General features: G+C 42.5%; 3 protein-coding genes across 5 annotated transcripts; 1 reads left to right on the plus strand and 2 right to left on the minus strand.

Moving 5' to 3' along the window:
* Positions 1-3,009: 3,009 nt before the first annotated feature.
* LOC114706542 (translation initiation factor IF-2-like) lies at positions 3,010-5,678 on the minus strand. Its single transcript, XM_028888961.1, has 2 exons — positions 5,674-5,678; positions 3,010-4,552 (listed from the first exon to the last, which is right to left on the minus strand). Exons 1-2 carry the CDS (start codon positions 5,676-5,678, stop codon positions 3,010-3,012), a joined length of 1,548 nt encoding a protein of 515 aa, XP_028744794.1.
* Raly (RALY heterogeneous nuclear ribonucleoprotein) lies at positions 3,661-80,441 on the plus strand. 3 transcript variants are annotated; one of them, XM_028889017.2, is made up of 10 exons: positions 3,661-3,866; positions 33,193-33,275; positions 71,538-71,802; positions 73,731-73,803; positions 73,972-74,019; positions 75,958-76,124; positions 77,426-77,539; positions 77,686-77,927; positions 79,008-79,056; positions 80,099-80,441. In XM_028889017.2, the coding sequence occupies exons 3-9, from the start codon at positions 71,547-71,549 to the stop codon at positions 79,050-79,052; spliced, it is 945 nt and encodes a 314-aa protein (XP_028744850.1). In that variant the 5' UTR covers positions 3,661-3,866; positions 33,193-33,275; positions 71,538-71,546; the 3' UTR covers positions 79,053-79,056; positions 80,099-80,441. The 3 variants fall into 3 exon arrangements, with proteins under 3 accessions (XP_028744850.1, XP_028744851.1, XP_037061230.1); XM_037205335.1 differs by lacking the exon at positions 3,661-3,866 and adding an exon at positions 4,573-4,650; XM_028889018.2 differs by lacking the exon at positions 73,972-74,019 and having other exon boundaries at positions 3,664-3,866.
* A 5,684-nt stretch (positions 80,442-86,125) lies between these two features.
* Eif2s2 (eukaryotic translation initiation factor 2 subunit beta) lies at positions 86,126-102,906 on the minus strand. The gene is made up of 9 exons (XM_028888912.2): positions 102,730-102,906; positions 97,419-97,596; positions 96,933-97,036; positions 92,644-92,779; positions 91,659-91,759; positions 90,759-90,907; positions 89,341-89,397; positions 87,348-87,433; positions 86,126-86,665 (listed from the first exon to the last, which is right to left on the minus strand). Exons 1-9 carry the CDS (start codon positions 102,742-102,744, stop codon positions 86,490-86,492), a joined length of 1,002 nt encoding a protein of 333 aa, XP_028744745.1. The 5' UTR covers positions 102,745-102,906; the 3' UTR covers positions 86,126-86,489.
* Positions 102,907-144,179: the final 41,273 nt, after the last annotated feature.

Below are 144,179 nucleotides of genomic sequence, written 5' to 3' on the forward strand. Positions count from 1 at the left end.
CTCCAGGTTTCAAACAGCCAACTCATGCAATGAGCACAGGACTCGGTCCCACTTCCTGGATGCCTCCCAAACAGATCAAGCCAATCAACTGTCTCTGATCTAGTTGGGGGGCCCCTCAGCCATTGGTTCATAGTTCATGTGTTTCCATTCGTTTGGCTATTTGTCCCCGTGCTTTATCCAACCTTGGTTTCAACAATTCTCGCTCATATAAACCCTCCTCTTTCTCGCTAATGCCCTGGGTTTTTAATAACTAGAAAGACTGGAGATCTGGCTCAGCAGTTAGGCACGTGTTGCTCCTGCAGAGGACCTGAGTTCATTTCCCAGCACCCACAAGGTGGCTCCCAACCATCTGTAACTCCAGTTCCAGTGGATCTGATGCCCTCTTCTGACCCCTTCAGACACCAGGCATGTATGTGGTTGCACATTCACACATGCAGGCAAAACATTCGTACACATAAAATAAGTGTTAAAAGTAATTAGGCAGGACATAGCACAGTCGACTCTAAAACTGGACGTCATCATTCTTCTAGCTGCATGGTTTTGGGAAAGTTAACCTCTTCTGTGACTGCTTCTCGCCCGTGGGGATTTTAGTAATACTTCCTTCATAAGGCTGTTATTAAGGGGATTAAGTAAGCTTGAAAAGCTGTCAGTATACTGCCTGGTAACTAGTTAGTGCTCCATAACTGTTAGCTAGTGTTGCCAACATATTTCCTTCGGAACACCTCCCTTCAAATTCTTATTTCCTTAGATTGTTTTAGGCAATACTGAGAGTCTTTCTCACATTTCTTTGTTGAATTTGTTATAGCCAACTATAAAACAAACATTAAACGAGGGGTCTACTATTTTATGCACTGAAGGGCAAATAAAACAGACAACAGCCTGTCCTTACGTTCATCACACTGTAATGGAAAGTGGGGTATGGCAGACAGGCAATAAGCAAATATAAAGATTTCCGGTGGGACATTGCTATGGAGAAGAAACCAGTGATAAAAGGTGTAAGTAGTGAAGGGATGCTATCTAAAATGTGGGCAGGTAAGACTTTTATTATTAATTTATTTTAAGATAGGATTTTTTTTTTTTTTTTTTTTTTTGGTTTTTCGAGACAGGGTTTTTCTATATAGCTTTGCGCCTTTCCTGGAACTCACTTGGTAGCCCAGGCTGGCCTCGAACTCACAGAGATCCGCCTGCCTCTGCCTCCCAAGTGCTCGGATTAAAGGCGTGCGCCACCACCGCTCGGCAGATAGGATTTTGTTATATGGCCTTGGCTGGTCTGAGAGTTGATATGTAGACCAGGCTGGCCTCAAATTCCCAGAGATCTTCCTGTCCCTGCCTCCCAAGTGCGGGGTTTAGAAGCATGCACCACCACTCCTGACCACATAAGACTTCTTTTTTAGAAAGTCTGAAGATGGTTGGCCATAGTGGTGCACGCCTTTAATCCCAGCACTCAGGAGGCAGAGGCAGAGAAATCTCTGGGAGTTTGAGGCCAGCTTGGTCTAAAATAGTGAGTTATGGGACAGCTAGAGAGCTATATAGTGAGACCTTGTCACAAAAAAAAAAACTTAAAAAAAAAAGAAGAAAAAGAAACTGTTAAGATGGTGAGGAGTGAGCTGTACCAATATCTAGAAGATGATATTTGAGGCCAACACAACAGCAAAGGCAAAGGCCCAGAAGAAGCAGTATCTTAAAAGACCAGGAAAAGGGCCAAAATGTAGCTGGAGCAAGATAGCAGACTGAAGCTCCCACCACGTCAGAAGGGTAGCCAGTGATAAGTCAGGACCTTGAAGAATGTGAACACATCCTCCGTGCCAGTGAGCATCTCCTGCAATGTCTTACAACGGAAGCCACGAACAGAGAAAGCAGGGCCACAGCTGCAGCTTTCCTAACAGTGGGGCGGAAAGTTCAGATACTGGAGAGAAGCAGGAAGTGAAAAGGCCACAACAGGTGTTAACGGACTGGTATATTCAAAGCCTGATGGTGGTGGTGGTGGTGGTGGTGCACACTGCTAATCCTCCGGAGGCAGAGGCAGGTGGGTCTCTGACTTCGAGGACAGCCTGGTCTACAGAGTGAGTTCCAGGACAGCCAGAGCTACACAGAGAAACCATGTTTTGAAAAAAACAACAAAACAAAAACAGACAGATAGATTCGAGCAAATATAGTAAGAGCAGTGCCTAGAGAAGGGAGTGAGGAGCAGGGGTAAAACAAGACAAAGTAGGCTTGACTGGCTGATGGAAGTGTTTATTGAACACCAGACATTTCTTACTTAATCTGTGACAGGCACTGTACAGATTTGGGGACACTACTGTACAAAAATCAGTAAAGAATTCCTGGTCTTGGCGCTGGGGAGACGGCTTAGTGGGCAAGAATGACTGTTCTGCAAAGCTGAGAACCTGTTCGAATCACCCATTCCCCACCTAAAAAGGCCTGGCGTCGCTGCTATTCCAGCAACTGGAAGGTAGAGGCAGAAAGATCAGGAGTTCAACATCACCCTTGGCTACAGAGCAAGCACCAGGCCAGACGGAGCTACACCAGTCCCTGGCTCAAACTCCCCGTCTCCTTCCCCAGAAGGTCATTAAATCACAGGTCTGAAGGGGATGGGAGAATCCAGCCTTCTGGGAGGTCTGTAGCTGGAGCCGACAATGGTGCTCTTGTGCTCTCAGAAGACCTCGGATTGTCTGGAGAGGCCAGAGCGGGGATGTGGGTGGAAGACCAAAATGGGAGATCCTGACACAAGCAATATTTAGGAGGGAAAACCAACAGCCAGGCTACGTAAGAAAACATTTCATCCAGTATATGAGCAAAACTACTCGACTAAGCTTTTTTTTTTTTTCCCCTTTGAGGAGCAAGCACCCAGACCCGGGCCACGAAGCCTCTCCGCCCCACCCCAGCCTTCGCAGCGAGCGGCAGCCCCCTAATTCCTAGAAAGTGAAATAACCCGGCTCCAATTCCTCCACGACCCTGCTCGCACGGCGCGCAGCTACCCCGGGGGCCCCAGCTCCTGGCCTCGCCCACTCAAGCACCACCCCGCCGCTCCTCCTCCGGGAGGATCCTCCTCCTCCTTCCGGCTCCCGCTCGGGGGTCCAGCCCAGACCCCCCCTCCCGCCGGCTCGCTGTACTCCCAGGCCCGCCTCCTTCAGGCCCGCGGCAAGCTCGCGGCGCCCGCCCGGGCGGCTCTCGGCAGCGCCTCCGCTTCCGTAGGCCGGCGCCGGGGCCCCCGAGGCTCCTCCTCCGGGCACGCTCTCCGCGCTCGGCTCCGCCCTCGGCGCGCTCCTCCCCACCCCGGTGTCGTCCGGCCCGGCAGCCCTCGGACCCCCCGCCAGCCACCCCCGCCCCTCCTCCCGTCAGGCCCCGCCCCGGGCCCGCCCTCCTCCTCTCGGCGCCCCAAGCTCGGGACCCTTCCAAAGCCAGGCGCGGGGGTGTGCGGGGAGCCCACGCGTTCGGAGAGCCGGGGCCCCGGGCCGGGCGGCGCTGAGGCTCGAGTGCTCGGGCGGCTCCGGTGGCACGGCCCGTCCAGGAGGGCGCAGCTGAGAACCGGGCCGGAGCCGAGGCGGCGGGCAGGCCGCGCGTGCCGAGGCCCGCCTTCCCTGGCCTCCCCGCGCGCGGCCGAGTGGTGGCGGCCAGGAGAAGGACTCGTGGCTGCGGGGCCCGCGCCTCTGTCAGTGCGGCGGGGCGCGCGAGCGGCGCGGGGCCGAGGGGAGCCGAGGGGGCGGAAGCGGTGGCGACTCGCGCGCGTGTGCTCCGCCGGCTCCTCACGCGGCGGCCGGGGCCGCTTCCTCCCTCTCTCCCTCCCTCCCTCCTTCCCGGCCTCCCGAGAGCCGGCCGCGCCGTCGCCTTCCGCGCCGCGCGGCGTCCTCCGGAGCTCAGCGCGGGTGAGTGGGGGCCGCGGGCCGCTCCGGGGGAGTGCGGGCGGGCTGTTCCCGGTGCCTTTTCCTTCCTCCCCTCCTCCGGCGGGCCGTTGCCTATTTTTAGAAACTCTTTTTTCGGGCCGTTCGGGGAGTCCTGGGAGCCGGCGTAACTCTCGGCCCCCCTCCCTCTGAGCTGTCCCCCCCCTCCGAGGCCCGCCGCCCCGGGGTCGCCTGCCCGGGGCCACCTGCGCTCGCCCCTGGCCGCCCGGCGTTCGCAGCTTGCTTCTGATCGGCCAGCGGGGCCGGGGCCAGGAGTTGGGGGTGGGCGGGCGCCCGCTCGGAAGTTGGAGTCTTTTGTGCTCGCGCCCCGCCCCGACCGGCGAGGGGAGGAGGGGAGGGAGCGGAGGTTGCGCCGGGGAGGCCTCGGGCGGGCTGGGGCCTGGCCCTGGCCTCGGTCGGGGGACCCCCGGCTGCTTCCGGCTTCCCAGCCCCGGCCGGTTCTTTGGGTTCCCTTAGGCGCGCAAAACGGGTCCTTCCCTCCCCCCTCCCATCCCCCCCCCACGGGTGTGAGAGCCTCGCCCGCCACCCTGGCCCAGCCTTTGGTCGTTGTCACCTGGGGCGCGGAAGGGAACGACCAGCCCTCTGCGCGGGACTGGGACTGGGTCCCACACTTTATTGCAGCCCTCTGCGCGGGAAGCCTCAGTGTTCTCCTTGGTGAAATGGGGTCAGGAATTGACGCGGCCTCGAAGGGTGTTGGTGAATTCAGGGAGGGAGTTAGTACATGGACAGGAGCGTGAAATGCCAACAGGTAACGTCCTATGAGACCGACCCAGCAACTTCGTGAATGTATCGCCTAATGTCCACAGTGGTCTTCCAGAGTTGTCCCTAGTCAAAGGAGCAGAAATCGAGGTGCAGAGAAATGAAACAGCCGTAGAAGTGCAAAGCTGTTAGTAACTTATTTGCTGATAGGAGCATGTGTCAACTCTTGTGCAGAGGGCATTTTGATTTACCGTTAGGATTAACACCATATAGTTAAGAAACATTAACTCTGGGTTCCTCCTGAGACATTGACCTATCTGCTCCTGCTCCTTTTGTTGTTATCAGAACTCTGAGGGAAAGGTGATTAGGATGAATTTTTTAAAAAAATTTTATTTTTGCTAGTGTTGTGGTTAGAAAGATCCAGAGATCTATAAGCCTCAAGCACAAATGAAATTCTGAGCTTATGGATCTCACCGAAGTCCACCGTTTACTTTATTGCATGTCTCCCTCTTCGGCCAACCTCAAGTGTTATATGTTCTCCATAATCTTAGTTGGAAGGTCAGGGATGTAGGTAGCTCAAGTCAACGGCTTCAACTCCCTGCCTTCAAATAGTGTTATTTTTGTTTCCAATAAGGCCTAGAGGGGGTAAAGGGAACTAAAATTAACTTTGGTGACTGTTTTGATACTGGTTGTGGGGGGATCATCTGAAAAGTCAGGGCTGAGTCTTGAGGAGACCTCGTGTTTGCACTTGTTCTTCGGACCTGTAGGTCTGCTGTGCTTCACTCATCCTTAAGAGTCTAGATGAGTAGTGGTGGATATGGGAGGTGGATGGCTCAGTAGACCACCCCTTATTTGCTTTTAACTGATCCTTGGAAGGGGAAGGTTGTCTAAATAAATTGACTACCTTGGTGATTACTAGACTTTTCGGTAGCCTTTCTTTCAGTCAGTTTTTTCCCTCTCCCATATGTTGTCGTTTGTTGAACATGAACTACTTTTCCAGGCCTCAGGATCAGGAGTCTCAGGTTATTGGACATCTCAAAAGACCTTGTGTAGTCTCAGCCTCTTTCTGTACCTCATGTCTAAAGGGCAGGTGTCTGTCTGTGTTTGCTTTAGTTATCACATTTGTTTTAGTTTCCTACTGGTTTAGGTACTCTTCTGTAACTTAATCTGGATTCTAATTTAGTGTGAAGTAGTTTGCAGGGCTTGACTTATGTCTTTGTGGTGTCAGGCAGTAGAGACAGATTAGGACACTTGCCTTAGGACCCCAGAATTTAACTGGTGGTGACATCTACAAGGAGCTTAGCCATTCCTTGTGGCCCTTTGAGTCTGTTTCCTTATGTGTAAAGTCTCTTAGGGTACTCTGGAGACAAAATGATTGTGAAAATGCTTCTTACAGAAATAACATCTATGAGTCTGTCATAGGACTGAAGATTTTTACTGGGCCATGTCATTTGATCCTTGTAACAGTCTATGAACTAAGTATTACCCCTGCTTTACAGAAGAAACAGGCTTAGAGAAGTGTTACATGACTTGCTCAGGGCCATGTAATTGGTCAAGCTGGATTCACTTTGGGGACAGTAACATTAAAGTTAGATCCTTTCAGAAATTGTGGTGTCATATATGTATGTATGTATGTCATATTAAACAGTTGGCATCACAACAGTTTTACAGTGTGCAAGTCTATGGGATTAAGTATATTTACATTGTTGTACAGCTGACATCTCCAAATTATCTTAACGTTCCCTAACTGAAACTCCCCTGGTCAAACACTAAGTTCTTGTTGAAGACACCTGGCAAACACCATTCTGTTTTCTGCTGTAAATTTGACTACGAGGACCTTCACACTGAAGTGAAATAATTCAGTCTTTGTCCTTTTGTGATTGCCAAAGCTAGCATTGCCTGTCTTCATTTCACCGTGTTCGGTAAATTCAGAATGATTTACTAGTTCTCATCTGTGGCAGAGAATGACATCCCTAGAGCAGGAATCTAGGCCTGGTTGAACTCCAGCAAAGCCCCCTTCTCCACAGTACAGTTTAAGCTTTTTTGCTGAAGCCAGTTCTGGAATTATACTAGCCCCTGTATTTTCAGAGGAGACTTTCTATCCTTGAACTAGAACCCAGACTATTCCATATTCTCTGTGCATGCTTATTTGGCCATTCAGGGTTTAGCATATCATGTAGTGATCAGGAATAGCAGAACTATGACAGCAGCTTGGATTAAAATTGGTCAGCTGATGAGGTGGATTAATTAGCTCAATGACAAGCTCCCCTTTTGTGTCCCTCTTTTCCTAAAGGCACACAGAAAGGATTAGAGTGTGGAGTCTAGAGTCTTAGATGTTCTTATTGTTCCTCACTGCTGTAGGTGGTTAGGGTGGGGTTAGGTGTTACATTTAGCCTTTCAAAATTCACTTTGGTTAATGTTTCTGTGTCTTTATTTATTTATTTGTATGTTTCTCAGACAGGGTTTCTTTGTGTAGTTTTGGTGCCTGTCCTGGATCTTGTTCTGTAGACCAGGCTGGCCTCAAACTCAGATCTGCTTGGCTCTGCCTCCCAAGTGCTGGGATATAGGGCGTGTGCCACCAATGCCTGGCTATTTCTGTGTCTTGTTGTGAGATTTTTATATTTATGAAAGTTGGCTGGAATTTTGTTCTGATAGTAATGTGGCTTTGGAGTAGGGAGTGTTCCATAGATGGGGAATAGAACAACAAACATGATTATGGTATGCTCTCTAAAAATCTGATAGCCCACTTTATCTACTAAAGTCGAATGTGTTGAATAATATGTTTGATAAAGTGCCATTTTTTTTTCTTCTTTTGTGGTGCTTGAGATTGAACATGGAGTTTATGTGTAGATTTGTTTTTATTTTATGTGTTTGGGTGTTTTGTCTGCATATATGTCTGTGCACCATGTGCATGCAGTGCCTAAGGAGGCCAGAAGATAATGTCAGATTCCCTAGACAGACTGGAGTTTGAGATAGATAGGAGCTACCGTGTGGGTGGTGGGAATTGAACCCAGATCCTCTGAAGAGCAACCAGTGCTCTTAATCATTGAGCAATCTCCAGACCTTAGATAGACCTTGGATAGGTCTGCTTGGCTGTTTAAACCAGACTTCTTTTTAACATTCCAAATGTAATTGTTTCAGTGGACACATCATTATTGGAAAGTTTTTTTTTTTTTTTTTTTTTTTTTTTATTTCCTGAATTAAAAGTTTTTTTGAGAAAGGGTTTTACTATGTAGCTAAGACTGTCTTGGAACTTGGGGTACTTCTCTTCAGCCTGGAGTTACAAGAAGTATCACTGATGATGCCTTCCTTCAGAGACTAGTTTTGAGGCATTTACTAAACAATACTAGGCTTGAGGATTTGGGTACATACAGTCAGGCAAAAAACAGGCATATGAGGAGTGTTGTGATAAGGATAGGATCATAGAGGAATGACATCCAATTCAACTTTACTGGGTCAAGAAGGCATCCTTGGAGAAGCTGGCTAGGCCTAAACACAAACCAGGAAAATGAAATTTGGGGAGCCACAGTAGAGGCAGAGATACGACTATTTAAGGCAGAAAGAACTGTAATTCTAGAAATGGTAATAATATTATGTGAGACTTTTGGTTACTTACTGTATCAGGTACAGTTGTAGACATTTAACATTTGTTAACCTCTTCCCTGAGAGGTAGCTAAAATTATTATTGCCTTCCTGTAGGCAAGGAAACCATCTCAGAGGGATTAAATGAGTTTCTCAAGATTCTCAGATGAGTGGATGTGGTAGTAGTGAGACTGTCAAGGTAGGCAGAGTAGAAGTCAGCTCACAGAAGGGCCCTGTTGACTGTGTGAAGGACACTGGACCTTCTTAGCTTGAGGTGAGGGGGCCCATGACTTTGTGCATCTACTATGGGTAGAGACCAGTTAGACAGGTGCAGTATCACTGGCCCAAGGTTCTGGTGTTTCAGATAAGGAAAACCAGAGTTATGTATACGTGAAAAAAGTGAACCAAGTAATAAGAAAGATTGTTGGAGTGGAGGATATGGAAAGAAGCACATTTTAATCAGTTCTATAGTTGAAGTTTTAAGTGGGAACCAAAAAAGGAATACAGAAGGGAAAGGGGAGGATTTGTCATATAGGGTGGTTATCGTACTCTCGTTTCATTAATCTCTATTATAGACACCAGTTCTTTATCAGAGCTGGGGCCAGTGGTGAAGGGAGATGGGGGTTAGTGTGACTTCAGAATCTAGTTTGGCTAACCCAGCAGTCACAACCATCGGAAATATGTGCTTTCCAATGGTCTTAGGCACTGAGACACCACTCTGAAGCAGAATTAGTTATGAAGTAGCAATGAAAATGGCTGGGGGTCACTGTAACATGAGGAACTGTATTAAAGGTTCAAAGTGTTAGGAAGGTTGAGAACCACTGGGTTAAACTGAGTGGTGGAAACCCTAGTTGTGGAAAGGGAAATATTAGTTGCTAGGCATGTAGATTCTGTCCAGCTGCAAAGACTGCTTTTGTTAAGCCAGGATAATCTTATATTTTCCCTAGACAACATCTTGTAACACACTCTTATGTTCTGGTATGCTGTTTTATAAGTTTTATTATCTTAGCTAGGCACCAGAAAACCAAAAAATGAGTAAAAGAGCCCAAGGAACTCCTTTTCTAGAAGAGCAACAGATTTTAGTGACTTTTGGATATGATAACATAAAAAGGGACTATGGAATCTACTTTTAAAAAGGAACTACTTGTTTTAAATAAGATAAGTAATGAAAATTTTTTGGTCTGAGTTTATCAGATGTTACTGGACTGGACATTGTTAATATATAATGGAGGTTTTTTGTCTAGATCTGTCAAATGTTAATGGACTAGACTGTTAATGTAATCTTGACTGTATATTGCATATACTTATTGAAGATAGTTTTTTCTTGTATTAGTTATAAGCTTTTTTAATTTTAGACAAAAAGGAAATGTGGTGGTATTGTGTTCCCCAAAATATTGTGTACTCTAATAAATTTATCTGGGGTCAGAGAACAGACAGCCACTAAATACAAAGGCTAGAAAATGATGGCACTCACACCTTTAATCCTAGCATTCCAGAGATAGAAATCCCTCTGGATCTCTGTGAGTTCAAGGCCACATTGGAAATAGCCAAGCATGGTGACACACACCTTTAATCCCAGAAAGCCAGCCTTTAATCCCAGGGAGTGGTGGTAGAAAGCAGAAAGATATATAAGGCGTGAGGACCAGAAACTAGAAGCATTTGGCTGGTTAAGCATTTGGCTGGTTAAGCATTCAGGCTTCTAGCAGCAGTTCAGCTGAGAGCCATTGGGATGAGGACACAGAAGCTTCTAGTCTGAGGAAACAGGACCAGCTGAGGAATTGGCAAGATGAGATAGCTGTGGCTTGTTCTGTCTCTCTGATCTACCAGCATGGACCCCAATAACTGACCTCGGGTTTGATTTTATTAATAAGAACTTTTTTTTTTTTTTTTTTGGATTTTCGAGACAGGGTTTCTCTGTGTAGCTTTGCGCCTTTCCTGGAGCTCACTTGGTAGCCCAGGCTGGCCTCGAACTCACAGAGATCTGCCTGGCTCTGCCTCCCGAGTGCTGGGATTAAAGGCGTGCGCCACCACGCCCGGCTCTTATTAATAAGAACTTTTAAGATTCCTGCTACAGACTTTGATAATAGCAGCGGAGTGGGGAGAGGAGTGGATGATGGGCTTGAGCAAGACAGAACAGGATGGGACTGTATCAGGGACTTTTTTATTAGGGATAGGAGTCTAGAGACCTGCTTTTCAGACTTTCTATTAGGTGGCAAATTTTCAGGTTTGTTCATCTGAATAACTAAGGTCCTTTCTAGCAGTAATGTTGTATGACTAGGTCATTTAGACACACACACACACACACACACACACACACACACACACACACGAGTATGATGTATTTGTGTCAGTTGTCATGTCTGTATGGCTCAAGTGTCTTTTGGGAGTTGATTTTTTCCTTTCACCCTGCATTCTGAGGATCCAATCATGTCCTCAGGCTCTGCAGTGCAGGTACTTTGACTTGCTGAACCGTCTAGCTGGCTCTGGAATAGATAATCCCGCAGCGCCCCCCCCCCCCCAATTTCCTCTGTAGAGCCCTTGCTGTCCTGTAACTCACTTTGTAGGCAAGGTTGGCTTTCATCTCAGAGATCTCCTGCCTCTGCCTCCAGAGTACTGGGATTAAAGGTGTGTGCCATCACTGCCTGGCTTGAAATAGGTAATTTTTTTTTTTTTTTTTAAAGACAGGGTTTTTCTGTGTAGCTTTGCACCTTTCCTGGAACTCACTCTGTAGCCCAGGCTGGCCTCGAACTCACAGAGATCCACCTGCCTCTGCCTCCTCAGTGCTGGGATTAAAGTGTGTGCCACCATGCCTAGCCCCAGACAAGCATTTTTGCAGAGCTTTATTTAGCCTTATGAGGTAGGTAACCCTATTTGAGGACACCTGGCCTTTGAAATGACATCTATAGAGAATGAATGTTAAGTTTGTCAAGCCAGGAATGATTGCTTTACTCCAAATATTCTCTTTTAGAAGACCAAGTTTAGCAACTTAATGTTTTTGGCCAGGTTTTCTTCACTCTGGAGGCATTTATCTGGTATTTAGCTGTCTCCTGTTTATTAAAGATTTTTGTAAGCTTAGTTAAAGGTGATGTTTGCATGGTTTCTCTTCATCTGTTTGTCTAGTTTGCTTTGTAATTCTTCGTGCTAGTGAAATCAAACCCAGCAGTAGATTTAAAAGGGTCATTTCTGTAACCCATCAGTTTGTAGGTCTAGGTTTTCTTTGTGTTAGGTCTGATCACGATATACTGTGAAGTCAAATGTTGCTGTTCCCACAGACCATTTTCAGGCTTTTGGACTTTGTTCTTCTAGATAGCTGTAAGCTATCACTGAGGAATGGTGCTGCCATAATAATGAGAGCTGTGCATGAGTCAGTGGAACACAAGATAACTTTGCTTAAAATCTCACCTTAAATTATTAATTTTTCACAACAATTAAAATAGCCCCTTTTTTATAGTTAGGGTTGTAAATAGGGCTACTGCGTTACCTTAATGGTGTATCACAATTATGTTTGGAAATCCCAACAGCCTGTCTTCCTTCTCAACGCTCAGCTAGTTATTGTAGCAATTTGTGTACTTATTGTGTGTTCTCCTAGTAGAGAACATAAAAACCAAGTAAGACATGATTTATATCTGCAATTATTTTCAATGCTGGGAGGGAAATGGGTAAGTAAAACAAATCAGGGGTAGGGCTAGATGGCTCATTGGATTAAGAAATTTGCTGAAAAGCCTCATGACCAGAGTTTGATTCCTGGGATCCACATGTGGTGAAGAACTAACTCTTGCAAATTGTCCTTTGACCTCCACATGGGTATTATGGTGAGAACACTACACACACATTCCCTAATAAAATTAAAAAGAGTGACAGTTTATATCCCATTCCTACCTTTGCTTCTTGAGCAAGATCCTGAGGTGAAGTTCATATTGGAAATAGCATAATTGTTGGATAATACCACTAGGTAAGGAGGCTTTGACTTCTTATTTATTTGACTTCTAGTGTATTGATTTGTTTTGATATTCTCTTCTTTTCCTCTGCCTGTTATTCAGTTGTTTCAATAAGTTTCATATTGAATTACTACTTTCTTTTGATGTGAAGTAGGTCTCTGTTTGCAGAAGTTGAGTTGTGATTTTGGAATTTGATCAATTTGTAGTTTACTAATTGTGATTCTGAAAGCTCATCACTGTGACTGTCTTTGACTGCTTTGCTGCATGGGGTCCTAGAAAATGAAAATAGAAATGGAGGGAACATAGAAGTTCTCATCTTGAAGGACTCCTTTCTCTTAAAAAAAATTACTTAGGATAGTGTATTGTGGTCATGATTTCTTCCAACAATTTAGCATTGCCTGAGGGGTCTAAAGGTATAAGTGGGTTCTTGAGATGGCTCAGTGGGTAACTGTACAAGCCTGGCATTGCCACCCATGTAAGGATTGAAGGAGAGAAACCGAGCTTTTAGAAAACACACACACACACACACACACACACACACACACACACACACACACGTACACACCCGTACACACCCGTGTGCGCGCAAGAGATGGCTCAGCGGTTAAGAATATTTGTTCTTCTAGAGGACCTGGTTTGATTCCCACCACCCACATACGGTTTACAGCTGTCTTGTAAATCCAGTTCCAGGGGGGTCCAGTGCCCTCTTCTGGCCTCTGCATGAAAGTGGCACACAAACATACAGGCAAAATACTCATACACATAAAATACAATAATAAAATAATTAAATAAATCTTTAAAATATTTTTTTCAAAAAGATTAATAAGTATGCCTTTGTTAATCCTTGAAGGTTAGGGATAAAGTTGAAGGTAGTGGGCCAAACTGGAGCCCATTCAGGTACTCTCTGGTCTTCTGTGACGTTATATTCTCTGTGGGGGGATAAAAAAAAAAAGCTGATAATGAGGTAGTTAGTGTCTTGGACAACTAAACTTGGGGTCTACTCTTCTTATATGGTACTGATATGGTAAACAGGAGAAACCATTTTTTCTTACTGAACTTCATTTTCTCATTTATAAGGTGGGGTTAATATTCTGTATCTGCTTTCCTTACCATGTAAAGGGAAAATTAGGTGATGTTACTAAAAGTACACAAAGTAAAATGGTGAGGAAGTTTTAATGTGAAGAATCCATGAGTCATTTGTCAGAAGTAATGGGTAACTGGCAGGGTTTCCATAGGAAAGGAAATCTTGGGCTGTGGTAATGAGCAAGAGTTATGTGAGCTCATCTTTAGAATCAGGAGAAATCACTTGAATATCTGAGCTGGTCAGTCTTGTAGTATAAGGATAGTGGCTGTTGTTTGAGATGCACCTTGTTTCTAATATTCTGACTCGATTTAAAAATGATTAAATGCCAGTATTTCTGTTTCTGGACTCTATTCTCCAGACTCTACCCAGAAGCAACACCTACATACTTTTTTTCAGTTACAGTAAATCCTTTTCCTCCCTTCTTTTTACAGATTCTAGTCCATCAGCCAGGGAAGTCAGGGCGGGAACCTGAAGGCAGGAACGATACAGAGGAACTTACTGACTTGCTCCCACGGCTTGCTCAGCCCCCCTTCTTTCCTGCTTTTTAGTTTCAGGACAGCTAGGGCTATGCAAAGAGAAATACTGTCTCAAAAAACAAGTATATATTACTTTGTGTGTGACTGTTCTGCTTGTGTGTGTGTGTATATATGTTTGTGCTCCCTGGATCTGGAGTTACATATGGTTGTGGACCACCACGTGGGTGCTGGGAATTGAACCCAGATCCTCTGCAAGAGTGGCAAATGCTTTTAACTGCTGAACTCCAGCCCCAAGCCTGCTTTTTTATTACTCTGTCTAGGACCAGCTGCACAGAGTGGCATCACCCCCAGTGAGCTGGCCCTCTCACAGCAGTCATTAATCAAGGTAATGCCCTACAGACTTGCTTATAGGTCAGTCTGTGTAGCTGTTTTCTCAGTTAAGATTCCTTCTTCCGTTGTATGTAGAGGGATTGTTTTAAAGTGCAGGAGGAGGAAAGGAAACACTGAGACCTAAAGATGCCAGTCTCTCAGCTCACCTATTACTTGTGTATTTGCTCAGGGAAAAATGACCATTTCTTTGTTAGCTTTTATCCTTCCAGTGGAACCTTGCTGGGTGTTTATTTTCTGTAGTTTTACCAAATCACTTTGAAGGCTGGCATGAACATAGATCATGTCTTAGAGCCTTTTTTCTTTGTTCTATGAGCAAATAGTAGAAAATGTACCTTAAATTACCTGGTTGGGGGAAATAGATGGTCTTGGCTGTTCCTTAATGTTAAACATTAGTCAGCTCTTGATTCTGTGTCTGTAGGGCATTTGTTAAAAGTTTGGGGGTGTTGGAGCTTCCACTAGAGACATTCACCAGAGGGCTATTAGGCTACTGGTCAATTTGAATTTTGTTTAAAAAAAAAAAAATCTGACCTGTGTGGTGGTATTGTGTTCCCCAAAATATTGTGTACCTTAATAAACTTATCTGGGGTCAGAGAACAGAAAAGCCACTAGTTAGGCAGTGATAGCCCACGCCTTTAATCCTAGCATTCCAGAGGCAGAAATCCATCTGGGATCTCTGTGAGTTCAAGGCCACATTGGAAACAGCCAGGTGTGGTGACTCATGCCTTTAATCCCAGGAAGCAAGCCTTTAATCCTAGGGAGTGATGGTAGAAAGCAGAAAGGTATATAAAGCATGAGGACCAGAAACTAGCAGCATTTGGCTGGTTGAGCATTTGGCTGGTTAAGCATTTGGCTGGTTAAGCATTTGGCTGGTTAAGCTTCAGGCTTTTGAGCAGCAGTTCAGCTGTGACCCATTCCGGATGAGGACTCAGAGGCCTCCAGTCTGAGGAGACAAGACCAGCTGAGGATCCGGCGAGGTGAGATAGCTATGGCTTGTTCTGTTTCTCTGACCTTCCAGTATTCACCCCAATAACTGGCCTCGGGTTTGATTTTATTAATAAGAACTTTGAAGATTCATGCTACAGACCTGGGTTCTGAATCTGCCTTCATATTAATAGCTGCAGTGAATTGTGTGTGCCCATTTTGTAATTATGCCATTATGGTATCATGTATTTGTGTTAGTAGAGCTGATACTTAAAGCTATGTGCTAAGCCCTTTAAAAATCTTTTTGGTTCTACCTCAGCCCTAAGAGGTAGATTCTGTTGAGTCCTATAAACCTCTCTCTCTCTCTCTCTCTCTCTCTGTGTGTGTGTGTGTGTGTGTGTGTGTGTGTGTGTGTGTGTGTGTAATATAGTGTAGTGTGACCATAAATACAGCTTGGGAGACCTGTAAATAAAAAAAAAAAAAACATGTTTTTCTAACAATAAACCTTCCTGGAATTGAGTTACTATTTCATGGCTAACTAATCTTTTTGTCTTATCGGGCAAAGGTGTTTTTGTTTTTGTGGACTATTGAAGGAATCCAGAGGCAGTAGAATAATGGAGTGCCATCGTGCTTCAAGGGGTAGCAAACATTTAGATGGGACTGTTCACTCCCAAGGGCATCCAATGAAGGCAGTTTGGCTCTTTTGCAAAGAAAACAATACTTTAGTTGTGAACTTCAGAGAAGCAGCCCCTTTGAGAGAAAACAGTTCCTTTAACCTTGGGGACAACCAAGAGCTTTCTGTTGTAGAGCTCTTCAGAGTATCTTACTCTCTAGATCAGAGATCATAAACAGGTGGCCCCTAGGTTGTTAGACCCTGAGTACATGTTGTCTTCGACCTATGGCATTTTTATTTTGAGTTAGATCCTGAGATAGTCCTGGCATGTGTGTTACAAGAATGACAGATAATGTGAAGAGAGATTTTTTTTTTGTATTTTGTATACAAAATAATGAATGGGTTTCATTATTTCACATTCATACATTGTATTTTTCATATTCATATTCGTATTCATATATTGTAATTTGTTCTTACCCTACCTCCCTATTGCCTTCCCTTATGCTCTCTGCCCTCCTTTTCCTGGTCCCTATCCCTCCCTCAAAGTCCCCATTTCTACGTTCTTCTCTCCCCTGCCTCTTTCTCCCCCTTCCAGTCCCTCCCAGTAAGATCTGTTGGTCTTTCTACTTTTAACACACACCCACACACACCCACCCATACCACTACTCCTACCCATAATCTTTGTATAAGATAAAATGTGGTTATTTGAGTCTTGCTTATCCAAACATAATGATCTCCAGTTGTAGCCATTTTTACTGAAAATGTCATGATTTTGCTTTTCTTTATGGCTGAACAAAATTCCATTGTGTGTATGTAGCACATTTTCTTTATCCATTCATCTATCAATAGCTAGGCTGGTTCCATTTCCTGGCTATTTTTAGTAGTGCAGCAATAAACATGGATGCTCAAATATCTTTGTAGTATGTTAACTTAAGAGTCCTTTGGCCAAGAGTGATACAGCTGGGCCACATGGTGGTTCTAGTTTAGGTTTTCCCACCCCTTATGGAAACTCCACGCTGACTTTTGCATAGTGGGTATACCAGTTTACATTTTCACCAGCAGGTTCATTTTTCCCCATACCCTTCTTAGCACTTGTTATCCTTTGATTTCTCTGATGGCTAGGAATCGTTACTACTTCTTCACGTATTTATTGGCCATTTGTATTTGAGAACTTTATTCAGCTCATTGGCTTATTTATTGAATGGATGTGTGTTTTTTGTATTTAAAATTTGCAGTTCTTTTAAATATTCAAAGTATATTTTTGTTTAATGTATAGTTGGCAAAGACTCCCATTTTGTAGGATGTTGCTTCACTCCGATGATTGTTTGCTTTGTAGGAACTTAAAAATTTCATTGTCAATTTTTGGTATTTTTGGAACCTTTCAGGAAGTCATTGTCTATGCTTATATGTTTTTAGAACAGGAATTTTCTTTAAAAAGTGTGTGTGTGTGTGTGTGTGTGTGTGCGCGCGCGCGTGCGCGCGCGCGCGCCTGCCTACAGAGGATCCATTGGAGCTGGAGTTCCATGCTTTGGGGAGCTGCCTGATAATAGGTGTTGGAATAGAGGGTAGCAGGGGCTGGAGTCTGATGTGAACTATAAGCAGTCCCAGTTAGAAAGAGTGGGAGTAGGCCCTTCAGAAGGGTTCATTCTTCGAATCCTCCACCAGGACTTCCTGTCTTGTGATTCTTTGTTGCTTTGTCTGTGTATATTTCCACATGGCTTTTTGGGGACCCTGTAAATGTATTCTTTGGGAAATCTTGTGCCAGCATCACCCTAGCATGGAAGAAGCCTTGAGTTTACAACTTTACAATCTTGGTGTTTTCTCTTACTACTTCTATATGGTTAAGCTTCTTTAGACAGTAACGTATCTGTCCTCAAGTTTATGAGACCCACACTTACTACTTGTCTCATTGATACCCAAGCTATGTACCAATTGCTCTGTTTGTTTTTGTTTTTCTTTCTCTTTTATCTTTCAAACTTGGTGAATTCATATTCTTAACCTGTTTAGCCTCTAATTTGCTTTATAGCCAAGTATAACCCTGAACTTTTTATTTTTCCTCCCTCTACTAAGGTGCTAGGCTAGGATTATAGGTGTGTCTGTCTTAACATTAAAGAGACTTCAACTGGTTATTGTGCTGTTAAATCTCCCGGGCCTAAGTGAGATCTCTTTATTTTACAAGGAACGTTCAGTTTGTGTCCTGACTTATCATCATAGGACTTGATAAAAATAGCAAAATAGCCAAGGCTTAGTAGACCTTATCTTTGTTAAAACTGCATTTCCTATCCCTAATATTTGTAAACTGGGAATGTGTAGTGGAGGAAATGGATCCGATGCCACGACATCTGATTAAAATAAAACCTGTTTTACTTAGGAGTTAGTATCTGCTTCTTTTTCTCATAGCTGCAATTAGCAGCAGCTCCTATTTGTGAAAAGTAGGCATCTTCTGAGCAAGATGACTTCTTCATGGTCACTGTAGGATGTAGAGTACCTGACAAAGAGGATGCCAATAAATATGTGTAACTCAAGGTATTTGACTAAGTTCTTAGGATGCTAGTTTTCTTAGATTGGGGTACACGATTGCATGTGGCAGATATGTAAAACCACAGCATATCTGAAGGGTCAATGCACTTTGATTTCTTTTGCATTTTAGAACTGGCAATTTTAAAGTTCTTTTTTGAAACAGTGTCTCTCTACATAGCCCTGGCTGTCCTGGAGCTGACCAGGCTGGCCTAGAACTCACAGAGTAAGCTAGCTCACACAGCTTAGCTAGTGGATTGTTTGTCATCTGAGCCGGTTATGGCAGATCTTTAGAAAATAGGGTAGAGGAGAAGGAAGGTTGGATTAGAACAGCAGTTCTCAACCTCTGGGTTGTAACCCTTTTGGAAGTCCCCTTCAACAGGGATGCCATATCAGATAGCCTGCATATCAGATACTTGCATTCATAACTAGCAAAATTACAGTTACAAAGCAGCAACAAAAATGATTTTATGGTTGGGGGTCACCACAACATGAAGTACTAAAGGGTCTCAGCATTAGGAAGGTTGAGAACCACTATACTATGTAGATCAGCCTGGTTTTGAACTCACATGCCTCTGCTTCCCAAGCGCTGAGATTAAATGCATGTACCATCACATCTGACTGCTTTACGAGGAATTTAGTTTGGATTTTTTTTTCAGTTTCACTAGAATAGTCTAGAATCTTCAACCTCACAAGATTCTCCTATGGGCAGGGCATTTCAGGACCTTCAACAGAGGCTCTCTAGAGCCTGACTGTCAGAAGTGTTGCAGTGGTTTCTAGTTAGAAATGGATCAGCCGGGCGGTGGTGGCGCACCCCTTTAATCCCAGCCAGGTGGATCTCTGTGAGTTCGAGGCCAGACTGGGCTACCAAGTGAGTTCCAGGGAAAAGGCTTAAATCTACACAGAGAAACCCTGTCTCAAAAAAACAAAACAAAACAAAAAAAGAAATGGATCTATATGGGGGAGACTCTTGATTACCATGAAATGGATCTGTTATAATTGTTAGCACTGTGGTTCTGAAAATGTAGTCCTCTCCTGGGATCAGCAGCAGGCAGTGCTGCCCTGAACAAATTGTGAAAAGGTTGGTGAACTTGTATCCACCTTTGTTATTTTTTTCCTCACCTTATAAAATCATGCTAGTGCCTAGTTATAGACCACCTCCTCAGATGGAAAAGTCACTTATTTAATACTTAATACATATTAAATAGTAGAGTAAGCTCTTTTGCATGTTAATTTCTTCCAAGTTACCAGAGTAGGTTAGGAAAGGAAATGGAAGCTGAGAGAAGTCAGAGCAAAAAGTCTTGACTGTTTATTGTTACGTAGGATATTGTCTGTGGTGACAGGATATTGTCTGTGGTGACATTCAACAACATTTGAGACACAATTGTAATTCCAGCTGCTGAATTGTTTTTTGTTTTTTTTTTTTTTTCACCAGGGCCCACCTTTACCCTCATAGATATTCAATTGAAGACCAGGTCCTGCCCTTTTAGCCCTTCAAAGACTGGAGGAAATTTCTTTTAAAACCAGTGGTAATATAGTTATTGGGGGGCTCTGCTTGCTTTTGCTTTCTCATCTCCTTTTCAAGGTCTAAGGAATGAGCAGGCTCTAATGGGAGTGATCAGTCATCATTTGGGATCAATGGAAGGTCTTTCAGAGTGATGCTGAATTGGAGGAGAAAAGGACTCTACTGGATATTTCTAGGCATTGGGAACCTTAAGGCTTAGCACACTCAGCTACCTGTGTTTTGTCAGACCCAATTTCTCCTATTGTTGGCCATTCAACAAATATTTGATGAATCTTGTCCTGTGCATTAGAACTCTTGCTAGTACTAAGGATTCCTAGATAACTTCACAATCTAGTATTATTTAGGGAAGGATACAAACCATAGTAGATGGTGTGTGCTTCTTAATAGGGTCATGTATAAAGATGAAAACAGGGTTTCCTGGGGAACATAAATGAATTGTGTTTTTTGTTTTGTTTTTGTTTTTTGCGATAGAATCTTATGTAGTCCAGGCTAGCCTCAAACTCTTCATCCTTCTACCTTACTTCCCAAATGCTGGGATGACAAGTGTATGCCATCATACTTGGATCATACCTTTTTGTTTTGTTTTGTTTTAGGATTTATTTTTATTTTATATACATTGGTAAAGTAAGAGTTAAGGTAGGGAAGGGACCAGTACAAACAAAAGCAGAAAGTTATGTTCAAGAACCCAGGGTAAAGGAGTGGGTGCTAGTAGTTTTCTTTTTCTTTCTTTCTTTCTTTCTTTTTTTTTTTGGTTTTTTGAGACAGTGTTTCTGTATAGTTTTGTGCTTTTCCTGGAACTCACTTGGTAGTCCAGGCTGGCCTCAAACTCACAGAGATCCGCCTGCCCCTGCCTCCCAAGTGCTGAGATTAAAGGTGTGCTCCACCAATGCCGGCTTTTTTTCTTTTTTTTCTTTTTTTTGGTAGTAGTTCTTAAAAGAGCAAATCAGATTGAGCCCTTGCCCTTTGCCACATTTCAGCTGTAGCCATTGGATGACAGTGATGTCAGAGGAAGAGTTAGATTTATTAGCAGGTACCAATTGAAATTTCTAGAATTCTGAAGAGGGAAGGAGGGAGGAAAGCTGAAAACCAGCAATCTTTTGGACTAAGCCTGCCAGAGGTGCTGAGTTCTTGGCAGTAATTTGAAAATTCTGGCCGGGGCAAATTGGTTGGTTTTTCTGGCAAAATCCCATTAGCTCCATATAGTCTACTCCTCCTCTCTGTGTGCTTTTTAAAAAAGAAATTAATGGAATCTGTTCAGAATACCTCTGAAATGAAATTATATTTTTAACTCTAATTACCCTAATTAAAACTTGACAGCCGTAATCCTGAAATGGCAGATATAGTAAGTACCCCAGGCCTGTGACAGGCTCACTTACCCAGTGAAATGTTCTGTTCTGGGCTTAGAAAAATTCTTTTATTTTTCTCATCAGCAGCTTAGTCTTTGCTCCCACAGATTCACCAAGCTAGGGTAGGTGTGGTGGTGTGCTGCAGGCTTACCCTGGACACAGTCTCTGTAGGGGTGTACCATAAGGTGCGATCAAGATGATTATTACCACATATATCTCATTTTTTTTTCTTGAGTTGAAATTGGACTTAAGCCTTTGAATGAAATTCTCCATTTTGAAGATCAAGGAAGTGGCACTTGTTAGAATACTGTTGATCTAGGCTAGACCTTGTTCTTGGGTAAGTTTATGGCTAGTATTAAGGATACTGTTTAAGCATCTGTGGTAATGAGCATCGGTTAATCCTTTCACTCAGGGGACTAATGGCAAGAGGATCACCAGGAGTTCAAGGCTAGTCAAGACCTGTTTCAAAAACAATTAAACAAAACCAACAATTTGAGGTTAGGAAAAAGAAAGTCTGAAAACAGAGGTCTTTTCATGTATCTCCAATTCCTCTAACTTTGTACAATCTTGATGAATGCCTAGTCTTAACTAGTACCTGGCTAGCTTCAAAAAAGATCTTGGGGTGAGGACTAGGTCCAAGCCCATGAAGCTAACTGAAGAATCGTTGATACTGAGTCAAGAATTCTGCTAGAATCGGAGAAGCCTTTTAAGTCACCAGATACTGGCTGCTTTGTTTTACGATAATAACTAGAGATATAGTTGAGTAAGACACAGTCCCTGCTCCCGAGAACCTTAGGGAACAGTCATTTGTAGATGACAAATTATGCAGAATAAACCTTTCTCAATGTTAGAAGTGCCTTATGTATATGAAGTACTGAAATGAGTACATAGATATTTCAGATACAAGTTCTACTTTCAAGAGTGCCTAGTAAATTAAAACACATAGGCATGTGAAAAGTTGATTGTAACATTCAGCATGTGATGGGGGAATGTCTTTCTATATGCTGCAAATATGTATTGCTCTGATTGGTTGATAAATAAAGCTGTTTGGCCTATGGCAAGGCAGCTTAGAGGCAGGCAGGAAATTCAAAGAGAGAGACAGGAAGAAGGCGAGATACCAGCAAGCCCCCCAAGGAGCAACATGTAATGGGATGCAGGTAAAGCCATGGAACATGTGGCAATACATAGATTAATAGTCATGGGCTAATTTTAAGATCTAAGAGCTAGCTAGAAAAAAGCTTGAGCCATGGCCATGCAGTTATAATTAATGTAAGCCTCTGTGTGTTTACTTGGGGGACTCGAGTGGGAGAGATTTGTCCCGACCGCTGGCAGGCTGGGACACAGGAAATCTTCTGACTACAAACATGTAGATGATAACTGCCAGACAGATTTACCTGGAGAAGATGCTGGTCACGAAAGTGAGAAAGGATTAATTTTTCCACTGATCATCCACAAAGACTTTCACAGCCTTTTTCATTGAGGTTGTCCTTGAATAGGGAATAATAGAGAATGGAGACAAGCACTGCAGGTGTTAGGAAATAGCTTGGGCAAAGTTAGGAGCTGTCAGGTGATAGTAGTCTGCTATGATTTGAGTAGCATACAGGGAAAGGATATGGTAGATGATGAGGTTAGAGTTTAAACTTGCCTGGTAGGCAAGGGGAATCAAATTCATTGAGAAGGTACAGGGCTGAGATAGCAGTGTATATGATGTATTTTCTGATAGAAGAGATAAGTAGATTAGTTAGAACAAGTGTCAGTAAATTATGATCATAGGCTGATACACAGCATAGACCCATAGAACTTATATGTTCACCTGTAATTGCTTTTGTATTATAGTGATGTGTTGAATACTACGGAAGCTGCTGCTGTAGCCCACAAAGCCTAACATTCTAGCTTGGGTCCAGCCCTACACAGAAAAGGTTGGCTGATACCTGAATTAGGCAAGTATATAGGATTTGTAAGAGAAGATAAATGTTAGAACTAAACCTGAAATAGGTTGATAATATTAAAAGAAGTTAGCAATATGATTTAACAGATAGCACTTGTCCTATCTGCCTCTCAAGTTTGTAAAAACCAACTTTGTTGAAATATCACCATAGTCAGAAAAAGGCATTTGATGTGTAGATAAGTACAGATGTACCTTTATTAGCTGCATAACCTTGGCTGAGTCATTTAACTGCTTAGAGGCTCAGATGAATATAATGTAATAAGTAGGATAAAGAAAAGCCTCACCAGTTTGATTCTTCCCTACGGAATTTTGTAAGTCCTCCAGTTGGAAAGACAAATGTCGTAGTTGGGATTAGGTGAGGGATGATGGGTGTGGTGTCACATTAAATCCCAGCACTTGGGCGGCAGAGGCAGGTGGACCTCTCTTGAGTTCAAGGCCAGCCAGGGATACATAGTGAGACCCTTTCTTAAAAAGTTGAGCAGGGGGTTTGGTGACTGAAAGTGTCTGGACATGTAGGGGAAGGGCTCATAGTAATTTCAAAATACCATGTACCCTTTTCCTTCATTACTGCTGACATTTGTTGTAGCCAGATTGAATTCGTTTCTATCCTTCAACTGCCAAAAACCAAAGGCTGGATTTATCACTAGCCAGAAACTAGCATAAGCACTAATTGACATTTGTATTGTTAGCATCACTTGTCAGTGCAGTCTGTAGTCAGTCATCGGACAGGAGAACCTCAGTTAAGAATTGTCTACATCACATTGGCTTGTGGCCATTCTTGTGGTAGATTGTCTTATTAATTGATGTAGGAGGGACCAGCCCACCAAGAGCAGCTCCAACACTAGGCTGGTGGTCTTGGGCTGTGTCAGAAAGCTAGTTAAACATGAGCCAGAGTGAGAGCCAGCAAGCAGTGTTCCTCTATGGTTCTGGCCCTGACTTTCCTCAGTGATGGACTGTGACCTGGAAGTATAACCAAATAAATCTTTTCCTCTTCTGTGTTGCTTTTAGTCAGTGTTTTATCATAGCAACAAAAGAAAACTAGCTCACCCAACAAAGGAGCAACTTAAGGTACGAAGAATTTATTTTGCTTAGTATTTCAAGGTACAGTCCCATCACGGAAAGGCAGGACCGTAGAAGTGGCTCTCAGCAGAGCAGTTCGAGTGTTAAGTAACGAGACTAAGCCTTAGGGCCTGCATCACAGTCACCCCCTCTTCTAGGTAGGCTCTACCTTCTGAAAGTTCCACAGTCCCCTTAAACAAATACTATCAGATGGGGAGGATCAATGTGAGGATTTTTTTTACATTTGAAAATGAGAAATATGGGCTGGAGAGATGGCTCAGGTTAAGAGCACTGGCTGTTCTTCCAGAAGTCCTGAGTTCAATTCCTAGCAACCACATGGTGGCTCACAACCATCTGTAATGAGATCTGATGCCCTCTTCTGGTGCGCATGAAGATAGAGCATCCATGTACATAAAATATATAAATAAATCTTTAAAAAAAAATGAGAAATATATTCTGTATAAAAGTCCTTGTAAATCCAAAGCCTCACATGAGCCACACTCTTAGATCTGAGCCCTTGTAAATATTAAAAACAAAGTTACATACTTCTAATAGACAGTGGCACAAAGGAAACATTTCCATTCTAAAAGTATAGATTGGGAGGATACCAAGCAGTGATGGGCTAAAAGTAAGACTGAGACATAGTGGGGCAAACACCAAACCTTGCGACTCTGTTTAGTATTGGGGTTATGACCTGTGCTTTAGCTGATTTGAGTTTGCACTTTGCAAAATATGCAGAATATTTGCAAATCAGCACCAGTGGGTGACACCAGGTTCTTCCAGTTTGAGATGTAGCATGGTCCTCTTGATTACAACTGCTGCTTCTGTTCTTGATGGGCAGAAAACACATCCCTAAGTGACACTTGGGCAAGATTGCCCAGAGTTCTCAATAGGCCAAGTCCTGCACCCAGAGCACCTTTCTTATTGTCCCAAGTGCAGAGCATGAGGTTTCTCTTTAAAAGTGCTAATGTTGTCAACAATTGACAGCTACGTTGTCCAGATTACCCTGTTCTCAACTTTAACCAGACTCAGCTCCTTTTCTCATTTTCCATCTTTGCTTTACTTGTTGCTTTCTCTTGCTGTAAACCTAGGCAAATGGAACAAGCAGCAACCGTCCCACAGCATGAGTGTTAAACTATCAGGGAATTTCTTCCACCAGATTAGTCTGTTATCTTTGAGTTCACCATATTCATGTTTTTTAGGACATAGAAGGCAGCCAGATGCTTTACCAAAGTGAAACATTATGGTATCTAGTCTGTTCTGGATAGAGGTAACTAATCTTCATTGTGTAGCTAGAGTTTTCCGGCCTTGCCCACAGTCAGGACAAATCTTTGTCACCCGCCAGTCCCACAGCTGCTTAGACCCAACCAAGTAAACACAGAGACTTAATATTGCTTCAAACTGTATGGCCGTGGCAGGCTTCTTGCTAACTGTTCTTATAGCTTAAATTAACCCATTTCCATAAATCTATACCTTGCCACGTGGCTGGTGGCTTACCGGCGACTTCACATGCTGCTGGTCATGGCGGCAGCTGGCAGTGTCTCTCTGCCTCAGCCTTCTGCTTCCCAGAATTCTCCTCTCTCCTTGTCCCACCTACTTCCTGCCTAGCCACTGGCCAATCAGTGTTATATTTGACATACAGACCATCCCACAGCATCATTGTCAATTTGGGATTTAGACTTACCGTGGGAACATACCTCTGGGTGTGTTTATGAAGGTGTTTTCAGAAAGACTTAGCAGCAGGGAAGAATGTGGATGGCATCATTTCATAGGCTGAGGTCCCAGACTGAATAAGAAGGAAAAAGCAAGCTAAGCACCAATATCAGTCTCAGCCCTGCCTGCCTGCTGGCTATGGTTATAGTGTGTCCTCTTGCCTCATGCTCCTGCTGTAGTCTACCCTGAGACTTTGAGAACCAAAACAAATTCTTTAAAAATAAAAAAAAAATTATTTATTGAATAAAGAATGGGAGGCAGGGCACGCCGTAGTACAAGTGTAGAGGTGAGAGGCAGCTTTGCGGAGTTGGTTCCTATTTCCACTTTTATGTTGGTTCTGGGGTTGGATTTTGACTTACCAGGCTTGTGTGGCAAATGCCTTGCCTACTGAGACTTTGACTTTACTGTTTGCATTTGTCTTCTCTTCCCAGTCTTTGGAGCTCCGTTTAGAATAGCCCTCCACAACGACCCATGAAGCTCTGCTATACCATTCTACTCTTTTCTAGTCTTCAGTTCTTTACCTGTGTACCTCCTGCAGATCTCTTCAAAATCCTGCAGATCACATGGGTCAGGTCTAATGCAGCGGTGATTCCATTGGTTTTTTACTTATGTGTAGATCTATGTATGTGTATGCACATAAGCATGTGGCTACCCACAGAGGCTAGAAGAGGGTGTTGAATCTCCTAGAGTTGAGTTATAGGTGGCTGTGAGCTGCCCATTGTGGGTGTTGGGAATTCTAGTCTGGTCCTCCAGAAGATCTCTTAACGGCTGACATTGCCTTAGCTCCCACCATTTTTTTTTTCCCTGTTAGTTTTTGTGTTGCTGTCACCAAGTAGCTGACAAAAAGTAACTTCAGGGAGAAGAGAGATATTTTGGCTTGTGGTTTTAGGGTACATAGTCCATCATGATGGTGGATGTCTTTGGCTCTTGTAAGTTCTAGTATACGGATGGCCACTTTTGGGGATTTGAGATTTCTCTTCAAGGGGTTAGTGTCAAAGCACATCCTTTTTCCTTTTAACCTTTTCCTAAAGTTTCCCTCTCCTTTCAGTATAGAGTATTAGTTTGTGTATGCATCTTCATGTGTTTGAAATTCACTATCTTTAACAGTGAAGACTAGCCGTCTGTAGCTGTTCTTAATAGCAAAGAATCTAGGAATTGGCAGAATTCAGTTACTGGAGTAGAACCAACCCTCAGAGTCAAATCCAGCTGTTCGTAGAGTTTCAGCAAAACTTGTTTCCAGAGTGGGCAGTTTAGTTCAGTGTAGGCAGACACTGGCCTTGGATATCCAAGATATTCTGGAAGAACAACCAGGTACAGATTGGGGCAAATTAACATTTCTTCCTCTGTGTGTGTGTGTGTGTGTGTGTGTGTGTGTGTGTGTGTGTGTACACACATATAGCACGAATCTTAAACAGGTCTTATTAATAAAATCAAACCTGATGCCAATTATTGGGGTAAATGCTGAGTGATCAGAGAAATAGAACAAGCCACAGCTAACCTCACTGTAGATGTAACCAATCGTCTTATTAAAATAAGAAACACAGAGCCAATGTAAAAGAGAAAGCCGAGAGGTCAGAGCTCAGAGATAAAATCTTACCTCCTGCAGTGCTCCTAACTTCCCTGAGAGAGAGCTACTTCCTGTTTGTCTGTGTTTAAATAGTCTTTCTGTTCTGCCTTCTCATTGGTTGTAAACCCAACCACATGACTGCCTCATCACTGCCTGTAAGTACCGCCCTCCAGGTCTTAAAGGTGTATGTCTCCAATACTGGCTGTATCCCTGAACACACAGAAATCTACCTAGCTCTTCTAACCACCACGCTCTTGCTATGGCTCTAATAGCTCTGACCCCAGGGCAACTTTATTTATTAACATAAAATTAAAATTACATTTCAGTACAAATAAAATATCACCATACCTCACCTTGCCATTTCCTCAGCTGATCCTGTTTTCCTCAGACTGGAAGCCTCTGAGTCCTCATCCAGAATGGATCTTAGTTGAACTGCTGCTCAAAAGCCTAAAAGCTTCGAGTTTCTGGTCTTCACGCCTTATATACCTTTCTGCCATCACTTCCTGGGATTAAAGGCGTGTGTCACCATGCCTGGCTGTTTCCAGTGTGGCTTTGAACTCACAGAGATCTGGATGGATCTCTGCCTTAGGACTTCTAGGATTAAAGGTGTGAGTGCCACCATTTTCTGGCCTCCGTATCTAGTGACTGTTCTGTCCTCTGACCCCAGATAAGTTTATTAGGGTGCACAATATTTTGGGGAGCACATATCACCATATATATATGCGCAGAACTTCATTTTGTAGTTTATCATTTGGTGTAGACAGTGATTTTCAGTGATTGACTCATTGAGAGGAGGGAGAAGTGGTGGAGGAGAAAGACAAAACGAGGGATCAAAGCTCTGTCAGGGTTCAGGTGCTCCAGCCAGGGCTCCAAGGGAGATCTCTTTTCTTGCTATTTCACCTGTACTTTGCTGCCTTTGTCTTACAGGAGCTTGGGAATGGAATGAACTCAACAGAAATGGTAGCAAATAAATAGCCTTTGGAGACTGGCCATTGGGCGAGCCTGGCCTTGGGTTCAGAGATGTGCTCTTGTCTTAGGAAGGACCTGAGTTCAAGGCAGCTGACACAGTAGGGGCTTTCAAAGGGACCTGAGCCTATTTTAATAGTAAACCTGATTGTCAGCCGATGGTGTCCTGAATGGCTGCAAGAGCTCCATGAGGTCTCGGCCTACAGATAGCCTAGTATAAGATAGCAGGGAGGAAAGGTTGATACCCAGGCCTTATGGGGAGGGGGAGAAGTCATAATTCTTTGGATAACCGAATTTAAATTTCTCAGTCCCAACCTGAAATGATAGAGTTATGGTAGCTAGGGAGAGCAGGAAGCGAGTCTCAAGTTAAAAAGCAAAGCACCCCCTCCCAGCAAAAACAAACAAAAGAGCCACGCTTTGTTAAATTATATAAATTATTCCACTTAAACACTTTTAACCATTTTCTTCTCAGCTTAGTATTTGTAAACCTGGTGCTTTTTCCTGGAGACCGTGATTTTTTCACTGACCGTGGCTGGCTCTGAGCTAGGGTGTCTTTCAGTTTTCTGTTTTACCTTTGACTCTGATCTGTGAAGCTTCTGATAGTTTCTTCTGGGAACAAGCAACCTGAGATCCTAGATAGACACTTTAGGGTCTTACTATAACTGAGGTTCTTTCTTCCTTTAGGATAATCTTCCCTTCGTATAAATGACCTGAATCCCAACTAAAATCCACACATTCTCTTTTTAATTTTTGTAGAAACTATCCTATTCCCCTGTGGTGTTTTGGTGGAGGGGTGTAAGATTATCAGTGTCTCAGATCCTGATTGTTTTCTTGGGTCGAGTCCCCATCGACATAACATTGTTTAAAACTGACATGAACTTGAAACCTACATTCTCAGCCTCCACCTTGAGGGAACCCCACATTATTCTACATTACAAGGTCTGGATAATGTAGAAAGCACACTGGTTGGGAATAAGGAGGTTCCTTGCCATTGACTTTCCTCTGATTTCAGACAGATCTCCTAGCTCTGGTCTGACCTCCTGTCAGGTAGTAAAGTCCTTCAGTGCTGCTCTCATCAGAGATAGAAAAGCTATCTTCTATACAGTCTCTGTTGCACAGAGCACTGTCTGGCATTGTTGGTTTCTGATTATAAAGCCCAAGCTTCTCCTTCTAGCTCTAAGGGGGGAAGGGGAACCATCCAACTGTCTCATTAGCATGGAGAAAAGAAAACAGTAATTACTTGTGCCTCCCTTGATAATTTCTGCAGGGTTGCTTCTTAGGGAAGGAGGAGGGGAAACTGGAGACAGCTTCAGCTGAGGAAGGAGAAATGTTCTTACTTAGTTCCCAGAATATGCAAAGGCAAGAATTTGCACATCTGTTGTATTCTTAGGACATTCCTCCAGGCAGGCTGGAGACTGCCTGGATTGAATTTCAATTGAACTTTTGTGGCATATATTATGTTCTTGCTGTCTGACATTAAGTTACTTACTAACTATGCCAGGCATTCTGACACCCGCCTTTGTTAGAGAGTAGGGTGGGATTTTGCTGGACCACTTGGTGACCTGGACACAACATTTGGACTTATTATTTTAGTCAAGGTTAGGTGTTTTTGTGAATGGGAGGAGTCTTGTAAGAACTGCAAGACTGTAGTGTTTAGTCAAGGCTAAGAAAAGCAGGACTCAGAAAGGTTGAGGACAGCTTTGAAAGTGGAAGGTTAAGGGCAGCCGGAATAGAACTAGCAAATCCATATGCAAACTTGGCTACAAACAATGACTGTTAGCTCTGTGTTATTCTTTCATTCCCTGTGTGTTGATAGATTGTGAGCCCAGAAGTACTGATTGTATAGCAGAAGTGGATTGGAGGAGGCCCTCTGCTGGTGAGTGAGCATTGCTGGAGGGAGCTTGGAGCTATAGGTTGCAATTACTTTCTGTGACTGTTCTCTCCTGCTCTGTTGCTACTCCAGAGACCAAGCGAACTCAGTCTTTTTTTTCCCTACTTCTTCCTCTTCCCTCAGGAAGATAGCTTTAGTACCTCCTTTGAAGTAGCCCTCCTTTAGACTTTGGAAATCATTTATTGTAAATAACCAAGGGATATGTAAAGACATGTTTAAAATTTTGTTTACAAATATAGAAAATGGTTGGTCTGTCAAGTTTATAGTCTTCTACCCCTTGGAGTATTCCCTTTCTCCCTCTTTGGGCCTTTTGCTTGATTATCCCACCTTTGCTGTCCAGGTTCCAGTGTTCTCATGATTTTATATTACTTTGTGACTTATTTCCCTTAGCCTCTAGGTATATATTCCTGGTTTCCTTATACTTTTGTAGAATCTATTCCCTATTTTTAGATGGAATGCTCTAATATAAATAGCATGGCCTGAGGGAGGAGTAATTCCCTTCAGTCTTAACTTGCAGTTAATTGGGCCATAGTAATGTGGTTCCCAGAAACAGGACATGGTAAATGCTGATTCTCAGGAAGGTCTCCATATCATTGTATAAGGTACTTTGATCACATATTTCAGGACAGCCCACTTGTTAATAATCTCAACCTTGGAGTCTCCAGGGGCTGGAGAAATGGCTTGGTGATTAAGTAAGTGACTGGGAACACTTGTTACTCTTTCATAGTGACACAGGAAGGCTTCTAGCACCCACATCCAGAGGCTCATAACTACCTAGAACTGTTGCTTCAGGGGATTTGATGTTTGCTGGCTTCCCTAAGTACCTGCACACATGTGACATTCATTTACACAAACCCACACAGAACACATAAATAAAAATAAGAAAAATAAATCTTAATCCTTTATGATCTTTATTTCTCTGTGTGTTAAGATTTATTTTTCTTATTTATGTGTGTCTATTTTTGTGAGCAAATGCCCTATGTATGCAGGTATCCACAGAGGCCAGAAGAGGGCCTTGGAGCTGCATTTGGCAAGTATTTATGAGATGTCTTGTGTAGGTGTTAGGAAACAAATGGGTCCTCTGAAAGAACAGCAAGTAAGTACTCCTAACCACTGAGCCACCTCTCCAGCCCCCAAATAAAATCAATCTTTAATTGGTGGGGGAGCGGGGCAGTAAGATGACTCAGTGGATAGAAGAACTTGATGTCAAGTGTGACAACCTGAGTTTAATGCTTGGTGCCCACATCGTGAGAGGAGAGAACTGACTCCTGCAAGTTGTCTTCTGACTTTTCACACATGGACCATAGCATGCTCATGTGCAACCTCCACCCCCACATGAATAAGTAAATGGGGGAAAAATGTGCTCCAGTATGGTAAAAAGCTTGTGTTGTGGTTTGAAAGTGAAATGACCCTTGTAAGTTCACGTATTTGAACACTTTGTCCTTAGCTGGTGGTACTCTTTTGGAAGGATATAGTGAAATGACCCTTGTAAGTTCATGTATTTGAACACTTTGTCCTTAGCTGGTGGTACTCTTTTGGAAGGATATAGACACTTGGAGCTGGAGCCTCCCTAGAGGAAGCAGGATACTGTGGAAGAGCTTGAAGTTGTATAGCCTAGCCTCATTTCCTGTCTGTCCTCTGCTTCCTGACGTGATGTGCTATTATGCCCTCCTCCCTCTCCATGGTGGACTACATCTCCCCTCCTTACTTGTTTCTAATATTGACTTATTAATTTAATTGTATATGTACAAGTGTGTGTACAGGTCAGAGGACAGCCCTCTTGGTACATCAGTTCCTTCTGCCTTTTGATGAAACTCAGGTGGTCGGGCTCAGTAAAGTGCTTTTAACCACTAAACCATTTTGCCAGTCCTGTATCCCTTCGCTATCTACCTTTCTTTCCTTTCAAAAAAATTTACTCATTTTATGTGTGAGAATGTTTTGCTTACATGTATGTTTGTACAGGTTCCTGCTTAAGTCAGAAGAGGGTTTTGGACTAGAGTTATAGATGTTTGTGTGTCACCATGTGGGTGTTGGGAATTGAACCTTGTCCCTGCAAGAACAAGTGCTCTTAACCTCTGAGCCATCTCTTCAGTCCCCTGTATTCCATCTTAAAGCCTAAATAGATTTTTCCTCCCATAAGTGGCTTTTTAAAAACAGATTTATTTTCACTTTATGTGTGTCTTTGTCTGCATGTATGTATGTATGTGTACCACGTATGTGCCTGGTGCCTGCAGAGCCCAGACGAGAGCTATGGATCACCTGGAGCTGGAGTTCCAGGTGGTTGTGAGCTGCGTCGTGGGCGCCAGCAACTAAACACTGGTCCTCTGCAAGGCAGCCAGTGCTGTTCACTGCTGAGCCAGCTCTTAGGCGGCTTTTTGTCAGGTTTTGTCACAGGAAAGTAAGTTATAGAAAAGTAATGGACCTTTTTGAACTCTTTATGTAACAATAGGCTGACAGCTGACTGGGCAGTGGTGACAATTTCTTTAATCCCAGCACTTGGGAGGCAGAGGCATGCGGATCTCTGTGAGTTTAAGACCACTACAGAGTAAGTTCCAGGACAGCCAGCACTGTTACACAGAGAAACCCGTCTTGGAAAAAAACCCACCAGAAAACCAAAAACAATAGGCTGACAGCACCAGAACCAGGGTTGGGTATGGTGCATGTCTATGCCCAATCCTGCAGGGTTGGGAAGTGGAGGTAGGAGGATCTGGAGTTGAGGGCCACCTTTGATTACATAGTGAATTGAAACCCATTCTAAGCTACATGAAATCCTGTCTCAAAAAAATCAGTAAGATTAATATAATGGCTCATTACTGCTATTCTTTTAAAAAGAAAAGTCCTTGGTTTTTCCCTCACTCTGCTCTCATGGCATCCTTTGAAAGTCTTTTTCTGGCCATTTTATCTGAAGTAGTTTCTACTCTTACTCCTTGTTTTTTATTTCATGACTGTGTTTAAATTTCCTTCATAGCACCCAGCATGGTCTGAAATGATAGGAACCAGGATTCAAAATATGTAAGGGTTAAGACCCTTGACAAACCTCTTTTCTCTGTTACAGGTGAGTCCTGATTCTAGAGATAGCTGCTGTTGACCCTGTAACCCTAAGGACGAAATAGCTGGCCAAACTCATTCTTGGTACAGGTGAGTGAGGGTGTTGGGGCAGATCTGGGCAATCTTGGGCTAAGATATAGGGTAACTAGTTTAGGGATTCCTTTTAGCCTTGGTACTGATATCTTAGGGTTACTGTTTTCTATGTGTTGGATTATTCTAGAGATTGGATGTGAGCTTAGTTGGCCTGCTGGCCTGGGAGGAGGATTGAGGTCACTTTCTTGGAGTTGTCATAAGAATGAATGTTTAGGATCACTTGTCAGGAAAAAAGGCTTCCTTCCTTCTTGCTTTTGCCAGTGCTGTGGGGGAAGGTAAATCTCAGGACCTGGAACCTCTGCCTATCTTCTCATGAACTCTTCGGATGTGTTCAAACAGCCATTGGGGATCTTCTTGACTTAAGCCTCTTTGACCTACCAAGCCCCAGGTTAGCATAAGGAAATTTTAAGTCTTCTCTGTCCTTACAGAATGTGATCATGAATGGTAAGGATGATGTGATTCAGTGGAGCTGTGTGAAGTGGGCGTTGGGCAACTCAGATAGGAAGGGAAATCGCCACATTGGGAATTTATTATGCTAGTTCTCCCTTTATCTAGACTACTCCATTTTATAGATGAAGAAATGGAGGCCCAGGAAGTGCAAATAATCTAGGGACCTATAAAGCCGATCTTAGAGTCAGCTCACTGAATACCGTTACGATGTGACAGACTTCTGTGAACTGCTTACTAGTTTCCCTAGAATTCTGCTGTTTCTGTCTCTCTGTCTGCTTTTTTCTTTCTCGAAAAGACAGCCCTCCTCAGAAATTCAAGTTACTTGAGCCCAATAGGACAGGAAGGATTTAGGGTCCCTTGTGATCAGTGAGGGGATCAAAGAATGTAAGACAGGAAGACCTTAAGCAGCAGTGGTTTATCTAACTGACTGGAAGAAGAAGAAAATACCTAGAACTGAAGGGATCTCAGAAGTTGGGCCGACAGGAGTTACGGACCTAGACAGCTAGGTTGATGCTGGGAGATAGAGTTTCTCTGTGTCGTCCTGGCTGCCCTGGAACTCACAGAGATCCTCCTGCCTCTGCCTCCCGAGTACTGGGATTAAAGGCGTGCACCACCACCACTGCTTCCATATACCTGAGTTTTTAATCTTGTCTCAGCATGTGTCCTTGGCCAGTCTTTATCCCCATTTATAAAATTGTAACTTCCTGCTTCCATGCTGCATTGTTTTTTCTTTTGTGCTGAGATCTGAACCTAGGGTATTGTACTTGCTTCTCAAGCACTCTGCTACCAAGCTAAATCCCCAACCCCTGCCATAGGTGTGTGCAACCCAGTCAGTGGTAATGTAGAATCGTGTTCTTTTTTTCTGTAGTCTGAAAATTTGTAAAGAATTAGTATTATTTCTTTAGAAGTTTGGTAGAATTTACCTTAGTGTTTCCTTATATTTCTTTTACATAAAAATCAGAGCATCTCTCTTCCTAGTTTTAGTAATTTGTATTTTCCTAATTTTTTTGTCTGTTGTCGGTTTATACATTTTATAATCTTTTCAAAGACTGAATTTTTGGTTTTATTAGTTTGTTGTTCCATTGATTTTCTTACTTTAATCTGTTATTTCCTAATCTGTTTGCTTTATATACTTTGTTTCTTTTTCTGGTTCTTAAGGCTTGGGCCATTGATTTAAAATTATATTTATTATTATTACTAAGTGTATATGTGCCCCTCCTTTTCTTGTTTTATTAAAACTAAAAATGTTCTTTCTTTATTACTGAAACAGTGGGCAGAGAAGAAGATAGCTAAGCAAGACAGGAACTAATAGGTCCTATAGATCAGATCAGCTAAAGGACACTTCTAGGGAGTCCTGAGCCTAAGAATACTGCTATGAGATCAGAATCTAAGTCAAGAAATTGGAAACTACAATTCAGGAAACCTAGCAGCTGTGGTGCTAGGATTATGAGATAAAGCTAGGCCTGGTGGCACAGGCCTATAATCCCAGCTATTTGGGAGGCTGAAGCCAGAGGGTCACAAGTTCAGGTACTGCTCTGGTTATAGAGATGCAGGGTCAGCCTGGACACTTCCTGAGACCCTTTCTCAAAAAGAAGAAAATGAATGAATGAACAAACACATGAAGGTACAAGGCCACTTCTGTTTTAGGTTCAAAGTTCAGTACTGTGATAGAAAGATTTTTGAGATCAGTAAGAGATGCTGTAGGGAATTTACCTAATAGGGGTTAGGTAGAGGAATTGGGAAAACCTATTACAAATGACTCCATTAACACAAAGCAGAGAGGTAAAGGACTATTGTCCTAGCTACTCCAGAGGATGAGCTTGGAGGGGAAGGAATAGCATACAAAAGTCTCTGGGGGGTTTTCCCCAGCATTTCTGTCTTATCTGAGTTTCCATTCTTTTACCTTGATTACCATTTTCTTTCATTTCTGCAGTTAGCTGAACTTATCAAGAGCTACAGTAGTGCATAGGGCAAGAGACAAAAGACTCTTGAGGAAATAACTTGGGTCAGTTAGTGTTTCTTTTTCATTGTTGAATATATTCTTCAAAACCGGAAACCATATAGCCTTAAAGGAGTCAGATTTATACTGAGATTTGAGTCTTTGCTGTGACATTTATCTCCTGTGTGACTAACTTCACTGACCTATAGTTTTCCTCATCTGCAAAGTTACATCTTATTGTGGTTATGATTCTAATGGATGATGGAAAAATACCTGCCCTGGCTAATTGGAGGAAGCAGGCCACTGGAGGTATGTCTTTGGATTGTATATTCCAGGGTCCCATATTCCCTTCTCTGCTTCTGTCTGCCATGATGCAAACTTCTGCTCTGCCTCCTTTTCCTTCACAAGATGCAACCTTAAATCAAAAACTTCTCCCTTGAGAGAGAAAAGGCAGGGAAGAGAGACAGAGAGAAAGAAGGACAAGGGAAGAGGCCTGGTAGAGTGGTGTTCACCCTTCAGTGACTGTATTTCACTTATTTAATCCTCAGACCATGTGTTAAATAATTAGATTTAAAAAAGGGAACGTGGCACTTCGGGTTCTGAACTTTAGTCTGCCCAACCTTGGGAAAGCAGTTCATTCTTAAATTTCACTTCCTCAGCTGTAAAAGGAGGCACAAGGCAGAAAGCTTTAGAGAGCCACTGTCTTGTTCTCAAGCTGTATTTGTATTCTGGCTTTTGCTCTTGGTTGAGAAGATTTCATTTCAGAGAAGGCTTTCCTTTTCTTTGTATTGGTGTGTATGTGGTGTGTATTGGTGTGTATGCCAGAACTGGCGTTGGAGCTAGAGCTAGAGGTGGTTGGTTGTGAGGTGCCTGATGTGGGTGCTGGGAACCAAACTCTGGTCATCTGCACGAACGGTATCATCTTCCTAGCCCCGTGAGAAGGCTCTTCAAGAGTTGAGTTTTAGGGGCTGGAGAGATGACACTGGTTGCTTTTCAGAGGCCTCAGACCCTCTTTGTCCTCCACCTGTAATAGGCACACAAGTGGTGCATAGACATTATGTGTAGGTAAAATGCCTGTATATGATTTTTTTTGTTTTGTTTTGTTTTTTAAATGGCTTTGTCTAGCCCTAGAATATTTAGAATCTTATTGAAACCAGTTTCAGGCACCAAGAATAGTTTTGTGGTTTTTTTTTTTTTTTTAATTTTCAAATTTTTTATTTATTTTATTTTGCAGGGAGGGTGGTTGTTCGTTTAGCTCTGGAAATGCCTTGGTTTCTCTGATCCAGCCCTTTTGTATAACAGATAATGCAGCAGAATGGAAAGATAGACCCAGAATTCCTCCAGTTCCTGCCAGTATTAGCTTAATCTTTTAGAACCATACTATTTTCTGAAAGACAGAGTGGTAATAGAGTAGACATGTAGAGAAATACTGACAAAAGAAAGAAAAAGTGAGGATCAAGAAGTGAAGCCACTTGCTCAGACTAGATTCCAGATCTCTTCTGTCTCATTCCAGGGTTTTTTTCTCTAGAGCCCAGGCCAATTGCACCCACATATATGTAGTAGCAAAGATTGGAACAAAAAGCACATCAGCTTTCCTAACATCTCCATCAACAGCCTCTCAGGTTCCCTGGTGGCGTGTGTCAATAACATAGTCTGTACTTGTTTTAGGCAAAAAAGGCTCCATTAAGCGCTCCTGTTTGATTTACTTAGTCTGGTACAAGGTCCAGATGCTTTTAGAATAACATAGCAGATTCCATAAATTGGCCCATTCCCAATGTGCTGCACTCTGATCTGCTGGCTGGGCTGTGTCCCCGAGTCCTCCCTACCTGTCATGTGAATCACACAGTTTTCTTTTGGTAGTTTGCCCTTCCCCTCTTAAAATTTTTTTAGTTACATAGGTGCATGCATGCTATTAGAAATAAGTTTGCAAAGAAAGAGACCACCACTCCAGTAAGAGTCTGAGCAAGGCAAACATTTACTCTTGGTCAAGTGGAAGAGAAGCAAGCATACAGACAGGAAGTGTACTTGGTTTTTATCCGACACTGGTGGGGACTCTGTCATTTCCCCATTGCCTAGCGCTCAACCTCATAGTCTCTGGACATTGGCTGGTTTTAAAAGAAAAATGCAAAGGAAAAACAGGGGGACAGAGTTAACTCTTTGTTTTTGAGACAGTGTCTCACTGTGCAGCTCTGGCAGTCATGGAACTCGCTGGCCTCGAGCTCCTGCTTCTGCCTCCGAAGTGCTGGGATCAAAGGTGTGCACCACTATGCCACTTTGTGTAAAGTGATTTTTATGGAGAATGGGATTAAAACATTTGCATGAAAGTCTTACCAGGTAGGAGAGACAAAAAGATTGGAACTCCTGTCAAAAACACAAGTTTTATAATATTTGATAGAAAAGACTCAATATACAGCACGCATGGAAATCAGAGAACCTTTGCAGTTGGTTCTTCCCTTTACATCTAGATCTTGAACTTTAAGATACGGCACCTTTACACACTGAGCCGTGTTGCTAGCCCTCTTTTATTATTAACTCTAGATTAGCATGAGTATCATGTTCCATTATAGCATCTTCATGCATATCACTTTTTTTTTCTTACCCCCAACTGCTCTCCTGTGCACTTCTCTTTCCCTCTTGAGGAATATATAATATATATCTGCTGTGCATTTGTAGCAGGTATTTTAAAACCCATTAAGCTACAAGTATCTCCAGAGGGGAAAGCAAAGCCTTAGTGAAGAAAATAAATGCATTAGCCACATCGTGTCTAAAACAGCTCTGGTTTGAACTCTGACCTCTTGACCCCAGAGACTGAGCTTTCTGACAACCATACTACCTCCCCCGCCTCTGGCCACAGTGTTTCTGGAAGAACAGAGTATTTAAAAGTACCCAAGAAAGGGCAGGCATTGGGTAACCTGAGAATTGGAAATACCTCCATGCCCTTAGTTGTTTTCTCAGGTTTCTGCTATACACTCTTTTAAACTACCTTTCCCAGAACTCAGATTTGGGTCCTAGAGATCCAAGAATCAGAAGGTCTTTGATATGGAAGAGTCTCTAGTAAAACATGAACCTGTTATTTTCAACGTTGAGAGATGGGAATATTTCAGGCAAATAAGCCTCCCTTGTGTACCCACAACTGAAGTGCAGGAAAGTGTAGGTCCTCAGATCTCTATTCACTTTCAATTTGGCAAAGCCTTCAGAGCCCCATAAGAAAGGGCTCTGCTATTAAGTGATAGAACCAGGGGCTGTAATCCAAATCCATAGCCACCACAGTGCCAGTGAATTTAAGCTCTCTCTGAGAGTGTTCTCTCCTGAGCCTGGGACCTATCCAGTCTTTAGTTTCGGAAGTGGTAGGACTTTAGCCCTGAGTTCCCATACTTTCTGAGACCTATGTTTTCATGTTCTGCTTCGGGCTCATTTATGCTTAATTAGTAGGGACTACTGTGCTTGCTTGCCCCCCCCCCCCAAGACACTCTTGACTGTCCAGGAACTTTCTCTGTATACCAAGCTGCTCCTGGACTTGGATATCCACCTGCCTCTGCCTTCTAAGTGCTAGGATTAAAGGTGTGTGACACCACAACCTTGCCCTTACTAGTTTTTTTGGTTTAGTTTTTCCGAGACAGTGTTTCTCTGTATAACAATCCTGGCACTTACTTTATAGACCAGCCTGGCCTCAGAGATCTGCCTGCCTCTGCTTCCCTAGTGCTGGGACTACAGGTGTGAACCACCATCTTCCCACTTAAATTGTCATGTCTCGTGCCCCCCCCCCCTTAAAAAAAAAAAAGGATGAGGTTTCATGTCCAGGCTGGCCTCTTGCTTGCTAGGAAGCTGAGCCTGGCCTTGAACTTTTATATCAGCTGTTAGGGACTTTTTAATGGGACCCCCTTCATAATGGTATACTTTTAAGAATAGAGTGGAGCCAGGCTGTGGTGGCATGTGCCTTTAGTCCCAGCACTTGGGAGGCAGAGCCAGGCGGATCTCTGTGAGTTCGAAGCCAGCCTGTTCAGAGTGAGTTCCAGGAAAGGTGCAGAGCTACACAGATTTCTCTGTCTTGAAAAACAAAACAACAACAACAACAAAAAAGGAATAGGTTGGAAACGATGGATACAGTTTTGTTTCTGCATTTTTTCCTCACTATTTATTTGTCATGAAATGATGCAATTTTTAAGATATTAGAATCAAAGATTCTTGACAGACAATTACCACATTTATAGAAGAGTTCTTTGTAGAGATTTAAGGCCCAGCATAGCTGCTTTCTTTGTTGTAGCTTGGCAGTAAGTCCAGTGGTTCATTTTCCCACCTTTCTAAAAGATTGTCCCTAAGGCCTTAAACATCTTAGTTCCAGGGCACTGTTTTAAAAACAACAGAGACCTCAAACAGCATTCACATTTTATAAGTATGAAGCCTAAGCCCAGTAAAGAATTAAGAAATGTATCTAAAGTTAACACTGTGTTTAAGTGACAGATGCCATGACTCTCACCCCAGGCCTTTTGAACATTACACATGGCTTTATGTCACTGTGCTGTTGCCCAAGTGACCACCACAACATTTGATTGACCTCCTTTACTTGGGCTGGGTATCAGGATTCTCTTGTCTTCTGACATCTTGTTCCTGTAAAGTAAGCAGTCCTATGTTTTCTGGCAGCATGTAATTTAATACATAATATAATGAGCGTGTCAACTTCTAAAATTTCTGCGTGTGTGTATGTATATGTATGCGTGTACAGTATATATGTATGGTGTATGTCATCATATATGTTGAGATCAGAAGACAGCTTCATGGGATTAGTTTTCTCCTTCAATTTTTTTGTGGGTTCCAGAAATTGAACTCAAGTTGACAGGCTTGCAGGACAAAGCGCCTTTACCTGCAGCTGTCTCACTTGCCAAGTTTTTATTTTTAAACATAGTAGGCAGCTTCTTTCTCTCTCTCTAGAATGCTATCACACTTTTTAATTATTTTTTTATTTCATGTGCATTGGTGTTTTGCCTGCATGTATGTCTGTGTGAGGGTGTCGGGTCCCCTGGAACTGGAGTTACAGACAGTTGTGAGTTGCCATGTGGGTTCTGGGAATTGAACCCAGGTTCTCTGAAAGAGCAGTCAGTGCTGTTAACCACTGAGTCATCTCTCCAGCCCATGCTACCACTTCTTTTTCTTGGAAGTTAATTACAGCCTGCTGGGACTAACATTCACAATTTCTTTTTGGTCATTTTGCTTTTCTGTTAGCTCATATGAAGAAGCAGGGTGCCATGCAGAAGAAATGGATCTTAGAGATAAAGGAAAAGGTTTGAAGGGGAGCCAAAGCAAGCGGAAAGTTGAGGAAAGGGTTAGGAGGGGAGGGAAATGCTAGGGTCTGAATTTCCCTAGCTAATCTAACCTGTGGAGACCAGCTCCAAAGGCTACAAAACAGGGTTCAAAGAAAAGGTTCACAGCATATCGAAACTTAATTTAGGACTTTTCTGTCTGAGGGATATTTTCTAGGAACAGAATAAATTCATATACGAACTGTTTGGGTCATGCTCTTTTATTCTTCTGCTATAGTTCTAATTATCTACAGCTCTAATTCTTCCTAGTTCTAATTCCTTCTAGTTTCAGTTCTCTGTATGCTACTCTGCTTCAATTCTCCACAGCTTATATACACATCCAACAGCAAAACTTTCTGCAATAAAAAAAGTTACAAAAACTGATGGGAGTGAGTAACCGTGGCAACGCCTGGCTTCAAGCTCCCTTGTGTATAGACTATGACCTGAGGCTGTGAGCACAGTACCTGGTAAGATAGGTTGCTGAGAGATCTCCACAGGGAATCAGGTCTTTATTGGCCAGACTTGGCAAGAAGAATTGGTATAGTATTTTAGGTTGTTTTGAGTTAATAACCTTGGTTAGATATCTGCAACTCAACTACAGGTTAGATACCTGTAAAGTTTTTAACTTATGATCCGTTTACAGAACATTCAGTCTAGTTTGAAACTGCTCTGAGGTTTCAAATCAGCAAAATATATGTAGCTTCTCTTAGACTGGGGAGAAATTGTTTTTTTTATGTTAGTCTGAGTTAAAGGAACAAAATAGACTTTTAAGTGTCTTACAGTCCTTGTGGGACAATAGATCTAGTTATGAAGCATATTCTAGTATATTTTCTATGTATCAAAATTATACAGCTTAATGAGAAGTCATCTTCCTGACCATCCTTAGATATATGTGCCTATAAGATTGAGATGCAATCATGAGATTACATATGCATATCATTTGAGATTGCACATTACAGGGCAGGTATTGGAGATACCATAGCTGTTTTTGCACATGTGAAATTACAGACAGGAGCAACAGTTTTGAAAGTCAGTGGTTCCATTAGTCTTGCTCGAACAGGATTCTCTTCCATGAGAGAATTATTCATCTGGTGGATTGACATCTGAATTATCACTTGCTATTGCTGTAGTTGTGTCATGGCCCACAATAGTTTGTAACACCTAACGTCTTATAGTCTCCTAAGTTAAACAACTTTTTCTGGAAATGTGTCAAGTTTTGTTTAACTCATTAGTGTGAAAATCAGCTGAGTCAAGATTTCTAAATTAGGTCCAAAATTAGTTAATTCCTTCTTGAAAATGTAACCTGGAATTATCTTTCTCCTGGGGCCTGGAGGTTGGATACCATGCGTAACTGGCATTTACTGGGCTCTAGGTATCTGAACTCTGGGCCTCTTCCTTCCTCAGGAAGTACATTAATTGCTAAGTCATTTCTCCAACCCTGGAGAAATAACTTGATTTCCTTTTTTAGGTTTTCTTCTCTCATAATCTCTGACTCATAATTCTCTACATACTGTCTCTCTTTCGTTTCTAGTTGTCAACCCACATGGTTGGAAAGAGCAACTAGGGTCTTCTGCCAAATTTCCTTACATTAGCCTTTTATTTGGTCTTTGTCATGGGAACATACTATTTTATTTTAGCCATTGTCTTAGAACTACCACTTTGTGCAAAGATAGTAAGTTACTAGTTTTCCACTCATTCATGCTACCCCCACACTTAAACTAGCAGCTTGCTCTAACACTCCAGTTGATGTGCAGAATTGTTTGAAGCCTGATTCCATTCTTAATTTCCACAGAAGCATTGTGGAAGAGAACTGAGATTTGAAGTTGACTACATCTGGGTTTGAGCACTAGGAAAACTTCTCAAATGTTCCTTCTAGAATAACCTCTCCCTTTTCCCTGGTTAGTTTCCAACTAATATTAGATGTGCTTTGAGTTAACTTTAAAAATTTTCTTTATTAGCATATACTTTGTATAACATTGAGTTTTATGACATTTTCATGCATGTATATAATCATATATTTGACCATATTCATGTCTCATCACTCTATTTTGTTTCCTTCCTACTTTTGCTGATCTCTTCCCTCTTCTTAAGTAGTTTCCTACCCCAACCCCATTGCTGAATCCATGAGTTTGAGTAGACTTACTACAGGAGCATGTTTAGAGTATTGGCAACCGAGTGTGACTGTACCACTGAAGAAAATGTAGATTAAAAAAAAAAAGGCAATTACATAGAGTTATGTGTGTGTGCATTTATATTATATACAAACACATATAGTATAATATTACATATAAACACATGGAGAATAAACATAAACAACTACTGTATAGTTGTTGCTGTGATCCCCCCCTTTTTGCAATGTAAATTTGAGGTCTTGATTTCTGCTTTTCCCATCAGAGTCCTAATAGTCAGCCTCATAGCCATTTGGAAACCTGATTTGATTATGTCTGCTCACATCAAAACATTTCTGATGATTGAACAGTAGTAATCCAGCTGGCACTGTGCCACTTGGAGAGAACAGGATGAGAAATGATTATCAGGTGCTTGGGAGCTGTTAAATCCACAACTGGAAATGCTCCCCAAATCAATTAAATAAAAGATTTCTAAGACAGGATTTGGGGTGGGGGGAGTGCTAGTATTTTCTGGGGTTTAGAAATTTTAATTCTTAGTGGAATAAACATGTCTTTCTCTGTTGTGCTAGCCAGCTTCCAAATCACCACACAGAGACTTTTTATTAATTATGAATGCTTGACTGGTAGCTTAGGGTTGCCCCATTAGCTCTTAGTTTAAATGAACCCATTTCTATTAATTTACTTCTGCCTCGTAGCTTTACCTTTACTCGGCCCATCTTGCTTTCCCTTTCCTCCATTTCTGCCTGGAGACTCCTCATGACTGTTCTTCTTCCTAGCATTTTCTCTGCCCTGAAAATTTTGCATAGCTGTTGGCTGTTCAGCTTTTTATTAAACCAATCACAGTGAAATACCTTCACACAGTATAGAGGAATATCCACAGCATAAACAAGTGCACATTTTTACATGTACTTGTGTAAAAGGATAAATTAACAAGTGTTCAAATGTTGCTGAGGCTGCTTGGAGGCCACCTCTGCCAGTCTGGACATCATCTCAGGTGTCTAAACAAGGTTATTGTAGTTTGATAGAAAGAACCCTGCCTTCAGAATTACACTGATAAAAGTTCTGATTCCTGCCTGTAGTTTACTGTTTCTCTCTTAAGAGTATCAGTTTTTATGTCTAGTAGTAATAATAATAGTACTGTTGATAACTGCTTTTGAGATTGTTATAGTTTTTAGATATGAAGATGTGGTGGTGAGTCATTCCCTGCCTCCCCAGTGACTTGATGGTTTAGTCCTCTAGCTGATGGCACTATTAAGGTTCTTAGACCATGAAGGTAATGACTTCATCAATGTGTTAAATCTACGGATAGGTTCATACTGAATGGGCTTTTAGGAAGTAGGTCTAGTTGGAAGATGTAGGTCACTGAAGACATGATTTTGAAGGATAAAGCTGGGCCCTCTTTGTTCTGCTTCCTAGCTGCCATGAGGTGAGCAGCCTCATTTGTCACAGGCCAGTAGTAGTGGAGCTAGTTAGCCATAGACTGAAACCATAGACCAAAATAAATCTTTGCTCCCTTAGTTGACTTTCTCAGATGACTTGTCATTGTGACAGATAAACTAACAGATTAGTATGAGAGTTCAAAATACTTTTACTAAATATCATATCTACAAAACTTGCTTGAGTAAAGAAAGGCTGATCTGTTTCTGTTAGCTCTTTGAAGTCTCCAGGAGATGATAGTAAAGTCTGTTCTTCTCTAACCACCCTTATCCTAAGAAATGCTGGGTTCATTTTCCTTCTCAGTTTCATGCACCAGAGGTATTGGGCAAAAAAAAAAAGCCCCTCAGGTCAGGTTCTGTCACAGCATTCGTCACACATGAGTAAGCAGAACTTTGTCTGGTAGATACCAAGGGCAGGACAGGTGGCTCCGAAAGCAGCAGCCGATGAACAAAAGGCTTTCTCTCTGTTCCCAATAAATTGGTCCTTGGAGAGCCTAGCTTTGAAATTCTAATTGACACAGGAGGAAAAGATTCATTAGGCCCTGGACTCATTAAAATGCTCTGCTGCTCACCTTCAATTTATTCTTGGCAGTTCATCAGAAGGGATTAAGTGAACCGACAGTCTGTGATGCTGCTGACAGCAGAGTCCTATGTATGTGCTTGGTGGTTTTGGCAGCTGTGAGTGTTGGTTGTGCCTCCTATATTCTATGGAATAAACAGATGGTTTGAGAAGCACATCATCCCTGGTAAGGGTTCCTGGGGTCTGCTATCCCACATCCCAAATCTCATGTACCTTTAGCACTGAAAGGGCCTTCTGAGATCATAAGTGATAACTCATTTATACAGATAGGTGGTCCAAGAATGACTGGAGCTTGCTCTGAAGATGACTAAGCACTTTAATGGTAAAATTACAGTTCACATAGCCTGACTTTGGCCAAGAATATTTCCCTTGAACCCATTTTGAATTTTTAGGATTAAAGTGTCATTTATTCAATTATAAACATAATGTTTATTTTATTTTTGTGTGTATGGGCATTTTGCCTTCATGGTGCTTGAGGAGACCAGAAGAGGACTTCGAATTCCCTGGACTGGAATTGTAGGCAGTTGGGAGCTGCCATGTGGATACTGTTAATTGAAACCAGGTCTTCTGGAAAAACAACCATTGCTTTTAACCACTGAGCCATCTCTCCAGCTCTTAAAATATAACACATTTTGTGTGCCAAGATTCTGTGATAAAATAAGCATGGGGTTGGGGGGGGTAGGAGAAGGAAGTCATGTTACCTTTCCCATACTAGAGATTAGAAAGACCCCCATACAGACTGAAGAAATAACTCAGTTGGTAAAGTGCTTGCCATGTAAGTATGAGGACCCCAAGTTCAGCTCCCCAAACCAATGTTTAAAAAGGAAGGGGAAAAAAAAAAAAAAAACCTTGCTGGTTGAGGCCAGCCTGGTCTTACAGAGCAAGTTCCAGGACAGCTAGGGCTACACAAAGAAACCCAGTCTTGAAAAACAAACACACACACACCCCCAACAAGCAACAACAACAATAAAAAGAGAATTTGCTGGGCATGGTGGCACATGCCTTTATTTGTGGGGAGAGACAGGCAGATCTCTAAGAGGTCAAGGCCAGCCAGGTCTACATAACAGCTCCAGATCAGTCAGGGCTAAGAGTGAGACTATCTCAAAAAGACTGTAAGTAAGTAAGTAAATAAATAAATAAATTTATAAATTCATAAATACATAAAAACTAAATGTGGTAGCATGCCTTTAATCCCAATGCTAGGGAAGTAGAGATGGGCAGCTATTGAATGGCATCTGAGACTGACTTCTGGTTGCCACACTCATCTGTGTACAACCACTTCCATACATACATTCATTCACACCTACAAGAACAAATTTCACAGAAGGAATGACAGACAAGAAAAAGGAATGACTACTACCAATGAGGAATTTGTTCACTAGAGAAGTAGATAGGGAATATTAAGGCTGCAGGACCCGTGTGATTGGCTTCTGTGTCCCAGTCCTGAGATTAGGTATAGTTCCTTTATTAAGAACACAGACTTCGGTTTCTTTACTGTTCCCAGCCAGGGCCTAGATTCAAGAACACTTTGATAACAGTTTTTGGCTTTAGTTGCTAAAAGCATGGGAGAACAGATCGCCACTTCGGCAGTTTGGATCATGAGGGTGTGATCTCAGACAGAGCTAGAAGATACATTGAGAGCTCTATACAGTTTACAGTTAATGCTGTGGGTTTTTTTTGGTTGTTGTTGTTTGTTTGTTTTTTAAAAACTAGGCTCCTCCCAAGCTCTTCTCTATCTCAGAACAAAGCAAAATTAGCTAATTCAGTCTATTTCCCATCTGTAGCCTCCTACTCCCACCCCCATCCCTTCTCATAGTCCCATATAGTTTTCCTGTACTGACCTCAGTGTAAGGGTTCCTGGGGTCTGCTATCCCAAATGACCCTTTGAACCTATTTCACCGGCATGTCTCAAGATGAGGTTAATGAGTCCGGTTCCACGGCCATTATGGCATCTACTTTATTTAGATCACTCTGGCTATAGGCCTCCTACCAGGCTCCCATCTACTCTCTGATTTTTATTCCCAACTTCTTAAGAATTAGATTGGCTGCTAAACAGCCTCAATGATCAGTACTGAAAGAAACTGATGTTTCTTGATTGTCTAAAATCCTGTCAAATTTTAATGAGTATTAATGGGCATATGACTTAATGTTGGTTCTGTAGGGAGACAGGGTGTCACTCAAGGCTGGCCTTGATCTCACGGTGGTCCCCATGCCTCTATTTCAGTGTTTTAAACATACATTGTTTATTTATGTTTTTTGAAAATAGATTCTTCTCATACAATATATCCTGATTATAGTTTCCCCTCCTTTTGCTCCTCCCAGTTCCTCCCCATCTCCCCTCCCCTCCAGATCCACTCCCTTTCTGTCTCTCATAGAAAAGAACAGGCTTCTAAAAGATAACAACCAAACATGACAAAATAAGATGAAACAAAAACTCTCCTATTGAAGTTTAGATCTGTACCCCATTTGTGTTTGTTTTTTTGGTTTGGGTTTTCCAGACAGTGTTTCTCTTTTGTTGTCTTGGAACTCACTTTGTATCCCCAGCTGGCCTTGAACTCAGAGATCCTCCTGCCTCTGCCTCCCAAGTGCTGGAATTAAAGATGTGTGCCATCATGCCTGGCTTATACCCCATTTTTTAATTGTATTACTTGTTTTTTTGATACGTAGTTTCCTGAGTTCTGTATATATTTTGGGTATTCATCCTCTATTGGATGTGGAGTTGGTAAAAATCTTTTCTCATTTTGTAGGATGTCACATTGTGTGATTGACAGTGTCTGTTGCCTTACAGCAGCTTTTCAGTTTCATGAGGTTCTATTTATTAATCGTTGATCTTAGTGCCTGTGCTATCAGTGTTCTGTTCAGAAAGTCCTCTCCTGTGCCATCGCGTTCAAGGCTATTCTTTACTTTCTCTTCTACCAAATTCAGTGTATCTGGCTTTATGTTGAAGTCTTTGATCCATTTGGACTTGAGTTTGTGCATATTTTGTGATAAATAGGGATGTATTTACATTCTTATGCATGCAGACATTCAGTTATGCCAGCACCGTTTGTTGAAGATGCTGTCTTTTTTTCCAGTGTATATTTCTGGCTTTACCAAAAATCAGGTGTCCATATGTGTGTGGATTTATTTCTGGGTCTTGAGTTCGATTCCATTGATCAACGTGTCTGTTTAGCTTTGTAGTACAACTTGAAATCAACAATGGTGAGGACTCCAGCAGTTCTTTGATTGTTTGTGATTGTTTTAGCTATCCTGGGTTTTTTTTCCATATGAAGTTGAGAATTATTCTTTCAAGGTTGGAGTTTTGATGGGGATTACATTGAATCTGTAGATTGCTTTTTCATAGGATGGACATGTTTACTATGTTAATCCTATCAATCCATGAGCATGGGAGATCTCTCCATCTTCATTTTCTTTCTTCAAAGAGTTGAAGTTTTTATTACACAAGTCTTTCACTTGATTGGTTAGAGTTACCCCAAGATATTTCCTATCTGAGGCTATTGTGAAAGGTGTTATTTTCTGATGTTAATCTAGTTTCCAGTCACTTTGCTGAAAGTGTTTATCAGCTGTAGGAGTTCCCTGGTAGAACTTTTAGGGTTGCTTATGTATACTATCATATCATCTGCGAATAGTGATGCTTTGACTTCTTCCTTTCCAATTTGTATCCCCTTGCTTTCCTTCAGTTGTCTTGTTGCACTAGCTAAAATATCAGGTACTATATTGAATAGATATGGAGAGAGTGTAGTAGAATTGATTCAAGTTTCTATTTAATTTAATGTTGGCTATAGGCTTTGTAAATTGCTTTTATTATGTTTAGATATGTCCCTTGTATCTCTAATCTCTTCAGAACATTTATCATGAAGGGATATTGGATTTTGCCAAAGGCCTTTTCTGCATAATGAGAACTTTTAGTTTGTTTATGTGGTGGATTACATTTACTAATTTTCATATATTGAACCATCCTTGCATCTCTGGGATGAAGCCTACTTGATCATGGTGGATAATCTTTTTGATGTGTTCTTGGATTCGGTTTGCAAGTATTTTATTGAGTATTTTTGTATCTATGTTCATGAGGGAAATTGATTTGTAAATCTTTCTTTGTTGAGTCTTTATGTAGTTTGAGTATCAGGGTACCTGTGGCCTCATAAAGTGAATTGGGCAGCTGGGCATGCTGATGCATGCCTTTAATCTCAGCCTTGGGATCAGCCACAGAGGTAGGCTGATCTTGAAAGTCTGGTAGAATTCTGCCCTAAAACATCTGGTCCTGGGCTGCCTTCCCCCCACCCTCGATTTTTCGAGATAGGGTCTCTCTGTAGCCTTGGCTGTCCTGGAACTCACTCTATAGACCAGGCTAGCCTTGAACTCTCAGAGATCCTCCTGCCTCTGCCTCCCAAAATCTGTATTTGTGCCACCACCACCTTGAGGTTGGGAGACTTTAATGACTGCTTCTATGTCACTGTTTAAATTGTTTATCTGCTCTTGAGTTATCTTTGGTAAGTGGTACCTATCAAGAAAGTTATCCATTTCTTTTAGATTGTGCGATTTGGTGGAGTATAGGTTTTTAGAATATGTCCTTAATGAGTCTCTGGATTTCCTTGATGTCTGTTGTTATGTCTCTCTCTTCAGTGTTTTTGATTATGTTAATTTGAATATTCTCTTCCTGCCTTTTAGTTAGTTTGGATAAGGGCTTGTCTATTTTGTTGATTTCCCCCCCCCCAAACAAAAAATAAAAATGACTCCCATGTTTCATTGATTCTTTATATGAATAATCAGTTTGATTATTATTTGAGGTCTACTCCTTTGGGGTGTGCTTACTTTATTCTAGAGCTTTCAGGTGTGCCTTAGTTGCTGGTATGAGCTATCTCTAGTTTTTTTGCAGGCACTTTGTGCTGTGAACTTTGGTGCTTTCATCGTGTCCCGTAAGTTTGGGTATACTACATATTCATTTTCATTTCTGTCTTGATCCAGTTTTCATTCAGTAGAGAGTTGTTTAGTTTCCATGAGTTTGTAAGCTTCCTGTTGTTTCTGTTGATACCCAGCTTTAATCTGTGGTGGCCTGATAGGAAGCAGGGAGTTATTTAAGTGTTTTTTGGTGTTTTTAAATCTGTTGACACTTCCTTTGTGTTTGAGTGTAGCCTGATGCCTTTCTCTGTCCCTCTCTGTCCAGAGGTCGTGCAACTACTTATAAAATAATCACTCAGAGGCTTAATATTAATTACAAACTGTTTGGTCTATGACTCAGGCTTATTGCTAGCTAGCTCTTATATCTTAAATTAACCCATTTCTATTAATCTATATTTTGCCATGTGGTTGTGGTGTTACTGGTCTGCTGGCATCTTGTTCCTTGGGTGGCTGGATGGCATTTGCCCTGACTCCGCCTCTTTTCTCCCTGTATCTCTGCTTAGATTTCCCACCTGGCTCTTATCCTGGCTTACCATAGGCCAGAGCAGCTTTATTTATTAACCAATGGAAGCAACACATATTTACAGCATATAGAAAGACTGTCCCATAGCATTTTCCCTTTTCTATCTAATCAAAAAGGAAGGTTTTCACTTTAACACAGTAAAATTACACATAACAAAACAGTTACCAAGTGAGAATTACAGTTACAATGCCTATTTATATTTAGCAAAATTGAAGAAAATATTTGATCCTATTTTTTGTGAGTTAAAAGTTTCATATCTAATTCATCTTTTGTCATAACTAAGTAAAACTATGATTATAACTGTCTAGTCTTCAACTACATCAGAGACCTCAGAAGGATATAATACTACCTGAGTAAACAGGCAGTGCAGTGCAAGCAACTTCCAAAACTCTAGAAATGGCAAGAGAGATGTCTGGTGCCTGGACAGTCACCCAAAGTTCTTTTCTAATGTTGGGGCATCTATCCTTAGCCTGTAGATTTAGAGTATCTGGCAGACTTTTCAGTGAAGCAGGAAATTTGAAGAACTGTCTCACCTATTTTGGCAAAGTTCGTCAGTCACTTTGCTCTGTGTCCTGTAGAATGTCTGGCAGATTCTTCTGTGAAGCAGGAACCTGAAGGACCATCCTGCCTTGTTTTGGCAAAGTTCAGTGGTCATTTTCCTATGGGTCCTGCAGGTCCAGTTTATATAACATACTGTCCAGCAGCCTGGGGAAGAACAGTTTCCTGCCCAAATGGCTAGCCTTTGCCACATTGAAAGCAAACTCCATAATGAAAATGCCCATCATCCTCATTGAAGTAATTGGTGCTGCCAGGTGCAAACGTGTTTCATTGTACAGAAAAGTCTTTAAAAGTTCTTAAAACATTTTAAATGTCATATTCTGTAGGTCTTTGAAGCGTTTGAAGATTACCTATCTGAAATATATCTCTGCATATCTAGAAAATCTAACATGACTATAAATTTGATTATTATAGATGACTATTAATTGGTATTTTTTAACTATACATTTCTAGTTTTCCTGTGTTCCGCCTGACCCACTGTCAGGACAAATCTCTCACCCTCAAGTCCTGCAGCCGCTCAGAACCAAGTAAACACACAGAAGCTTATATTATTTACAAACTGTATGGCCATTAGCTCAAGCTTATTACTGACCAGCTCTTAAACTTAAACTAACCCATAATTCTTATTTATGTTTAGCCACATGGCTTGGACCTTTTCTCAGTTATGCCTTCACATTTACCATCCAATCAGAACAACACATTCACAGCTTACAGAGTGACATCACCCATCACATTACATTTTTAAATGAGTTGTATAAACATAATACCTTAAATAAGAGTAGAAATATACATGTTGTATAACAGAATTGACCTTAAATTTGTATTAGTAAACCAAAATTCTACCAGTGTAAAGTATTTTGAGATTAACAGTTGTTTGCCAATTTGGGGGAAGTTCATGAAGTGCAGAGAAGAGGGTATATTCTTTTGTGTTTGGGTGAAATGTTCTGTAATTATGTTAGGTTCGTTTGGTTTTTTTATTGATTCTGTTCCCAGTTTCAGGTCTTAGACAGTTTTATTAATTTCCTTATAGTGATTGTGTTTTCTTTAAGGGGTTTATTAATTTCCTCTTTAAGGACCTCTGTCATACTCCATTTTAAGGTCTTTTTCTTTGCTTCAGCTATGTTGGAATATTCAGGACCTGCTGTGGTAGGATAGCTGGGCGCTAGCGGAGACATATTGCCCTGGATGTTACTGTGTGTGTGTGTGTGTGTGTGTGTGTGTGTGTGTGTGTGTGTGTGTGTGTGTGTGTGTGTGTAATTTATTTATTTATTTTTATTTTATGTTCATTGGTGTTTTGCCAGCATGTATGTTTGTGTGAAGGTGTCAGATCCCCTGGAATTAGAGTTACAAACAGTTTTGAGCTGCCATGTAGGTGCTGCGGATTGATTCTGGGTCATCTGAAAGGGCAGCCAATGTGCTCTGATTCATGGATTTGTCTTTGTTGGGTGGGTGTTTTATTCCTTGGTTTCTGTTTCTTGTCTGGATTTTTGGAGAGTGTGCTGTTTTCCTGGCATGTTCAGCTGGTGTTTTCAAGAGAATGCCTGCTGGTATTGAAGGATAGGATACTGGGACGATAAGGGTGACTGCTGCAGTCAGGACTGGGATACCTGAGCAATGAGTTGAGGGAGAAAGCTTAGGAGGGGAATGGTTGAATTTGATAGGAAGTAGATGAGATGAAGAGTTAATATTTTTTGACATTTTGGCCCTTGTCAGAGGAATGGCCACTAGTATGTTAAAGGGTGCTAGTCTCCATTGAAGAATTACTGCACAACTGATCTTGACTTGCGTCTTTTCAAAATGGAGCTTTTTGAATCACTATTTATATAAAGCTGGGGGAGGTGGCAACTCCCTTTGGACCACAGCATTATTTGTACTGCATCATCCTTCCTTTTCTAACTAGCAGATTCTGAAATTATAGACATTTCTGCAGCCACTAATCAGAGCATATTGTTTAAGCATCAAGCTTTCTGTTTTGATTTGTTTGTTCCAATGAGCAGGAAAATAAGTAAACAACAGATTTAATGGCCACCAAATGTTTCCAAACAGTTGAAGGACCAGAGTCCTGTTAGGTAATTAGCTTAGTGTCTGCAAAGGTGCATCTAACCCCAGGCTGTTTCTCTCATCACTGCCTTGCCTCTTCCTCTGCCCTACTAAGCTGAGGGGTGAAGGACTTGGGCACATTCAGTTCTTCCTGTCAGTTCAGATTGTTCCACCATGCAGTTTCCAATGAAGACCACTCTGGTTTCAGTAACTAATTTGAAGAGAATCTACCATTTTTCTGCTTCTTTGTCATCATTTCTGTCAAGTTTATAGGGTGGGAATATGTTTTCGGGGTCCTCTTCCCCCTCCACATCCCTCAGGATTTCACTATGTAGCTCTGTCTATCTTAGAACTAAATGAATACAGGGATTAAAGGTATACACCACTATTTCCCTTATCGTAGGCCATTAAGGTGGGAAAGGGTTAGTCATTTATAGGTTTACTATTATTTCACAGTTGCTTAGTATGAGCTTGATATGTGGTTAATGTCCAAGAAACAGTTAATTGAAAAACCACCCAGCACTCGGGAGGCAGAGCCAGGCAGATCTCTGTGAGTTCAAGGCCAGCCTGGTCTACAGAGCCAGATCCAGCACAGGCGCCAAAACTACACAGGGTTTGTCTCTGAAAAAGAAAAGAAAAACCACTACAGTCTCAGGAATGAACTTCATGTCTTTTTAAAACATTGCTTTGTATTTGTTTCTGCATGGTAGGACACCATGTAGGATAGTTGGTCATATTGAGGATGGGTCTCCCTCTCTTCGTTGATTGCCGACAGATGTTTTTTTTCTAGCTTTTTCTATTCTCTGCCTGGTGAAGACCTTGTGCAACTTCCTACCACAGAAAGCCTGGATCCAGAAGTCTGGTCTGAGTACTCAGCCTCTCTTTTCCTTTGCTCAGAATAATGTAATGAACTCAGCTTATCCTTTTGCTCCAACTCTGTTTTCTCTCATCGCTGTCTTACCTCTCCCTCTTCCCTACTGAAGGGTGAAGGACTTGGGTACATCTTAGAAACTACAGATAAGCTGTGAGGACTTGGATAGGATTCTAAAGTGAAAAGACAGGGTCTCACTGTTTAACCCTGGCTGGCTTGAAACTCACTATGTAGCCCAGATTCTTGAGCTAATAGCTACCTGAGTGCTTTGATTAAAGACATGTACCACCACACCCAGCTTTGGTAGGATTCTTACACATACTTGTTGTCATAAATTTTAGCAAACACTTGTTGGTTTCAGGGTAGTAGCGTTGGAGGGGCCAGGATTGCACTGTAACATAGTAGTCTCTTCTTTTAGACTTTAGAATTTAGTACAGGGAGACAGACAGATGTGTAAATACAGAAGGGCAGCAGATACTGCAGCTGAAATTTGAGAAGGATTTCAGAATCTTAAGGATCTACATGCTAGGAAGCACAGGCTTTTCGCTGTAAAGTTTTCATCAGGGCTGTCAGTCGCATTAAGGGATTTGTACTTGGGAAATTCCTTTGACCTCAGCTTCCATCACCACACCTGAAATTTGGCTCCAGTCCTGCTTTATAGTTACCCAGGTTCTCTTAACCTTATTCAGTACTAATAATGAAATATTGCAGCCATCTAGTAAATGGGAACAACAGTAACTTTTACTAAAAGCAGTCGTTTTTTATTTAGAAAATTCCCCCAATACTTAACTTACTAATATTTTATTAAATTCTCCCAGTGACTTATGTATGAGGTAGATCCTATAATATTTCCATTTTACAAATAAGAAAACTGGACTGACAAGATGGCTTAGTGGGTAAAGTCACTTGCTGCTAAGCCTGATCTGAGTTCAATCCTCAGCACATGGTAGAAGGAGAGACCCAACTCCTGCAAGTTGTCCTTTGACTTTCATGTGTACATGTATGTGCGCCCCTCCCCCACTCTTAATAAATTAACATGTAATAAAAATAAAATAAAGCACAGAGAGGTTAAATCACTTACCCAGCACCATAAAACTGATACCTGATAAAGCTCATCTTGAACCCAGGTCATTGCCTTAAAAAAGCCCCAGGTGAGTATGGTGGGACATATCTATAGTTTGAGCTGCTTAGGCGGCTCAGGTTGTAGGATCATCTCCGCTTCTAAGTTCAAGCCTAGGTAATACAGACCTGCCTCAAAAAGGAAAGGGAAAAGCTCCCAGCCCCACAAATGGACTTTGAGACCATTGACATCATTCTTACCTTCAAGAGCTGTACAGCAGGGGCTGGAGAGATGGCTTCTTGGTTTTAAAAAAAAAAAAAATGTTGTAAAGCTGAGAAGTTAGCCAGGTGGTGGTGGCACACACCTTTAATCCCAGCACCCGGGAGGCAGAGGCAGGTGGACCTCTGTGAGTTCGAGGCCAGCCTGGGCTACCAAGCGATTTCCAGGAAAGGTGCAAAGCTACACAGAGAAACCCTGTCTCGAAAAACAAAAAAAAAAAAAAAAGAAAGAAAGAAAAGAAAAGGCAGGGATGGGGAAAGTGGAGAAGTAGGGGTGATGGTGCATCAGCTCAGTTCAGTTAGTAGATAGTCCTTGAGTACCGACTGTGGGTCTGTCCTGAAGGGCAGTGACGGTTCTGAGATGAAGTAGGTGGTGATTGCTCTTGTATTAGGATGAAGTCAGTCTACGAAGAGACGACACTGAGACATCATTTTGATAACAGTCTCCTCAGATGGACTTCAGCCAGCACATCACACCCACAGCCCATATGCTTCATACCACAGCCAGCAAGGCATTCAGAGTCATTGTTAGAGTAGTCTCCCTGTTAATATCCTTGCCTTCCTTGAGGTACTGTTATTAATGAAGAAAGCAGTAATACCTTAAGTTATTATTTAAGTCTCCTCAAAAGAGACTTAAAACATTCAATTGGAAAATTCTATTTTAATGCTGGTAAGGCTGAGGAGTGAGTCCCTGGCTTGAGAACTGTGCTTTAGGAAAGGATTTATGTCTCCCTAGGCCTCCTGCCTGGTTATCTGATGTGCTTCTTAGTTATCACATACTTTATAGTTTCTTTGTACTCAAGCACTTTTTTTTTTTTTTTTAATTTGGCAGCATGTACAAGAAGTAGGAAGATTTCTGAGGTCAGACAATGAACTTAGTAGTTCCAAGATTAGAGGCTATGCCAAGGCAGCAAGGGCTTATTCAGTGTTAATGTATGAGGTACTTCCAAATAATTCATCTGTGAGCATTCTTAGCACCCCTGCTACGTCTAGCAGTGTGCTGAGTGACGTGGAAGATAGTAGAAAAGTTGTATGCTGCTTTTAGAGAGAAGACTAACATGAGAGAAAGAGAAGTCAGCGTGAGAACGGGATACTACTCTGCCAGGGCTTGAGTTAGTGGGTCAGACTGAAGAGCACTTAATGTGCGCCTTCTACAGAGAGAGCACTGTGGCTTACCACACAGAAATAAAATACTGGCTCTCAGACATACTCTTTGGTGGTCATAAAGCCCTCTTGATACACTGTCATCCAGTTTCTCTGGTGTCATTTTTTGCAGCATGAATCCTTATGCATCTGTGGAGGACCAGTCCCCCCACTTATTTACCCCAGGAACTCTTGAGGACTGAGGGATAAGAGACTCAGTTAGAAATAGGGAGAGAGAGAGAGAGAGAGAGAAAATACAGAATAGACTCAAGAGGGCCTGGATCCTTTCCCACCGTACCAGAACTTTATTCCAAAGGTCTATTTATGACAATGTCAAGGGATGGAGCAAAAGACCTCCCCCTTGCTAGTTAGACCCTTACAAACACCTGGTACACAGGCCTGTGGTCCAATCAGCCTCTTATGCAGTCCTGCTGGGTACAGCCACTAGGAAACCTAGTGGGCTCCAACATGCATCCCAGACTATGCACTTACTATTTTCAAGCTACAAGGGAAGTAAACTTCTATAACTTTTTGCTGTTTCCACTTCCCCTAGATGTAGACTGACTTCATTTTGTCTCTCTTAACAAGATTAGAATTTCTTGATGATTCCTCCCTGAAACTAGAGAATTAGTAGGTTGTGAGCTGCCTGGTGTGGGTGCTGGGAACCCAACCTGCACTCTCTGCAAAAGAGTAAGCACTCTTAACCCCTGAGCTATGTGTACTGCCCTAATAAATGCCTTCTTGATAAATCAGTAAATAAATCTTTTTGTTGTTCCTTTGCCTAAGGATCTATAATCCTTTCCTTGTAGCATTCAAAACTCTGTGAAGTAAAAAAAAAAACTAGTAAATAAAATCAGACGACTATTCATTTTCACGTGGGCAGAACACCAACTAGAATTTCTTTTCCCCTGCTAATTCACACTTCATACAAAAGCACAGTATAATACATGATCCTGCTTGCTATGAAAGCAGCAGTCATTCAAGATAGCACTGTAAGTTGGGAAAGCAATTAGGCCGTATATCTCGAGCTGTAAAAATGTTCATACATATGACAGTTTTTCTGCTTCTGGAAATCTATCCCAAGAAAATACACGTATCTAGAATAAACTCTCCCTCAGATATTACTTATAATAATGAGAAGTTGGAAAAAAGCTGCAGTGACCACCAGTCTAGACTATTATAAATTCATTTAGTTATTAAAGCAGTAGTTCTATAGAATGATGCTTATTAAAAACTATGAATACATAAAGATGCTATTATATGTACATGTCTAAGTATGCTAATTTGGAAAAAAAGGTTATGCTGGGTATGGTTTTGTGTGCCTGTAATCTTAGCAAGGTAGGAAGATTGAGTTTAGTGTCATCTTGGGTGACAGTGCAAAACCATATCTCCAAATAGAACAAATTAAATCGAACAAATGATCTGACTTTGTAACACACAACGAAAAAACACTGGAAGGAAATAATAGCACATTTGATAAGTCATTAATATACTATAAGAAAAATAGAGGTTTATGTGGATTTTGGGGGTCAGGGTACATGGTAATTTCAAATAATAGGCATTAAATGAAGCAAGTCCTTACTCAAATGGCTGGATAGGCTGGAGGACAGAGTTAGCCACTAGCCGACCAAAATTAACCACGGAGGTTTTGAAGACTGAGAGCAGACAGGAGAGGAAGTAGTAAGGCAGGGCGGAAAGGGGTCTGGTTCTCCGTGTGAAGGAAGGCGTGGAACAGGTGGGAAGGGCTGGTGGCTGCTATGTTTCTCTGAACCCAATGTCTGACTCCTGAATTTTTTTCGGAGTGGAGGGTTTCGAGACAGGATTACTCTGTGTAGTTTTGGTGCCTGTTCTGGATCTCGTTCTTAGTCCAGGATGGCTTTGAACTCACAGAGATCCACCTGGCTCTGCCTCCCGAGTGCTGGGATTAACGGCGTGCACCACCACCACCTGGCTTGACTCCTGAACTTTTATTGATAAAGAATAATTAGAGTAATGCTTCCGTCCTTAAAGCTTTATTAGGGATTTGGACTTGATTCTTGATAGTGCATGTATTTGTGGCCTTAGTTGCACAAGAAACAAAAGGAGCTGTAATCCTCGCCCTCTCAACTGACTGAAACAAAATTGCTACAAATTGAAGGCCATTCTGGGCCACAGAGTGAGACCCTATTGTCTGACTTTTTTTCTGGGGAAATGTGAACCAAAGTCTGTTTGCCCTAGGCAGGGCACCAGTGACAGACTAGTTTAGTGACACAGTGAGTTCATTGTGGGTAACTTACAAGGGTGTAGGTAGGTGCGGTAGCAGCAAAGCCCACCCCTGCATAGATGGTGATTCTGGAGCTCCCTGCACAGTTTATAGGTAGCTCAGTGTGGCAGAATGCTCTCCCTGGCAATTGTTACTGTTTATTTAACCTGGACACAGGCGTGTGGATCTTGGAGGTTTTAGGTCTTTCTGAGCCTTATGAATTTCCTTTGCTTCATGAGTCTATGAGTCATTATTGTCATCCCCCAGCCCCGCCAAGTGCTTCAGTTTGGAGGCAATAGCTTCTCAACAGGGCTAGAGAGGGCTCGGTGGTTTAGAGTGTTCATTGATCTTATTGAAGATCTGAACTCAGTTCCCAGCACCCATGTTGGTGTGTTCACAACCACCTGTAACTCCAGCTCTAAGGGATCTAATGCCCTTGGTGTGGTATTTGTAGGCACTGCACTTGCATGCGCGCACGCGCGCACACACACACTTCATTTTTTATTTTTATCTTTTTAAAAAACACTTTTATTGCATTAAAACAATAAAATAAAATAACGATTGCATTATTCTGAGTTGTCCTCTTTGTGCCAAACATGACAGAATAAAACCTAAGGTAAGTTAACTTATTTTTAAAAATGTCTTGAAGTTTGGTGGTTCTAACCTATGGTCAGTTGTTCTTTTGCTTTGTGCCTGTGGCAGGAATGTACAATGAACCGTAATTGCTGACAGGACAATCCAGGCAGCAAGGATCTCCTATCTCTCAGAAGTTCAATCACCACCTAGTAATGCCATTCCCAGAACCAAGCCTTTAATGCATGGGTCTTTTGTCGAGGGTGGTGGGAGTGGGGCATTCACCATCTAAACTATAGCTGAGTCCTAAATTACATTTGACTCAGCACTCATAGCTCCACCTGATTGTGGGAAATTAAAGAACAAAACCACAGCCATGAGTGCATTGTTGTCTTTAGGATCAGGCCTTTTATGAGGCTATTAGGGATGGTGGTCAGAATTTTCAAGAAGGATTGTTGTAATGAGGAAAATATTGATTCTACTTGGAAGGATTTTAATCAGCCCTTATACTTGAGAGAGGCAGCACACTTGGTTGCAATGCCAATTTGTACTATCCTGTCCTGCTTCCAACTGCCTGCCTGCCTGGGTGGCTCTGCTTGTGAAGACTTTCCATCTTTAGGGGGGTCTTCTTTCCAGCAGCTACATAGAACACTCAGGTAACACGGCATGAGATCTCTTTCTACCTTCACAACACCTGTACTGCACTGGGGCAGGACAGAAATTTTACTTCCAAGTCAGGGGACCTTGAGGTTTTTGTTTTGAGACAAGGTCACACTGTAGCTGGGTCTGGTAATCTATCTGCCTTAGTCTTGAGGGGGTAGAGTAGGGTAGTAATGGGAGGGTCACACTGGGATTAGAGGTCTGCACTACCCCACCTGGTGGAGAACCTTGTGCTTTGAAGAAGTTAAAATAGCTTCCCAAGGTCTCTTAGCTAGTAGAGGTGGGATTTAGGCCCTAGGGTTAGCCTTCGGCCTGATAAGGGGTGAGTTAGGCAAACTCTCTGTTATTTTTTACTTTCTCTAGTATAGACCCCAAAGGGTTGACGTGCACAACTGTGGCACAGCCCTGTGCAGTAATTGGAGTAGCCACGGACTGTAGAAATTCCAGCAGATACTGAATGAACAGGGATGCCATACACTTTCAACCCTCAAGGCTTTCTTGTCCATATAGAGGCTAATCTGTGTGTCTGGTTCTCAAGGCACAAGGAAGCCTTTTGGGGGATCTTGGTTTAAGGGCACTTTTCCTGTTCTCCTCAACTTGGATTCTTTGTAGACTCTCTATGCTGCTTTTTTTAATTTCAGATACTCATTCATTCTTTATTCATTGAACACTTGATAGACACCCACTCCTGTGACGTTCAGAACCATCCTTGTGATGTTAGAATATACGTCTCTACTGGAATTTGGTGACCCATTTGAAGAGTCTTGATTGTACCCAGTGTAGTACTGCTCTCCTTCCTCATGGTTTGATTCTAGATTACCGTTAAAGTAGAGCTGGCCACCTGTCTTGTCATAATCACAAGGAAATTTTTTATAAGTTCTAGCAGTAATAATCATGGTCGGAGGAGCTAATGTATGCATGCTTTGTTTGTTTGTTTTTGAGTGCTAGGATTAGAGGCCTGTTCTACCAAACCTAACCTTATTTGCATGTTTTGTAATGTTTTGGAAGCTTACATGAATTCAGTTGCTGTATCTTCCAACAACTCTTTTGATATGTACAGCTACCCCTATTTTAAGGTGAGATATCTGCACAAATAATGTAACATATTTTGGAGGCTGGAAAGATGGCTCAGTGGTTTAGAGTACTTGTTGCTCTTGGAAAGTACCTGGGTTGAGTTCCCAGTACCCACGGGATGGCTCACAAAAGAATTAGCATATTTCTTGAAGGTTACATCACACAACTAGTTCAATAATGGGATGAAAGGATGTGGTTTCAAAGATTACTCTTGACTACAGTTCATGGTTTCTTACAAGGAAAGTGTTGACTTTTGCTTGATGGCAGGCTGTGTGGGCTTTTTTGTTTGTTTGTTGCTAATTAATTAATTTTTTGAGACGGTCTCTACATAGCCTGGATATCTTGGAACTCACTATGTAGATCAGGTTCACCTCAAACTCACAGAGATCTGCTTGTCTCTGCTTCCTGCAGTGCTTGACTTAAAGGCATACACAATCATGGCCAACTTATTTTTTATCTATCTATCTGTCTGTCTATCTATCTATCTATCTATCTATCTATCTATCTATCTATCTATCAATCATCCATTTATATCTATCTGTCTGAGACAGGGTTACTCAGTGTAGCTTTTGGAGCCTGTCCTGGAACTCACTTTGTAGACCAGGTTGGCCTCGAGCCCACAGAGATTCACCTGCCTCTGCCTCCCAAATGCTGGGATTAAAGGCATGTACCACCACTGCCTGGCTATTTTAATTTTTAAAATACATTTTTTAAGATTTTCTTTTATGTGTTTGAGTATTTTGCCATCATGTATTATTACACCACATCTGCAGTGCCCATTGAGGCCAGAAGAGGGCATTGGGCCTCTTGGTACTGGAGTTGTTAGATCTCTTGTGGATGTTGGAAATTGAACCTGGGTCCTCTGGAAGAGAAGCCAGTACTTTTAACTGATGTACCAACAACTGAACAAAACAGAGGTTAGAGACAACTCCTTTTTTTCTTTTGGTGTAGAGAGAAAATCAGGAATATCATTCTTCTGGAATATGTCCTCTTCTCAGGCCTTTGGCACCAGAAGGTTGTTTTAGTCCTTGGTAAACCTAAATCATCTTCCCCATACATGGCCTACAAAGTAGATGACCAAGATAATTCACCTCTAGAAGAGTATGTCCCCAGCCTGCCTATTCTCTTCGCTCTTAAAAGGATGGTGATGACAATTTTTATGAAGTAGTCTTGACACCAAAGTCTAAAACATCGAAGCTAAATGACTTGAAAGAAATGAAATTTCCTTCTTTCTTTCTTTCTTTCTTTCTTTCTTTCTTTCTTTCTTTCTTTCTTTCTTTCTTTCTTTCTTTCTTTCTTTCTTTCTTTTTGCTTTGTTTTCATAGTTGGATAGGGCAGAGCCCTTATTTAAATTGTAACCCATCTGTTACTGCTAGTTCACTCTTAAGTATGAAAATTAAGAGTAAATACTTAGAAATGTTGGTTGCTTGACATTTTCTTGTATCAGTACTTACAAATAATAGATTAGAATTTTAAAAAACTGATTCCTTCATGAATAGTTTTGAGAAATACTGGCTTACTTGGTTTGTGTGATAAGGTGGAAAAGAGCTTCAGTCTTCTTGTCTATTAAACTGTCAATACCTACCTCAAAGAGTGGCTTTATAGATGATTTGATAGTAAATACTTGGGTTACTTAATATATGTGTCTGCCACTGCACTGCATACACATTACTGAATCCTCTCCACCACTCTGAAGCGAGTCTACACTCACTCATTTTTCTGAGACTGGGTAGGTTATAGGGATCTGCATGGAGCTGTGCTGTTCTCTGCGTAGAATGTGCAGGAACTCTTCCTTGTCCCTCTCCTTTTTCTGTATCACCAGAGGTAGAGTTCTGATTCTACCACTAACCTGACTTAGTTTTGACCTTAAGCAAGTCACTTTGTCTGGTTCTTAATTCTCTCTCTCTCCCCCCAGAGGACCAAATTTTCTCTCTCTCTCTCTCTCTCTCTCTCTCTCTCTCTCTCTCTCTCTCTCTCTCTCTCTCTCCCCCTCCCCCCCCTCTCCCCCCAGAGGACCGACCCCCCCCCAGCAGAGGACCGAACCCAGCTCTGCCACTGAGCTAAATCCCCAACCCCAGTAGAGTTTTTTCTAAAGGTCCTTTAAGTTTGTTTTATCTGAACATCCTAGGTACTTTATCTTCTACCTTTCCTCTGGAGGATCATGTTTCATATTGTTTACCTGATATATATAGTCTTATTTCCTCATCTGTTTATCTTATGCAGTCTCTAACCTGACTACTTTGAGACAACCAATATGGTACTGTGAAACGTGTCTAAAGTAAACCACCAAGGTTAACATAAGGTAAGGGTGTAAGGGGCTGACTCAAAAGTCAGGAAAAGTACTCTTGTCTACTCTTACTCTATGGGACTTGGGCCTAGGGCAGCCCTGCCAGGCCTGAGTAATGGTTGCAGCCTGGAGCAAGGTTTTCCATGCGCTGTACTGGGCTCCAGTAATTGGAACATGGCACTTTGCAACTTATAATGGATAGCAGAACGAGAGGGGCATTTGTCACTGACTGACTTCCCTGCAGGAGAAAGGCTCATAAGTCACAGCTGACAAACCCTTTGATGACTTTTAAACTTCATTTACAGCAAAGAATAGCTATAATCAAGCAACAGCAAGCAGTGACTAATCTTGCCACATTATCACTGTGAGGAGCCAGTCTCATGAGGCATGAGAAGTGGGAGGGGGCCATTTTGCAATTTCTCAGTGAGTGCTGATTGGCTCTCAGGCTTGTAAATATGCTCTAGGAAGAACCGCATGAATTTCCCTAAAGGATCAGAAGCTGACCAACCCTAGACTCAGCATTGAAGCCATCCATTCTTGGCCAAGGTTAAAAGAACCAACTCTGGTCTTACTCAGATTTGTGCCAGCTCTGGCTTAAATAGGACTAAGTACTAACTTATCTTTGGTTACATTGAACATACACCATCTGCCTCAGTAAGAGGCTTAAATGACAACACATGATTACCCATGTATACAGACCTGGAATCGTCTTTTGTGCTCTAAAATCTAATGTTTTATAATGTTCCAGGCAATGACCTATGATAGACATATTTTTGAACAAGTGAGCTAAGTAATATAGCAATCTAAAATAAAAGAATAAATATCAAATGATAGATACATAGATAGATGATAGCTAGCCAAGCAAAACATATTATCAGATTCTCAAAACATCCAGCAGAAATTGACTGGGGAAGCCTCTTAGAGTTCCCAATAGAGTGAGTCCCTAGTAGTGTCCCCTTGAGTGAGGGTTCCAAGTGAAAGAACAAACAGCAGCAGATAGAGAAAATGTCATCAAATTGGATACTCTCACAGATCTACCAGAAACGGATTGGGGAAGTTGAGACAGGCAACTGTGCTTTCTCTCCATGGCTGGCAGTGGTGTCAAGTACCTTCCATCCCAGCCCTGGGGATCTCATGCCTTGAATCCCAGCACTGGGGAGGTGGAGACAGGACGTGATGTGGCTGGGCGGAGAGAGGAATGTAAAGGCAGCAGGAGACAGAAGCTCACTCCCCTTCTGCCTGAGGATTCCATAGAGGTAAGAAGTCTTTAGTGGCTGACTCCTGATTTTTCAGCATTTACCCTGATATCTTACTCCGGGCTTTTATTATTAAGACCAATTAGAATTTGAGCTACAGCACTCAGTACTCTTTAACTGCTGTGCCGTCTCTCCAGCCCCCTGACTTAAATTTCCTTAAAATTTACATTCATTTATTTATTTAGTCAGTCTGTGAGTGCACATTGGGAGTTCAGAGAACGGGTTCTCTTCCTCTGCTGTAAATGTCCCATGGATCTCACCAACTCCGGTCTTCAGGCTTGATGGCCAGTGCCATTACCAGCTGAGCCATCTCTCTGCCTGCTGGGTACTGTCTCTGGCCATAGCAGAATATCTTAATTCTGCTTGGCAGTTGAGGATTCTGAGGCCTAGCAAGTGTGGAGACATGGCCAAGCTCATAAATTGACAGGGCTAGATCTGGAACTTAGTCCTACCTGACTCCAAAGTTTATGCTGTTTTTGCTATTTCATGTTTTGTTTTTTCGGAAAAACAAAACAACAGTAACAAAAACTGGGTTCCCAAAAAAGGCTTTTACTTTTATGTTTTGAGACAGGGTCTTAAATATGTAGCCTTGGCTGGCCTGGAACGAGTTCTAGGCTGGACTTGACTTCAGAAATACACCTGTTTCTGCCTTCCAAGTGCTAGAATTAAAGATCCATGCCACCATGTCTGGTGAAAGAAGGCTTCTTGACAACCAAGAGAGCAGTCTCTACTTGGTTTCTCAGCAAGGCCAATACAGGAAACACTCAAAAATGATTGTTGAATGTGAGGAATAGAAATTGGGCAGTAATAGAAATAGGTATAATCCTATATCTTTTCGTAATTTGTTACAGATACAACAGAGCACTTTCAAATTGATTAGCCTATTCAATCACTGTACTGATCTGAAAAGATAATCAGGAAGATGCTTTCTATTTCAGAATAAGGGTGTTATTGTTTGTAGAAATCCCATGACTTGTTTCACATGAACAGCCAAGCCAAAGCGGAGTCTTATGGGTCTGGAGCCAGTTCAGCTTGTACTTCCATGCCTCTAGAAGCCTTCTGTGGTTGGCCAGACAAGAGCTGGGAGTTTGTCATGGGAGTGGAAATTGTCAGTGCTACTTGGGAAATTAGTCCTGTCTGGCCAGCAGTGATCATTTGGGCAGTGTTAATGAGTGGGGGCTGACGAGTTTAATGAGATTAATAGATGTTCTGTCATCCATGGCTGCCTGGTAACCAGGATCTCTGGACTAAGGAGTCCTAGACAATGATCCATCTAATTGCTTGCCTTTCTCCAGAGATAGGCTCCTATCACTGACAGCAAGTTGCTGCTTGCTTTCCTAGGGTTATCTGAGGTCAAAGGCAGAGTGAAACCAGAAGTAACCCAACATGACTGGCTAAAACTGACTAAAGTAGCATTGGGACAACAGGACCAAGAGTAGCAGCTCCTCCTTAAAGGTGACCTTTCCATGAGGAACAGGTCCAGTGCTGGGCAAGTTTCAAACACTAGACCTAATTTAATGTGAGAGGCGGGATTGGAAGCCTGACAAGGGAGGTGTGGTAGAGTCAGCCAGGTTTACAGTAGATGAGTCTAGACTGTAGAATGTCATTTCCCCTCACTAGCTGTTTGCCCTTACATAAGTTATATAACTGAAAAAATCTTGAGCCTTTAAGGGGGGGGGTGATTAGCAATGATACTATTTTAGTCCTTTCATGGTTTTATGATGAAAAATTGATATTTTATGAACAAGAAATTTATTCCTAAAATAAATTCTAGAATCCAAAATGAAGGTATCTGTGGTAGTATTGTGTTCCCCAAAATATTGTGTACTCTAATAAATTTATCTGGGGTCAGAGAACAGACAGCCACTAGATACAGAGGCTAGAAAATGGTGGCACTCACACCTTTAATCCTAGCATTCCAGAGATAGAAATCCCTCTGGATCTCTGTGAGTTCAAGGCCACATTGGAAATAGCCAAGCATGGTGACACACACCTTTAATCCCAGAAAGCCAGCCTTTAATCCCAGGGAGTGGTGGTAGAAAACAGAAAGATATATAAGGCGTGAGGACCAGAAACTAGAAGTTTTTTGGCTGGTTAAGCATTTGGCCTGGTTAAGCTTCAGGCTTTTGAGCAGTAATTCAGCTGAGACCCATTCCGGATGAGGACTCAGAGGCCTCCAGTCTGAGGAGACAAGACCAGCTGAGGATCCAGCGAGGTGAGATAGCTGTGGCTTGTTCTGTCTCTCTGATCTACCAGCATGGACCCCAATAACTGGCCTCGGGTTTGATTTTATTAATAAGAACTTTTAAGATTCCTGCTACAGGTATCTTGTAAGTGTGCCTGTGGTTCCAGGACAAGTCATTTTGTTCTGTTCTTACATTGTGGAAAGGGACAGGTAGTTCTCAGGAGACTCTATATTATAAAGGTACTAAAACCCATTTTTGCAGAGTTGGCTCTTATGACCTAATCACCTTCTAAAGACTCCATTGCCTTCTGCCCTTACATAACCCTGGGCATATCTGAGTGGTTAAGAAAGAAAACTTGCTATCAGTGATAAAGATAACCAATTCTGGAGAAAGCTAAGCAGTTTGCCCATAAGTATCTACTGCCTCCTTACCTTAGCTGGTCCTGGTTACCAGGCAGCTAGGGAAGGACAGAAGGTCTGTTGATCTCTAAGGTCTGGCTACTATGTTTTCACATTGGGAATTAGGTTTCAACATAGACTTTGAAGGAAGAATGAGATTCTAAATGCAGAGCCTCACAGACATTCATGGCATCCATGGCATTCACAAAAGTCCTGTGCAAATTGAAGAATTGGAGAAGCGGGGAAGGACAAGGAGAGAGAGAGAGAGAGAGAGAGAGAGAGAGAGAGAGAGAGAGAGAGAGAGAGAGAGAGAGAGAGAGAGAGAGAGAGAGAGAATATGAATGAGAGAGAAAGATAAAGAGAAAATGAATGTGTGTGTGTGTTTGAGATGAGTAGTCTTGCCCTAGAAACTGTTACCTCAGGAAATTTTGCACACACACTCTGGCCCCTGTGGATGCCTGGTTTGTTTGTTGTTTTTCAGTCAGATCTGAATTCCAGTTGTGACTTTGTCTTATTAACTAATTACTTTGTCTCATTTTCCTATTTAAAATAAATCCTTATATGAAGATCAAATGAGAAGAGATGTATAAAGCGCTGCTACTCAGAATCAGAGGCTCCTTTTACTGCAGTGGATTTTGGGGAGATTCTCCATTATCCAAAATTTAGGAGTTGAAGGTACCTTTTAGGACTTTTGTATGTTTGCAAAGCTCTTTGGTTTTTTCCTAGTGTTAGCTTTTGTGTTCTAGAACATAGTTTCTGTCTGAAATATTTGAACTTGGGAAAACGGTTTGTTTTTTGCCAAATTTCTGTTCTTACTAACTTGAAGAAGCTGGTCCATCCCTTTGAGCTGTAATTGCATTTCAAAGCTATTGTCCCTGGTGGGGGTTTAATTAGTTTAAGGCTCCAGCTTTTAAGCAGTTGTTTATCTAGCAAGTGAAAGTGAAGACATTGGCCTAGGAGGCAGCTCCCTCTAGTTTTCCTCCAGCATAGCAGTGTCTTTGAGATTCTGTCTTTGTTTTCTGCTCCATGCTTTCCTGGATGCCCATCTCACTTAAAGGAAAAATAGAATACAAAAACCTAATCTTATAGGGTATCGTGCTTGTAATTTTAGCGTTTGGGAAGTAGAAGTACAGAGATAAATTCAAGGCCATCTTAAGCTGTATGAGACTCTATCTTTAAAGAGAGAGGCGGTGGGCTGTGGGGGTGGAGAGGGAGAAAGGCAAACAACAACAACAAACTAGATTTAGAGCTAGAGGACACCCCAAACCTGGGGCCGGCTTTAATCTTGGCTGTTCTGTTTATGAACCAGAGTTCCTGCTAATCTGACATTACAGATATCTCTAATGCGGTTGTTGTATGACCTCCCCAGGCCCACCATCCACCTCTCCTCAGCTTTTGTTTTGTTTTTTGAGACAGGGTTTCTCTGTGTAGTTTTGGTGCCTGTCCTGGATCTTGCTCTGTAGACCAGGCTGGCCTCGAACTCACAGAGGTGCGCTTGGCTCTGCTTCCCGAGTACTGGGATTAAAGACATGCACTCCTGCTGCCTGGCTCAGTTAACGCAGTTTATAAAACCGGGTTTGGTTGACAGTGGGGAGCAGCTTACCAAGTCAGTTACGTACTTTTACTGAAAAGAATGTTGGTATTTTTAGGATCCCTACTTGGAGATACATGGAAATCTTGAAAAAAATCCAGGAAAAGGCTAGATGTGGTGTTACATGCTGGTGATTTAGCAGCCACATGCATATGAAAGCATGTGACTCGTCTTGGTATCCTAAAAGTGTGCTCCAGTCTGATCATGACTCATCTAGAATGGCCCCCTAGTGGTGGTGTTAATGAGATGGACAAATACATACTAGTTGTACTAGTATTTGGTCTTGCAAAAGCCTCCACAGTTTGCAAAGTTCTTTTATATGTATTGTCCCAAAGCTCAAGAGAAGAGAAAAGATTGGCAGAGCCAAGCCTGTGAGTGCTGGTCCCTCCACAGTGCTCCTTCGCAGAGGTGCTCAGTTGGGTTGGAGGCTCCTAACAGTCTGAGGGAATCCACCCCTGTCCTGTCCTTGTCAGGTAAATGCAGAGCCAGCAGCCGTTACATCTGAACCATCGTCTCTCCTTCCCTATTTCTCAGTCCACACCCTGGGCCTGGTTGTCTCCCTCCTGCCAAACAAAGTAGCATCTCTCTGCATAGTTTTAAGTAGGATGAGTTAGCAACTAATGTCACATAGGCACCTTATAAAGTTTGTTTGTGGATAGACAAGGAATTAACCTTTGAATTACTTAACCATCCAGGTAGGAGGATTGTTGTAGCTGAAAAATGGGGAAGCATTAAACATTTCCTGTTGTTTATGGAAAGTGTATTGGATGTGTTCATGGATATCTCCTTGTGTCCTTCACTGCTTTGTAAATGTTGGTGTAAAAGTAAATTTAGTAGCGAGAGCCTGTCTCGTCCAAGTCAGTTCTATAGCTCACACCAGCCTCTTCATTACTAGAAGCGATATAAGCTTTGAGCCCTTGCTTTAGGATAGTACAAAAAGATAACATTTCTTCAGCTTGCATTCCTACTTAATTCTCTGAAAAGAAGCCCCTACCCCTCAGTATTAGGCAGAATAAACAGGCCGACTGATGGTTTTTATTTGTTTTGCTTGGAGGCTTATTTAGTACCTTCTGAAACTACTCTAGGAGATAGATTGGAGTTGCTTGAATACAGGGCCAGGAAGTTTACAAATGCCAAGACCAGATCACAAACCTTACCTACTGGAATTAACATCCTTTTCCCTTTTTCTTGGGCCTTATGCCAGGGTGCAACTGTTTCACACAAGGGCTCTGTGGGGTAACATAGATTTTATTTATTTATTTTTGAAGACTGAGTCTTTCTGGTTTTCCTGAAATTTACTATGTAGACCAGGTTGGCATTGAACTCACCTTCCTCTGCCTTCTGAGTGCTGGAATTAAAGGCATGCTCCATTGTGACCAACAGGGTATACATTTTTAAAAGTTAAGTACAGGGGCATGCCCTTGTAATGTCAGTGCTAGAGGAAGCAGCCTTAGGCTTGCTGGCTGGTAAGGTCAGTGTACTTAGTAAAGAAAAAGCAGGTGGACTGTACCTGAGACATGATACCTCAATTTGTCTATGGACCTGCGTATAGACACACTCACAGAGTAGTTGCAAACTCATTTGTAAGCTGAACTGATTCTGAATCAGTATAAAGTGAATAACTGATTGAATTCAAAAGACCATTCTCGGGTAAATTCGTTATCTCAACTATTTAAATTGGCTTTAACTCTAGGAAGCAGTGATGGAGCTGACAGAAATGGTCTTTAAAAAGTGTTTAAATGCCTCTTATTAGCAAGTTAACAATCTTAACAAAAAAATTTTAGCAGAGTCTCGGTTTCTGGTAAAATAATCTATATTCATCTATGAGTTCCTTAGCCTACAGTGGCTACCTGGTAAGCTGTGTAAGCACACTTTTTACAGAGTGGCTAGCTTTAGATTTTCTTTAGACTTTACTGGCTGAGTTAGGAAAGATGAAGTACATCGAGATCAGACTAAGCTTTTTTTGTTTGTTTCTCATGACAGGGTTTCTCTGTATAGCTTTGCGCCTTTCCTGGAACTCACTCTGTAGCCCAGGCTGGCCTCGAACTCACAGAGATCTGCCTGGCTCTGCCTCCCGAGTGCTGGGATTAAAGGCGTGCGCCACCACCGCCCGGTGCATTTTTTATTTATTTATTTATTTTTAAATAGGAACAGATCTCTAGCAAAAATCTCTTGAAATTACCATGTGTCCTTTTCGTGACCGTTCTGCATTGGAGAAACAACAAAAAAAAAAGCAGTAGAAAATTATTAAATTTAGTTTTTTAATGGGGTAGCATTTGTGATATTTTAAAAGATACAAGGTTTAAAAAAAATGGAGTCAGGCCTGGAGAGATGGCTCAGCTGTTAAGAGCCCTTCCTGTTCTTCCAGAGGACACGGGTTCTATTCCCAGCACCCACATGGCGGCTCACAACTCTCTGTAATTTCAGTTTCCTGCTGCAAAACACCAATGCACATAAAATAAAAATAAATAATTTTAAAAAATGGCGTCAAGAAACTGGTTAATCCCAGCCTTGCTGTTGACTGGCTTTGTGACCTTCCAGTATTGGTTTTTCCTTATGCACTATCATGAGTACCAAATGAGAAGACATTGTCAAGCACCTAGTATAAGATTAGCAGCAACTCTGGATAATGTAACAAGAAGACAGAACTCAGGAACAGGAAGGATGGGTGCCATAGGGATGAGAATGTAGACAGGCAAGGGGCAATCCAGGTTAGTCAGGATATGGGCCATGAACATTCCTCAAGCCTAGCCTGAGAACCCAGTTTCACATTGGCATTATCTTTTCAGGTGTACACCATGTCCTTGAAGATTCAGACCAGCAATGTAACCAATAAGAATGACCCCAAGTCCATCAACTCTCGGGTCTTCATTGGGAACCTAAACACAGCTGTGGTAAAGAAGTCAGATGTGGAAACCATCTTTTCCAAATATGGCCGTGTGGCCGGCTGTTCTGTGCACAAAGGCTATGCCTTTGTCCAGTATGCCAATGAGCGCCATGCCCGGGCAGCTGTGCTGGGAGAGAATGGACGGGTGCTGGCTGGACAGACTCTGGGTAAGTTAACCTCTTCTGTCCTTTGAGTAGCTACTGTCTGGGAGTTTATGACTTCAACAGATATAAATTATATTTGTAATTAATTCTTAAATGATTGCCTATAAGGGATTGTTATAGATGCCCCTTTTCTCCTGCCCTTGCTTTCCCAATGCTTCTTTTTTAAAAATTATTTGTGTTTCTGGGCATGGTGGCATGTACCTTTAATCCCAGCACTTGGGAGGCAGAGGGAAGCGGATCTCTGTAAGTTCAGGGCCAGCCTGGTCTACAGAGTGAATTCCAGGACATCCACTTCTACACAGAAGGATCCTGTCTCAGAAGGGGAAAAGTATGTTTGTTTACACATACACATGTATATATGTAAACCGTGGTTCCTGTGTAGAGGTCAGAGGACAACTTTATGGAGTTGGTTCTCCTTCTACCTTTATGTGGGTTCTAAGGATCAAACTCAGGTCAAACTTACTAGGCAAACACATTTCTCCCTGGTTTTCATAGCCTCTTTTTTTTTTCTCCCCTTAAATTAAAAACATTTTTCATACAATATATTTTGAGTGTTTTTTTCTCCTATCCCCAACTCCTCCCAGTCTTACTCACCAATCTAATTTTGTTTTTTTCTCCCTCTTTCTCTCAAAAAAAAAAAAAAAAAAAGAAATTAATAAAAACAAGGAAAATCACATAGCAAAAAAGAGCCAGAGAGATAAAAATGCGAAAATGAAACAAAAAGCCCCCCTCTATAAAAAACAAACAGAAACCAATGGGTTTAGTTTTGTGTTGTTCAGCTGCTCCTGGGCATAGGGCCTGCCCTGGTATGTGATTGATAGACCCACTGGCACTGTGTTGGAGAAAACTTATTTTCCTTTTGCTGGGAGATATCAGTTGCAAATAACTTAACCTCTTTTAGTGCTTAGAACTTGAACCTATGGGTCCTGTGTGTGCTGCCATAGCCTCTGAGTTCATATGTGCATTAGTCCTGTTGTGTCTGGAATACACTGTTTCTTTGGAGTTATCCCTCACCTCTGGTTCTTAGAATCATTTCCATCTCCTCTTCCGCATAGATCCCTGTGCCTTGAGGGTAGTGGTTTGATGAAGACATCCCATTTAGAACTGTTTGCTGCAAAGTCTCACATTGTTTAGTTCTGGGTCTCTGTGTTAATTCCTGTCTCTTGTAAGAAAAAACTTCTCAGATATGGGTTGAGCAAGGCATTCGCTGATCTACCCTCATAGCCTCCTGATAACAAGTTTTTGGTTTTAGTTAAAATCCAGATTCTCCATAGAAAGAGATCAAAATGGACTAGTATAACCTGTTACCTCAGTCTCAGGCGATATGGGTTAGAACCCTTTCTAAAAGCTATGAGGAGCTGTGAACACAAGGACTAAAGGGAAGCTGTGTACTCTTGGCGTTATTGATTACACATACATAGGAAATGACTGTTGGTGTCTACCTTACAGTGTTTTTATGTGTGTATGCTTGCTTGCTCACATCTTTGTGCTTTAGAAGGTGTGTGTGTGTGTGTGTGTGTGTGTATTAATGAATATTAGATATGCTCATGTGATTGTGTAGAGAATGTGTGAGCACATACTTTTGCATGTGTGTATGACTTTCTTATCTGGATATGTATATGTAAGGGTGTGTATATGTTCATATATTTATGTACTTGAAAATACATACGATTTATATGTATGTACTTGAAAATATGTATTTATATTGTATGTGAAGATTTATATATGTGCCTGAGTGTATATGAATATGTAACCAGGCATATCCATGTGATGTACTGGTTTCTTCTAATGTTTGAAAATTAAATGTCTGAAGACCTTTGGCTCCCTCACTTCCATGTGTGCACTGTGTAAATACGTGGCGGCACAACGGTCATGTGTGGTCATACTGCTGTCATGTCGGCATTCCAACTCTGCTGCTTCTCTCCACACAGATATCAACATGGCTGGAGAGCCCAAGCCCAATAGACCCAAGGGGCTAAAGAGAGCAGCAACTGCCATATACAGGTGAGGCTCTATGTCTGGTTTTTGTCTGCATTGACTGAGTTCCTCTTCACAGAGGGCATAAATGCTGATAGTGACAGTGTGCCGCCGAGCTTAGAATGTAGGAAGACATTTGGAGATGAGGACCTATGGAGAAGTGGGCTGAGTGGCCATCTCCCTTTGTTTTCCTAGTGGCTACAGCTTTGACTATGATTACTATCAAGACTACTTCTATGCCAGGTGAGCAGGGAAGGGGCGTGTTTAGGCATTAAATAGCCAAACTGGAAGGGTCTTAAGAGATTGCTAGTATAGCTCACAAAGTCCTCCAATTGGGAACTGAAGCATAGAATTGTGAATGGGTCTTTGCTTCACAGATCAGGGACAGAGCTAGGACTAGGGTCTCATTTTGTAAGAGCTCAGGCCAGAGCACTCCTGTCACACCGACTCTCACATTCTGACTGCCTTGCCTCTTCCTAGTCCTGTAGTGTAGGGAGTGTACAGCTAAAGGATGAGCACACCTGGGCAGCTGCAGTACGAAAGCAGGCACAGTGCTTTCACAGGGAATTCTTGAGCCTTTAAACTCGTGTGCAGTCTCTGTTTCTGCAAGGTGCTCACAGCCAGAAAAGAAGCCCACACAGATAGTTTGGTCTGACCCTAGTGACTAGGAGGTCACAGTTATTTGGAGGCCTGAATTAGTCCCTGATGGGTTGTGATCTGCCTTCTATCTCCATCTATCCCCAATCCTACCTAGACTCCAACCTTGAAGTCTATTTCAGAGGCCCCAGCCACATTTGTTTGGTGAGAAGTTTTGCAAACGCATTATCCTCCTCCATCTGCCTGTTGAGTGCGGGGATTACAAGACTAACCACAGTGCCACCTCCTGGTCATGTGTTTGACTAGAAGTTGTGGTAAAGATTAAATCAAAACCTCTCCTTCCTTCTCCAGATAGCCCAGGGAAAACAGCTTTTCTGAGCTATGTCCTTTGCTGTTAGTGTTTTCAGGAAATAATGTGGTACAGTGGAAAGTGTCATAACCCAGAAATCAGAAGTCTTGCATGCTAATCTCAGTCTTGCCACTGAATGGCTTATCTGTCTGGGCAAATTCTCCTACTGCTAGTCAGTGAGATAGGCTTGTACCAAATGGCCTCTCAGGACTCCTGAAGCTCTTGCAGTCCTATGATTCGGTGATCATCACCTCCCCTTGTGGGTCAAAATGAAGGATCAGGGATTCTTTCCCAGAGACTGAATACTAGCTGCCGCCAACTGCAGGACTCCGAACAGGAGCACCAAGAAATGGGACCTGGAGTTTCCTAGTGATGGCAGGTACCCATCCAAAAAGTAGTTGTAGAGATATCCCTGACCAAGTCTGTGGTTCCCTTCGGAACCACGGTCATAGCAGATGTGGGAGAGTTCCCTCCTCAGCCTTCAGAGTTTGTCTCGTTTTCAGGAAGAGAAGCCCTTCTGGAGAGGGCCAGGTTATGTTAGAGTGACAGCACACAGTCTGGGAACTTTGGGTCTAATTTAGTGCCCACCCTTGAAATACTGTGGAGTGTTTGGCCTGTATCTCTGAAGAAAAAAAGGTGTTGAAGTGGTCCACAAGGAAAAGGGGGCTTAGAGTCTGAGGCCATGGGTTCCTTGATTGAGTGTGTCAGTCCCCTGGTACCCAGCTGTCACTTGTCACACCTTCTCAGGTGTTTGTAACCAGGTTCTCAGGCACACTCCCTTACTGCACACTCAGGTAGACAGTGAACTTGGACAGCCCTCCTCATTAAGTAGACGGGACAACCATGGTTCAAGGGTTGGCCACCTATTTTCAAACCCTTCTTTCTCTTTCCAGGTGGGGATTTATGCTGTTTTGATATTTACAAATTAATCAAAGGTTGGGGTGGCAGTTATTTGAGTAGAAGGCAGGCCTGGATGTGGCTGACCTCAGGAAAGGCTCCTTTCTGAGAATGGGCTGTTTGTTCCTATACTGCTTCTCCTGGCGTGGCTGGGGATAAGGTGGAAATGGTAAGGCTTTCATTAGCCTTTAGGATCCCAAAAGCCCTTTTCATACCAGGGCTTGTTGGAAGCAGACACTTCTTCCATGGCCCTTTCAGGTTACACAGGTAAAGCTAGTGTTGTAGTGCCTCCTGGTGGTCACAGGCCATGCTGCAGCCTCTGGTCTCTGCCTTTGCAGGCTGTTTGATTATCGAGGCCGCCTCTCTCCAGTGCCTGTGCCCAGGGCAGTCCCCGTGAAGCGACCCCGTGTCACGGTCCCTTTGGTTCGCCGTGTCAAAACTACAATACCTGTCAAGCTCTTTGCCCGTTCCACAGCCATCACTACTGGCTCAGCCAAGATCAAGTGTGAGTGACTTTATTTTTTTAACTTTGAGACAGGGTCACTGTGTATCTGGCTAGTCTGGAACTTACCGTGTAAACCAGACTGACATAAAACTTGTAAGAGTTCTTCTACCTCTGCCTCTTGAGTGCTGGAATTAAAGATGTGTGCCACCACGTCCTGGTGATGTCTTCCAGTCTTTCTAGATCGTTGGATCTTGGACCCCTTTGCATATCAGATATTTACATTATGATTCGTAACAATAGCAAAATTACAGCTATAAAGTAGCGATGAAATAAATTTATAGTTGGGGGTCTGTATTAAAGGGTCGCAGCATTGGGAAGGTTGAGAACCCACTGTTCTGGATGGTTTGTTTTTTATCATCACTTAAATAATAGAATCACAAAAATTTTTTTTAACAATTTTTAAAATTTTAATCTTTATTTTTGTTTTATGTGTATGGGTGTTTGCATGTATGTCTCTGCACCATGTATGTACAGTACCTGTGGAGACTAGAAGAGGGTGACTGATCCCCCGGGACTGGAGTTAAAGACAGTTTCGAGCTGTCTTGGAGGTGTTGGCCATGAAAGTTAGGTCTGCACGGGCAGCCAGTGCTCTCAGTCACTGAGCCATCTCTCTAGCCCCTAGACTCATACTTTATCAACAGTGAGGATATAAAGGAGGAAATCTCCAGTAGAAATTACTCAACAATCAAGTGTTTGGATGCATTTCTTTAAAAAAAAATAAGTCCAGTGCTGTGGTGTGACACCCACTGAAGCAGTAGCATATTTTTCTCTAGTTAGGATAAGGACAGATTTATTCTGGTCTTTGTATACTGCAGTCAGGAAATCTAATTGCAAAAGACTCTTTTTATGCCTCTAAAAACAGACCCCACCCTGTAACACAACTAAAGACATGTGTCATTACTTAGGTGTTCATAGAACGTACCACAGACCTACATTGTTTTTGAGACAGGATTTCATGATTTAAACCAGATTAACCTTGAACTTAGAATCCTCCTGTCTTAGCCTCCCAAATGCTGGAATTGCAGATGTGCTGCACACATGGTCCAAACCTAATTCCTATCCATCTGCAGTCCTTATAAGTAGGATTGAGAGGTCTAGGACAAATGGTCAGGTTCATAAGTATGGACTGGTCACCCCTGGAGATGACCTCTTGGTTCTCTCAAGAACAGACCTTTTCTCTTGGCTGGAAAAGAACCAGAAAAAAAGAAAAAAAGAAAGACCTCCCCTGTTGGCACAGTGAGGAGGGGGTTTTGTTTGCATTGTGCCCCTAAGTGATAACGTTGTCTCCTCTCCGCTCCCAGTAAAGAGTAGCGAGCTGCAGACCATCAAAACAGAGCTGACACAGATCAAGTCCAACATCGATGCCCTGTTGGGTCGCTTGGAACAGATTGCTGAGGAACAAAAGGCCAACCCAGGTCAGCTTTGAAGGCCATTCTTGGGAGGAGAGTGTGCCCAGGGGTTAGGGCCCCTGCTGCATAGTGACCAGCTTTGATTGACTAAGGTGTGCTGGGGAGCTGCTCTAGCTGAACACTAGGCCTTCTCTACTTCTGTATCCTTCAAGATGGCAAGAAGAAGGGTGACAGCAGCAGTGGCGGAGGCGGTGGCAGCAGTGGCGGAGGCACCAGTGGCAGTGCTGGTGGTAGTGGCGGCAACGGTGGCGGCGGTGGCAGCAGCAGCAGCAGCAGCCGGCCCCCAGCCCCCCACGAAGACACGGCCTCTGAGGCAGGCACACCCCAAGGAGAAGTCCAAACTCGAGATGATGGCGATGAGGAGGGACTGCTGACACATAGTGAAGAGGAGCTGGTAAGGGCCTGGCTAGCCATGTGACGTGGAAGGGCTGCTGCTGCTCCCCGATAAGCTCCTTCCTTTCTGCTTTCCAGATCCTCAGTGCTGTGAGGGGTGGGAAGAGTGAGCAGTGTATAGTTCACTGCTTGAGCTGCTGGTCAGAAGTCCCACTGACGACTGGGGCAGACCTCAGCAAAGCCAGGGCCCAATCTGTCTTCTAGTCTAGTCTAGGAGGAGGAGACTTGAGCCTAAGAATTGCACACACAGCCTCTCAGGGAGGGTAGGGGTGACAAGGGAAGCCATGGGGAGATGGGAATTTTAATTTCACTTCAGAATTTTCTAAAAGCCGAATACTGGAGTATTCAGGGTAAGGTTAGGAGCCATGAGAGTGGGCCTAAATTGAGTGAAAAGGTCCGATTCTTTCAACATTCAAGATGCCTGCTACAGTGTGTTCGCTGCTTGTTTAGTGAACACTGAGTTGAATATCATCACACTGTGTAACTTACCAATAGTCCTGAACTACACATTAGAAAAGAAGGGCAACCACATTTACCATGAAGAAGCTCAAGTGCAGAGTTGCCAGGTACCTCGCTCAGGACCTTACAGCAAGAGCAAGACCTGTCTTGAAGCCTAGGACTTGACTGGGTCTGGAGCGCTTTCTTTTACCCACTGCTGGCTTACAGCACGAGGATAGACTGTTTCTTTCCTTTTTTCTTAAGCTACCCTGGCGTTTCATCTTATTCTCTTCGGCATAGAACTCTCAGTGAAAGCTCTGAAGACTAAAAAGTACCCCCAAGTTAGGCAGCCCACTGACCTGTATGGCTTTAAACTTACTGTAGTCCATGGTCGTTCATGCATAGAAATGGGCCCCTGATACACCAGCAAATCCCATGACTGGTCCCTTCCATTTCCTGTGGGATCTTCAGATGACCCTCTCAGGACCCTAAGCCAGTTTTTGTGGCGCATTTCCTTTCATTAGACCTCTTTTCCTAATGGTCCTCCAGGTAGTACTCTGAGCCACAGGACCTTTCTGCAGATAGCTCAGGGCAGAACTTGGGGCCTACAGTGAATGATCTCCGCTTGTCTTCTTCCTCTCAGGAGCACAGCCAGGACACAGATGCAGAAGATGGGGCCTTGCAGTAAGCAGGTATGGGGGCGCCACAGGAGCACAGGAAATCAATGAAGTGGAGGTTACAGTTTCTTCCTGATGTGGGTCTAGAGAGCCATACTGTGCCAAGGCTGAAGGTCCTCACATTCAGCCTTACTCCAGTGGCCACGTATATCAGGGCCACTCAGAAAGTGTTCCCTTGGGAGCAGGATGACAATGGAGGAAAACTGCAGACTGGGGGTGGTGGAAGAAATGCTGTGCAGCTTAGTGTATGTATTCTAAGAGGGAGAACAGACGGCCTTATTGGAGCACAGCATTCTACAGTCTTCAGGGTGCAGTACAGGACAGGAGCTGCCTGTTCTGTAACCCAGCCCTGCGGAGTAGGGGAAAGTTGCCATTTGTTTCCAGAGGGAGTGACTAGGAAGTGTCTCATGGGCTAGAAGTTCAGCTTAAGTCTGTTGAGGGAGGAGATGCTCTGCAAGCCTGTGTGACAGGAGCTGTTAGTTTATCTGCTTTCCTCTTCGACCCTGCAAGATGAGGATTGCGTGTGTATCATAGAAGTGGAAATGCAGATGTTGAAGGGTAGAATGAAATACTAGTATGTCTCATGAAAAACCGAGATAGTAATTAGAGCTTAACTTTGAATTTAGTAATATGCAGCCCCAAAGCCTCCACTCTGGCCACTGTCTGTCATCCTGTTCTGCTCTACCCTAGAGGTTTACAGGTGACAGAGAGGTGCCTTGATAGATCACACATTTATAATACAGCATCTCTATCAGTAAGAGCTTCCAGGTTAGTTTAATAAATTCCTCATAAGTCTTTCCTCTTGGCACTTGATGAATTTATTTTTACCCAGAACACTATTTATTATATATTGTGAAGATAATTCATGTTAGGTATTGAGGCTCAGGTGGAGAGATAGCTCAAGGGAAGAGTTGAGCCTTTCCCATGTTTAATTACGTGGTCAGAAAATTAGGCAAGGTGCAGACATAGCTCCGCAGACAGTCCACCCCTTTTCCTTACCCCCTATGCTCAAAGAGTTTGTTCTCTCTCAGTCTTAGTTTCTTCTTTGCCTTGACAGGAGAAATGGCTACCAGCAGAAGGGCATCACTGTCTCAGGCCTCAAGCCAGGCACTCGTTTCTGGATGCCAGTTTGTAGCGGGTACCAGAGGAAAGCTGGCAGCCGGCACTCCTCTCCCCATGCATCCCAGCCAGTGAGTGCTACATCCTTTGCAAGTGGAGTTCCTGGCCTACCCTTACCCCATGCACTCTTCCTGTCTGCACTGCCTGGGCCAAAGGGCAGAACACATTCTGCCCTTCTTCCCCAGGGCATTCCTAGGCTTGGGGTTTTTCTATAGGTTTGAAAGTAGGGGGGTGGGATGGGTGGGGGGAACCTGACAATAAAGAGATTGGATCCAAATATGCTCTGAGGTGGAATGGTTTGCTTATTTGGTTGGTTGGTTTTGTTTTGTTTAGATTTGTTGTGCATGTATGGTGTGGGGTGGTAGACCATGTGCATGTCAAACCATATGTGGAGGTTGAAGGACAACTCTGTGGAGACAGTTTGCTCTTTCCACCTGTAGGTGAATTTTGGGGATTGTCAGGCTTGGGCAGGAAACACTTAGCCATTGAGCCTTCTCACTGTCTCTTCTATGAGAAAACACTATGACCAAAAGTTGAGGAGGAAAGAGTTAATTTTATCTTCTACTTCAGGTAACAGTCTATCATTTGGGGAAGTCAAGGCAGGAACCTGGAGGCAGGAACTGATACACAGGCCATGAAAGGGTGCTACTTCCAGACTTGCTCCTCATGGCTTGCTCAGCCTGCTTTCTTAAAGCACCCACATTGGGCTAGACATTCCCACATCAATCTGCAATCAAGAAAATGCAGCATAGGCCAGTGTGGTAGGGGAATTTTCTCACAATTGAGGTTTTCTTCTTTCCAAATGACTCTAGCTTGTGTCAGTTAGACAAAGCACACTGGCCTGTGCTTTTTCTCACATAGGTATTCTATCGGGGACTATGAGGGTCCAGCCCCTCGATAGTCCCCTCCCAGGGACCAGGAAGAATCTACAACCAGCTGATAATTAATCTTTGATGAAAAGAAATGAATCTGTGTACACGAAACTCCTTAGTTCATACACTTTATTATTATTATGTGATAGTTTTCTCTCTCTACACAGCTTCTATTCTGCTCTCATGCCTAGCTCCTTCCTTGCCTGATTTCTCTATATTTGTCTACTGTCCCCTCTAGGTTCTATCTTAATTCCTTCATCTAGTTCTGTCCCTTCTAGGTTCTCATCTATCTAGTTCTTTCCCCTAGCAGCTCCTCTTCTGTCTCTTTCTCTCTCACTTGGCTCTTCCTCATCTTGTTCTTCCCCATCTTCCATCTCGTTCCTCTAGTCCTCTCTTCTAGTCCTTCAGTTTAGTTCTTCCCCATCTCCGTTCGTTCCTCTCAAGTTCTTACCCATCTAGTTCTTCCATTCTTTTTTCTCTTCTCTGTCTCGTGCCCTGGGAGTCCTGGTATATATACCCTTACAAGCAGTATTCCCTTAGCAGTGCAAAACCAGGCTTCCAGGGTCAAATGGAGGGGTGATAAGAATCACATAGGGAGGCAATAACCATTAATTATCATTTGCAACCCCAAAGGGAAGTAACCAATGGGGAAATGAATTAACTAAAGGCTAAATTCAGGTAATATCTAAGAAGAGGGCTCTTATGTGCTCAACTATAATCTTAAATGTGATTGGTAGAAAGTGTTAAGAATCTGTAAGTTGCTAGGTCAATGGGGGAAAATAAAACTGTCTTTTTTCCTGTGGCTCCTATCTGTCCAAGCTATCTGCCGTTTTTCTGCAGGGTGGGGGAAAGTGTGCTCAGTCGCTAGGCAACCTGTCTACAGCTAGATGCCTCTGGTGATAGTTAAAGGGAGATCTGGAACTGGAGGTAAGGTTTGGAAAAGGAGGAAGTAAGGCTTAATTGGCACATCCGCCAGGCATCTCAAACAGATGGCCTGGATGCTTAAGTCTGTTCTTAGAGAGTACAGAGGTATCTCTGATAAAGTACTTTCCTCCATCTGGGGATGGACCTGGCCAGATGCTGCTAATGATAATTACAGGGAGGCTTGAACTGGAGTTCTGGCTGAGCATAGCTGTCAGCGCAGAAGGTTATCTAAATATTCCTAGAAGTGGTTAGGTAAGGAGTTAGCGGTCTATAAAGTTGGTAAGGTTATAAAAGGAGGGTCGAGTTGAATTGTGTAAAGCTATTATTAATGTCCACCTGACCTAGGCGGTGTCTCCTTGTGGAATTTATCTTAAATTAGGAGACTTGCATGTGGACTGTTATTACTGCTAGTCCTTGAAAGTAGCAAAGGGAGAATCTGATTCCAGAGAAAGCCTTTCCTAAGGCAGTTCTCCAAATACCTGGAATGTGTATGTCCAGAGAGTGATCAGTCCACGCTGTTTGCCCTTCTTAGGAAAAAGTCAATTAGGAAAGCTATGAAGGCACACATGATTTTCATAACAGAATACAACTGATATATAACAAGCCAAGTAACACCAAAAACTCCTTGGGATTTGGCTTCCTCTGGAGGAATTCCCTGATTCCTCCAGGTAGTGACTTTGCCATAACCAGCTGAGTTCTTATGATATATTCCTGCGGCCCGCAGCAGTATTCTAGCCTTCTGTCCACCAGAGAGATGGTATGCTCAACCCTTCTGTTCTGCCATCACTAACTTCTCCAGGAACAGTCTCCATTTGTGCCAGGATCCCTCTGCTAAAATGATTAGAGTTAGGTGTGATGGCAAATGCCTATCATCCCATTTCTTGAGTAATTGGAAGCAGAAAGATCAGTTCATGGCTGGCCAGGACTCCATGAGCCCTTGTCTCAAACAAAAAACAAAACCCCACAAATGTACCATTTTTGGAGCATCTATGCAGACTCTAAAATCTAAATAGCTCAAAGCAAGAAATAGCTTCCTTTCCTAATGGTAAGGACTTAAAATTTAAACTGGGCAAGGTAGCATGTAACTGTAATCCCTAAATTGTTTTTCCTTTTGGTAAACTTAGGCCTTTTGCTCAGACACTGCTCTGACCTGGCAATGTCTTGCTCCTGTTCCCTTTTTGGGAAATGGCCTTGATTCAGCTGCTGTTCCGGTCATTTAGGGATGTATTAGGGTTCTGTACTAGTGGACTGTTCTTGGAAAGGCCTCCCCACCTCAGGACACAAGGGTGGACCTGCGTTCTTACTCAATTTGCAGGCCTTCTCTGCTGGATCCCTTATTAAACATTTCCAGTTCTAGCTACCAGCCACACAGCGGCTTCTGTTCTGGTAGAGGACAGATGCTGAATGTGGAGTGTTCAGGAAACCTCTGGAAAGTAGCTCATGACTCAGCAACTGCTTGTATGAGTGGAGCTTTTTAGATTGTTATGTAGCCCATGCTGGGCTTAAAGTTCTGCCTCGACTTCCTGAGTGCTGGGATCACAGGAATGTGCCTCCACACCTGCCTCACTTTAGCTATACTCTGCTTTTGTAGTATTGGCTCTCTAGAGAGTGTGTGTTGAAAGGGAAGATAAGAGATTTCATGGGTATTCTGCTAAGTTCTTTACAGGTATCGTTTATCCCTTACAGTCTTCCAGAAGTTGAGATACATTCTGTTAATCTACTGGGAACTGACATTTTTTCCGTGTCCTTGGGAGTCATGATGCAAATCTGTAGCCTGAATGACTGAAGTACTGCTCCTGAGTTTTGAGTCTCTTGGGCTTTCCTCTTCTGTACATTCCCAGTGTTCTTTGCAGACTTCCTCTATTGCCTGTACCTTTCTCCACCCTTTGCCCTGGAACCTAACCTTTGGCATCAGACTACTCTGACAGCTGCACTGTGCTATCTTTTTTTTTTTTATTTATTTTTTTTTTGGTTTTTCGAGACAGGGTTTCTCTGTGTAGCTTTGCGCCTTTCCTGGGACTCACTTGGTAGCCCAGGCTGGCCTCGAACTCACAGAGATCCGCCTGGCTCTGCCTCCCGAGTGCTGGGATTAAAGGCGTGAGCCACCACCGCCCGGCTGCACTGTGCTATCTTTAATGACCTGAGTCAAAGCCTACCCTGTCCAGCCCTTTAAGTCTCTTTGTGAACCCTTGTCTGTACAGTTGCCACCATTCCCTACCCTGCCACCTAGGTCCATGTCCTCCACTCTGAGTTTTCCCATGGTAGTCTGGACTTTTAACTCATTAACCTCACTGACTTAAGTTTCTTGACATTTCAACAAGAGGTTACCATCCATAAAGAGCCATGTGATTTGAGTTGCATAAAACACAAAATGTCTTTTTGTTTTTCGAGGCAGCGTTTCTCTGTAGCTTTGTACCTGTCCTGGAACTCACTCTGTAGGCCATGCTGGCCTCAAACTCAGAGATCCACCTGACTCTGCCTCCCGAGTGCCTTTAATCCCCAGAGGGATTAAAGGTGTCCAGCAAAATGTCACGTTTTTAAAGTAATCTTTGACTGCCCTGCTTGCTGGTCACAGGTTAAACACTAAGCTCTTTCTCATATTACTTAGATTTTTAAGAAGTTTCATGTTCTTAGGTGTATGACTTTCATTTTACCTGTGAGGGCATTGGGAACTGGAGTTAGATAGTTGTGAGCTGCCATGTGTGTACTGGGATTCAAACTTGTCCTCAAAGCACTAAGCTACCTTTCTAGCCCTAGACTCTTTACAATAACCTGGGCTCTGCTGTTCCCCCTCCCTCCTGTTTTTTGAGGTACGAATTTAGATAAATTCTAATCTAATCTATACCATCTATATCCAGGCTGGCTATGAGCTCTTGATGGTATTGCCTAGGTCTCCAAAATATTGGGGGTTATAGTGTGCTACCCACACACAGCTTTGCCCTTTACCAGTATCCCTTATGTTCACCATTATGAAGTTGAGAATTGTGGTTGAAATCACTAGCAGATACCAACCAGTCAAACTGTCCCATGCCATCCCCTAAGGAGTCCCACCAAGAAAAGAATTGGACAGAACATACAACACACAAAATCAATGGAGCACTATTTATACAAGAGGCACTGATCCTTGCTTTATTCACGCAATAATAGCCAACATTGGGAATTAGGGGCAGAGGTACAAAAGAAAAAAAGAAATGAAAAAAAAATTGCAGTCATAAACAGTTGTGATCAACATGGCAGTGAGTGGTGGCAGGTCAGCCAATATATGACTAGCTCATCTCGACCTACTTGGTTGAGGGAAAGTTCCATCTACCACTTCACAGCCAAGTTACTTGGTAACACTTGGCCTATACTTGAAAATTTCAGGGTTTGGTCACAGTAATTAAAAACAACATTGTCAAGAGTGACTATTCTTGGGCTGTTTAGCAAGATTAACAGTCTGGTGGCAGGAAAAGTGAGGAGCATCGTGCATGTCCTTATCCTGGTGGATGTAAGTAAGGCAGATTACAGCACAGACCCACAAGATGAAACCTCCTGTGCATCGATGGAAAATACCTCGCTAGCTCAGTCCTCAGAAGCAGAGCTGGAGGTAATAGCAAGACCACACGCAGCAGCATCTCTTGGTTTCTTGGCCACATTCAGGTTAGTTTAGTACAGAAAAGCATTTGAGGGGGATCTTTTACTGACCTAGAACACAGGTTGAAGAAGCTTCCTTAAGTGCTGCTATTTAGACCCTAAGAAGACTTCTCTGTACTACACATGCTTTCTCAACAACAGAAAGGCCTAACTTTAGTATGCCAGGGGTATAGGACATACAAGCCTGTAACAAGAATTCCAAGGACGGGGAACCTAGCACCTGGTAGTTCCCTTGTGTGACAAGGCTGATTCTTCAGCCGAAGTCAGTTTCAACTGTTGTCACAGGAGGGAAATGAGGAATTGGCAGTGAGGTAGTAGCAACAATCCTCACAAAAGGAAAGAGTCAAAACCTTCATTCTCTGGATACTAAAAACAGGCTACTGTCCCATGTCTTGTGTCCCAACCACTCAAGTCATAACCCATTCTAGCTATGTAGCTCAAGAGAAACTGAAAGGGAAAATGGCTGCCCAGCTCCAGTATCTGCCACTATTCAGTTTCTGAGGACAGAGAGAACTTGCCAAAGTCCAGGAACCAAGTTTGTTGTTTTTTTGCCAAATTCACGAGCATTTTATTGTAGAAAAGAAAACTGAAGGACAGATCAAATTGAAAGAATCACTGTTATAATAACTTTAATTTATCTTGCATTTTACAGAAGTCTATGAACGATTTTAAAAAGCACCTCCTTACCCCATCACGTTTCTCTGACAGTTGTTAAAGTAGGCAACGAGTATGTCAACAGCTTGAGTATCGGCATCTTGCAAGGATTTCAGATCAATCACTTGCCAAAGAACTTGGCTTTTCTATCTTGTTTTTAATCAAATGGTACGTCCACTCTGATGGTAACCTGTTCAGCCAAATCTCCACCACACATTTTGGGAAAAATCGATGGTGATTAGCAAATTAGTTAGCTTTGGCACGGAGCTGTGCTCGCTTGCCCGTGACAGCCTGGAAGCCAGTTTTGATACTGGCAACAGAGCATCGAGAATGACAAGTTTCACACTGTAAGAAATAGAGTCGGGTGTCCTTCTGTAGGATCGTGTCCGGTGATCGGCATGTGTGACAAGTAACGTATTCCTCTGCAGGAAAAGCAACACAGAATTACCTGCTAGACACAGTAAGGCAGAGGCTCCTGGTTGCCCACAGAAATGCATCTATCTCATAAGCTGAAGCGCAGAGGACAGTTTACCCTAACCAGGCAGGAAAGCCTAGGTAAACATAGCTATTCTAGGATAAAATACAAACTAAACTGTGTTATGCTTTTGGCAGTAAGATACATGTTGAAAGAACTTCAGATACCCCAGAGTTAGGGACGTTTGCCAGATGCCTATTCTTGGTGCCATCTATGGATGATCCACTTTTGCCTTAGGTGAAAACAGGCAGGACAAGCCAATTTTAAATTAGGTAACAAAAGTGGGCTGAGACAGTCCCCGCCAGAATTAGAGGCAGGTTTCTCTGACTTGATCAGCCAGCCAGCAGAGGCTGCATCAACTGGGCTTTCTACCTCCTGTCATTTTCCACCTTCTCCCCACTTTTGGGAGGTGAGGTGGGTTTGAGATAGGGTTTCTCTCTGCTGACCAGGCTGGCCTCAAACTCAGATCTCTCAAGTACTGAGACTAAATATGTGTGCTACCACGCCCAGCCCCATTTTCCATCATTTTAAGGTTTGTTTTCCCAAGTTCATTATAAACGGATTTCAGAACACCACAGCTTAAAGAGAACATTTCAGACTGACAGGATAAAGTCCAATTATACACTTACTGATATATCTTCTCAAGACATTTTCTATCTGTTTCTGTTGGAATCTTCCTTTGATTACAAGTTGGTTATTACCATCTATAGAACCACTATGAAAGAAAACATAAATATCCCCATTACTTTTGTTTTTCTGAGGGAGCCCAATTCCAGCACCTGCATACCTTAATGTACTTAATAGTGTAGGATAATTTCTAGGGTGTTACACTATCTAGTTCCTCAATCTTTTTTTTTTTTTTTTTTTTTTTTTTTTGTGGCAGGAACTTATATGTCCCAGACTGGCCCAGAACTTCTGATCCTCCTCTGCCTTCCAGGTGCTAACATTACTCGTATGTACTGCTGTACTTGGCCTCAACTTTTTTTAAGAATTTATCTTTTGCTGTGTACATGTCTTTGTAGAGTTATGTGAATGTTTATCCGAATGGCTCTCAGCTTAACTGTGCTGCTCAAAACCTAAAAGCTTAACCAGCCAAATGCTTTTAGTTCCTGGGCCTCACGCCTTGTATACCTTTCTGCTTCCTACCATCACTCCATGGGATTAAAGGCTCACTTTCTGGGATTAAAGGCATGAGTCACCATGCTTGGCTGTATCCTTGAACAGATAAGATTTCTGCCTCTGGAATGCTAGGATTAAAGGCATGTGCTACCACTGCCTATCCTAAATATCTAGTGGCTTTTCTCTTCTCTGACCCCAGATAAGTTTACTAGGGTACACAATATTTTGGGGAACAAAATACCACCACAGAGTGCTGGTTCCTGTGGAGTCCAAGTGTTGGATCTCCTGTAACTGGAGTTATAGGTGGTTATGAGCCGCCCTATAAGTGCTGGAACCCTAACTCAAGTCCTTTCCCAGACCAGTATCTGCTCTTAACTACTAAGATCTTTCTCCATCCCCTCAAAATTATTATTGAGATAGGATATCACTGTGTAGCCCTGGCTGTCCTGGAACTCGCTCTGTAGACCAAGCTGGCCTTGAACTCAGATCCACTTGCCTCTGCCTCCTGAGTGCTGGGATTAAAGATATGTGCTACTACCATTGCCAGGCTCCTTATACTCATATTTCTTAACATGTAACCCAACTTCAGCTATCTCTAGTTAACAATCAGATTTCTATGTCCAAAACAAACTGATCCCTCAACTGTGTGGATCTGATTGCCTGTTCAATATAAGAAAAAAATTTTTTACTGAATGCATACCAACTGCAAAAAAAATGAGGGAGATATAAATGTAAAAAAGGTTGTATGTTATTTTTAAAATTTTGAAGACAAGCATGGCAATGTACACCTGTACTCTTAGCATGTGGGAGGCAGAAACAGGGCTACCACAAGTTAAGGCAACCCTGGGCTACATAGTGAGACCCTTTCTCAAAACATCAATATATAAATAATAATCTAAACCAGATACAGTGGTGTGAACCAGTAATCCCAGTCATCAAGTAGCTTAGGCATGAGCCTAGGAATTCAGAGCCAGCCTTGTTAGACATTATTGCTTATTAAAAAAGAACAATCACAAAGTAAAACAAAATTAAGTCTAGTAGTGTTAAATTTATATTTGTTCCTATCTTAAAGTGGATTTTCGCAGATGAAAACTGATTTTCCTTTGAAGATTTACTATCACATACCATGAATTGTAACCCTTGATCCCCCTCTACCTAGGCTACCCTGATTCCAAAGTACGGCATTTTTTCACTGTCCAAAAAGGAAGGGAAAGAAATGGGAATTTTCCCAACAACTCTGAAATATTTAACCCACCAACCATAAAGTTCACTAGTCACAACTTGCCAGAATTTACCCCACCTCTATACCAAGTGCAGGATATTCTGAGAAGTAAAATACATGGCTAGCTTTCCTCCTTATGCTTAAACAATGAGTGTAATGTAAAAACCACAACTGTAATATCCTCTGGAAGTAAGATGAATTTTTTTTCTGAGTATGTTCAAATTACACAAGTGATTCTTTTGAAGTGTCAAACAGTACTCTTCTTGCATACAGTTTCTTACCTTGTACCCAATTCTGCCAATAAAAATGCAAGGAGATGTTTGGGTTGACGATGTAATCTAAAAAGAAAATCAAATACTTAATTTCATGGAAATCCTGAAACAAAACAGAAACCATGCTGTTTACTATTTTACTGTGATTACTCAGTTATAGGAGAATCTTAGTTCACAGTTCACTTGTGCATAGAAATAAGTAGCACTAGCTATAATCCCTATATCCAAGAGGCTGAAGCAGAATGATCAACCTTAATTTCAAAACCCAGCCTGCGACAATGAGTGCCTGTTTCAAAAACAAAGACTGGATAAACAGCTCAGTAGTTAAAAAAATTAGCTGCTCTTCCAGAGGATGAACTAGGTTTGATTCCCAGCACCCACATGGCAGCTCAACCATCTGTAACTTCACTTCCAGGGGAGGGGAGCTGGTTCTCTCTTCTGGCCTTGTTTCCAAGCATACATGTGGTACACAGACATACATACAGCAAAACACAAATACACATTAAATAAATAACCAGCCAACAAAATGATATATGCTGCTTTACAGTTTGGTACTAATTAAACTATTATGTGCCACTTCTAAACACAAAATACCTAAAAGCATGAAAGCAAAACAAAACATTAAAATCATTGGTAGGCTATGATTATCTACCTCCTAAGAGTGGATTTACACAATCTTTCATTTTCTTACTTTATCTTTTCAAATTTCTAGTAAACATATACTATTACTGTCATCAAAAAAGTAAAATATTTTGAATAATGCTGAAAGTAATGAAAGTGGGTTACCTCTTCCGTAACAAGCAAGTATGACTTACGAAATTGAAAAATAGTAGATAGTGAGTGGATAGAGAAAACCTGCCAGAAAGGGCACAGCTGAACAAATCTGAAAAAAGCCAGGCTCAGGCAGTGACCTGGGACTGACCCCAGCACAAGATGCAATGGTGATTAAAAACTAAAAATTTCTTTCGTTGGGTCCTGACAATCAAGGAAGCTTACCTTCAGCTACTTCCCCAGTTTACTGCTTATTTGGCAGGCCCACCCCTTGCTTGAGGATTATATCCATCCTCTTCACTCCTGACTCGGGTTGTATCTACTCCATCCCCAACCCACAATGGGTATGGGTGTTTTGCCTGCACATCATAGTCCTTGGAACTGGAGTTATAGACAGACAGTTGTCAGCTGCCGTGTAGGTACGTACCAGAGTCATCTCTCCAGCCCCTAGGGTCCCCTCTTATCAGTCAGTATTAAACTTACTCTTCTCATCTTTAGATGCCAAGATAAAATGTGCTCTGACGACAGACAGACATGAACTGTGACTTATGTCAACCTATGCCCTACGTACTTTCCCAACCTATAGAACTGTAAAAACATTTAAAAATAAAATATGGTTGGTATTTGGAATGAAGGGTCTCCACTAGCCCACTTACAGTTTACAGATATCTGTAAAATTGACAAAAGAAGTTTTCTTGGTTCCTACTCGGACAACTTGTGGAGGTTTCATAACAAATTTCCTCTTCTCTCCAGCGACCATATCTGGATTCTTTTCTCTCATGATGTTGAACACTCGGTTCAGCAACTATAAGGAATGGGAATTCAAGCACATTCTTAGTAATAGCAAGAGTATAAAATTTCTATGAGCTGGATGGTGGTGGCACAGGCCTTTAATCCTAGGACTTAAGAGGTAGAGGTAGGCAGATCTCAATGAGTACCAGGACAGCTAGGGTGGTTACACAGAGAAACCCTGTCTTGAAAAGCCCCCCCAAAAAAACAAAACAAAAACAAACTATTTAAGACACTCTGCTTTAATAAAGCTATTATATTTTTATTAAATGTACACATAAATCTCTACATGTTCTGGGAACTTCTTGAGGGCAGCAGCTCATTACTTACTAATATCTGGGCCTTAATGGATGCTCAATTATTCCTTGTTAAGAGTTAAGAAAATAAGCCCTGATCATTCTACTGATTTTACAGAAAAACATGTGACACATGGGAAAAAATGAAGACACCACAAATGAGCAAACTCCAGACTACCATGACCACAAAGTGGACACTTGTAACCAAAGTTCCACAGATTCCCAGAGGGCTCCATACCCTCTGGTGAATACTAGTGACAGCCACATTCTGAGCATGCTGCCCCACAAGTTTGGGATCATGAATTGTCATGCATTGGCTACATGGCCTACTGGAATCTTTTTTACTGCCAATCTGTATCTCAGTGGCTCTTCCAATGCAGGGATCCATACCTACTTTTCTCTGAACTCAGATGATAGCCTTAACTTCCTCCTCAAAAAAAAAAAAAAAAAAAAAAAAAAAAACTGTCTCACCTCCTCATATGTGTAGTCTCTTTCTGAGCCTGCCCAAGCAGGCCCAGTCTGGTTACTGAATGAAATGCCATCGTCTTTTTTGCTGTCTTCATCTTCTAAAGCTGCAGATAACAAAGAGTACGAATGATCAGTAGGCTTTGATCCAACAAGGGGGAGTACAGATCTAGAGCATGAAAGCTTCCCATACTGCTCTTCCCTTTCACAGTGACAGCTTCAAGTACAAAGGGACCCCAGAGCAGCCCCCTTTCCTTTATAGACAAAAACACAACTTCACACAAGATCTTCAATGAGACACTCATGGTAACTATGAAATGTTTCTTACAAACACAAGACAAAAAACCCTACAGCACATAAAACTGTAAACATTACAAATTTTAAATGTGCGGGCAGCAGTGGCACACACCTTTAACCCCAGCATTCAGGAGGCAGAGCCAGGCAGATCTGTGAGTTCGAGGCCAGCCTGGTCTACAGAGTGAGATTCAGGACAAGCACCAAAACTTGTCCAAAACCCCATCTCAGGAAAAAAACAAAAACAAAAAAATTGTAAATGTTTAAAACTCCATTACAGGCCGGGCACGTTGGTGGCACACGCCTTTAATCCCAGCACTCGGGAGGCAGAGCCAGGCGGATCTCTGTGAGTTCGAGGCCAGCCTGGGCTACCAAGTGAGTTCCAGGAAAGGCGCAAAGCTACACAGAGAAACCCTGTCTCGAAAAACAAAAAATCAAAAAAAACCTCAATTACAGTAATTTTCCTGTCTGAATCAGAATGACTTTTGTATATAATTTTTACTATACTTTAATAATGAATTTTTTTGTCTACCATTATCAAGTTAAGACACTCCCGCCCCAAGACACTTTTTCATTATCACACAGTGGAAATAAAAGGCAGAACAAATATTTTTTAAAAGCTTCTCAAGTCAGCCAAAGAGACCCAGATCAAAGGCTTATGTAATTTAAAACTAAGATGTTTAGTTCCCAATGTTACCTTCATCTTTTTCTAGTATTTCATCTTCATCTGGGAATTTGACATTCTTCTTTTTCTTCTTTTTATTGCCAAGCATAATATCCAGGTCATCCTCTGGCTCAGCTGGCTCTTGAGCATCACTTTCAATCTTAAGATCCTAAGAAATTAACATAAGTCTCAATATATTAATACTAGAAACTACTTTTAATGACATGGCCAAGTATCATTTTAGAATATTCACATAGTCAAAGCTAAAATTATAGATGAGAAATGCCTCTCACAGATAGGCCAAACTGCCTCAGACTCTTTGCCAAATACTTAAACTGTACATTCCTCCAGACAATTTTGTAGGGTTGTTCCCCTTTCTTCAGCTCTTCCTTTTTATTAGTCTCAGGATCTTGTTATTATTGTCTGTATTCTAACCAGATTCTACCTCACTTGAGAAACTTGAATATTCTTCAGTCTTCTGACTGGCAATATTCAGCAGGAACAAGCAAGGCTCAAGAGTATTTTAAGTTTCTCTGACATCCCACACTGTATTTTATTCACATTAAATGTTCAGAACAGGTAAATCTACAGAGGCAGTAGATTAGCAGTAGCTGAGGCCTCACCAACTCAGGTTGGTGTTTAATGAGAACTAGAGAGTGACAATGATCACGGGCTTTGTTTTCAAGAGGATGTAAGTGTTCACATTGATGACAGTTACAAAACTCTGAATATGCTAAAAAACATTTCCATTAAATGGATGAATTATATGCTAAGTGAACTGTACCTTAATAAACTTTTTTGCTTCAATGTAATGGATTTCATTACTGCATTTGTAGATAAATTTGTTTTTGCTGATCCTTGTCCTCAACTCCTCCCATCCCCTTTAAGTTTCTAAATATGACAGTCAATGGAAAGAATTTTCCTACAGACACCAAATACATTGTTATCTTTTGCACAATTCTCCAGCTCCCCAATACAAATTAGGTATAATACTGATTACCTGGAATAATTAACCAGACGCCCTATGTGTAAAAACTTGACTTCATAGTTTAAAGGCTTTCATTTCAGACACGAGTAGTAAGTTTCATTTACACTTTTGCTAAACTACAAATTCAAAGACCTTCGGTTACTATTCAGTAATTTGCTAAAACTCACAGCACTCAGCAAAGTTTTACTTATCACTTTTTTATATATAAGATTAACTGAGGAACAGCCAAATGGAAATAATGTATAGAACAAAAAAAAAAAAAAAGCCAAGTATCTAAACATGCTACCCTATCAGTACCTCTGTGAGGTTACCAACCTGGAAGCTTGTGACAGAACTCAAGTGTCCACACTGTCCATCCACAGAGGTAGCAGGGGTCGTTCAAAGTTCCAAACTCTAGTAATAGTTTGATCTTCCTAGTGACTAACCGTCCTGAGAAACTATGGACACTAGATTTCTCAAGAGCAAAAACAAGTATTACCTTTGAAGACTGCAGGGGTTTTCAGGAGTTGAACGTGGGGATACCAGAGGTAAAGACCTAATTATTTTTTATTGTATTTATCACATCAGCTTAGCACCAAACTGAAGAAGTTGCTGGATATCAGTTCAATAGATGACATCAAGAAAAAGGGAAAGACACAACTCATGGGGAATCAGTGTCATGTGATGAATGGACAGACATGATACAGCCTGACTCCAAGGTTACTTGCTGTAGGCTTGAATGTGAAAAGGGCACATTAAGTCTTAAGAGATGAATCATAAGTTCCACAAAAGAACAGAGGCTCAGCATGTTTCTTGGCCTCTAGTTTCTCACCAGCTTATCCTGCTCAAGTATATTGTCAACATGATCACAATTACATTTTTTTTGTTTTTGTTTTTGTTTTTTTGTTTTTTGAGACAGGGTTTCTCTGTGTAGCTTTGTGCCTTTCCTGGAACTCACTTGGTAGCCCAGGCTGGCCTCGAACTCACAGAGATCCGCCTGGCTCTGCCTCCCGAGTGCTGGGATTAAAGGCGTGCGCCACCACTGCCCCGCTAACAATTACATTTTTTGTGTGTCTGTCTTGAATTACTGTTGACAATGGCTAATTTCATAGATCTTAGCAGATAAACTGAAATAGGTGGGAATAAGTGAAACTCAAATATGAGATCCTGAATCTAGCTGTGTAGTTTTGGTGCCACATCAACCTACAGTATTAACTAGATGCCCTACAAATAAAAGATCAAATAGTGGACCTAGTCTCTATGATGAACAGTAAGTAAATAAGAATCTTAGAACTGCTTAATATAAGCAAGCACACACCAGCAAGGTTGTAGTCATCCACACTGTGCCTAACTAGGATACTTGTAACATCCTTTCAGGCTTTAACTCCAGAAGAGAGAAAAAAGTATCACAGCATTTAACAGAAATGGAACTCATCAGTAACCTTTTGGGACAAAAGCTACTAGAGGAAATCAACCAACAAAGTCAGGTATTAACCAAGATCACAACCATCTGTAACTCCCGGTTCCAGGGGAGCTGATGACCTCTTCTGGCCTCTGAGGATGCTGCATGCATGTGGTGCACAATCACAGACAAAACACCCATACACATAAAATAAAATAAAAAATCCTAAAAATATTTTTTAAATACTCTAAATTATCCTTGAAATACCTCTGAGGAAAAAACAGAACCACCAGTAAAACAAAATCTTACTCATTTCAATGCAAATTGAGCACACCAACTCAGTGTAATTACCAATACAATTTGCTGAATGGAATGTCATCTAAATTATGACCTTGTTTCCAAACAGACTACTAAGTAAATTACCTGTACATGTAGGCTACACTTCACATACTTGGGTTTGAGCAAACTACCAAAGAAAAACTTCAGTACATAGTAAAAAAATCACAGAGCTTTAGATATATGATTATTTATGCTCTTTTCACTGTGAACATGTATTTGTGAATACATACAGACACATACACACAAAATTACTATATGCTCTTTTTATAAATAAATGTGTGAGCCTTGTTAATGTGATTTCTGCATAGTCTCTGTGTATGAGTGAGTACATATGTGTGTCAGTATACACTTGCCCATGTTTGTGTTAGAGACCTGAGGTTGACTTCTGAATATTTTCTTCAATTGCTGCTCTATGTTATTTTTATTGACTGTCTGAACTAACAGTGAGTTCAGGGAACTACTGTTTCCACGCTGCCCAGTATCAGGGTTATGGGTGCATGCTGCCAGGCAGGCTTTTATGCCAGTCCTGTTGATCCAAATTCAGGTCCTCATGGTTGCCCAGTAGACACCTCAGCCACTGAGTACTCTCCCTAGCCCCTATCTTTAAAATGGTAGCTCTTGAGCAAAGAAGAATAGTCTTCCAGCTACTCTGTTCATCCATCTACCCTCCTATTAACCTTCCTGCTTACCTATCTACATTTTATTCAAATAACTTTCAGATTTTTGTATTGGAAATCAATGCAAGAAAATGACAATTATAGAGTTTCAAGTCCCTACAAGATTAAGAGCACTCTACACAGAATTACCAAGAGAATCCTAGTTTTCCTATAGAATTACTGCCATCAGCTACCAACTACCACACTGGGGGATGTTCTTTGCTGGTACTGAAAGTTTAACACAAAAAGCTATATTAACATTTGTTTTCAAGATTTCTCAGTTACAGAGATATCTTTTTTTTTAAAGATTTATTTATTATGTATACAATGTTCTGCCTGCATGTATATCTGCAGGCCAGAAGAGGGCACCAGATCTCATTACAGATAGTTGTGAGCCACCATGTGCTTGCTGGGAATTGAACTCGGGACCTCTGGAAGAGCAGTCAGTGCTCTTGACCTCTGAGCCATCTCTCCAGCCCATGGAGATTATCTTTTGTGAGCCAAACAATTTTAACATGGTTAAAGAAAATGGGCATTTTGAGTCCATTTTAATGACATAATATATAAGACCTAAATCTCTCTGACTATACACACACATTTTTTTTCTTTTCTTTCCTTTTTTTTTTTTTTTTTTTTGGTTTTTCAAGACAGGGTTTCTCTGTGTAGCCTGGCTGTCCTGGAACTCAATCTGTAGACCAGGCTGGCCTTGAACTCAGAGATCAGCCTGCATCTGCCTCCCAAGTGATGGGATTAAAGGCGTGCACCACCACTGCCTGGCTATTATAATCTTTTATACCACCGTAGTCAAATAAGATTCCTAAGAAAATTACCTTAATAGTAGTAGCTAAATGCTAAACAACCAAAGCAAAGATATTAAGAGATGAAATGAAGGAGGAAAACAGCTATTAGCAATCTTTCCAGAATTCCAATTTTACCTTCAATAAGAAAGCTATACTACCTTTACACCTTCTTCAGCTTCATCAATATCAAATATCTTTTTTGTTTTTTTCTTCTTTTTCTTTTGATTAAAGAAGTTCAAGTCATCTAAGTCATCAGAAGCATCTAAAAACAGATTAAAGATTTCCAATTATTAACAGAAGGCAAGACATCAAGTTATGAGTCACACCAACTCCTTTTATGTATTCCCAGGGTAGTCCTACCACTACCACCAAAGTTATAGTTCTGAAGAAACTGACAAACCAACTCAAAGCTTTCTAAAAAAACCTGGTTAGGGGTCTTGGCTGAGAACATCCAACTCAGTAATCTGACCACGTAATGTCAGAAAGTGCTTTCAGACACCATCTCCGAGACTATCCAACTATACCTCTTTACTTGTGTCTACCCTGTCCCCACCCACCTTCTATCCCTCAATCTCTGGCTCAAGCTCTACCAAATCAGCGTAGCAACTGAGGCTTCCACAACAGTGAGCGACACAACTACTCACCCTTTTTCCTACTGTCCTCTTCATCAGCTTCCACATCTTTGTCTTCAGCTGGTTCTGGCTCCACTTCTTTTGTTTCTGAAGGCTGGGTTTCTTCTGTCTGGGCATCACCTTCTTCATCTAACATAAAAGGCTTCTTCTTCTTCTTTTTCTTTTTGCTCATAGTAGGATCAAAAATCATCTATTTAAATTTAAAAAGACAAATTGATTATTTTTTAATGATGCTCACATTCCAAATATGCTTTATTCTTAAAGAACTGGGCATATTAAAATCCCAAAAAGGGGTTTGGGAGATGCCTCAAAGCATCAAAGCACGTTCCCCCACCACTTGCTTGTTCGCATACTCTTTCGAATGCAACAAAAGGCAAACACATGCAACAGAAATACAATACAGGTTTACAAAAGGTCCATCTAACTTCCTTTACATTATTAAACATGGGAGTACCCCACGTCTTTTAATTTAACATATCATAAGTTATAATAACTTCATTTTTATTTTCATGAGTAAATCCTGAAGTTTAGGAAAAGGATCTTAGCAACAACTATGTTGTATTCCTCATTTATGGCTGAGATCAACAATGTCTAGGCAGATGATAAGCATTTTATTTAAAGTTGATAATCTAGAGTGGCTAACACCAGGAGACCCGAGACTTAGTTTTTAAAATTATCTGTTGAAGAGTGTTTGGAGGTAAATACAATCAAGATATATTGTACATGTGTATGAAATTGTCCGAGTGCTGAAAATTGGTGGTGCAATCCTTTAATCCCAGTACTAAAAAGTCAGAGGCAAGCGGATCTCTGTGAGTTTGAGGGCGGCCTAGTTTACAGAGTGAGTTCCAGGACAGCCAGGGCTACACAGTGAAACCCTGTCTCAAAGAACAGGAAGAAATTTAAATTAAAAACAATAAGTATCAAAGAGTAAAATAAAATATTCTAAAAAGATCTTAAATTTAGCTGAAGTTCATATCAATCTTAACTTTTATTTTATTTTATTTTATTTTTTTTGGTTTTTCGAGACAGGGTTTCTCTGTGTAGCTTTGCGCCTTTCCTGGAACTCGCTTTGGAGACCAGGCTGGCCTCGAACTCACAGAGATCCGCCTGCCTCTGCCTCCCGAGCGCTGGGATTAAAGGCGTGCACCACCACCACCCGGCATCAATCTTAACTTTTAAGGAAACCTATCAGCAACCCTTAGTATAAGAAAAATTTCTAAGGAATCCTTTACTGTTTTTTATTATGGAATGTGAAATGTTCACTTGCTTTTATAGAACAAGTGAAAAATTAGTTTCTAACCTGTAGATTATTTGCACCGATCCCTTGAAATAATTTGAACATATAGGGCATATTCCTGCTGGCAAAGAAAGCAAAGTCTTTAGTCACACAGATTTGGATTTGAGTCCAAAGTATTTTTTTCCCTACCATGCTTAAACTTAGCATTTTGTTCATTGTGTAGTGATCAAAAGCACAGGTCTGGAGCCTAATTACCTTGAGCCCAATCCTGACTCTAACTTCTCTGTGGCTTACTCCTATGCTTCATCTGTACGATGGACATAACTGAAACCAACCAATCAAGTTACCAGGAGAATCAAATATCTGATTGCAATTATACAACACTGATTCTGTCATCAAAATTTCCTCAACTTAGGGGGATTTGATTTTCCAAACATAACATAAAACTGTTTAAAAAAAGATCTCCAAGAAGATTCTAATAACTAACTGTAATTCCTTTATGTCCAAGTACAGTAAGGAAACTAGTAAGTAGGACTGAAACCAAGCTATAGTGTGTAGTAAGGTGGAGGAGGGTTACTGTCCTCACAGGACAAGGTATTCTGCAAATTTTCATACAGCACCATTACCAAGAGCAAGTCCAGTGCTAACTTACTGTAGGGTCTGAGGTCACTCTACATGGAAGGAATGCTGTACTTCAAACCAGAATCACATCCCATGTTCATCAGATGAGTTGTGTTCTTGAACTAGGAAGACTTGGCACAAGGGCAAATAAAACTTCAGGGACTCTGAGTTTAATTCTGACAGTCTTACAATCCACTCATTTTCTTCAAGTCTAAGTTTCCCTGACCTACTAGTAGCTTTTTCTGAGTTTGTGATTTGAGATAGTCTTATGTAGAACAGGCTGGTGTTGAGCTTGAAATTGAAGTGCTGAGATAGGCACTCACTAATAATACACCTGGCTTAAATGCCTTGTCACCATTACTACTCAAGATGGGAGATATCCTAACATGATCAATGATAGCTTCATAATTACCTTTTCATCCCTGAAGAAAATTCTTATTTAGGTCTATAATAGGTAGACTACAGCCTAGTAAAGACAAGTAGTAAACAGGCAAAGACCTTATGCTGAAATAACATGTATTGCAATTACTTTCCCCGAGTACTTAACACTTACATGTTTATATACTAAAAATTAATTGTGTTCACACAACCCTGTAAAAGTTACATTAAAACAAACAAACAAACAAACAAAAAACAGAGATCCTAAGTCAGCACCCAAAGCAGAACTCCCCAAATCACCAGATCATACTTGCCAGCTTGAGATATACATTGAGACAATGGCTTAAAGTTTCACATCTGGCCAGGCGGTGGTGGTACACATCTTTCATCCCAGCGTAGGTAGAGGCAGGTGGATCTCTGTGAGTTCCAGAACAGCCTGGACTATTACAGAAAAACCTTGTCTTGAAAAACCAAAAACTAAAAGTTTCATATCTGACTTTCAAATTAGCAGTTGACTGCATTCCAAATGTTTTAAGACTACTTTAGATTCAAGAAGAAAATGGTTGTTGACAATGTACCATTTAAAGCTTTTTCTTCTTTTTTAAAGTTTAGCTTTGATGACAGTGGGGACTGAGGCTTTGTGCTTAGCATTCAGGAAGAAGCTACATATTCAGCCTTCTTTTTACCCTTTTGGGGGTGAGTAGATAGTGTCTCACTATGTTGTCCTGCTTGGTCGCAAACTCAGAGATCCACCTGTCTTTGTGTACTCCCGAGTTCTGAAATTAAAGGTGTGTTCTGACTATAATCAGAATTTTTAATGTTTAAGTTTCTCTTGCAAAAATACCTCACTGTATCTGAGAACTCAATGCTCTAACATCTTGTGAATGGGACTTAGAAGTAAGAAAGGTTTAGACACTGACATGCTTTTGGGGGTGGGGGGATTGTCTAACTTGATGGTAAATTTGGATCCAGACTGGGTACACAGTAAGATTGTCTCAAAACAATAAAACTTTAAAATAGTCTGAACATTTCTGAATGCCTGAACATTAGGGAATCCTCCCCTCCTTATCAAGGAGCATCCACATTCCTATGCAACCTTTTAAAGGTAATGGTTTTACTAGGTGAAAAGGAGTCATGTTTTATTGAGTTTGGCACTTAATTACCAGGTTTAAAAAAAAATGTGTTCACTTTATATAAAGCTTAAATTGTAACACTTCCCTAGTCAACAGCACTCACTAGGTAAACCAGAATCACTTCCCATGTTCACCTCTCCCCTTACCAGTAAATTCCACTGAGAGTAAAGACAAGGCTAGGGTGCTAGTACCATTCAATTTACTGAATGGTCTAACCTCCCTGGGCCCTAATTTTCCATTTATAAAATGAAGTTGTAATGAAAGGTCTAAGGGCAGAGCTACATACTTCAGACTTTCAAGAGACTACTGCTGGTATGAAGGCAGGTCCACCATCTTTGCTTGGTAAGAAAAAAAAAAAAAAAAAAAAATCCTGTTCATCCTCTAGCAATAAATTCTTACCCAACACCTTTCAAAAGATCTTGTTACCAAAAAAATGACCTCTCAAACCCACCCCATCACTACAGGTGTTAGCTATCATCTGTTACTACACCATAGAAAAATAGACTACAGCAGTATATAGGTAGTTATTTTTAAGTTATGAATTTTGGAACATGAGTAGGAAGAAAACCCTTGCTCTCGGAACTTTTCTAACGCATACATACAGTAGCTAAGAGCAATGTCTACCATGTCTTTCAGGCAAGAACCATCTAGCTCCTTCAGACTGAACTACTTAGTAAGCTTGGGAGAGCCTCCTGGTCACTTTGATGGAAGCAGTATCGCACAGATCTGGAATTCTACTACTAGCTCAGCCACTTGGAATCTGATTATAGGCACTGTACAACTCTAGTTTTCTCATCTCTAAAATGGACCAACAGGACCTTATTTTATAGAACTGTGAAAATCAGCAAAGGACTTACTTCCCTCAAGAATCAATCTCAAATTCCTTAATGTACTTTTCTAAGCCCTCCACGAACTAGCCAGTATCTACTTCACCAAACTGGTGAATGTCATTTCTTTAAGCACCTTTTCCTTCCGTGACCATAAATGCTTTGCAATCAGTTTTCTCAATGAATGAAAAATTCTAATCATTTCTAGAGCCTACTCAAAAGCCAACTATGGAGAGCGCCTCCAACTGTTCCTCTTATCCCTCTCCAAGGCCCTGTAAGTCAAGTCAATCACAAATTCTTCATAAAGTACTTTTTTAGGGGGGCCTCTAGGTCCAATGTTAAGCAATATGTAACTGTGACAACCGCAATCCCTTTTTAAGTTATTTAATTTTATGTGAACTAGGATAAATCAAAGCAAAAAGTAAAATTAAAAAAAAAATGGGGGAAGGGGGCTTGAAATTTTTACTGAGATCCAAGCCCGCTAGAAAAAGACCCAGTCAGCTTCGCTGCCGGACCTCCCTGCTCACCTCGCCTTTTAAAGGAAACTTAGGGACTCGCGCCCGGAAACTTTCCTCGAAGGGTGGCCACTTTTTGGGACTAAATTATCTTTTTCTCTGATCCTCACACCCTGTCTTAAGAAATAAAGTCTCGAGCGGGGAAAGGGAGCGAGATATCCGCCCGGAAGAGGCAGCCTACAAAGTTTTTCATCACGATGCTCCACCGGGACCGAGGGAAGCTGCTTCCCAAGGCACCCTGAGCCCTCGGCACCGAGAGCCGCGGCGGTTGTGTCTGGGAGGAATGCCGGGGCCGCCTGCCCTAGTTCTGCCTAATCGGGGAAACTAACTGGGCATCCAAACCCCTTCGGAGGGCGACTCAGCGTGCTTTCCATTCCGAGACGCCGATCTCGGCAGGACGCCGGCCTCGACGCCGTCGCCCCGACGAGAGCTGGGTGCGGCCAAGTCTGAGGATCCGGAGCCCTCGTCGGCTCCACAGCTCCGAGCCGCCTAGGCCCGGCTGCTCCACATGGCGGCCGCCGACCGCTAGGCCGCAGGCCCGGCTTCCCACACGGGTGTGGGTTCGGCTTCCTGCCTCGGTCCTTAGCACTAGCTCCGGGCTCAGGTTCTCACCTCGTCCCCGGACATGGCTGTGGTTCGAGCGGGTTCGGCACGGATGGAAAGTCAGACCGGTCAGCTTCAGACCCCGGAGTCGGCGCAGCGCCTACCGAAACCTCTCCCAGCACCGCGCTAGGCTCTTGCATCAGCGAAAGGGAACGACACCCCGCCCTCCTCGCAAGCGTTGGAAGTGCGCCTGCGCAGAACTCGCCAAAGCGCAGGCGTGCAGCAGAGACAACCTCGCGTGTTTCTTAAGGCGCGAGTTACCAGGCGACATCCCGGCGCCAGGCATGTTGGGACTTGTAGTTTGCCTAGAAGAAAAGGGCGCTGGAGTTAAAGCACTTCCCGAGGTCGTTAGCGGCTGCTTCAGCATCAGTCTGGAGGTTCGGGTTCTTGTGCTGCTGGGTACCTCAGCGGTTCGGAAACCCCTGGGTTTCGTGTAGCGTGAATTTGGGGCCATTCTTCCGGAGTTAGGTTATGAGACTCTATAATACGAACCCGTGGGGCTAATTTCCCACAAATACCCCGGGGGCGTTCTAGTATTCGAGGAATTCTAAAAGAACTGGAGGCATGCACCTCATTAAAGGCATTTTACTTCGTGAGAAGTTTACTGGCTTTTTTTACTTCAGAAGTGTCTTCCCTGGTTCCCCTGAGGTAGACTGACAAACAACCCAGCAAGCGGCAGTCTGTCAGGAAGCTTCGAAACACAGTCATAACTCGCTTAATGAAGGGGATATGTTGAGAAATGTGTCGAGTAAGTAATTAACTTGTTGAGGAACCTCACTCCACACAAGGAAAGACACTACAGTGTCCTAGGCGATATAATCCGGGTCCGTGGACATATATTCTTTCTTTGCAAAAGCTTCCTTATATGATGCGTGACTACTTGTTTATGAAGTCTTTGCTAGACAATCTGGATGCATCATCCAATGTCCCTGCGGAGACACAGCTGCCACTTAGGGAGGTCTCATTATCTTCAGTGCCATCCAAAGATTGAGGATAGCCAGGCAGTGGTGGCACACGCCTTTAATTCCAGCGCTTCGGAGACAGAGGCGAGCAGATCTCTGAATTCGTGGCCAGCCTAGTCTACAACGTGAGTTCAAGGACAGCCAAGACTGCTGCACAGAGAAACCCTGTCTCAAAAAACAACCCAAGATCGCGGGAGACTACCCTTGTAGTTAGACAAATTGGGCTTGTAACTATGAGGAACAGCCAGGCATCACTGTCGGAAAGAATGCAGTTTGGACTTCTCAGGTGACTGAGGGGCGGGTTCAAGTAAGCAGATGCTATCGGGAGATGGGAGTAACTGTAAGGGTTGAATGCTTCTTGCATAAGAAGAATCAAGTGAAGATTGGTGAAAAGCCCCTCATTACATGAGATGGGGAATAATTATTAATTTTTGTGGTTGGCACAAATGTTCTTCTCGGTTTTATTTTTGGATTCATACATGATAGCAGGAGTTGTTTGTCTCTGTTTTTATCTACTGAAATCACAGGGTGGTCTGTCTAAGCTGGGCATGGTGGCACTTACCATTCTAGCACTTGGGATATAAAGGCAAGAATAATATCACAATTTCATGGCCAGCCTGGACTATATAAGATCCTGTCTTTAAAAAAAAAAGGGGGGGGAGAGAAAAAGAAAGAATAAGAAAAAGATCTTCTTATCAATCACCTTGTGCACTAAGTATTAACTTATCCTAAAAATAAATAAACTAAATTTAAACAATATTTTATGAAATTAGTTCAGCGCACCCTAGATGATATCAGCATACCTCCCCCACTATCCGAGGCTACTCTCCTCCTCATTATGCTTAATATGTTCTCTGCTTTAGGCCTTAAAATAACTGAGATAACCCACAAATTTTTATTTAGTATTCCCTGCTGCATATCCATTCCTAATCTAAGCATAGCATGTCCTTGCCTTGAAGGAGCTTACACTTTAGTGAGAGAGATATTTTATTAGCCTCCTTTTCTGGATGAAGAGACTGTTGTATAGCATTGAAAAAATTACCCAGTTATATACAGACAACAACAACAAAAAAAAAGAGAACCAGAGACAATTTGATACTGGTGGCTGAGCTTTTACCTTGAGAATCTGAGTCTCTGCCACCACACCACAGTCTTCTTCAGCTGGCAGCATCTATGTGTACCAGGATTCCCCCACCTGCAACACTGTTGGCGATTTGGATCAGACAACTCTGTCCAGGCTGATGTTCTCCGCACCGAGGGCATTCAGGGCCTGCTCTATGGTCACAGATCCTAGCAGCCCACTCCTTCCACTCACGGCGTTGCCAAACGTCTCCTGGGGGTTGAGGTGAACATCACCCCTGATTGAGAACCACTTGTCTTCATATCTTATCCCTTCCTGGGTTGTTGAGCTAGAACAAACATTCCTGGCTAGTCCTCACCTCACCGGGTTGGGAGGCCTTGAGGAAGACAGAAGCATACTGGACTAAGTTTCTGAAAAGCCTGTTTATTCAAAGATTAAAACTGAAAGGAAAAGGGGGAATAAAAGAAAATCGATAGAAATGGAGAAAGGGAATTCACACGGAATCACCCTTCCATAATTCAGTTCATGCTAGCAAAGTTAGTTGACTCCAATAAACACACTAAGGTAGTTGTGCTGTCTAGTTTGATGTCAGCTTGACTCAGGCTAGAGTCATCTGAGAGGAGGGAACCCCAACTGAGTAAAAGCTTCCATAAGATTAGGCTGTAGGCAAACCTGCAGAGAATTTTCTTAATTAGTGATTGATGGGGGAGGGGGCAAACCATTTTGGTTGGGGTTATCCCTGGGCTGATGGTCCTGGGTTCTATAAGAAAGCAGGCTGAGCAAGCCACATGGAGCAAGCCAGTAAGCAGCACTCCCCAATGGCTCCTGCATCAGCTCTTGCCTCCAGGTTCCTGTCCTGTTTGAGTTCTTGTCCTGACTTCCTTCAGTGATGGACTATGATGTGGAAGTATAAGCTGACATAATCCCTTCCTCCCCAACTTGCTTTAGTCATGTTTTTTCATCATAGCTATAGAAATCCTGACCAAGACAGAAATTACTACGACAGACCTGACCATGTTGGTTTTGGGATGATTGTGGAAGGACTTTGGAACTTTAAAAAGCCATTGAATGTTCCACACTTGGTGGGTTGTTGTGTGGGAGCTTGGAAGACAAGAATGTTTTGAGCAATTCAGACAGTGGAGACCGGATTTGTGAAGTTTCCAGAGAGGAATGTGAACGTGTCTGAAAGATTATCAGGGCTGCGGCATATTTTGAGTTAAGAATCTGTGGTTCTAGTTAGCTGGGGCTGAAGAAACATCAGCTGTGGTTAACAAGAGATGAGAAACATTAAAATAAAGCCTTTGCTTTCCTGGGGAAATTGATCCATGTCAGCTGGTGTCAAGAAACTAGGGGTGATGAAGAGCCCAGCCTCACTGAGATGAAAACTGGGAAATGTTTCCCGGGAGTTAGCACACAGAAGCCGTGTTCTAGAGGTGGCCTAGGTCGTACCATGTGCTGGCAGTCAAACTTGGTACTGTGTAAGTCTTTCAGGTGGTACTACTTTGAAGGCATGAAGGGGTCACTGGAGAGCAGCTGAGGCTTGGCATTGTGAGAATCCAGGACCATTGGTGAAGGTGCAGACTCAGTAGCAGTTGAAGCTCTAGGACTGAAGGGGCCATGAAGAGAAACTGAGGCATGGCATCATGAAAAGAGCCCAGGAGAGGTTATCGGTGAAAGTGAAGCCCGGTTGCAGCAAGAAACTCCAGCATTTTGGAGATGCCAGTAGTCTGGGATGACCACCAAGAACAACAGCAGCAGTGGAATAGAGCCAGTTGGAGTCTAGAAGACAAGCTGTGTGTGCTGCAGAGGGCGGAGCCAGAGAAGTGACCCAAGCCCCTCGGAGGAGCCCAGTACATTGTGAATGAATCCCAGATATTGGACATGGAATTATTTATACTGTTGGAGTTTGGTTTTGCTTTGTTCAGATTGTGACTGTGCCCTGGTGTTTCCTTCTTGAAGAAAGAAAGTATTTAGCTTATTTTTTTATTTTATAGAGCCCACAGTTGAGAGACTTTGAAATTTTAAAAGAGATTATGGATTTTTAAAGAGACTTCAGATTTTTAAAGAGACTGAACTTTTTTTGTGTGTGTGTAGAGCTGAGGATCGAACCCAGAGCCTTGCACTTGCTAGGCAAGCACTCTACCACTGAGCTAAATTCCCAGCCCCGAGACTGAACTTTTAAAGTATTTGAATTGATAAAGACTTCTAAGTTTATAATATGTCTTATATTTATGATATTTATTAATCTGAGATCTTGGAGATGGACCAAAAAAGAAAAAGGAAAGGTTATGTCTTATAAAGTGCTGTGTGTCAAGTTGAGGAGGAGTCTGTTGTGCTGTCTAGTTTGATGTCAGCTTGACCCAGGCTGGAGTCATCTGAGAGAAGGAACCCCAACTCAGGAAATGCCTCCGTGAGACTGGGCTGTAGTCAAGCCTGCAAAGCATTTTCTTAGTTAGTGATTGAGGTGGGATGGCCCAGCCCATTTTGGTTGGGATTACCCCTGGGCTGGTGGTCCTGGGTTCCAGAGAGCAGGTTGAGCAAGCCTCGTGGGGCAAGGCAATAAGCAGCATCCTCCATGGCCTCTACATCAGTTCCTGTCTCTAGGTTCCTGTCCTGTTGGAGTTCCTGTCCTGACTTCTTCAGGGATGGACTACAATGTGGAAGTGTAAGCCAAAGAAGCCCATTCCTGCCCTAGTTGCTTTGGTCATTCTTTCCTGTCATAACAATAGTAATCCCAAGGAAGGTAATAGTCTTTATAAGGCCTTCTCGTCCCTCTACTCCCTATTTGGGAGATGTTGGTATACCTCGAAAATAGTCAAATTGCTTCTGTGAAAAAGTTTTTCTTTTTAGCATGGTACACAGTGTAACTACCCTCACCTGTCCACTTGAAGGAACTTTTCCTTTGGAGATTTCATCTTTCTTCCAAGATAGTAGTTTGCTTTCCCAGAAAACTAGCCAAAGTCACAAAGCAATGATAGCTAAACTTCTCTAGTTTTTCTAAGAGATAAGAGTCCACTTAGCATCAACACAAACAATCATTTGTATCTTAATAGCTTTTTTCATTTAGCAATCTCTATAAAACATGTAAGACATTTAGTAATTTTCAATTCATACCCGTGAGGGGAATCACTATAGTTTTCCTGTTTTCTAAATAGAGAAGCCAAATTATGGACTCTACAAAAGTAGGGAGAAGTCTGGAAGTAGTCTGCTGGACTCTTTACTCTTTATGCCTAGCATCAACTCAGTTCTTCAGCTGCTGAACGGTAGGTTAATGGAGATAATTAATCTGCCCTATACTAAAGTATATGTTTTCAATGGCTTTGGAACAGTCCTTATTCTCTTCAGTTGACCAATGTTGTATAACTATTTTCTTCTACCTGAAACATCCCCTTGTAGAGGAGAGCAGCAAACTCACAGGACTCAAGGAGTCCAGGAAAAGTAGAAACTTCCGAAATTTCCTACACAGTACAAAGCCCCTCCCCCCAATCTAATAAAGCGAGGGATAGTTTGGGGGAGAGGAAACTTACTTTGACTCCAAGCTCTTCAGGGAGCTCCAGGGACGCAGCTTTTGCAGGTGCTCACCCAGGTTGGGGTGGGTGGGCCTTTCAGTGACCCAGCTGCCTGTGAGTGAACCGTGCTCCTCTAAGTAACTTCAATAAACTTAATGGTTCAACAAACAGGATGTGTGGGATCATTTCTTTGTTCTGTCATTGGAACCCATTTGGGTTGAATAGACATTGAATAGACATTGTTCATGTCTCCCCAAGAAAAGCTACACAATACACTCACAAAATAGCAGGTCTGTAGAGACTATGACTTAAAGTTGTGACAGTATTTGAATTAGAACCAAGATCTTGGGTTGCCAAGATGGCTTAGAGAGTAAAGAAACTTGATGGGTGTGGTGGTTAAGAATGGCCTCCAGCATGGGGGCGGCGGCGGCGGCGGCGGCGGCGGCGGCGGCGCGGCGGCGGCACACGCCTTTAATTCCAGTACTTAGGAGGCAGAGACAGGTGAGTTTGAGGCCAGCCTGGTCTACAGAGTGAGTTCTAGGACAGCCAGGGCTACATAGAAACCTTATCTCAAAAAACCAAACAAAGCAAAACAAGAAAAAAGAATGGGGGCTGGAGAGATGGCTCAGAGGTTAAGAGCACTGACTGCCTTTCCAGAGGTCCTGAGTTCAATTCCCAGCAACCACAAGGTGGCTCACAACCATCTATAATGAGATCTGGTGCCCTCTTCTGGCCTGCAGGCATATATGCAGGCAGAACACTACATAATAAATAAATCTTAAGAAAGAAAGGAAGGAAAGGAAGGAAGGAAGAAAAGAAAGGAAGAAAAAATTTCATAGACTCATGTATTTGAATTCTTAGTCATCAGGGAGTGGAATTGTTTGAAAGTATTTTAAGGATTAGGAGATGTGACCTTGTTGGAGGAAATGTATCGCTGAGGGTGGGTTGAGGTTTCAAAAGTCCCTGCCGGGTCCAGTCTCTTTGTTGCTTGCTCTGTTTTGTTTGTTTATTGGTACAGGATTTCACTATGTATCCTAAGATAGCCTCAAACCCATGATCCTTCAGCCTTCACCTTGAATTATTTTTCAACAGTTTTACATTTATTCACTTACTGGGTGTGTGGGTGTGAGTGCATGCCATACAGATCATGTGTGTAGAGGTCAAAGGAAACTTTTATTTCCAAGGAGGGGGTAAAAAGTCCTTTCTTCAATTACTCTGTCACAGCCCTTATCATACGATAGATAGCATAGCTATCTTCGAGGCCTTGGAAGATAGGATCTGTGTACTACTCAGTTTTCTTCATTTTCCCAAAGTCTAGCACATGTATGTGAATAAAACCTCTAATGAGGTGATAGATATGAGGACTCATAAATCGCCAGCACACAGCCTAATTTCTAGGACATGATGGGGAACTTCCAGCTGGGTTCTGTTTGGAATAATTGGGTGTGAATGTAGTCAAGAAGGGAATGTGTTTTACATCCTCCCTTCATGACTCATTGTAAAAGGGGATGATAAGATTCTTACCAGTTCAGCGGGCTCTGGAAGGAGTGCTTCAGTATCCCTTGTGCTCACTCAGCACCTTAGATTGTCACTGTTCGTAGCTCACAGGTCTCCCTTGCTTTTGAGCGGCAACCCCCATACTCCACACACTGCCCAGTGTGCATTAGGAATTCAATAAGTGGACCTGAAAGAATGTACAAATTAATAAGTCAAATAAAGAATTTTACTCTCTCTCGTCTTAGATCATTTAAGCCCACCCTCTCAAAATGACTTTAGGCACTAGTTCCTTTTTATAGCTTTTTACTAATCAACCCAGCCTACCACAATCTCTCCCTCTTCTGTTATGATTTAATATTTATCAATATTATTGGATAGGAACTTCAATGCTCTTTGCTAGTTTTTCTTTTGTAAGAAGGCCTCCCTGCGTAGTTCTGGTTGGCCTAGAACTCACTATGCAGTGCAGGCTGGCCTTGAATTCATGGTTAATCCTATTTCTGCCTCCCAAGAGCTGGGATTATAGACCTGTACCACAATGCCTAATCAATGCATTATTATTTTAGACCACATCTGTCTCTTCTTTCCAACAAAGTTATAAAATTCTTTTTTTCTTCTTTAGTTTTTTGAAATAGAGTTTCATATTGCTGAAGCCAGCCCCAAACTTAATATGCAGTGAAAGATGATCCTCCTGTTTGATCTGCCTCTCAGGTGCTTACAACTAGCTTTAAATTTCCTGAGTATAGCCAAGAGTGGTGGCGCAACCCTTTAATCCCAGCACTCGGGAGGCAGAGGCAGGCGGATCTCTGTGAGTTCGAGGACAGACACCAAAACTACACAGAGAAACCCTGTCTTGAAAACAAAAACAAACAAACAAACAAAAAACCTGAGTATAGTGAACAAGTGTTAAAGGTATGCCACAAAGTGTCTTAAATCTAGTAGGTTTGTAATGTTATAAATAGTTGATGGTATCCGGGCTACTTAATGTTTTACTCTCTTCGAAGATGATTTTTAATAAACCACAATGAGATTCTACATTACACTCATTAGAATGGTCACTATGAAACCAAAAATCTCATACACCAAAAAAATGGCATGTGCTAGCAAGGATGTGGAGAAACTGGAAGCCTTACACACTGTTGATAGGAAGGCTAAATGCTGTGTCCACTATGGAAAACAGGAAGGCTATTCCTAAAAAAATAAAAGTTTAAATAGAAGTACCACATGTTTCAGCAATTCTGCTTGTGGGTATGTATCTGAGAGAACCCAAAGCAGGGTCTACACCCACGTTCATAGCAGCACTATTAACAATAGTCAAAAGGATGAAACAATCTGCCACCAGACAGAGAGACAAGCAAAAATGTGGTATGTGCATGCAGTGAAATATCACTGAGCTTTTAAAAAGAAGGACCTTGTGCTGTATGCAACACCATGGATAAACCTTGAGGGCGGTCTGCTAAAGGAAACAAACCAGTTATAAAAAGACAAATGCTGGGGGGCTGGAGAGTTGGCTGAGCAGGTAAAAGCATAAACTGCCCTTGCAGGGGACCTGAGCCTGTTTCCCAGCCCTCAGGTCAGATGGCTCAGAGCTACATATAACTCCAGCTCCATGGCATCTGATGCCCTTTTCTGGACACACACACACACACACACACACAAATACTTTTGAATGATTTTTTTGAGATTATATTATTTCTCCCTTCTATTTCCTCCCACACCTTCCCAAATGTCACCCCTACACTCTACTCACTCTCAAATTCATGGCCTCTTTTTCTTTAATTGTTACATTATTATATGTGTGTGTGTTTCCTAAACACATAAATACAACCTGCTCATTCTGTGTAACGTTACTTGTATATGTATGTTTTCAAGGCTGACCATTTGGCACTGGATAACTAATTGGTATGCTCTTCCCTGGGGAAGACTAATTTTCCTGCTCTCAGTACTTCTTAGTTGCTTGTAATTCTTTGTCTAGGATTGAGGCCTCATGAGATTTTACCATCTACATTAGCATGTCTATTGATGTCCTCCTTGTTCAGGTCATGTTGAGGCAATCATATTGGTGAGACTTCATGGGTGTAGCTTCTGATATTTATAGGAGACACAATATCACAACAAACTCCCTGTTCCTCTGGTTCTTATGATCTTTCTGACCTCTCATTGGTAAGATTTCTGAGCTTCAGGTGCAGGAGTTGTGTGGTAGATGTATCAGTTGGGACTGGGCTCCACAACCCTGCATTTTGATTGGTTGTAATTTTCTGTAATGGTCTCTGCCTGTTGCAAAGAGAAGTCTCCTTGATGAGGCGTGAGGACTCCACTTACCTGTGGGTATAAGTAATGTAGTTAGGGATTATACAGATTTAGTAAAGTGATGGTTGTAGGTTCCTCAAGATCCATGATTTGACTCTGCTGGGTAGTTGGCATAATTTCTTTCTTGTTGAGTGTGTCTTACGTCAAACCAGAGAGCTGTAGGTTAACTGCCAAGGCATGGATGTATCACTACTGCACCCTTAGACACCATGCCCAGAGACCCCCAAGCTGGGTATGACCTGATAGCCTCCTCCTGAGGACTGACTGATTTTTGTGTTACCAAAAGATACCATGCAAGCTTCCAAAGGAGAGGAGCAACCAACAATCCTACCCAGCCATGACACCTATGAACCACAACAAGGACCAGCATGGCATGATAACAACAAATCTTTTTTTTTGTTGTTTGTTTTTTTGGTTTTTCTAGATAGGATTTCTCTGTGTAGCTTTGCGCTTTTTCCTGGAACTCACTCTGTAGTCCAGGCTGGCTTTGAACTCACAGAGATCCACCTGGCTCTGCCTGCCAAGTGCTGGGATTAAAGGCATGTGCCGCCACCGCCCAGCCCAACAAATCTTTTAAAAAGACAATTATCTTCTTGAACCTTTTATATGAGGCATCCAGAGTAATACAGTTCATATTGGTTGACAGGGGCTGATAGGGGAATAGTGCTGGTTAAGATGCATAGAATTTTAGTTAGTAGGAAGAAAAGAATTTGGGGTAAGAAAAACTTAACTGTGCACTTAAAATCGAACAAGATGATAGAGTATGTGTATTATACCACATTAAAAATTTTACTTTGTCACTGTGTGTATTGCGCATGTATGTATGATGTGTGTGAATGTGTGTAAATTCAGGCATGAGTGTGTCAGAGCAGGCATGTGTCAGAGGACAACTTTCAGGAGTTGGCAGTCTCCTTCCTTCTTTATCTGGGTTCTGGGGATTGAATTTAGGTTGTTAGGCTTATATATGACAAGTACTTTTACACACTGAGCCATCTTGCTGACCACACTTAAAAGGGCATAGAACAAGAGGCTGGAAAGATTGCTCAGTGGTTAAGAGCATTTGCTTCTCTTGCATAAGACCAGAGTTCAGTTTCCAGCACCTACATCAAGTGGCTCACAATTGCCTGTAACTCCAGCTCCCAGGGACCTGATGCCCTCTTCTGGCCTCTGTGGGTGTGCAGCATGTACACACAGGTGTGTGCACATACACACAGCAGAATAAATTATATATATAATATATATATGTTATATATATATTATATATATATGTGTGTGTGTTATTTTTTAAAGGACACATAACAGGGTGTCAAAAGACCAGGACGGCAGTTCTTGGTTATTCCTTCCTTTACTCGGTGTACCTGTTGCCTCATTTAAAATCAGGATACTATGCCTGGCAGTTTTTTATAAAGATCATATAGATACAAACAAAAACAACTCTTATGGCAATGTTTTGATTAGTAGTTTTTACAGCATTCCAGCATCCCTAGTCTTACACTCATGACAAGTTTCGCGTCTTATTTCATAACGCAATGTTTCTAAAGGTGCTTCAGCCGAAGCTTCTGACCACTTCAAAGGCTGTGTATGCCAAACCCCTCATTTTGGGCTAAACACCTTATAATTTGGCTCTAGGACAACAGCAAATAAACAGCTTTTATGAAGACTATTGATGATCTAAGATACTAATTATCTATGTGGCTTAGCATTAATGGAGGAAATATAAATCCAGGATTCTCACGTTAATGTTCAAAGAGCTAGTCCCGAATTAGGAGGCGAAGAGAGAGAATTGACATCTGTTGAATAGCAGTCGAGTGTCAGGCCCCAGAGCAGGTATGTGACCTGTGCTATGTCATTTGGTGGCCACTATAATCCTTTCAGTGGGGAAAACAAAGTTGAGAGAGGTTGTCACCAACTCAGCAATGAACTTGGGATTTAGGTCCCAATGACTGAAGCCTGTGCTCTTTCTACTATGTTACACTGCCCCTAAATATATATTTCTCTGCCCTCACTTGTATAGAGCTCATGATAAATGATATGTATTTAATGCACATTTATGTCAACTATCCGCTTGGTCAAACCTGTGAACTAGACTGTGGGGGGTGATTAGCACCATTTTAGAGATGCGGACACAGGCAGGCAGGCAGGTAGTAGACAAGAGGAACTTGAAGACAGACACTGCAGTTCTCAGGCTTTCCTTTGCCGAATCAGCGTCATGGGAGCAGAATTTCATCTGTATTTCCTTGTCTTCGATCTCTCTCATTGTTTCAATAGGTGTGAAGTCTGAGCATCTGGACAGTCTTGCACTCTGACGGTGTGTGGATAGAACAATACACATGCTGCTCCCTGCTTGTACTCCAGAATCATTAAAATAACTGTGAATGAATATAGTTTTTAAATATTTAGTTTTCTGCCATGTGGCGGTGGCACACACCTTTAATCCTCCTGGTGGCACACACTCAGGAGGCAGAGGCAGGTGGATCTCTGTGAGTTCGAGTTCAGACTGGTCTACAGAGTGAGATCCATGACAGCCAGGGTTACACAGAGAAACCCTGTCTTGAAAAAAAAAAAAAAAAAAGCCGGGCAGTGGTGGCACACACCTTTAATCCCAGCACTCGGGAGGCAGAGGCAGGCGGATCTCTGTGAGTTCAAGGCCAGCCTGGTCTACAAAGTGAGTTCCAGGAAAGGTGCAAAACTACAGAGAAACTCTGTCTCGAAAAAAAAAAAAAAAAAGAAAGAAAGAAAATAGTTTTTAACTCTTAAATTATGTTCATTCAGGACTAGAGAGATGGCTTAGAGGCTAAGAGCACTAGCTGCTCTTCCAGAGGTCTTGAGTTCAATTCCCAGCAACCACATGGTGGCTCACAACCATCTGTAATGAGATCTGGTGCCCTCTTCTGGCGTGTAGGCAGAATACTGTATACATAATAAATAAGTCATTGAAAAAATTATGTTCATTCATTTTATTTTATGCATATTTTGCCTTCATGTATGTGTGTGCACCCCGTGCATGCCTGGTACCTGCAGAGACCAGAAGAGGGCATCAGGTCCCATCGAACTGGCATTACAGATGTTTGTGAACCATCATGTAGGTGCTGGGAATGGAACTCAAGTTCTCTGAAAGAGCAACGAATGCTCTTAACTGCTGAGTCATCGATGGCTCTGGGCCCTTGAATGAATATTTTTAACGTTACTAGCCTACATGGATAAGGAGAGTAAGAAAGAAGACAATAGGAGATGAAGGATATCAGCATTTTTTTGGCAGGGGAGGGGGCAGGGGGATAGAATGCCATAGTTGAGCTAAGAAAGCGGAATTCTAAAGACTCACAGAATGGTGTAATAATACTTTAAGAGACAGGCAAGATTGTGCTGCATAACACCAAGCCTTTGAGAACTGGGGCTAGAGATGCCACAGGGGTAGACGTGCTGTGAGGTGTTGAAGACAGGCATAGGCTGGCGGAAGGTCTTCATGGGAAGTTAAACCACTGGCCGGTTCTCCCCCCTGGCAGAATCCTGAACATTGATTTATTTTCTGAAAAAGTGGAACTCGAGAAGCTCCAGATTCTGAAGCTTTCGGGCATGTTGGGGAAGAAATACTAGGAAGAAAACAGAGATTGCATTAATTGTGCTTTTGTGGGTGCTGGGGATCCGAACTCAGATCCTCAGTGTTTCCACAGCAGGCACTTGACTCACTGAGCCATCTCCCTGCCTTAATGTTTTCTTGCCCTCATCCCTGGAAGTGCTGGAGGCTGAACTCAGGGCCTCCTGCCTGCCAAGCAAGAACCCTACTGCTAAGTTGTAGCCTCAGCTCTCATAGAAGTGATTTATAAAACCAGGAAAATCTCTCAGAAAACAGAACAAAAAAGACAAATAAAAAATAAGAGGAAAATATTAGAGGGTAAATCCATAACTAGATTAACAGGCATTCTAGAAATGGGAAGAAGTAGATGAAAAGAAATTATTATTAAAGAGATATTCCATTGTCCAATAACACAAAAAAGAGGAAGCAGGGGAGAGACAAAGAGAGATGTGAGGGAAGGGCATGAATCTTTAGAGTGCAGAGCCTGCCGAGGACCCAATGTGATGGGAAGAGGACAATTACCACACAGGTGTACCATTGCTGTGGATATCGTTCTGTATAAATAAAACACTGATTGGCCAGTGGCCAGGCAGGAAGTATAGTTAGGACAAGGAGAGAGGAGAATTCTGGGAAGTGGAAGGCTGAGTGGGGAGACACTGCCAGCCACCACCATGACAAGCAGCATGTGAAGACGCCGGTAAGCCACGAGGCACGTGGCAAGGTATAGATTTATGGAAATGAACTAATTTAAGCTGTAAGAACAGTTAGCAAGAAGCCTGCCACAGCCATACAGTTTGTAAGCAATATAAGTCTCTGTGTTTACTTGGTCGGGTCTGAGAGGCTGTGGGACTGGTGGGTGACAAAGATTTGTCCTGACTGTGGGCAAGGCAGGAAAACTCTAGCTACAAATGGCGCCCAACGAGTTGGCAAGAGTTTCCACCTAAAACCTGAGAAAAGATTCTAAAACGGATCTAAAAACGGCTTCCTAATTGTCTCTCTCAAATGAGCGGCAGCTGCCGGTTTGAGCTACTTGTGGGTTCCTGGCGTGTTCGCTCGCTCGATCTGCAGTATGGCGGGAATGAGGCCTCTGCAAGTGGCACATTAAGCTGCATGGTGGATTTAGCCTTTGCTAGTACAAAAAAAAAAAAAAAGGGTTTCTGGGCTACACGCTGCTTGGATTAAAGCATAGACCCATGATAGCTCCTAGAGCTGGCGGTAAACGTACCACCGCCATGTTGGGAAGCTGAGGTGGGTGGAGCCAGCAGCCATAGCACTGTTTCAGTCTTACAAATGCTGCAGTTTAAAGCAATAGTTTCACAATAAGACAGATTCAGATGTAATAGTTTACAATGTGTGTAAAATATACGTAGGCTTGAAAGAGACAAAAAAAGGTGATATATATATAGTTATATAAACAAATACATAGTTTTAAAAAATAAAGTCTTTAAAGAGACAGTAAAATTAATATAAAAAATAAGCCACGTAAAGATGAATATTACACAGAGAATCTGGATTGTGTTGTCTTTGGGATTTTTAACTGCAGAAAAACATTTGATCATAAAAGATGTTGAGTTAAACCAATATGTATATTTTAAAGATACCTTGACTTCAAAATTTGGATATAAGGATGTGTTGCTTTGGAAAGGAGACTCTGCTTTTGTTTCCAAAGAAAGCCAGAGGCTATGGATTTGTTCCAGATTAAGATACATCAGGTTTGACCAGCCAAGACCCCCTGAAAGGTCTCCGATGACACCATGGCCCAGATAATCCAATGTCCAGATTGGATTCAAGGCAACTGGCTCAGACAATACAGCCTCATGGACTATTCCATAATCCTAAAATTTTCTTTGTGTCCCCGTAAGGTATAGTGCCCCCCTCCAGCAGGAAATAGTAAGAGAAGCTATGCCCAAATTCCCAAATTATATGTAATTTTACTTTGTTAAGGTTAAAACCTTCCCTTTTGAAAAAAAAAGGGGGGGGGAATATTTGTCCTGACTGTGGGCAAGGCAGGAAAACTCTAGCTACATACCATTGCAAATCTTCTCCCCCCACCCCCACCCCCTGGAGCTGAGGACCGAACCCAGGGCCTTGTGCTTGCTGGCAAGCGCTCTACCACTGAGCTAAATCCCCAACCCCCATCACAAACCTTCTAAACACAGTGGATAAAGATAGAGAACAATCTTGATGATGAGAGGTAGGAGAGGAGAAGAGGTTCCTGTGTAATTACTTTCCTGTTGCTGTGAGGAGACACCATGAACCGAACAAGACAACTTGTAGAAGAAAGTTCCTTTGGGGCTCACAGTTTCAGGGGGTGAGTCCATGGCCATCATGCCATGAAGCATGGCAGCAGGCAGGCAGCCATGGCTCTGGAGCAATAACTAAGGGCTTACATTTTGATCCACAGGTAGGGGACAGAGAGCTAACTGGGAATGGCCCAGGCTTTTGAAACCTCAAAGCCAACCCCCAATAACTCACCTCCTCCAACAAGGCCTTGTCTCCTAATCTTTCCCAAGAAATTCCACCTACTGGTGAAAAGTATTCAAATATATAAGCCTATGGGGACCATTGTTCTCATTCAAACCATCACAGTTACTTATAAAATAGCCGTAATAAGAGTTGGAACTTGTGCTGGGCGGTGGTGGCGGCGCACGCCTTTAATCCCAGCATTCGGGAGGCCAGCCTGGTCTACCAAGTGAGTTCCAGGAAAGTCGCAAAGTTACGCAGAGAAACCCTGTTTCAAAAAAAAAAAAAAAAAAAAAAAGAGTTGGAACTTGCTATGTAAACCAGACTAGCATCAAACTTATAAAGATACACTTGCTTTTGCCTCCTGAGTGCTGATATTAAAGGTGTGGGCCACCATGACCAGCCCATTTTTAATTTTTTTTTTTAATTTATGAGTTTATGTGTCTGAATGTAGGTTTGTACATTTGAGTGCAGTGCCGGAAGAGGCCAGAAGGGGGCACTGGATCACCTGGAACTGGAGGTGAAGGTAGTTGTGAACTGCTTGGATGTGGGTGCTGGGATCAGAACTCCGGGCCTCTGCAAGAGCAGTACAGATTCTTTACTGCTGGGCCATCTCCGGGCCCAGGAGTTGTGTATTTCTTAATAGTAACATTGGTCACCAGGAGGCAATGAAGGAAGTGTTTTCATAATTCTGAGAGAAAAGTGGTTTTTTTTTTTGATTAATTAATTTATTGTTTTGCCTGCGTGAGGGTGTCAGGTCCCCTTGAACTGTAGTTACAGACCGTTGTGAGCTGCCATGTGGGTGCTGGGAATTGAACCTAGGTCCTCTGGAAGAGCAGCCAGTGCTCTTAACCATTGAGCCATCTCTCCAGCCATGAAAATTGTTTTTTATCGGGCGGTGGTGGCGCACGCCTTTAATCCCAGCACTCGGGAGGCAGAGGCAGGCGGATCTCTGTGAGTTCGAGGCCAGCCTGGCCTACCAAGTGAGTTCCAGGAAAGGCGCAAAGCTACACAGAGAAACCCTGTCTCGAAAAAACCAAAAAAAAAAAAAAAAGAAAATTGTTTTTTAAACTAGAACTTTACTCAGCTGTATTACAGTCAAGCCTGGGAAATAAATAAGGATCTTTTCAGATATTCAGTGACTCTGGAAAGTGTCTCCTCCACATACATATAACTTTTCTTTGGGCACTGCTGAATGCATTTCACTCAAACAAAACAGGAAGGTAAAGGCCTCAGGGAACAGAATTAACCTAGTGAAGAATGAAAAGCAAGTCCTCAGGTGATGTCCCCACAGCCAGCCCAGAGACAGTCTAGTCAGCCTGGAGGATGACCAGCCCTGGGGAAACATCTCGGTTGAACCTGATGGGCTCTCTGTGATGCTTGACTGCATTGAAAATAGCTCAAGCATTTTTACACTTCTCCTTCAGACTCCGAAAGAATTCATGACTAATAACATTAAAAAGTGGCAAATCAAAAACTGGGTATTTACTCCAAGAACAAAAAATACAGAATAGGAAATATAATTGTAATGTGAATAATTCATTTAAAATAAACCACACAATAAAGTCATAAGGCTAGAAACACCAGCTTAATAAAAAACATTGAACGCTAATACTGGGAGGCTAGAAGGGAGGAAAATACAAAACTGACTCCTCTTTAGGTCTTATTTAACATTTGAAAATCAATAAATTGCAGTATAAGAAATTTTTTTGGAGACAGGATTTCTTGTATTCTAGGGTCACATCAAACTTCCTATATAGCTGAGGATGGCCTTGAACTCCTGACCCTCCTGCTTCCCTGTCCCAAGTGCTAAGGTTACAGTCATGCATCCTTACACCTGGTTCATGTGGCAGTGGGGAATCAAGCCTGGGGCTCTGTCCATGCTAGGGAAGTACTTTACCAGACAACACTAGTCCCCACAACTGTTGAATTGAGGAAAAGGAACAGAAGCAAGGACGTGTTTCAGAGGATGCCTCAGGCTTTGGGAGTCCCTCCTCTTCCCGCAACCTCCTCCAATTGCCCAACCTCACCCCTGCTTTAAAAAAATCATTATGTGCATGAACATGGTGGTGGTTCTACAAGCCCTTTGTACTTTGATAAACATTTAGCATGTCAAAGAAACAGGAGAGAGAGAATGAATGCCTTGAGTATCCATCTAGACCTATGATATATACACATGAGATCACATTATATATATATATATATATATATAAATTTTATACATACATACACACATATATGCTCAGCTGTTGGAAGATAATACAATACTAACTAGACTGTTTTATTTGAGGCATCACAAATAAAATTTCTGTTTAGCGTACCACAAGTATTGTCATCCCAGGGAAGGTGGTCTGGTAAATGCCAATGCGTCCTAAGTTTTTGTCAGTCTCTTGACTCATGTTTTAAAATTGTGAACTACTTCAATGTCACAGAGGCTCTGGAACCTCACCATGATGTTATCTCATGGTCAGTATCATAAAACTTATCCTCTATAGGGAATTAGGAAATTTAGCCTCCTTTCTTTTACTTACTGACCAGGTGTCTCGGGCCCTCCCATTTCTTTATTTACTCCAGACACCATTATAGTGAATAAAATCCAAAAAGAACTGCTTCCTGGGCTGGAGAGATGGCTCAGAGGTTAAGGCACCGACTGTTCTTTCAGAGGTCCTGAGTTCAATTCCCAGCAACCACATGGTGGCTCACAACCACCTGTAATGAGATCTGGCGCCCTCTTCCTGTATACATAATAAATAAATAAATCTTTAAAAAAATAACTGCTTCCTGCTACATGCTTCTCAATTGCAAGTATGTCCCAGTGTACTTATTAGGAGTGATTCCATCTCTTATTAAACTATAAAAACTTTACAAGTACCAACTTCGTCTTTGCTTCTGAAATTTCCCACACACTATGACTACTATGCTCTACTTTTAATGGATACTACATAAATGATGCTTATCTGTTGATTGGTACCATGACAAGGATGTCAATAAATATTCTTGTAATTCCCTTTTTAGAAATGACAAAATTCCTTATTCTCCAGGAGGATTCTATTTTCATTGGAAATTTATAATTAAATTGGAGCTAAAGGACAATGAGAACAGTTTTCTGAGTGGTTCCTTAATGGTTTACTGTTCTATAAAAAGTTAAGATTTTCTTTGTGAGACAGGTCTCACTATGTAGACCAGGCTGGCCTTGAAATCACAGAGATCCTTCTGCCTCTGGCTCTTGTCCTAGTTAGGGTTACCATTGCTGAGATTAAAAAAAAAAAAAAATGACCAAAAGCAACCTGAGGAGGAAAAGGTTTATTTGGCTTACACTTCCATATTATTGTTCATCATCACTGGAAGTCAGGGCAGGAACTCAAACAGGGCAGGAACCTGGAAGCAGAAGCTGATGCAGAGGCCATGGAAGGGTGCTACTTATTGGCTTGCTCCCCACAGCTTACTCAGCTTGTATTCTTATAGAACCCAGAACCAACAGCCTAGGGGTGGCTCCACCCACAATGAGTTAATTATCACCAGGAAAATTTCCACCTGTAGTTTGAATCAACACCAGCGACTTAGTTGTGTTGAACTGAATGGTCTTCTTGCTGCCACCCCCCCCCCCCATGGACTGTCACTCTGCTGGCCCTGGTGATCACAGAGACCCCCACTCACCCACAGGTGCCCATACAGGCCAGTGGTATGGAGTCCCTGGAGCTGGAGTTACAGCTGACTGTTAGGTTTCTGAGGCAGCGTAAAAAGACAGAAGGTAGAAAAGAGACAGGAACCTGACTTTCAACAGACAGAGTTGTGTTTATTAGCACACACAGTGAGGGGCAGCCTCTCTCTGGAGGGAAATGGAGGGGTCTGCTGGGGATAAAAGCTGCCTGCAACCCTTTATAGGGGAGGGGTGAAGGGCTCAGGAGTGAGGAGAGTGTTGCAGCCTTTCCTGCCATCCCTCTTTGCTGAAATTGTTTGTCCAAGGTGAGACAGGCTGTCCCAACAGGCATTCCTTTCTAGGATAGCGAATAAAGCTGGGCAAAGAAGGTCATCTGCTTGTCTTCCAGGAACCCTGGTTTACCACCAAGGCCCCTATCAGCTGTGAGCCACCAGACCTGGGTGCTGGAAACCGGAATCCTCAGCCCCATAGTCATCAAAAATAAAAGCCAAACTCTTGTTCTCTAAACCAAATTCTCTTATAAATGTTACTGTTCTAGTTAGGGTTGCTAGTGGATATGATGAATGAAAATACCATGACTAAAAGCAAGTTGGGGAGGAAAGGATTTATTTGGCTTACACTTTATCACTGTCCATCCCAGAAGGAAGTCAGGGCAGGAACCCAAACAAGGCAGGAAAGAACCTGGAGCAGGAGCTGATGCAGAGGCCATGGAAAGGTGCTGATAACTGGCTTGCTTCCCCATAGCCTGCTCAGCCTGCTTTCTTGTAGAACCCAGGACCACCAGCCCAGGGATGGCTCCACCCACAATGGGCTGGGCCCTCCTCCATCAGTCTCTAATTAAGAAATGCCCTACAGCCAGATGTTATGGAGGCATTTTCTCAACTGAAGCTCTCTCCTCTCAGATGACTCCAGACTGTGCCATGTTGATAGAAAACTGGCTAGCGCTGTTACTAAGAGTAGAGTAAGATTTTTAAAGAAAATCTGGTTGCTTTAGGCACAGCGAATTGGGTTCTAGTTTTATATTACTGTATTAAAATTTAAACTTAGATAATCCCTTAGGTAAATTTACTTTCTGAAACATCTATTAAAAAAAAAGAAGTTGCCTCATTTTATTTGTAACAATAGCATAAGGCATCAGCCATCTGCAAGCAGCCAGACATTGAGGTGAGGGAGCTGGGTCACTCAAGTCCATCTGCCTTCTTGTTGGCAGGCAGAGAGAGACCTTTAACATTAATGCTCTACAGGAGCCTGGGCATCTTTGGGAGCAGGAGCAGGAGCAGGAGCTCAAGCCAGGGCCTGAGGCCGAGCTGCTGCATTGTTCTTGTTTTGGGCCTTTGTCTTTGGTTGGCTGAGTCTATGACCCTTGGTATCGCAGGTGTAAACACAATTTCCAGGCTTATTTGGGTGGGGGTGGGCAACGAAAGCAACTCCATGGAGCTTGCAGTCACACCATTTGTGTGTGATCTTAGCCTGAACCTCAGACTGTACAAGGACCTCGGCATGGGTGACCACGCCCTTCCATTGCTTACCTGAGCCCTCTTAAGGCTCCTTTTGCTGTACTTGGAAAAAATGATTTTTTTCTGAGGAATGCTCGGGGTTGAACCCCTTAAGAAATTAAAATATTTGAGACCAGGGTTTCTTGATACCATTTCTGTACTGCACACTTGCAGGACTGGTTGTATATAGTGTGGTTCTTGGATTTGACCATGTTTACATGGAACCCACAGCTCTTATAACCAGGGAAAGAGCTATTTTGAAACTTCTTTACAAAATTTTTGAAAATAATATCAATGCCCATAAACAGACTTGTGACCAGGTTCATGAGTATATCTCAATTACTCCTACTTAAATTAAGCAAAGCTGTAAAGTGACCATTAAAAGATGTCAGCCTGCCAGGTTGGTGGCACATTCCTTAAATTCCAGCACTTGGGAGGTGAAGGCAGGTGGATCTCTGTGGGTTCAAGGCCAGCCTGGTCTACATAGTGAGCTCCAGGCCTCCCAGAGCGATATACTAAGACTTTGTCTCCCTCAATGAGCCCTGGCTCTATTAAAAAACCTGGCAAAATTAACAGAAAACAGAACACATTAAATTTTTTTTTTTGGTTTTTCGAGACAGGGTTTCTCTGTGTAGCTTTGCGCCTTTCCTGGAACTCACTTGGTAGCCCAGGCTGGCCTCGAACTCACAGAGATCCGCCTGGCTCTGCCTCCCGAGTGCTGGGATTAAAGGCGTGCGCCACCATCGCCCGGCTAAATTATTTTTTAATACTAGCCCTCTTTAAATTTTATTAAAAGCAGATCAATATTCTAATTGCTTTGAATATGAAGCATTAAAAATATTAAGAGCATTTTCATAAAGTCACTTTAATTACATATAAACAAATCTTTTCTATAAGGTATATTTCTCTGTAAACCTCATAAATTATAGATAGCATTTATAGATGTGATCACTATATATTTATTAGAAACATAAGCTGGTCCTGGTGGCACAGACCTGTAATCCCAGCTGCTTGGGAGGCTGAGGCAGCAGGGTCACAAGTTCAAGGCCTGTTTGCTCATACAGTGAGTTCAAGTTTAGCCTGAGCAACTATCTCCAAAAGTTTTTTAAAGATGTATTTTTATGCTTATGTATATGTTTGTGTGTCTGTGCACATATCATATGTGCAGTGCCCATGGAGGCCAGAGAGGGTGTGGATTCCCTGGAGGTGGAGTTACAGATGATTGTGAGCCACCCAGCATGGGTGTTGAAAACCAAACTCAGGTCCTGTGCAAAAGCTTATTGCTCTTAACCACTGAGCAATCTCACCAACCCAGCCCCTCAAAAAGTTTTAAAAGATTATGGTGCTAGGGAGATAGCTCAATTGAAAAAATGCTTGCCTGAGTTCAAAGCCCAGAACCTACATGTAAAAAAGTGCCAGGTGTGATGGTATGTGCTTGTAACTCAGCCCTGGAGAGGAGGAGACAGGTGAATCTCTGGGGCTTATAAACCAGCCAGATTAGATTACTTAGCAAGCTGCAGGTCAGGAAGACACACTGAGTCAAAAAAGAAAAAAAGGCTGCCTCACAACTGTAATTCCAGTACTTGGGAGGCCAGCCTGGTCTGCATAGAGAGTTCCAGGCCAACCAAGGCTATATAGTAAGACCCTGTCTCAAACAAAAACAAAAACCAGAGTGGATGGTGCCTGAGAAATTATATCTGAGGTTGACCTCTGCTTCCACACACGTATGTACATGTGCATCTGCATGCACACACAGGAATATTGCCTCTCATACAAGAAGAGGGTTTGAAATTTAGTGTGGTGGTATAGCATTTATATAGCATGCTAAAAAAGAAAGAAAAAAATGACCAAAAAACCATGTATTTGAAAACCATACAAAATAAAGTCTTCAATATTTTCATCATGTTGCATCTGTCAGCGACTTATACATCATTATACTATGTAGTATATCATAAGAACATTTTCTGTTACAAGACAAATGTTGTGTCTAATGACCCAATGAACACAGAGATCTAGCTCAAACTGTCTTTTTTGTGAGCAGTACTGGTTTTACCCTGATAATTTCACAATGTACATACATACCAATTTAAATATTAAACTATTCAGTCTTATAGCATTACAAAATGTACTATCTACTGGCAATGAATTAATGTTGAGGGACAACTTTATTATCCCAAGAGTTAAATCAGCCCATCCCAACACTGACAAAAGAAAATCAATATTTCACATGGAACAAATCCCAGAAACCATGAAAGTTTCTGTACTTATAGGCCAGTTCTAAATTAATTTCTTAAAATTATATTTTATTTGCATGACAAAAGAATGGGAGCATTTCTGAGCTTTACTTCTTTTTAGAACAAGTCTCGATTTTCATCACATAGTCGCATAGTCATCACTTTCTGACTCGGTGCCTCCAACATGTTTACAATGATTTTCTGCTTCTCAATAAGGAAGCACGCTCGGCCCTGTCTCAGCCCTGACACACAGGATGACTGTAAGCCCTGCTGACTGCTTCTCTGTTTTAGACAGTCTCATAAGGCCTTTATGAAATCACCCTAGTCTGCCTGGGCACACACCACATGTGGATTTGGGTGCTTTCCAACCAGCGGTTCAAGACACCTAATTTTGCTAGAGGCTGAATTGTAGGAAAACCTACAACAATATGTCAAGCACAGGACCGTTACAAGAGCTTCTAAGCATTGTCCCTGGAAGAGGCAATTTCTGAACTTTTAACAAAGAGATTTTATTTTTATGTGTGTGTGTGTGTGTGTGTGTGTGTGTGTGTGTGTGTATGCGTTTAAGTGTGCATTTGTGGACTTGAGTGTCGTGCCTGCAGATACCAGAAGAGGGTGTCAGATCCCCTGGAGCTGGAGTTATGAGCTACTTGCTGTGCTCATGGGACCTGAACTGTCTGAAAGAGCAGCATATGCTTTTAACCATAGAGTCGTCTCTCCAGTTCCATACTTTAATAATTTAATCACCCTTTAAATGCAAGATATTGGCAATCTCTCTTTCCTATAAGACTTAATAACAAAGTCTTTTTTCTAATACACACAGGGTAAGTTCACCTAGATCCTGAGTGTTATTGTTTGTACAGAACACATCTCCTATAATTCCCAATATGAAAAGTAAATTTAGTATAAACATATTTGACAAAAATATCTATCGTTTTATATGTGCCATAGCCTTAATTTTAAATTTTCATGTTTATCAATAATGTTAGTTGATATATTATTCCCAGAAAATAAACACATAGGAATAATCTAATAAAAGGATTTTAATGTCCATTAGAAGTATTTTAATTAATATAAAGCATGTTATGTCCTCTCATTTTCTATTAAATTTGACTACTTAAAAATAAAAATCTCTTTCTAGAATTTGTTTTGCAAGAAAATTCTAATTAAAATCTATGTAGTCAATACAGAATTTGTAACTAATAGGCCAGGTGTGGTGGTTCATGCTGTAATTCCACTTGGAAGGTAGAATTTAAGTCTATCCTCAGATACATAGAGTCAAAGGGTGCCTTAGACTGCATAAGGCCCTGTCTCAGCAAAGAAAATAGCAAACAAACTATATAGCTTAACAAAACTTTTTTTTAAATTTATTTATTTATTATGTATAGTGTTCTATCTGCGCGTGTCTCTGCAGGCCAGAAGAGGGCACCAGATCTCATTACAGATGGTTGTGAGCCACCATGTGGTTGCTGGGAATTGAACTCAGGACCTTTGGAAGAGCAAGCAGGGCTCTTAACCTCTGAGCCACCTCTCCAGCCCAACAAAACTTTTATAATTCTGAGGAATGCTGTTTTATACAAACAAACTGAACTTTCACTAAAGCATTTTAGACAGCTGTCTCTAAAATACTGGCTTTAGGGGATAGAAAGATGGCTTAGCAGTTAGGAGCGCTCGCTGCTCAGTCATGAGGACCAACCAGAGTTCAGAACAGCAAGTGCTCCTAACTCCATTTCTGGGAAATCTTAACACCTCCTTCTAGCCTGCTGGTGTGCACCTGTGTGTGCACTTGCACATGCACACACACACATATACACTACATGGTCATACATGTAGAAATAAATAGAATCTTTAAAAATAAAAAAGTACTTTCTTTAGAAGATCAAATAGCTCTTAATACCTTATTTATTTATGTATTGTGTGATGTGGTGTGTGTGTGTGTGTGTGGTGTATATGTGTTTTTGTGTGTATGCAGGTATGTGTAGAGACTAGAGTTTGACATTGGGATATCTTCCCTAATCTCCTTTCCATGTTATTATTAATATTATGCAATATCACAGGTTCTTTTGCTGAAACTGGAGCTCATTTTTTTTTTAAATGTGTGGCCAGAAAATCCCGGGGTCCACCTGTGTCTGCCTCCTCGGCCTGAGGTTATAGGTGTGCTACCGTGCCTGAGGGTCCAAACTCACATCCTCACTCCTGCACAGCAAGTGTTTTACGAACTGAACCGTGTCCCTAACCCATCCTCATGCTGTGTTTCAGTCATATTTTATGAAACATATCAATAGACCCCTGCTACCATTTTAACAGATTTCAAAGAAATTAAGATTGCCTAAGTTTACAAGGCAGTATAGATTTATCAGTATTTAAACACTCAGTTAAATCTGAACTATGTTTATGACAAATTCAGATCATCTGACTTTATTTTAAATCTTCGTTATAAATCATTTTACTTCTTGTAAATCCTGTAGCAATTATTTTTATCAGCTTCAGTTTTTAGAATTAATATTTGAAAGCACAGAATCAAAACACGCCCAGCATCAGACCAGAAGCATTCAGCTGGGAAGCTCAAAATGAACCTTTTAATATCTGCATTTTAGTTAGGCCTGAGTGAGGGAAAGGCCTTGAACCACTGGCTTTTTTTTCTGTCCCAAATTCTATAGTTAATGCTTACATTTTTTTTAGCTAAGCACCTTTTCCAAGAAAAAGAGAGAAAAAACCCAGACATGTGACAGCTCCTCTACATTAATATAGCCTCCAAATCATTCCTAACACACACACACACACACACACACACACACACACACACACACACACACACTCACACTCACTCACTCACAGACTCGGACAGACCCAGACATACACTCATTTTAAATTAGGCATCTAAATGCAAAAGTGAAATGGCTAGAGATTTGCCACTCAGATTTTTTTCAGGAACCCTAAGGGCAAATGCACATTACACATAAAAACTACTGCATTGACTCAGAGTACACTCTTAGATACTCACTGTAAATTTACAGAAGACTAATCAGATTCCCTGGGGGTGGGGGGTGGGGGGATGGGTGTGGGTGCATGGGGGTGTAGGGGGGGTGCATGTGGCACACACCAAGATAGTATAAACAATATATCACACAATTAAAATAGAAGTCTCCTCAACACTCTTGTTTCTCTGGGTTTCAAATAGTTCACCAGAACCCCAATAACTCCAATGAGTCTCAAAAGACCAACACATTCCAACCTTCCCTGTTATACAGCAAACAGTTCATTTGCTGAATTTGCTCAAGAGCTTCCAGATTGCCATTATTACACCATAACAACCTAAACCGTTTAACAGAGCCCACTTGGCTCAAATGAGCTTTCAGATGAGAGGAAGACAAAGCCCCAGGCGCACCGAGCAAGGAGAACTTGGCAAAGCTGAGGCCGCAGGGCCTGTAGATGGACGCACGCCTTGGGTCTCTGCTTTACCAGAGGTAGACAGTTGCTGCTGCCAGCTGAAGTGAAAGAGAAGAAAAAGACCCCGGAATAAAGTGAGTCCAGCAGCTCTGTGGACTGTTCTCTCACACGTCTCCTTCCTGGGTCAACCTGCTAAGTGGTTGACACCCAAAATGTGTCTTTTTCTTCTGGCTAGGCATGCCAAAATTATTACCGAAGTTTTTTGGATCGAATCCTGGGTTCTGGTAGCTCCAACAAGTGAGGTTTGGCTCTCTGTCCTCAAAATGCCATAATAAAAAGTAGAGAAATGATACCTATTTAATGTGACCCCAAAGTCCACCTTTCAGGATGCTAACATGATGTTTGGCTTAACAAGAGGGCAAGGAATACAGTCCTGATTAGGGTGTGGTCCTGCCCATCATTGACCCACCATCCTCTTAGGCTCCATTCTGTCCTGCAAGGTGGTCTGATTTGTCAGAATTGTGTGAAATCCTTCCTGGGAGTCAGGCTCCTCCTCTGGCTGGCACTAGGACTTCAGCCTTTCTTGTCCCCTTGCACAAGGTTCCTGGGGAAATTCCAATTCTTCAGGAGGGTCCACTGCTTCTACTAGCCGAAGGGAAGAGTGTAAGTGTTTCTTTAGAGTATCTTCACTCCTTCCAGGACTATGAATGGCCAAGGCCCCCTTGATATCTTCTTTCCTAAATTGTCCTTCAATTCCCTTCAATGATGTTATACTCATGTCAGTTTAAACTGTTCCAGGTCGAGGCTTCTGGCCTTTGCTTTTCTTCTGCGAGTGCTTCTCAGGTTCCTGTTTTCCCAACACACAGTATCGCCGTTCCAGTAGATAATTCTTCTAATTAAAAATAACATTTCAGCCGGGCGGTGCTGGCGCATGCCTTTAATCCCAGCACTCGGGAGGCAGAGCCAGGCGGATCTCTGTGAGTTCGAGGCCAGCCTGGGCTACCAAGTGAGTTCCAGGAAAGGCGCAAAGCTACACAGAGAAACCCTGTCTCGAAAAACCAAAAAAAAAAAAACCAAAAACAAAAAAACATTTCAGTTGTTTGATTCTTTTTGAGAATTCTTCCCTTATCGAAGTCCCCACCAGTACCTGCCTGATGGAGATTTCTTCCCAGAGTCGGGGGAAGACGCTACAAGCGGCTGGGATCTATACTGAGGTACATGGAATGAATCTACGCACACTGAGCTCTTTCAGTCCATTCACTTTATTCTTCCAAGTCAGTCCTCTCCACGCAGCTTCTTTTCTGCTCTCATGCTCAGCTCCTCCCTTGCCTGGTTCTCTGTCCCTTCTTCTGCTGTTCTCTCATTGTCCCATCTTAGTTCTTTTCTCTCTCATTGCTCTGTCTTAGTTCTTTCTCTCTTCATTAGTTCCCTAGTCTCAGAAGTTTTCAGTTTATAAACCCATGCAATCAGCAATTCTCTGGCCAAAGCAAGGTCCCAGGGCTTGAATTCTATCAGGGTCATAAAGGCAGATAAGCATTTACACCAGGCAGTGACAGTCAGGCTTTCTTTACGACTCAAGGATGAACTCCTAAAGGTAAAAGGTCAAATGAAGGGAGAAGGACCTAGAATCAATTAGGGAAAATCCAAGAAGGGAAAAGGGGATCCATATGTAATATAGATTCCTAAGTGTGGTTAGATAATAAGCTGACTAGTCAACCAAGGTGAAGGTAAAAGGAGTTAAGAATTTGTTAGTTGAAAGAATGGGGGAATGAGAACATAAGGAAATGGGAGGTTCACGTTGGAACAGGGACAGAGTGGGAGAGCAAGGAAGGAGATACCATGACAAATGAAGACATCATGGGGATAGGGAGAAGCCAGGTGCTAGGGAAGTTCCCAGGAATCCACAAAGATGACCCCACCTTAGACTACTAGCAATAGTGGAGAGGGTGCCTGAACTGGTCTACTCTAGTAACCAGATTAGTGAATACCCTAACTGTGATCATAGAGCCCTCATCCAGTAACTGATGGAAGCAGTTGCAGAGATCTAAGGCTGGGTGCCAGGCCAAGCTCCAGGAATCCAATCGATGAGAGAGGAGGGATTCTATAAGTAAGGGACATCGAGATCATGATGGAAAACGTACAGAGAAGACCAGTCACACTAGTGGAAACCCATGGACTATGGACCAATAGCTGTGGAGCCCCCATGGCACTGGACTAAGCCCTCTGGAGATGCGAGACAGTAGTTTAGTTTGAACTGTTTGTGGGGCTCAGGATCTGTCCCTGGTGCATGAGCAGGCTTTTTGGAGCCCAGTACCTAAGGTGTGATACCTTGCACAGCCTTGGTGCAGGGGGTAGGGGCTTGGACCTGTCTCAACTGAATGTACCAGGTTCTGCTGACTCCTCATGGGAGACCTTGATTTGGAGGAGGTGGGAATGGGGAGTGGGTTGGGGGGGAAGGGTGGGGAGTGGGGAGATGGAGGAGGGGGGATGTGTGGTTGGTATGTAAAATGAATAAAAAATTTCTTAATAATAAAAATAAATAAATAAGAATTTGTTAGTTGGAAGTTAGCTTGGGGTAGCACTTTCCTATCTGCTGGCAGGGAAGTGTTCTGGGTTGCTAGGCAACCTGCATCACAGCATGATGCACCTGGTTTATAAAAGCCCTTTTGTTCTGAGTTAATGCTAAAGGGGGAATCTTTAGAACTAAGGAGAACATTTGGGCTATGGGAAAAAGGAGGAATTTAAGCTAAATTTGCACAAGAAACAAAACTTTGTATCTAACATCCACCCGGCCTTGGCAGTTGTCTCAGTGAAAATATTTACCTCATCTCAGGAACTAGCAGGTAGTCTGAATGCTTATCTATTTGCAGCCTGTCCTTGGATGGTTGAGAAGTATCTCAGATAAAATACTTTTGTCTGGAGGCGGCCCTGGCCAGATGTTTGCTAATGAAGATAATTACAGAAAGGCAGAATTCTGAGTCTAATGCCAAAAGGGAGAACAAAGGCTTGAAAAAGGGGGTCTTGACTGTGTGACTGTTGGAATTGCAGTTGGGGGATGTTATCCAAATACCCCAATAGTACAGGGGAAATTGTGGGGAAAGAATCAAATGGGAACGCTGCAATAGCACACAAGAAATTCACTGCAGGATACAGCTAATACATTCAAAATCAAATATCACCAAGACTCCTTGAATTTTGGTTTGGTCCTCTGGAAGAGCCCTTGCCTCTTCCAGGTATCAACTTTGCTAGTGTCAGCTAAATTCCTACTTCATATTTCTGCCACTCACAGCATTCCCTTTTCCTCCCTCGGGTTCCCTTTTTTCCTGTACCTTCAATAGGACAGCATTTTTTTTCTCTACTGAACTTCCATAGCACATTATTTATGCTTCTATTATCATTTGTGGTAATGTCTTCAGCATTACGGTTTTCCTGCCCTAATTATAGAGTACACTCAGGGTCTGACTCACAAATTGTGGGGGTTTTGTTGCACATTTTTTCATTTTGAAGTTGTGTTTTATAATATTTAAAAGCTGATTTTAAAACAGATTTCCTGTGTTATTTTTATTTTATGTATATGAAGTTTGTCTGCAGGTATGTATATGTAAGGTGTGCATGAAATACCTAAAGAGGCCAGAAGAGGGCATTGGACCCCCAGGAATTAGAGTTATAGACAGCTGTGAGTCACTGGATGAGTGCTGGGAACTGAACCCTGATGCTCTGTAAGAACAGGGAGGGCTCTTAACCAGTGAGCTGTTTCTCTGTCCCCCATAAAGTTCATTTTGATATGGTTTTATTAGTGTGAATTTTCTGTTATCTGAATTAAGTCTATTCCTCCAGAAAGGTTTGCTGTTTGCTCTTATAAAATGTCTTCATATTCTGCTAACTTTTTAGTTTAATGTTTACCTGCACGTGTGTGTGTGTGTGTGTGTGTGTGTGTGTGTGTGTGTGTGTGTGTGTGTTGGGGGTGGTGGTAACATTCTTTTTGTTGTTGTTGTTGTTTGTTTTGTTTTTCAAGACAGAGTTTCTCTGTGTAGCCCTGGCTGTCCTGGAACTCAATCTGTAGACCAGGCTGGCCTTGAACTCGGAGATCTGTCTGCTTCTGCCTACAGAGTGCTGGGATTAAAGGCGTGCGCCACTACTATCTGGCTATGATGACATAGTCTTTAAAAAAAAAAAAGAAAGAAATCTTTATTCTGCATAGAAATGAGCCAGGAATAAAGTTTTTGAGGTGGATGGAGGAATTTTCTGTTGCTGCACAAATTGCTTAGTTTTCTTTTAATATCCCCCTTTGGTAAGCATGTATCTCTTCAGCAATCTAGTTTTAGGGTTGAGTTACTTCCCTCCTCACAGGACCATCCTGCCCGCTATTTGCTTTTCCCAGTGACCTCAGCCAGAAGCTGATGTTGAAACAAGCCTGCTCCTCCAGACTTGCTCTCCACTCGCCAGGGCACTGGTAACTCCAGAAGTCGGCACTGAGGCATCTCTGACTTTTCTGAAGCCTTGAGGCCCACAGTTGAATTTTATCATCATTTCTAGATTTTTTAAAGAGTGTTTGGATGACAGTCTTAAGGGAGATGTTGCTTTCCTACAGAGCAAGAGTATAAGACCTGTGTCCTCATGTGTATATCATGGTAGAAAATGTCTAGTTCAGTCTCTGACCAAATGTCCAAGTTCTTCTTGGGCATCCATCAATTTCTGCTTCATTTTCTGTCTCTGCCTTTTGTTGTTTGTTGGCTTTTATAAAAGAATATGCTTTGTTTACACTGTGACGGTTTTTAAAACAGCAGGTCCCTGATCACTGCAGTACCACGTCCTCACCCATCTCCTTTGTGAGTCTCCTCCAGTTTTAGGACCCTCTGTAGTTTTCATCCTTGGACAGAGAAAGAGAAAGACAGACAGAAATCACCTGGACTTGTGCTTTCTTATGAGTTGGGTGTGCGCTTAAAATAGTACTTATGATGTTGTAGTAAACAATTACTGATGCTCTGTAGCATAAGAAAATCTGGATTTACATATTGCGGGATACAGCTTGCCAAACATTTCTGTGCTCACCAACTATTCCTTTTCTCATCTTTCCACAGTTCCCCCAGGAGAAAATGTGGAATAAAGATGTGAGGTCTCTCCAATCACACAGACTTCGATGGAGTCTGAACAGTGTATCGTAACTTTTCTCAATAACATTCTGTTTATTCTTTGAGGATTTTATTAACATTTGGTTTTGGTTAATTTTGCCCACATCCTTTTTCTCAGAAATGAGCATTAGGGGGGTTAATGGCTTCTTGAACATCAAATAGCTCCTAAAAGTAACCATGATGGATGGAGTGTGAATGAAGCAAAGCAGGGTAGAATTCCTCTTGGAATACATATGGATTTAATAATTAGCAAGAAAGCACTTCATAATTAGAAAAAAATGTTTGGGGATATGTTGAAGATGCTTGAGAATGCACGGTTCTGTCCTAATGTTGTGGCTTTCCTCTGGAACTCTGATGCCACAGCCAGAAGTGAGATACTCTCAACCAAGAGTAAAAAGTGTAGTACAGTTTCTGGCATATAAGCAAGGATGGAATTGGGGTTTTTTGTTTTGTTGTTTGAATTTTGATTTATTTTTTATTTAAAATTATGTATATGTGTATTTGTGTGCGTGGGGGGGGGTATGTACACATGAGTACATTTGCTCACATAGGCCAGCAGGCGGCGTTGAATCCCCCAGAGCTGGAGTTACAGGAAGTTGTGAGCTTCCTAACATGAGGCTAGGAACAGAACTCGAGTCATCTACAAGAGCAGTGAACACTCTTAGCCATTGGCCATCGTTCCGGGCCCGATTTCTCTCTTTTTTTCCTCTCTCTCCTTCCACGCTCCTACCCCCTCTTTTTTTTGAATGTATATGGTGTTTTGTTTGCATTATTGTTAATGTACATCTACATGCAGTGCCCTTGTAGGCCAGAAGAGGATGTCTGATCCTCTGGAATTGGAGTTATAGATTGTTGTTAGTCTCCATGTGGGTTCTGGAGAGCAGCCAGTACTCTTAACTACTAAACCATCTCTTCAGTCCCAGTAAAATTTTGTTTTTGTTTTTATTTTCAAGACAGGGTTTCTCAGTGTAGCTCTGGCTGTCCTGAATTTACTCTGTAGACCAGGCTGGTCTTGAACTCCCAGAGATCCACCTGCCTCTGCCTTCCAAATATTGAGATTAAACACTGAGTGCTGGGATTAAAGGTGTGTCACAAGGCTCCCCAGATGTTTTTTTAAATCTCTATTTTCCAAACTATTTTGTTCTGTTGTTTTGCATTGCATGTAGCCCAAGCTGGCTTCAAACCTGCTATGTAGTCCAGGATGGCTTTCAACTTCCAGTCCTCTTGTCTTCACCCCAGTGTGCTAGGACTACAAGGTTGTGTCCCAGGTCTGTGTTGTGCTGGGAACCGAATCTAGGGCTTCCTGAAAGCGAGGCAGGCACTTATTTATTTATTTATTTATTTATTTATTTTGTTTTTTGTTTTTTTTTCGAGACAGGGTTTCTCTGCGTAGCTTTGTGCCTTTCCTGGAACTCGCTCTCTAGACCAGGCTGGCCTCGAACTCACAGAGATTCGCCTGGCTCTGCCTCCCGAGTGCTGGGATTAAAGACGTGCGCCAGAGGCAGGCACTTTATTAACCAAGATATTTTCCCAACCTCATTTTCCAAATGTTTAAACATCCAGAGTTTATTTCTCTGACAGAAACTTCTTTCACACTAGCTTTAAGGAGTTTCCACTACTGTAAGAAGTCAATGTACAAAGAAATAAAAACAATAGACTGTTCAGGGTCTAAAGGACAGAAAGCAGAGATGCCTCCATTCTTCAAGCATTTGGAGTTAAATTCTGAAGGAAGCTTCTTCCTTGGTGGACTTTGATGGACAGAGGGGCAGCCAATGTACAGACTCAGGGGAAAGGCAGCTTGGAAGTGATGAAGGACGGCAGTTATCCTGGTGGCAAGTGCTGCAGGAGAGGGGTGCCCTGGGGGATGGATGGGCTGCAGAGCAGAGCCTGGGGGGGGGACTGTTCCAAGCTCCCTGGATTTATCCTGAAATGTCATGACCACTGCATAGTGATGGCTTTATATAGACATATCGTGAATAACCGTTAAGGGCACCCATTGGGTGGAGGCCTGAGACTGACTGTTGACAATGTATGATTCTGTGAAATCACTACCATTCAGGTTCCAGGATTTTACCATTACCTCACGTCTTTGCTTATGGCCTTCTAAGTCGACCTCTCGCACACTTCCAGGCAATCAGTGCAGATGTCTTTCCTAAAGACTCTACTAAATGGAACCATGCACCCTGCGTTTTTGAGTCGGCCTTCTTCGCACAGCTGGCTGGTCTTGGTTTCCTCAGGGTGAGACACTCCCGCCCTTTACTGCCTAGCTGTCACTGGGTTTGTGTGGCAGACTCTGTTTATCTCGGCACCCACTGACTAGACGTTTGTGTCATGTCCAGGGTCTGGCTGTGATAACATGCTATGAACATTTGTGGGCAGACCTATGTCAGCACTCACCGCAACATGTGTGCAGCTAAGAAGTCTAGAAGACCCCACGCCCACCCCCCTAGCAGGAGTAGACGTCTGGGGCTGGCAGCAGGGGAGGAAGAACTTGCCTCAGGACAGGACAAACACAGTCCTTCCTCCTCCTGAAAAAGCAACTGGTGCAAAGAGCAGTCTTGGGACCCGAGAATGGTGTTCAGAGTCCTTTTTCTGAAGTGAGGATTGTGTTTCCTCTTGGTTGCTGAAATGCTGCCATGTAAACCTGAAGCTGCCATGCCTTCCACCCTGGTGGCATGGAGGAAGGTTTTGCTGCTGTTGTAACAGTGGTAGAGAATCAGTACCACACAGAGGAAAAACAGGCTGGATGGAGAGGGAGAACAAATCCCTGCCTCTCCCAGGAGCCCCCCTGACAGCAGCACCCTTACTGAGACAGAACGGGGAATCCGAAGAAGCCAATGAGTAAGACTGGAGGCCACAGGAGCGAGGACATGGCAGAGACAGCTCAACTCCTAAGTCATGTTCTCAATGTCCTGGTTCCCACAGGGCCTGCCCTTCCTAAACTTGAGGTGAGACAAGGTGCTAGCTTGAGGTGGTGACATAATGATGAGGCTCTTCATCTGTGAGGAAGGAGAAGACAGAGAATGGTTCCCTGAGAGCTTCCCTTCCGCCCATGCTTATGGGCTTGACTGATGTGTGTGGACACAGATGTGTATGTCTGGTACTGTGCCTTACAATGGAACCTGAGGATAGACAGATGAATGAGACGGTCTGCCTTCCAGAACCTCACACGTTAGCAGAGGAGGGGAAGTTCATGCTGCCTGGGGTGAGAACAGTAGAGGCTGAGACTTAGAAGATACAGTGAGAAGCAGACGAGAGCATTGTGGGAGACAAGACACATTGAGTGTTCTGGACGGTGTGGTGAAAGGGGCGGGGGACACACTGGAGATGCCACTTGCAAACCAGGATTGGTTGGGAAGTCCCTGAAGGCCAGCCTAAGCTTATGTTGTGGACACTGAAAACTTAGCAAGGCCTACATAACACAGCACCAGAGACTAGGTAGGCATCTTACACAATGGAAATGTTTCTCCTCACTAGTGTGAGAATTGGCTGGCAGGTTTGGTTGCTGCAGAGGCCTCTCTCTTTGTTCAGTCCATGGCTGTGCTTTTCAGTGTCTTCATACTGGCTTCCCTCTGTGTCTGTCAATGTGCTTCCTTTCTTAGACAAACGTCAGTCAGAATGGGGTAGCATTCACCCTTAGGTCCTCTTTTTACTTAATTTGTTTGTTTGTTTGTTACCCTTAGGTCCTCTTTTTACTTAATTTTTTTGTTTGTTTTTGGAGACAGGGTTTCTCTGCATAGTTTTGGAGCCTGTCCCAGATCTCACTCTGTAGACCAGGTTGGCCTCGAACTCATAGAGATCTGCCTGGTTCTGCCACTGGAGTACTGGGATTAAAGGCGTGCTCAAATGGCACCTGGCTCTTAATTATCTTTTTAATTACCCAGTCTTCAATACTGACTTATTCTAAGATCCTGGGAGTTGGACGTCTGCATACAAATGGGGAGGAGCACAATTTAGGCCATAGCAGTGTTGTGCCCAGACCGTAACCCCCAGAGAGACCACCAAGGACGAGCATACCAGAATGCAAAAGCAAGGTTTATCTGTTACAAGTCATGACAGGGAACTCAACTCAAGCCATCTCAAGTGAGGCAGAGAAGAGTTACTCTTTCTTGGGGAAGTTAGTTTTTATAGGCAAAACCCATAAAATTTCTTAGAGGGGAGGGGGTTAGTACGGGTCCATCCTTGATTGGTCCAGTTTTTCCCAGGCCTGGACTTTATCTTATTTTAGCTTATCTGTTTGCCCTGTCAGGAGTTTTACAACTCCTCTCTGGGGTCTGGTCATGTTATCTCCGGAGAGGAGCATCTCGTGGTTAATTGGTTACCATCAGACATCCTGACTCTGTTCTTTTGTTCCTGGGGCTGGCACCATCATTTCTGGGGACTTGAAACTGGCCTGGGTCTATCTATATTGAGATATCTTTGTCTAAGGCCCCCTTTTTGAGACAGTAGAGTGAGGGTCTTGTGCCTAGATCACGTCCCCAAAGCCGCCACTGGAGACTTTAGGTACAGAATGCAAAAGTAAGGTGTTTTCTAAGTTTACAAGCCTCCAGGGGGGCTCTTCCAAATCTCCCACTCACAGCAGGGAGGTTGGAAGGAGTGCTCCCCTTTCTTTGTGAGGCTAGTTCTTAAAGGCACAGACCATATAATTTATTTTAACCTGCCTCCCTTTTTAGTCTTTTGGTCGAATATCCTGACTGTGTTTTCCAAAGTCCCTGTAGCAGATACAGCCACCTGGGGAAAAGGGGTCTAAGTTCTTATCTACACTTACGAATCCTGGTTTAAGCTTCTCTTTGTCTGTAGGGGATAGAGTGGGGGGTTTTACTGAGGTATCACAGCAGGAGACGTTAAATGATTTTAAGAGGGGAAGACATGAGCAGAGTCTACACCTCTGAAACATTCCTGGTGACCATGTGAAGGATGGATTGAAGGAGGACAAGACCAGGCATCTGAAGGCTTATTTGAGGCTTTGGAGATTGTCAGGCAAGGTTGCTATACTACAGCCAACATGGACGATTCCGTGACCCTAGAACATGTAAGGAGTTCTTGTATACTGTCCTGTAGTAGCAGGGGCAGCTGTATGCCCTCTCACTGAGCTGTGAGACAGTCAACCTGGAGACAGCCCCTCACGACACAGGCTGAGGCACACTTCTAGGTGCCCCCATCACACACACCTCAGATGCCAGTTACAAGCCCTAGGTTGTTTTTCCTGTGGTTCTCATGAATCCTCTATAAATGGAGGTTCCCACAATCCTCTGCTTGGGTTTGATTAGTTAGTGCCAGCATCCCACAGACTTAGAGGAACACTTAAATTCACCACTTTATTATGGAGGGCACGACAATGGTTGTAGATTAAGAAATATATGCATGAAGATATGGGAAAGGTGCAGTGCTTCCATGCCCTCTTTAGGCTTGCCCTCAAGATGCCTCATGGTGAGACTGGGGTGATTGCTTAGTGGTTAGAGCACCAATGCTCTACCAGAGGACCTGGGTTCAATTCCCAGCACCCACCAGGCAACTAAAAACTGTCTGTAACTCCAAGATCTGACACCCTCACACAGACATACATGTAGGTAAAACACCAATGCACGTAATAATTTAAAAAAAATAAAATGCCACATGGTCCACTACCCAAAGCACTCTCAACCATCCTTCTGGCTTTGTGTGGAGACTTAATGCATAGGCATGATTGTGAATACACAGAACAGAGAAACCTAGCAGGCCTGTATCTCCACATTCTCCTAGTCCTCTCTACAACATTCCTTCCTCCTGAATTCTTTCAGAATGAGGAGGGTCTGATGACTACCACCAGACAAGGTAGGTTAGACAATTTAATTATGAGGAATTGAAGGCAGGAAAATGGGGGAAGATTAGAGTTGCTGTAGCCCTCTATGGGGAAGAAAATTCTAGCATCTAAAACCTCCCCTGGGAAGGGCATTGATAAGTGAGAAACCATGAGCAAAAACCAAAGTAATAAATGCTATCACAGAGGGGGAGGTGAGACCTTGAAAGCCTACTGCAGATGCTGCCTGATTAGCAGATAAATCACTTAAATGTCAGCTGCTTCGGAGCTGCGGAGCTGCAGCTGACTTCCCAAAAGATGCTTCTGCAACACTCTGTGAGGAAGGGAGAGAGAGGCGGTGTGCGGCAGGAGAGAGAGGCGGTATGCAGCAGGAGAGGTCTAGGAAGGGTGCCCTGCTTTACTGTTTCCCAAAGCCTTCTGGGCTCTCAGTGTAGAACCTGTTTTGTTACTAGTCACGGTTCCATGCTCACTCCTATTTTGTAATGCAGACTGATTTTTGATGTGACAACATGAGCATGTCATATGGAGATGGGCTTCTTGGGGACTACTATGTGGCAATTAGTAGATGGCTGATTAGGGGAGTTTTATTTTTAGAACATCAGCTTCCTTATATGTAGCTAAGGATGAAAATAATAACAGCACTTACCTCCCAGTGTGTTGGAAGAATAAAATGAGATAGAGAGTGAAATTTATTTTTGGTGTTTTTAATTGTTTTGTTGTTTGAGATGGAATCTCATTTAGTCCAGGCTGACTTGAGTCACTCCATGTAGTTGAGGATGGCTTTGAATTTCTGATCTTCCTGCCTCTACCTACCAAATGTTGGGGTTACAAGTGGGTACCACCACAGCCAGTTTATGTGGTGTTAGGAATTGAAACCAGGGCTTCATGTTTGCTAGGAAAGGACTCTACTAACTGGCCTGTATCCCCAGCTAATGATAAAAGCATTTTAAAGAGCTGTATACCTGATATTTATTGCACTTGGCAACCCTGAAGACTGCCTTTATGTCCATAGGGAGGAATAGGGGACAGTATCTGAACAGATCAAACTGGGGGCCACCTTCTACTGAGTTGCCTAGGTTGAGTGCTGACTGGGAACTCTCATGGACCTCTCTCTTCTGGTCCCAGATCACAGAACGTGGTTGGGTCATGGTTGTATCAATACATGAGAAAAGCAGACTCTTCTCTGGGCTATTTGAATCAAATCACCAGGAAAGGAGAAAGAAAACAATGAAGCCTGATTTCAGTAAATGCTGGAATCTGGGGAGCATGTGGGACATCACTAAGACAGAGGAAGGATCAAGTAGACAGAAGCAGAGGAAAAGACGGAGAAAAGGCTGTGGTAATATGAAAGCAGAGGACCAGATCAAAATAGACTGGGAAAGGAAAACCAAAGGCTTTCCCGAAGTGTCTCCTTTCACACATAGTATTCATGCCCTGTTTTCTTAAGTGCAAGAACCTCAGAGGAGAAGGGAGAAGCTGTTCTTTGTAACATCACTTGGGTTTTGTGCCTGGTTGTCATCAACTCATTATTATTAATATTGTTGTTTGCAAGGAGTGACTCTTAAGAAATTTTGACAGGTTCGCCATCATATATACTATTTTTGTGAATGCTGTACCTCACTCAGATCTATCAGATATAGGAATGCTAAGCAATGATTTTAAACTGAAACCTGAAGGCTGAATGAGGCTTAGTCATAGGAAGAATGGGCAAACACTAGTAGAAACCATGAGCTGTGGGCTAATGGAGCCCCCATAGGACTAGACTAGGCCCTCTGGGTATGGGAGACAGTTGTTTAGCTTGAACTGTTTGGGGGGCCCCCAGGCAGGGGGATTGGGATCCTTCCCTGGTGCATGGGTGGGCTTTTTGGAGCCCAGTGCCTAGGGTGTGACACCTTGGACAGCCTTGGTGCAGAGGGGAGGGGCTTGGACCTGCCTTAGCTGAGTGTGCCAGGCTCTGCTGACTCCCCAGGGGAGACCTTGATTTGGAAAATGTGGGGATGGGGGGTGATTTGGTGGGGAAGGCTGGGGGGTGGGAAGAGGCAAGGGGGGCGGAATCTGTGGTTGGTATGTAAAGTGAATGGAAAATTCCTAAATAAAAGAAAAGAAAAGAAAATGGTCAAATAGTCCAGACCGAGGAAAGAGTTCAACTGTGGATTTCACCAAGGCCACCTCTTCTTAGCCGATGCAGGCAATGTTACGTACAAAAGATGCTTCTCTCTCAAGTCCTCAAAGTTCACACTGATAGCTGCTAAGTGTCTTGGCTCAGGTCAAGGCTGAAACTATTGCCAACAGTTGGGACAGAGTGACCCATGAGGTCAGGCCTAACCCAGGCCTGGTTCTGAGGACGGACCGTGTGGAGGTGAAATGAACTGCAGGAGCAGGCATAGCTGACGTGGCCTCAGTTGTCTTAGAGGAGGACACTCATGTGGCATTGCCTAGATCTTCTTGACACACCATTGACACACCACCACTGTTTCTCACTGTGCGAGTTTCTGTGGTGACTTGGTAACCTGTCTTTTTACTGCCCCCCCCCTTCTGTGATTTCTGCTGCCGCCACCATCCTTGCCTCTGTGGACGTTTCCCAGGACAGACATGTCAGAGTCAATCTTCCACCATTTGTCAGGAGCAGCAGATCTACCCTGCACTCTGGCTTTGGTGAGCTAGTTGCCTCTGATTGATTCTCACGGCCACCAACTCCCCTGCTCAGTTCTCCGGCTCAGGCCTCACCAGATCAAGCTGCCCTTAAGGTCCCATCCTGTTCCATTCTTTGATGCCTATCCCAATTCTTCCATCCCTTAGCACTGAACGTATTTCTCTGTACGGGAATTCCCATAAAGCTTGCTCATCCTGAGGTCTCCGGGAGCAGCCTCAGACTCTGTTCTCTCTGCCTACTGTTCTCCCTCACCTGCCAATCACTTCCTGGCCATCTTGAATCTACTCGTTTCCAGGGCTTTGTGGAATTCTTTGATCCATTCATTCATTGATTCAATAAATGTGAGTCAAGTGTCCAGTGTACGTTGGACAGTGATAGGTACTGAGGATACTCAGTGAGAAGAGACCCAGTCTCTGCCCTTGTGGAGCCTACGTCTTCACAAGATATGTCAGAATTTTAACCAAAGGACTGTATCAAGCCTTTGTAATACAGGGAGACTTCTCCAACACCATGAGATAAGTTTCTAAGCCTGAAAGTTGGTGTTTGCAATAGATTGGAAGGGAATAGACAGGTATTCACCATAGGTCTGGACAAAGTTAGTAATGGGAAATGAGGTTGGAGATATTTAGAACACTTAGGGAGTCTTGAATGTCAGGATCACAAGTTTTAAACACAATTTAAAATATTCACTGAGCTTGTAAGGAGCCTCAAACACTAGAGGAGCCACTTAGAATTCTGCCTGCAAACAGAGTCTAGATATGCCTGCTCTCTTCCTGGTCTATAACCTGGCCGATTAGCTCATGCCACAGCTGGGGCCCATAACGTCTCTTTACTGTCTTTTCTAAAATACCTCTCCATAGCACCTAAAAAGCAAAGGTTACCAGTTTCCTGTTCTTCTTGCCGCCTTCATAGAAGTCCTTTGCAAATATATCAGGACATCAAAGCCAAGCTCTGTTGGATTGTCCTAACCTTGGATCAGTCGCCTCCCATACAGAAATCAAGTATGACTGGAAAGTAAGATCATTTTAGCCTAAGAAGACAGGCCATGGAGAAAGGATGGGATTGTGTCACCTCTTCCTACTTTAGGATTCTTTGTTCAGAACTGCATGGCTGCACACGTCAGGAGACCATGAGCACCTTTGTCCCTGGACGTGACAGCATGGCTGCACTCCATCTCCCTCAGAGCTCACATCTGGGAATCCCCACTGGAAATCCCTTTGTGCTGCCCACCTTCTTTCTCATCCACATCTGCTTTGGAGCGCAGATGTGGATGAAGTCAAGTTTCTAAGCAAGTGGGGAAGGCCCAGAAACAACACTTCAAAGCACAGGCTGGATCCTTCTCCTGGGGTCCTGGAGTCCACAGGCTTCAGCGCTGTCTTCTCTGGAAGCTGGGGCCCGTTCCCTCCCATCCAGAAAAGCTGTGGCTCTTCAAAGAGATGTGGAACTTCGTGTTGACTGACAGACAGCCATCTGAGGAGAGGGGCCTGTCTTGATGGTGGGCCAAACATCTGTCAATGTTCTTTGTCTCCTCCAGGGTAACTAACTACTGACAGCTCCCTCCTTGGTCCTGGGGCTAAGTCAGAGAGGCCTTAGAGGACAAAGACAGTCCCTAAGAGGGCCCAGCGGAAAGCTGGTATTTCTGGGTTTCTAAGCTATCTGTCTTGTCTTCCTTCCTCAGCCTTGCTCAAGTCTGAGCACTC

The sequence above is a fragment of the Peromyscus leucopus genome, chromosome 4 (assembly GCF_004664715.2).
Source record: "Peromyscus leucopus breed LL Stock chromosome 4, UCI_PerLeu_2.1, whole genome shotgun sequence".
NCBI lineage: Eukaryota > Metazoa > Chordata > Mammalia > Rodentia > Cricetidae > Peromyscus > Peromyscus leucopus.

What these genes read in the sequence shown, in the direction of transcription:
- Eif2s2 (XM_028888912.2), bottom strand. An exon ending in AATACTAGAAAAAGATGAAG is followed by an intron (nt 91,760 to 92,643) that starts GTAACATTGGGA and finishes TGTTATCTGCAG; the next exon opens with CTTTAGAAGATGAAGACAGC. An exon ending in TGTCTTGAGAAGATATATCA is followed by an intron (nt 86,666 to 87,347) that starts GTAAGTGTATAA and finishes CTTTTCCTGCAG; the next exon opens with AGGAATACGTTACTTGTCAC.
- Raly (XM_028889017.2), top strand. Translation starts at nt 71,547, where the DNA reads ATGTCCTTGAAGATTCAGACCAGCAATGTAACCAATAAGAATGACCCC. An exon ending in GCTGGCTGGACAGACTCTGG is followed by an intron (nt 71,803 to 73,730) that starts GTAAGTTAACCT and finishes CTCTCCACACAG; the next exon opens with ATATCAACATGGCTGGAGAG. An exon ending in TGGCTCAGCCAAGATCAAGT is followed by an intron (nt 76,125 to 77,425) that starts GTGAGTGACTTT and finishes CTCCGCTCCCAG; the next exon opens with TAAAGAGTAGCGAGCTGCAG.